At 41.3% G+C, this 110,463-nt stretch overlaps 1 protein-coding gene across 1 annotated transcript; it reads right to left on the bottom strand.

Moving 5' to 3' along the window:
* Window positions 1-20,714: 20,714 nt before the first annotated feature.
* Window positions 20,715-87,259, bottom strand: SLC9A4 (solute carrier family 9 member A4). The gene is made up of 12 exons (XM_042930201.1): window positions 87,004-87,259; window positions 81,595-82,058; window positions 53,662-53,921; window positions 52,269-52,486; window positions 49,113-49,315; window positions 48,415-48,501; window positions 45,081-45,151; window positions 40,672-40,833; window positions 35,160-35,256; window positions 29,700-29,831; window positions 27,899-27,986; window positions 20,715-21,352 (listed from the first exon to the last, which is right to left on the bottom strand). Exons 1-12 carry the CDS (start codon window positions 87,257-87,259, stop codon window positions 20,997-20,999), a joined length of 2,394 nt encoding a protein of 797 aa, XP_042786135.1. The 3' UTR covers window positions 20,715-20,996.
* Window positions 87,260-110,463: the final 23,204 nt, after the last annotated feature.

The following is a 110,463-nucleotide window of genomic DNA, read 5'->3' on the forward strand; positions in this document are numbered from 1 at the left end:
AGCTGACAGTGCGTACCCTGCTTGGGATCCTGTCTCCCTCTCTTTCTGCCCCCCTCCCCCACTCATACTCTCTCCACCTCTCCTTTTCTAAATAAATAAATTGAAAAACATTTAAAAAATCCCCACAATCTTATGAAGTTGATTTCTATTCTTACTCTCATTTCATAGATAAGGAAATTGAGGCACAGAGAAATAGAGTAACTTGCTGAAGGTCACCCAGGTGTCAGGAGCGGATTTGCATGTTTAACAGGAAAACCACGTCTCTACTAACTGGTTAGTCTCAGGCAAGTTATTTCCTTAAAAGTCAAACAATAGTATTTGTTCAACTTCAAAATATTAAGTGCAATTAACTGAGTGGCTATTATATTTCAAACACCATTTTAGACTCTAAAAAACAATAGTAAGCCGGGGCACCTGGGTGGCTCAGTCGGTTAAGCCGCCGACTTCGGCTCAGGTCATGATCTCGAGGTCCGTGAGTTCGGGCCCCGCGTCAGGCTCTGTGCTGACAGCTCAGAGCCTGGAGCCTGTTTCAGATTCTGTGTCTCCCTCTCTCTGACTCTTCCCTGTTCATGCTCTGTCTCTCTCTGTCTCAAAAATAAATAAACGTTAAAAAACAAACAAACAATAGTAAGCCTTATATTCATTGGTGTGCAACATTCAGGCCATATATTGAGAAGCCTAGCTAGATAGAAATATATCTATTTATTTCTTAATCCATTCAATACTTGTTTACTGTCTATTTATTCTGGTTTAGACTCTTGTCCTAGCTCAAGCCGGCATATACATCCATGTACAGGAAACTTTTAGGCCTCAAGAGGTTCACACTACAGACAGAAGAAACAAACAATAAATACATAAATAAGCACACGAATGAAGCCAACTTCTTATAGTATACTCTGCTTTTCTACAACTATCACCATGTGGTAATTTTTTTTCATGCTGTAAAGATGTAATGGATCTTTTTATTTTATTTTTTTAATACTTGAGGATATACATCATCCTTTGAAAATCCTTTGTATACTGGAGTACATTCCCTTATGATATCTTCCCTCCTGTGTCCTAGATACAATTCGATCTGCACTTCTTGCTGTAACCCAGGTGCATGTGGGCTCTTCCAAACAGGTGTACTGCCATTGGATTGGAGTTGGAAGGGGCAAAGGAAGTTGGTTCTGCACACCCTCCTGTTTGCTAGTCAGGGTGGAGGTAAGGCACCTGTCTTAGGGATTGTCAAGTCCAGTCCCTGATACAGAAGCAACAGCGGGGCCAATAGCAGGGGATTACAATGGTGTTTCTGGCATCCGATGCTGCTGTCCATGAAGGCAGCAAGCAGGAACAGCAACTTTTAAACAGGCCAGCTCTTGGGGCTCCTGGGTGGCTCTGTCCGTTAAGCTTCCAACTTCTGCTCAGGTCATGATCTCGCGGTCCGTGAGTTCGAGCCCCGGGTCGGGCCCTGTGCTGATGGTTCAGAGCCTGGAGCCTGCTTTGGATTCTGTGTCTCCCTCTCTCTCTCTGCGCTTCCCCCACTTATGCTCTCTTTCTCTCTCTCTCTCTCTCTCTGTCAAAAATAAATAAACATTTAAAAAAAAATTTAAAAACAAAAACAAAAAAACAGGCCAGCTCTGTGGTGACTTTAGGCATTCTATGTGGACAGTTAACACCAGACCCATTTCTCCTTCTCTCCCAATGATACTATGAGCTGCTGAATGTCAGTTAATATATTTCCTGGAAACTAGATAGTGGATTCCGTTGCTTATGACTGAGATCCTAAACCTATTCAGTAATTGTTACCAGCAGTGGGTGCAGGGACAAGCCTTTGCTTAAATAAGAAACTTGTCTGGCCTGGTCTGAAACAGAAAGAATTGACAGGAATAAGAAAATGGGGTTCTGGTAGTCCATTTCATGCAATGCTGGAAACATTTTTTTAAGAAAAAAAATTTTAATGTTTATTTATTTTTGAGAGAGAGAGAGAGAGACAGACAGAGAATGAGCAGGTGAGGGGCAGAGAGAGAGAGACATAGAATCCGAAGCAGGCTCCAGGCTCCAAGCTGTCAGCACAGAGTCCGACATGAGGTTCAAACACACAAACTGTGAGATCATGACCTGAACTGAAGTCAGATGCTTCACTGATCAAGCCACCCAGGTGTCCCTGGAAGAATTTCTTTTAAGGCCATCAGTGCTCACCCTGAATAACATGCCCATTACAGACAGGCCTTGGAGGACTAAGTGGGCACTGCCTTAGGGCAGAGGGGAAGATCTGAGGAAGGCCATAATAGGTGGGCTGCTACTTCCAACTGTGCTGGAGAATGTAAAGGAAAACAAGGTTAGGTTTTACATTTTAAATTTTCTGAATACAACATATTCTGTCCTAAGAAAATGTTTTGGACATAAAGACCTACAACAGTAAACACAGCTGAAAATTGTACAAACTCCTTGACCATGTTAAGATGCAGAATTCAAGTGAGTAAATTTTTAAAATCTTATTGGCTTTATTCAATGATTCATGAATCAGGTGGCATCCAGTTGAGCTGATAGAGAGGTGTTTCCAAGGAATTGTACAAAGGAACACTTCTACAGGCAGAAGGGAACAGGAACAAAGAAGTTATATTAGGCAAAAAATTAAATTGGTTCTAGTACGGTCACTTTGCTTTACGGGAGAGCAGGGGTCTGTCAGGCAGATTACCTAATTAGTGCTGATCAAGGGATTCCTGGTTAAGTGATATAAGATTCCATTTCTGGGACAGCTGAAAGTGTAATTTAGCTAAGTCTCAGTTTGGTGATGTGGGGCTTAGCATGAGTGGCTCTACGTGGGGCCTATTGTTTTATTTTTAACAACTATATGAATTATTTAATGAACACGTCACTTGAATTCACAACTCACAAGTTTTATTATGTGAGACCGTAGACTTTGCTAGGGAAAGAGTGAGATGCAGAAAATTTGAATGGGCATAGTAAGGAATATTTGAGTCTTTCAAAATGCCCCAAACTACAAAACTCCATTGAATCTCCTAGACAGAAGAGGCAATTCCTTCCATTCTGCATGATAAAGGCCTACTAGGTTTGAAGACCATACAATGATCTAACTGGGGTAGGTGTTTTGCAAAGGAGAGCCACCTTTATCACCACAGGATTTTATCATGTCCTAGCATCGCACAGGGGGCCAATCTTAAGAGATTTCCTCCCTAAGTAATCACAAGATATATTCTAGTTTACATTGATTAAATGTGAAAAGTATTTCCATGGCCATAAATTCACAGGGTTCCAGATTAGGGAGGAAGAAGTACAATTTTAGATCAAGATGACTTTGATACAGATGCATTTTTCCAGAGATTCTAGATTCAATGTACTTGCTTGAGCGCTATTTGTTCATTGCATTGGCTGACATCTGAATTCATTCATGGTCTACACTGAATGAAGTTCGGAGGACAGAAATTCACTGGTACCTACGAAAGGATTCCAAAGATAGTCAGTGTTGTGGACGTACTTGTGTTACTTTTTACCCCATCCATAGCTCTGTCCCTGAAAGAAAACTCTGAAGTTCTTCTCTTCACCATGATGAAGGGAACACCAGCATCCTTAAAAAGCAGTGCAATGACCATTTCCATAGGCCATAGATATGTTTGGGAGATATTGGCTTTCAGATGGGCTTCCAGATGTAAAGTGGGTGATAAACTCTTGAAATGACAGAGACCAAAGAGCAGTGCTTACTAACCACACACAGGGTAGCTGCTGTTACCGTGATCATCAGATTGGTTGGTGTCGTTACGAGAACAGTCTGATCTTCAGAGGTCTTTGGCAGTCATTGATTGATGATTGGGTTCCTAGGTTGAAATAGTAGGGAAACCTGCTAATTTCCTTTGTGATCCCTTCAAACTCTGAGTCTATTAGATCACCACAGTAGATTCATGGCCACTTACTAATTTTCAGAGTTAACTCAGTTCACAAACCCAGAGGCCCTTGAATAAAGGGGAGACCAGGTACACTTGAGTGTCCTGTGAGAAATCGAAACCACACATACATTAAACTTCCACCTAATATTTCCCAAAGAAAGTTGTAGATATTCTTCTTATGATTGTGTCGGAGAGAAAGAAAAATGTTGGGAATTGTTGGACATGGGTCCTTGAGACAACTTTCATTCCTGCGAATTTCAAATTCCACAGTGGAAAACTAGTCAAAATAGGGGCTTATGAGGTAAAGCAAGACGTGGAATTTTGTCAGACTCCAATGATTGATGACCCACTAGATCTACGAATCTATCTGTGGTTAGTTTTCCAGATCCTGAATGAACAATTGAAATACAATTGGCTCCCTGATTCATCAAGTGGGGGCCACTACATCATGAAAGAGCATGATAGGTGCTTCTCCTCCTGTGCAAAATTGCCAACTGATATTAACACTATATTCCTAGGGGAAATCACAAATATTAGTGCCATTTTCAAAGCTTAAAACGTGCAAGGATGGCGATTTCTTTCATTTCCCCGTTTCGCTCGTCTTCTTAGACTGTTTGAGAGCTTTGTGGACATGGTAGGCACTGTGTGCACCCTTCAGAACCTCCTTCAGGACAGAGGCATGGCTATCACCTGCTGAAGGTTTTCACTTATTCCTTCCAGAGAAATACCCTTAGTTAAGAAAGTTGCCTCCTCCAAGGTTATGACCTCTTTTCAGGGCAGCCCACCTCTAGTGATGGGTCTTAGTGGAGGTATAACAGCCTAGCCCTCTTGCTTTAGTTCAGGTCATCTCTCAAGAGCTATCTCAGCTTAAGACTCCCTCGTGACTTTGGCAAAGGCCTTGGTTGCAATTCTATCACAGTTAAATCTCTCCTTCCGCCCAGTCCCTATCTTTTCTTACTCCTTCACATGTGTTCCTGGGAACACTCTATTAAGATTCCTATATGCAAACCTGCTTTTCAGAGTCCATTTCTTAGGGAACCAGGCATATGACAGTTGGTGCCAGGATTGGTCCTAGGAATTAGACTCAAAATGAGACTTTGGAGCTGTATCACCCATCAGTTGGCAATAAAGTCCTCATACATGATGGTGGCATAGCCCTTGGCATGCTGTTATTGTGCAGCTATTAAAACTTTCAATGGTCATGTACTGGGACTGTATACCAGTGGAAGGAGACACACAGGCAGGGGCAATAGTTTAGGTATTTCAGGGGCATAGGGAAGTAGTAATTATAAGGAAAATGAGATTAGATGGCAATTTCTGAATGCCATTCGTGAATTAGGAAGAAGTAGTGAAATTCCGAGGGTAATTACCAATTTAATACAAAATATGAAACCAGAAGCCTCCTTGGAAGGCTCTAAAGACATTCTTACCTCCTGCAGCTGGAGAGCAGAAAAAGCTGCGGCTCAGACTCAGAACTTAATAATAGAAATAGCAGAGCTCCACAGAGTTTGAATTCTCAATCCCAGGAATCCCCAAGATCGGGGTCCCGATAAAGAAACGTTGGCTCTGAGACATCAGGGTTTGTGAACCTGAACGTCTTGAGTGGCAGATTCTCTGAATTCTGAGCCTATTGGAATGGCCCACTATTCTCTCCCAAATGCCAATGCCACCCCGCCCCACCTTCGGTTGTAGATGGTATTGAGGCCTCTGCTTTGTAAGACTACATGTGCTCCCTCATGAGCTACCTTCATCTCTCCTCCTGGCCACTGGACCAGTAACTAGTATTAGTTCTCAACACTGCCCAGCTGGGGAAGTGCTAGGCCTGAGAAAGCAGAAAGCGAGCACGCCCCAAGTGAGCAGCAGGACCTAGACCTCATGCACTGGTAGGAGCTAGTGGAGTATGCATGGGACCAGGTCCCGAGGGTGCTGCATCAGGGAGGTGAGGGGTGCATAAAGTTTGATCAAAGAGGTTTATAAATATAGGAGCACTCTCCTGTCATTCAGGATTTAACATCCTAGCAAGAGTTTGGGAGATGGTGTTAAGAAGCTAGCAGGTTAGCTCCTGAAATCCTAGACAGAGTGATGTTCCATATTAAGTCAAGTAAAAATGCCCAAACTTCTATGGCAAGTGTTAAAAGCCCGGGGTGGGGGGGATCAAAAGTCTCAGAGAATTCGCGATGTTTGAATAGATCTATCATGAAAAGCCAGAAACCAACCACCAGCCAACTTGGTTCTCTGTTGGAGCTTCTGCAAGACACTCCATCTACTAAACAATAAAGAATGTCCTGTTGAGAGGGCAACAGCACCACTGAGAAGCTCAGTGGTCATTATCCTTTACAGGGAAGCCTGATGAGAGAAGACTTATTAATGGCAATGAGGAGGAAACGATCCCAAACCAGGAGAGACAAGTGGAAGAAATGTGATGAGCATGAAGACTAGAGTGGCAGGCTGTGGGTCTGACCTGCAGAGAGCTACAGAGAAGGCATTTAGAAGGGAATCTATCTTGCTTTGGGGTCTGATGGGGGGAGGGGGGCAATGAACAAAGGTACTGTTCAGTATCTCCAACCAAATATTAAGGACGAATGATTCAGGAGTCTGATGGAAGTTGCTCGTATTAGATTCTTACTGCTGCTGTAACATATTACCACCAATTTAATGGATTGAACAAATGTTAATTCATTCTCCTATAATTTTAAAAGTCAGAAGTCTGAAATGGGTCTCACTGAGTCAAAATCAAGGTGTTGGCAGTGTTAGTTCTCTCTGGAGGCTCTAAGGGAGAATTATTTCCTTGCCTTTTCCAATTTCTAGAGGCCACATGCATCCCTTGGCTCATGGTCCCTTCTATCTTCAAAGCCAGCACCATAGCATCCTCAAATCTCTCTCTGATTTTGATCCTCCAGCCTCTCACCTGTTCCTCTGAGTCTGACCCTCCTGCCTCCCTCTATAAAGACCCTTGTGATTATATTAGGTCCACCTGAACAATCCAGGATAATCTCCCAGTATCAATATCCTTAACTTGATCATATTGGCAAAAAGGGTAACACATTCACAGGTTTTGGGGATCAGGATGTGGATACCTTTGGGAGTCATTACTCAGTTTATCACACTACCCAAATAAACATGACCATTACTTGCTAGTTTTCAGAACTGAGCCAGATTTCAGAACAAGAACCCAAGGACTAAAGTAGAGGTCAGATCCCCCAAATCAATTACTTTGTAACCCTGGAGCAAGTATATATGGGATCATTTCCTAGTCCTTCTGTAAAGGGACCTATAGTCGTTTACTCAGGGAACCATCCACTGGGAACAGAAGGGTACCCAGATATTTCAAGGACTGTTGGACACAGGCAGGGTCTGATTTCACCTTAATACCCAGAGATCTGAAGGATCATCATGACTTACCGGTTAAAGTGGGGATATACAGGAGTAAAGTAATAAATTGATTCCTAACCCATGTTCATCTTCCTATGGGTCCATTGTCTCCAAAGACCCACCCAGTGGCCATTTCCATAATCTCCTAATCTATAATTAAAGCATATGTGTTGGAGGTTGGCAGAATCCCACACTTTTTCCTGGACCCATGCTAGCATAGCTTGGAAATCCAAGCTGAAGCCTCTAACACACCCCCTCTGTGGCCAAGATATTAAATTAAAAACCCATGGTACATGGCAGAGATTAATTCCACCCTTAAAGACCTAAGTGATATGGTGAGTGTGGTCCCAATAATATTCCACTGAATTCACCAATCTGGTTCCTATAAAAAGCATATAAATACTGGAGGTTAATAGTGGATTATTGCAAATTCACACAAAGAGTTGCCCCAATTGCAACTGCTACTTGTATGTGGTACTATCTGTTAGAGCTGATAACGTGGACTCAGGTACGATATAGGCAGCTATCCACTGTTGGATGTGTATATTTTCAACCCTACTCAGAAGGAGAGCCAAAAACCAGTTTGTATTCTCATGGGAGGGACATCAGTATATCTATATGGTCTTGCCCCAAGGCTATGTTAACTCCCTATTCCTCTGTCATAATCTGAAGATAGCTGGGTCTTATAATCTTATGATTATGGGTCTTATGTATAAAACATCATAATGACATCGTTCTAATTGGTTGGATGAGCAAGAAGTGGCACGTTTTTGGAAGCCTCGATAAGATGCATGGACAGCAGAAGTTGGGAGATGAAACAATACGAAGATTCAGGGATCTGCCGCATCAGTGAAGTATTTATGCCCCGAAGATCTGGGGCATACCGAGACAATCCCTTCCAACTGAAAGGACAGAATGTTTTGTTTTGTACCTCTCATCACTAAGAAGCCACCCCAAGGCCTGGTAGGCTTCTCTGGGTTTCCGAGGCAGCGTATTCCACACTTGGGAATGTGACTCTGATCCAGTTATCAAGTAACACAGAAGGCTGCCAGCTTTGAGTGGGACTCAGGTCAGAAGGGCTCTTCAACAGCTCCAGGCAGTGGGATAAGCAGCCTTGCTACGTCAGCAGACCCTGCGGCATTAGAGATACCTAGTGATAAAAGATGCTTTATAGGTTTTACGGCAGGATGGTGTAGAAGAATCACACCATGTGCCGCACAAAATGACACACCGTTTTAAAAACAGCTTTTAAAAATTTTGGCATGCTGCTGGGACCTCGTAGCTTCTCACCACAAGACATCAAGTGACTATGTTGCCAAATGGTCTATCATGGGCTGAGTTCTTTCTGACCCCATTGAACCAGAAGTTTAGGTAGGCCGAGCAAAGAGCAAAATATCGGATTGGTACATCTGGGACCAGGCAGGACAGGGCCAAAGAGCATAAGTAAACTGCACAAGCAGGTGGCATGGACCCTTTATTTCTAGAAGCCTTTAGTCTAGGGATAGAGAAGACTTCCGTCCTTTGCTAGCCCAAGGGTACTTCACCATCCCTTGTTGATATTCCTAACTTTGTCTTCATCTTTCTAAATGGATTCCTCATTAAGAAATCCTTACTTACCAATATTTGAGGATTCCGTGGTTCCTTGATAGGACCCTGATGAATGCAAGAACGAATAACCTGCCTGAGACTACTGACGTGAGAAACCGCACTGACCTGTAGGACCCTTAAATTTTCATTGCTTGAGTCACCTGTTCTCTTACACATGTATGTCTTAACAAGACATCAATGTTCCTTGATATTTTCTGGTCACCTAGCCTTAACAGCATGCCATCAATGTAATCGCCAACGTATCCAGTCAAATGGCAAAATAACCAAAATCCTTGTAGTTGTAATACATGTGTTCGATGACTCAAGCTTTCAATGCTCAGGCAGTTTACAAGTCTGCCTTACGCTTTATTTCCTGCTTGTGTAGGTATTTAAAGATAGCTGGTGGTAACCAGGACTGTCTCGTGTCTATCCTGCACATGTGTGAGGACTTGTAAATCCCCAGGAATAGGTCACAGCTTTTTCAAGTTTCTATGGATATCTCATTTCCCAGATTTTCCTTTCAAATTGTGGGCTAGTAATTGTTTACTGTGGCTGGTATCTCAGAGCCTTAGGCAGCTGTGATATTGAACAATTCCTGCTGATTGTATTTGACAAACACACCGAAGATAGAGTTTTTCCCACTGAACAAGGACTGAATCAGGCCAAATAACACAAGCCTTATGAATTGGACTTTTCCAAGGAGCTGTCAGACAATTCTCTGGTCATGGAGCTTTTTGAGAATGGGAGTAAGCCCTATGAAACCCCACAAAATCTGCCATTCTTGCCAAGAACTAGTAGTTTTTTCTTGGATAAACAAATGATCTTCAAATTGTTGTAAGCTTTCAGCCCATTGTCAGAGCTCTGAAGATAATTTTGATAATTTTGCCAGTATTTTCATTGTTTTTTATGACGGGAAAGATTCATGCAGCTTCTACCTCAGCCATTCCCTAGTCATTTATCCTGGAATGAATTCATTTACCTTGATTTGCATCCTTCTAGAAGCCATGCTATTTATTTATAGTCATGGTATTTACTTATTTATAATCACAATATTTCACAAAAGACTGTCCTGACAAAACTCATATTTTATAGTAAAATAAATGATACAGTATGCTGAAACCAACAGAATTCACCAATTTTATCATATATCCCACTACCCAGAAGCAGGATAGTGGAATAGTCAATTGAAGACTCAGTTATGGAGCCAGCTGGGAGAAACCACTTTGCGAACTTGGGTTATAGTCTTAAGACTGTGTGGTACATAGGCTGAACTAATCATCAATATGTGACTTTGTGATAATTGTTACTTGAATACATGGATCCAGGAATCAGAGATAGAAGTGGGATTGGTTCCTTGTCTCTCTCTCTTTTTTTAATGTTTATTCATTTTTGAGAGAGAGAGAGAGAGAGAGAGAGAGAGAGAGAGAGCACGAGTGGGGGAGGGGAGAGGAGGGAGGGAGACACAGAATCTGAAGCAGGCTCCAGGCTCTGAGCTGTCAGCACGGAACCTGATGTAAGGCTTGAACCCATGAACCATGAGAGTCTCAAACCAGGCCATATTTACCCTGGGCTGCTCTCAATGAGTGAGCACAGCAGATGTATTTGAAAAGTCATTTTTACATACGATGAAAGATGGCAGTTGTCTCAGGATCATTTATTGATGGTATGTTTCCAAGTATGTGTGAGTTCATTTCTGGAGTCTTTTGGTGTTGTCCTAGTGGTCAAGGTATCTATCCCTTCACTAATTCTCCCTTAATTGCTACAGATTTATAAAAAGATTTGAGACACGATTTGACTAGTCCTTCAAATCTTCTCCTCCATCCTCCTCCTTTACAAAAAAAATAAAAAATAAAAATAAATAGATAAAAATTAAGTTTATTTATTTTGAGAGAGTGAGCAAGTGGGATGGGGCAGAGAGAAAGGGGAGAGAAAGAATCCCAAGCAGGCTCCACAGTGTCAGTGGTGAGCCCCATGCGGGGCTTGAACTCATGAGCCACGAGATCATGACCTGATCTGAAGCCAAGAGTTGGATGCTTCCCTGACTGAGCCACTCAGGCACCCCTCCTTCTACTTCTTCTTTGTCTTCGTCTTTGTCTGGTCTATCCTGAGACTGCACTTTTATATAAATTTATAAATACTCTTTTAAATTTAAAATTTTTAAGCCTTGAGAAATTCCATATTAGGACATGTTCATATTTTAATTTAAATTTTATTAAATATAGACACATTCAGGGAGAATTACTGTATTATGTTGGGTCTTCCTATCTATCCTCTCACCTTAATTGTTGTCTTCATTAATATCTTCCCCAAAACTTAGTAATTTTCTCCCAAATGGGCTGGAATGCTACTTTTTAAAGGAAAAAAAAATCCAATGACGCCAAATCATGGTTTAAGTATGGAATAACAACACACACACTCTTCCTGGATAAATGGAGGATAGGGGAGCTATTTTTTTTCTTTTCTTCTTTTTTTTTCATGAGGGCCTTCTATATACTCTTTGCCTGGGGTTTTACATGCATTATTTTATTTATTTCTCACCTCAGTGGAAATATTTTTGTTTCCATTTTGTATATCAATAAACAAGGTTCAAAGAGTTATGGTAGTTTGTCTAAGTTCCCACAGTTGGAATGTTACAGAGCTGTAACTGGATACAACATTAACACACCCTACACCGATGCTTTTTCCAACATACCAAATGAAACGAACAGTCAATAATGAAATAGGAGAAAACTTTGTAATCTTAGGACAGTTTTGCAAAAGCTGGGAGTAGCTTAAAAACAAACATAGGGATAACTCATGGGGTAAGAAAGTTTTAAACAGGCAATAAGACAAACTATAGCCTAAGACATTGGCTGTCACAATCAGGAATAATCACATGAAGGCCACTGAGCTGGATCAGTATACCACTTGGGTTCGTTAAGTGTCAAATCTATTGAAAGTATAAGATGGGGGCACCTGGGTGGCTCAGTCGGTTAAGCGTCCAACTTCCGCTCAGGTCGTGATCTTGCGGTCCGTGGGTCCGAGCCCCACACTGGGCTCTGTGCTGACAGCTCAGAGCCTGCAGCCTGCTTCAGATTATGTGTCTCCTTCTCTTTCTGTCTCGCCCCTGCTGGTGCTCTGTCTCTCTCTCCTTCAAAAATAAATAAACATCAAAATTTTTTTTTAACAAGCCTAAGACAAAGGAGTCAGATTTGAATTAGTTGCAAATCTGAACAGTAGGCAGTAATGTAGATGAAGCTTATCAAGAAACTGGAATTTTCTCAGTTATAGCGTTTCCCGTGAGTTTTTAGCAAATGGGAATTTAAGTTCACAATATTAAGGTGCAAAAAAATATGTCATTTTGTTTCTAGATTAACTTCAACCTGCTCCAAGCACTACCGTTTTAGGCTTTCATTGTCTTTGAATTATTTTGTTGTCTGTCAGCTCATCTCAATTCTGTAAACTGTAGAAAACTGATAGCATTGAAAATAATTCGTGTCTGTAGATATGCAAGTGCATTCTGTCAGGTGAAAAGATAACTGATTTTTCTTCCCACCATGTGAAAAACTTATTTTGCATCTAGCAGTTCATTTTTGTATTCCTGACTGCCTCTTAAATGTGTGGTGTTTGGAATTCTTTAGAGACATTGTATTGGTTCCCTCATGAATTAAGGAGTTAAATATATCTTTAACAAGTGTGCATTTTATTTCTGAGAGTTGTGACGTTACTTCTTAAAAAAACATTTGCCCCTTTCCAGGGTCTAGGTCATCTGACTCCAACGCCTACATGTTTCACCATAAAACGATGCTAACTCCTTCGTTATGGTAACAGGTAAAGTTTTTAGTGCAGTAACTACATCAGACACTCCGCTAACAGCTGGGAGAACATAAGCATGTTGCCTAAGTAAAGTTTTACAAAACCACAGGAAAGGATTCAGATTCGTTTTACTCCTGCACTCCAGCTCTTTTTTCTTTTTTTAAAAAAATTTTTTTAACGTTTATTATTGAGAGACAGAGCATGTGCATGGGAGGAGCAGAGAGAGGGGAGGCACAAAATCCAAAGCAGGCTCCAGGCTCTGAGCTGTCAGCACAGAGCCAGACTAGGGGCTCGAACTCACAAACAGTGAGATCAAGACCTGAGCCGAAGTCGGACACTTAACCGACTGAGCCACCTAGACGCCCTTCCTGTACTCCAGCTCTTAAACATGATCTTAGATTTCCTCCTCCAGCTCTTTTGTAACCCCCCAGATTTTCTGCTTGATCAAGACTGATGCAGGGATCCATATTTCAGAGTTGGCTTCATGCCAGAGTCGCACTGCCTTCACGGGGTAGGTAGAGTAGATGTCTTTGCTCTTTATTTAGTGATGTGGAACTAACTGGGGAAGTTAAAGGGCTTGATCAGCATCACGTAAGTACTGAGGGAAGCAATCCAAACCTTCCAATTCTGAGATTCTGAATTCTGTGTTGCTCTGTTGGAGGAAGAGGCTGTCAGGTCACCCCCCAGGCAGGTGGTAATGCCCAGCAGGAGAGCCGACTTCCGGGTGACCCGTCTCAACGTAATAATCCTGGAGTGTTCAGCAGCCCTGGAAGGACTGATCCTGTGGTGTTAAGCCAACATTTGACCACTGCTCTAAGATTTTTATATTTTACCATTTATTAGGGACACATCGATGCAGCAACATTTCCCAAGGCTTTCTTTATATCTGACATCCAAAGAGTTTATGGTCTAGAAGAGAACAGTGGGCGGTACACCAAGCCTTGCAAATAATTTATCAAATTTAAAGTTACCTTTCTTTTTTTTTTTTAATTTTTTTTTTTTTAACGTTTTATTTATTTTTGAGACAGAGAGACAGAGCATGAACGGGGGAGGGGCAGAAAGAGAGGGAGACACAGAATCGGAAGCAGGCTCCAGGCTCTGAGCCATCAGCCCAGAGCCCGACGCGGGGCTCGAACTCACGGACCGCGAGATCGTGACCTGAGCTGAAGTCGGACGCTTAACCGACTGAGCCACCCAGGCGCCCCTAAAGTTACCTTTCTGTGAATGAAAGTTTCCTGAGTCTACCCTAAATGCGAGGAAGGGTCTAATGTGATATAACCATAATCCTATCTTTTTTTCCCCCGACAAATTCATCCTACCTCTTCAAGCCATTATGAAACTTCTAGCCTGCTTGAAGGTACTCTCCAAATAACTATTTCCTTTCATCCTGCCTGGAAGAATTCCTGCCAACTCACCATAGATGTCTTTTCCTTTTCAAATATTCATTTTCGTTCTTGCAATGGGTGTCCAGATATTTTTAACAAGAGCTGCCCGGAGCCCCGCGTGTCACAGAGTGACACTGCAGAAATTCCAGCTGTATTGTCTAAATTCAGAACTTGAAATTCAGCTCCAGGGGCGTGGGTGGAGTACAGCAACCATTGTTTGCTAAGCCTCGTGCTCTCACGACTGCTGGTTTGGACTGCCCTGCTCTGTGTGCCTTTCCCGTGGGCGTGGGCGTAGCCCTGGTGAGGACCTGTCCTTTGTCCTCCTGTTTTAAGACTATCTCTATTTTGGAGGACAGAACATTTATCCTCCCTTTCCTTTTTCAGATTGGTGTTTTTACTTCTGCATTCGTAACGCTGGGACATCCCCCCCTGCCCATACACACAACCCCTTTGGAAGATGGCACAGCGAGATAATAGGGCTGCCTCCTGAGCCAGGTCTAGGACAAGCACAAACTCCAAACAAGGGCAGCCTTCGCCGGTGAAACAGTACACCAGTGAAACCCAGAGTCCGAGTTTCACTCGCTCTTAGTTACCCAGAGAAATTCCTGTGAGGAAACAAAATAAATGAACCACTGTGGGGCCCTTCCTTCCTTTTCCACGGGTCCAGGGCCACGGTGCTAGGTGACCCCTTATTTTGAAAGTTTCTATGTGGCTCGATTTCTACTATTTTCTTTCGTTCAAAGATAAAGTCCAATAGGAATAAAAATATTGCAATTATAAAAATCAGCTAAAGGATAATTCGCGTTCTCCTGTCATTAGACTTAATCTAAGATACAGACTCCCGGAAGCAAAGATTTGGCCACAGGCACTGTTAGCTTCAATTAGCATTTGAACAGCAAGCCAAACAGCAAGGAAACTTGTGGTTGTGGAAGCAGTGCGTAAACAAGACCAGAACGATTACCTGATATAGTGAAGTGACCTTAAGAATGCAAATGATGGTGGCCAACAGCGAATTCATTTTTTAGGTTACTCAGTGTTTTAGGTTACCCAATGCTGTTGCAAGCTATGAAGGTGCTACTATACTTTAGTGGATAAAATTAGTGCCTTTGGGGGGCGCCTGGGTGGCTCAGTCGGTTAAGCCTCCGACTTCAGCTCAGGTCATGGTTCGTGAATTCAAGTCCCGTGTCGGGCTTTGTGCTGACAGCTCAGAGCCTGGAGCCTGCTTCAGATTCTGTGTCTCCCTCTCTCTCTCAAAAATAAATAAACATTAAAAAAAAAATTAGTGGCTTTGGAGTCAGACAGCTCTAAGTGCCATTTGTGTCTTTGATGAACACTTGGATAGCTGTGTGCCCTTGATGAAAGAAAGCTTTTCTGAGACTCTGTTTCTTCACCTGTAAAACGGGGATAATAATCATAATACTTATTTCATAAGACTGTTATGAGAATTAAATGTTTTAAAATCTATATGAAAAGTTCCTAGTAAAAGCCAGACACAATTCGTTTCCAATCAATGGTATGCTTACCAAGCATATGCGTACCTCTTTAACTACTAAAGTTGTTTAGCAGTTTAACAGTAGTTGGTCATTCTCCCAACCCCTTCCCACCCTCTCAGTGGGTTGCTGGTTTGTATTTCCATTGTGGGTAAGCAGCATGTGGAGATTGCTTGGTTGGGACCTCATTTGGGAATCAAGAACAAAGTTCTTTGGAAACAACTTATAATTGATATTCAAAAAAGCTCAATGTAAAATCAGACACAAAACATTTTAATTGTTATCAGAAAACAATCTTAATGCCAAGAATGATCAATTCTTCTCATGATATAATCATCCTTTAAGTTTGTAAAAACAGATTTTCAAACACATCACCTTCCACTGTATTTATTTGTCCATTTTAAAGCCAAGTTCTTTTTTGGTAGGATGAAGGTCCTCTGTTTCTTTCCATTGCATCTTTCCCCAGTGAGAAAAAGTTAAATTCTTAATTCTCCTCAGGGAGAAAGTTTAGATCAATGGTTACAAACCAAATAGACCTGGTTCCCAAGGTCTTTGTTGGAAGCAGGGAGACCTTGGACCTGTTACTCGATCTCTCTGAACCTTGTTTTAAGATGGGACGACACTGCATCTATGTAGGTAAAGTACTTTGAATACTGCCTGAAATATAGTAAGCACTCTATGAATATTGGCTATTATTACTGTTCTATTCAAGACTGATCTCTTAGAACACAGGGTATATACCTTGATTTTAGGACCACCCATTTTAATTCAAGATCTATATCACTATGTCTGGAAACAGAGTAGTGACTGTCTTGGTTCAGTTTACAACGTGGCTCCGATTACTTTGTTGAATAAGCCCTAACCAGAAGAAGGCTGGGCAATGGAAATTTCGATTTCAAATCCATCATACTCACTTTGAGCACCCTTGGCTCAGAAGCTGGTTAGACTCTCAGAAAGAAAAAGAATTTATTCAATCAAATATTGTGCGCAGAGAAACAACATATCACTTGTTAATTACAGAAGTGACTAGCGCTGATCCAGGCATCTCTTTTATTCCCCTCGGCTTATGGCCCAATTAACAATTAGCAGTGACTGATGTCCTAAAAGGAAGCTTTCTGTCTGCACTACTGGCTTTTCTCAGGAGGAGTTACAAATAGGATACTTGACAGAGTTTAGTCATGAAAAAAAAAAAAAAATTAAAACTACAAGAAACCACCTGTATTACTCATACATGAAATATATTTGCAAAAATTCTAGATAACACCAACACACTCACTGACTTTATTTATAAAGAAAAAAACAAAACAACTACTCTCCCTAATTTCAGGAAGTTATCAAACGTAATAGAAACTACTTTTTTCCATGCTGAAAATCCTTAAACACTTATTTAACTAGTTAATATTTATAAGTTAAAATAACCACTCTTTTGGAGAGGAGGTCTCTTATGGAAAAGACTCCAAGCTGAGGAATTAAACCGCATTGAATGTTTCCCCGACAAAGAGCAATTTTCCCTTTTTTCACAGGGTGCCTGTCATGATAAACAGAGGTAGGTCTTCTAAATTCACTGTCTCTTTGAGGATAAACCATGATTTGGATTGGACACCATGGTAACCATCCTCCAAACAAGAAAACACAATAATTTTGAGGTAATGACAAAAAAATTCAATAAGCTTTGCCGGAAAACCATGAATCCATATCCAGATCTGATCTCTGGTTTTGCTATTGATTGATGGATAGCCCCAAATATCCTCTATAATGTCATTCAAACTACTTCTCAGAAAAGTCTCAGGTGTCCATTATTTATACCTCTTTATGTAATTAATTGAATGTATGTCCTCTGTCATGAGTACATACATTTTGGCCTAAATTAGTATAGCTGTTAGTGATCAAGCTCTTCCTACAAAACAAGCACTAAGCTAAGAATTTTACAAATACTATCTCATTTAACCCTCATGATCATTCTCTGAGGTAGATAAGATTATCACCTTATTTATCAATCAGTACATTTCAGCTTAGGGAAGATAACCAGGCTGCCCACAGCCCCACAGCTAAAAGTGGTCTGACTTCAGAGCCTGAGCTCTGAACTACACTGATTTAAAAATCGAAATGATCTCAGTGGCAGGCATCCAGATAGGCAAGGAAGTGTTCTAGAAGCTTCCCTGCAGGCTGAAACCAAAATGGTAGGCTAAAGAGCCGAGCAGTAGTAGTCACTTCTTACATATAGGAATGATAATTCTATCACTGAATTCCGGTGGCATTTCCAGACCTACTTCCCATGGCCCTTTAACTTTTTCTAAGAAGAGAAGCACAAAAGTATATGGCCTTCACGAAAGAGAGGCAAAAGCATGGGGGGAAGCACGACAAAGTGTCTGGAATGTCATCACCACTCTGCCATGGCGCATTCCTATCTACAGCCAACGTTTGTTTCTCTGGTAGGAGGCTGATAAAGACTGGGGAGGTCCCATGGCATCATGTCAGGTTTGGGCAGGGTGAATAAACATATCTGCCACATCCCAAACACCAGCAAACATGTGGAAAACCTTTCAGGTAGAAAGCTGCCATATAGGATACATGAAAGGAAATGCGACTTTACCCCATTTCAGAAGTTACTGAAACCTAAAGACCACTGAGGCACACAATAGGAGCACGTTTGAGAAAGGAAGAAAAAAAAGAAAAAGAAAAAAAGAAAAAAAAACTTATGGAGGGAAGACAGGATTCTGTGGGTTGTGTGTTGGCTTCTCCGAGGTTGAAGATAAGAGGGCAAACTGCGAGGCTCAGTGGACCAGCGGCCAGGCCCAGGAGAGCCCCTCTGAGGGACTCCAACCTCTCCCCGAGCTGAGTCGGGAGTAAGCAGCAGAGCTCCCTCAACACTCCAGAGGGAACTTTCTCTGCTGCACGGCCTGGTGCCTGTTGGAAAAACTCATGATGTGAAACTAATACCCAAGAGCATTCTTGGGGCACCTATCACACGCTCAACCAAACCCCAGCGTGGGCTGTCGCCAGGAAATGAAGATCAGATCACACTGCATTTTGAAACGATCCTGGGTGACTAAGCAAAGAGGCCATGTCCACCATGAGCTCTCCAAGCTACCAGAGCCACCAGGACCACAAGGGCCCTCAACCTACCATACGTTTCAGGAAGGCGTTCCAGGGCCAATTTCTAGACTCAGGCAGCGAGGGCCAGACACTGTCTAGATGAACAGACGGCCTCGGGGCAAATGACTCATTTTGGCTTCTACCAGTTAAAAGGGCAAGTTCCCTTCTATTCACTAAGTCCCACCATCCCTCTCCCACAGGGCACCAGCATCTCAGAGAAAAACAGAAGGATCAGATAAATTCCACTAATCCTTAGACTTTGCTGTCTGCTCTGGGAAGGGGCCTTCACAGTTTGGATTTCTTTTGTTATATGGAGAATCCAGCAAGGAATACAGTGTTCTCTACCTCTCAGGAATTGGCTTTGCATATGGCTTTGTAAAGGTGATTTCTGACGCCCCCGTTCTGTCGCTGTATCTTCATCTATAGTGTGAGGATAATGACTCCATGACTCCCTCTCATGGGTCATAAGGTTTTTCCATTGCTTTGCCTGCTTGTTTGTTTAAGCAATAATGGAAAAACAAAAACAAGAAACAAAAAACCAAACCCAGAGATCCCTGAGTTTTATAAATGCTTCTGTCCCTTGGGGCAGATTACTACTATCTGGTAGTAGATAATTTAAAACATTGAGACAACTTAGAAGCAGGGTTATATTTCAGATTCAGAAGAAGAGAAACAAGTGGGCTCTTTTGATTGGCATTTCTACCACTGCAGCAGTGGCCACTGGCAGTTAAATGCCCTTCACAAAATATAAGTCCAGGGAAGGCCGTATATTCTTTGTCAGGCAGTGGTGTCCACGGATTACACTAGAGAATAAGCCCACAACCCTTTAAACCCCTGAAGCGGCACCAGCCAGTTTCTCAACACCTCATCTTTGTAACCTGGAAAATAAGAACGTCTGACCATATCTTCTCTGACCTCCTTTTCAGCTGTAACAAAAGGGCATTGTTGCCCCAACATTTATAGATGATCTACCATGAACAAGGCACTGTAACAACTAAGACAAAAAATGGATAAAAGCCAAAAAAAAAAAAAAACAACGCAAAAAACAAAAAACAAAACTTGAAAAAGGGTAAGGCCAAGAGATAAGAAACACAACTGATGAATGGATAAAGTTTAAAATGGACAGACTATCCTCCCTGTCCTGCAGACCTGGGTAGTTACACACACGTGTATAAGGGTAATTACCAGAGAAGTTCTGTGACACACCCAGTGCGGTGTGGGCACAGCCAGGAGGAAGGGGATCACTTCATTGCTTCTGATTAAGGGGATCAAAGCCAGTCTAGGCAGCCAGGTGCATTGGAAAACAACCTTTAAAGATGCATGGGATTGAATCAGTTGGGGATGGCTAGAGAAGTCAAAAATAGTAATGAGAAAGGATATTATGGTTAATTGTTATAGATCAGCCATTTGGCACAATAAATAGCACTTAATAAATATGTGTTCATCTATAGGTGGCCACCAGAGAGAAAAAAGGAAGAGAGGGCAAGAAGGGAAGAAAGATAAAGTCATCTAGCAAAGTCAGTGAGCTGGAGTGTGAGAGGTTCAAGGTCAAGTCTGGGGGAATGATTTAATTTCCTGATGGAAATTAAACTGGGAAAGAGTTTCAAACTCTAGGGCACAGTACCGCAGCCTACAAATGCACATTTAATAAATACCTGTTGTTCGTGTCGTTGCTATTACATCCTGTTTATGGCTATTTTGTTTTTAAAATAAATATTCCAGTTATAAAATAGATTACAAGCCCATTGTTCACAAATTAATCCACTACTACATATCACATCTATCTATTATTGCTACTGATTAAATATAGCATTGTTATGGCAAATTTTACCTTTTCCCAGAAAAATAATTATCACATAGTGCATATCAAAATCAAAACTGAATACATTCTCTTGGGAGGGAGAACAACCAGCTTGTGAAAGCAGCAACTCACCACATGACCTTGGGAAGGGTGTCCTTAGGTCCTTATTTGTAAACACAGAGGGTTGGGCCAGATGATTTCCCAGGCCTTTCCCAGTTATAACTTGATTATAAGCTGCACAGGCATACAGTTAAGGTGAATTACTGACCAATCATACTTGTATCACAATACAGTTCATGGATCACAGACTTTTAGGAATTTTAGTAATAATTCCTGTGATGATTAACATTTATCACCCTTGGGGACTTCATCTACAAAGTACACCAGCTAAGAATACAGCAGAGCCTGCAAGTTTGTTCCACGTTTTTCTCCAAAAAAATCTCTGTGCCTCTTATAGAGTATGGCTCATAGGCTCCAAAAAATAAACTCAGTAGCTCTCTTCGTAACTCTGAAACGCCTTCTTCCACAACAATAGGAAAATGTACTCTTGAAATACATGGAGACTACTGTGTGGATGATGAAACTATTTTCTTTGGAGCAAAGGACTGTGGGACCTGTGATGTTGCCTAGTGGGTCTGTGCTCCCCTGACCATCTGGATCTGACTGCTGAGGTCTCCTCTCCACTCTCCTCTCCAGATTCAAACTCCTCATCTACCGCGTGGAACAGTGGTTTGGGCCGTAGCGCCTCCCTTCTGCCTCTGCCATCATGCTCTTCTTGGCTGGTGTTTCTCTGATAACCGAAGTGGGATGGTTTCCCTCCTCTGGGTAAGCTCTTCATTGGGATTATGTCTTGCGTCAGCCGTCTTTCCTGAAGTATCCCTGCTCGAGAGTGTGCTTTGAACATGATGGATGGGAGTTCTGAATCGCTGCTGTCATTGTCTAGGAAAATATGACAAGAGGAGGAAAGAACACAACTTAAGATCAGAGAGAAGACTTCATATCTGCATGGCAAGAACTCAGAGTGAAGAAGAGTCCTTCTTGATGTTCTAACTCTTACATTCACCTGGCTGATCTTCTCTGCCCCAACGAGGGCACCCAATAGAAGCCCTGTTATGGGCCATGTTATAAATAAATAGAAATGCCTGGAAACCTGTGTATTGGGCTAGACTCCTGCAGGTAAGTAAGAGAGGTTTTTTTTTTTTTTTTTTTTTTTACAAAAGCAGATCAAGTGGCCAGTAGGCGCAAAGATGCATTGCACTGTCAAAGACCAACACTAAACCGAAGGTTCCATGGTTAACAATGATATGAAAATTTTTTTTTAAGTTTATTTATTTATTTCAAGAGAGAGAGAGAGAGAGAGAGAGAGTGAGAGATCGAGCAGAGGCAGGGGCAGGGAGAGAGAGAATCCCAACCAGGCTCTGCACTGTCAGCATGGAGGCTCAATCAAACTCATGAACCATGAGATCATGATCTGAGCCCAAACCAAGAGACAGCCACCTAACCAACTGAGCCACCCATGAGCTTCTAAACGGTTGGTTTGTTTTTTAATCAGTGCTTACCAGAAAGCATGAGATCTGAGTTTCATCCCTTTGACCTTGAAATAGCCAATCGTGGAACAGGGAGAGGAGAGAGCCACAGCAGAGAGTCATGTGTGGCAAAACAAGAGTGATTAGATGTCCTCCTTTCAAGGGAGGTAAAAGGGTGCACAGATTTCCACTGGCAGGTGACAGCAACGACAGTGGTAGGAATGTCCATGTACTGAGAACTCACCATGCACCTGTCATTGTGCTAACCATTTTGCATCTGTCGTGCCATTTAGTCCTTATGGTAATCCTTGGAGATGAGTGAAATTAGCATCCTTATTTAAGAGGTAAAGCGGCTGAGGTTTCGAGATGTTAAATGACTTTCAGTATCACACAGTGAAGAAGATGGGACTGCAGTGTGCACAGAGTCTGTCCCACTGTGCATCTGCTCTCTGCCAGGCTGTGCCTGGCTCCCTGATACATGCCCTATGCGGGTCGGAAGGGTACACCAAGAGCGGAGGGAAGCCATTGGGTATCTACGTGACATCTCCTCTCAGATGACCTTCCGAAGGGCCTCCTCGATGCCTAGGACATTGCCTTTTCCCTATTTCCCTGTGCACACATCTTCAAGGGAGTATTTTTCACAAATCTCGTTTATTCTCATTTCCTCAAGTTGTAACCTTATAAACTTGTCTTTCCTTTAAATATTCTCTCGAGACTCTAAGTATTTTAAGAACTTTAAATCTGAAAGCAGGGCTCTTTGTCCCACTCTCCATTCCCTCCTAAAAAACAAAACACAACACAAAAGAAGAACCCCACAGTAATATGCTCAGAGGTTTACACATGACAAAAGGTATTTAGTCATCAGAAAAATTAAAAAAAACCTGTTCAATGATGTTTTTCTAAATGTGATCGAATTATCCTGAGAAGGTAGCCTGGAAGTTGAGGGGGATAGGGGACAGGAATCAACTGATTTGAATTAAAAAAAAAATAGTTAAGTGTATTTGTCCATTTTTTTTATTACTTCCCTTTAATTGGTGCTCTACCATCTGGCCTGGAACACGAGTTCCTCTTGATTCTTTGCTGCTTGGAATATTACTTAAGAAAACAATGGCCTGGATGCTTCTGCCCTCAAGAGCAGTCCTTTGGCTCGCTTTCCTCTGCCCTGTCCTGGTTTCCAACCCCTCCTTCTGAGTGTATGCTCCCCTCAGCCCAAAGATCATAGCCGATGTTTCCTGACCACCTCTGCTTATTGAAAAGTGGGTTCCAAGCACTCAGAAGGGTCTTGAGCAGGTGACTTGCAAGATTCCGCTCACCTCAAGTCAGTAGATCTGTCCAAAAGGGGAGGAAGAGGGCAGCTGAAAGTGGAAGAGGAAGGAGGAAGAGTGGGGGCTGGGCTCTGTCCCAACTGCACAACCTCCCGCAGGTCAGCACTCAGGCCGGCAGTTCCAGGGAGAGATCGATGGAGACCTTGCTGCAAAATCTGAATATCTGTTATTTTATCTTGCATTTTAACATTTGGACTTGGGCACCCGGGGGCAAGGTGAAGGAGAAGTGGAACAGTGCTTCTGCATAGGGCAAGGCAGAGCCTGATACCCAGGGGTTGACACTGGACCACCTCATACAATGTGTGCTCTTTAGAGACCCGGATCTGGGGTATAGCCCCCTCTCTTGCCTCTCCTCATGGTTTTGTTTTAATTCTGTTTAATAATGGTCATTTAAAATTTACCATTTTAATCTTTTCCCCCCATTGTAACCATTTTGAAGCGTACAGTTCTGTGGCATTAAGTACATTCACATAGTTATGCAGCCAATACCACCGTCTTCATTTTGTCCCAATCCACATGGATTGTAAGCTGTCTCAGAGCAGAGGAGGGGTGTCTAGGAAGGCCATCTCTAGTTATAACTCCAAGTGAGCCTCGGCTCCTTGAAAAAGAGCATTGGAAGAGTATGTGGAGCCCCAGACATTTAGAGTAAGGAATGCTCCAACACTGGAGAGCAGGAGACAGTGAGGAAGGCAGATGCTCCCCAAGTCACAGCCTGGTTAGTCAGGGACCGCCTGCTGGATGCCAACACTCCCTCCGTGTTGTCCCCTACAGCCCTCTGGCCATTCCTTGGCTTGTCCAGGTGCAGAAAGACTTCAAATTTGGGGAGAATGTGGATTCAAATAATTGTGCCCGGAGACACGTTGAGAACTATCTCAGTCTAACCCTGATTATTATAATTCTTGAAAACTTATTAGGGATAAGTGATCAAATAAGTGCCACTTTGAAAGGATGTACGCACCCCTATGTTTACTGCAACATTATTTACAATAGCCAAACTATGGAAGCAGCCCAAGTGACCATCGATTGATGAATGGATAAAGAAGATGTGGTGTATATACACGCAATGGAATATTCAAATCCTTTATGATTCGCTCGTATGTGGAAATTGAGAAACAAAACAAATTAACAAAGGAAAAAAAGAGAGAGAAACCAAGAAGCAGACTCTTAGTTATAGAGAACAAGCTGATGGGTACCAGAAGGGAGGTGGGTGGAAGAATGGGTGAAAAAGATTAAGAGTACACATATCTTAAAGAGCACTGAGTCATGTATAGACTTATTGAATCACTATATCATGCACTTGAAACTAATAATAGTGTATGTTAGTTATACTGGAATTAAAATTAAAAACTTAATGAAATAAAAAAATAAGTTTGACTTCATTACTTACCCTTCTCATATCTCTAGGTGAACAACTATTTAAAAAAAAATTTTTTTTTAATCTTTATTATTTATTTTTGAGAGAGAGACAGCGTGTGAGCAGGGGAGGACCACAGAGAGAGGGAGACACAGAATCTGAAGCAGGCTCCAGGCTCCGAGATGTCAGCACAGATCCCGACGCGGGGCTCGAACCCATGAACCGTGAGATCATGACCTGAGCCGAAGTCGGATGCTTAACCGACTGAGCCACCCAGGCACCCCAGTTAACAACTATTTTTTGATAACCTAATAAAATTTTGAACCAGTTATGCACATTTGAAAGAAAAAAGTGCATTGGGACTAAGACTTCATTCCATGCCTAGTTTAATTCATGTAGAACCAACATTTCTGAAGTGTTGTCTTTTCTTTCCAAGAACACCTCTATCTACCCATGTCAAGCCTTCTTTGATGTTCTTCAATAGTATTAATTGTCAATGGCTAATATTTCTTGCATATTTACTTGGTTCCAGGCACTGTTCTAAGAGTTTTGCATGCATTGCCTGGCTTTAGCTTGAAACAGAACTGTTGTATGTGGGAGGTACCCATATTCACCCCTTTACAGAGAGGAAATGGAGAAGTGGACTTTTATGTTTTCTTCATATAAGTCCTATATATATTTTCCTAGGGTTTTATTATGTTTACAGAAAATAAGAGTGAGATGCCTTTTAAGGCATCTGTCTGAAGAATAGAATCCTTTGACCTAGTCATTTGATGAGTAACGTAAACACATTTCCAAATGTTAAACAACCTCCACTTCTGGAATAAATCCCACTTTGTAAGGTGTAGTATTTCTTTAATGTCCTGCCATATTGTATTTATAATGCTTTATTTAAGATTTGCACATGTGTGCTCATGTGAGTTTGCTATGTGGTAATCTCCTGCTACGGGAGCATGTGATATTGAAACGACATCATAAGAAATGACCATGAGAATTTCACATTTCCTATTCATTCAAACAATGTAAATAGCAACAGATTACTTGTAGCAGGAAGGTTTTTGGAAATTAATTATTATAAACCCTACAACGGTGCTCTTTTGTTTGTTCGTTTGCTTTGGTTTGTGGATTAGCTCTTTTATGACATAAAATGACACTAGTTCCAAGAGTGTGATCTAGGAATAGATGGCTAGATCAATGAAACACAACTGAGAGTCCAAAACTCTCTCAAGATAAATGACTGTAGCACAGCAAAGGTAGCATCTCCTCTTGGAGGAAAAGATGGGTTTGGGACAGGCGCATGGCCACTGAAAAACAATCTGAAGTGTGTGTGTGTCTAAATCTATGCAAAGAGAAGTCTCAGAGGGTTTGAGATATAAAGGGGATAATTAAACTATTAAAGTTCTAGGGAAAAACATTGGGTAAATCGTATTCTAATTTTTCTGTGGAAGACTGAGCAGACTTGACTAATCAGAATGTATATCTGATGGCAAGTATATCTAAAAACTAAAAGATAAATGTGAAACTGGAAGAAAAACCATTAGCAAAAAATATGAGACAATGGATGATATCCTTGTTATACAGTGTTCTTCCAGTTCATTGTAAGAAAACAAACAACGGAATAGACCAAAAAAAAAAAAAAAAAAAAAAAAAAAAAGTGGCCAAAGGCAGAAACAGAAACTTCCCAAGAAGTAATAGTTGCTTCCAAGAATGTGAACGATGTTCAACCTCACTAAAAATCAGACTCAGATTAAAATTAATATGATATACAAATGTTATCTTATTCCATCATAGATTACTCAGAAGTTTGACAATAGCCCAGTGATGGTTAAAATGATTGAAAGCAACCTTTCTCACAGACTGTTGTGAGAGTAAATTTAAATGTATTTCATTTTTGACCCCCAAATCTTGGTTCCAAGAAAACGCACTAAGGGAGTAATTGATTATTTGTGCAAAAATCACAAAGTGATTCACAAGTGAGCCAAGGTGCTTATTAAATAAATATCATTGCTTACCTTCTATAAAAAGTCATAATACCTTAATATTTGTTAATAAGCATTTAGTGAAATAAGCTAGGATTATTTTATATAATTAGCTATTATTCAGTCATAAAAGTGATTATTAACATTATATATTGACATGGAAATATGTCCACAGTAGATGGTTGAATAAAGTAGACAATTTATAAAAATTCCAAAACAATGACGATACTACGATTTTGATGATGCTGGGTTTTTTTTTTTCTTTCTTATATCAGATACAGGTGGGATAGGGATTAGGATAGTGCAGAGAGAATTATAGAAGAATGTTTACCAAAATGTTCTATAGTAATTATATCTTGGTATTGGGGTTTCACGTGCTTTTAACGTTCTTATTTTATGCTTTTTATCTACTGATTAGTTTTTATTTTATATCTAATATTAGTTTTTATTTTATTTTATATCTACTGATTTAGTTTTTATTTTATTTTATTAGTTTTTATTTTATTTTATTTTTACATTTTTAAATCAGAAGTAAATAAAGTTCTATTTTAAAGAATAATTATATTCACTCTTCAAAGATTTAATTCCAAAATCCTGAGTTTAGTTTATTTGAATTTCCAATGTGTTTTTGTCTTAAAAATTTGAAAAAAATTAAAATAGATAATATGGCATATTATATATTACATATCACCTTTTGCTAATAGAAAAATTATTTTATATATACATTTGGAAAATAATAATGGCTTTTACTAGAACAAAAGGCAGTTTCAATAAATCTAAGAATTCTACTTAAGAATTAGATATTAAATTGGAAACACTTAATCAGTAAATTTGGTAAATCATTTTATTTATTTATTTATTTATTTATTTATTTATGAAATCATTTTAGTAAAATCTAACCAACTTTGGAGAATCTTGCTAACTTTTAAACCTTGGGTGAACCCCAAATATTTCAAAAAAGTGCCCATTTTACATCAGCAAATTATGACCCCTAAGCTATACCCAGCCTGTGCCTCTTTTCCTATGGCCTGTGAGCTAAGAATAGTTGCTACATTTTTAAATGGCTGAAAAAAAATTAAAAGAATATATTATGTCAGGGAAAAATTACGTGAAATTCAAATTTCAATGTTCATACATCAAGTTCTGAATTAGATTTAATGAAAATGTTGTTTTCTCTTTTTCTTGTCATATAAGTACCTACATGATATTCTCGGGTTTGCCTTTTGGCCCACAAGCCCCCAAATATCTGCCCTCTGACCCTTTGCAGGAAAAGAGGAAGAAGAGCCAGGCAAGCAGATTACCTGTGAGTTCAGCAACCCTCGTGTCTCTTCCTGCCGGCTGAGGGTGGCCATAGGGAAAGGAGAGGTAACGAATGTTTTTGGTACCAGCCTGTGGGCAGCAAGTGGAAAGAAAAAGCAGAATTAGGCCTGTGGTCCTGAGTGTCACGTGGAAAACAAAGTAACGGGTGCAGACTCACACCGGGCACCTCATTTGGATCACAGGTTCTCCTGTACTCCTACTACTCTGGTTTAAACAACGTAGAATGCTATAGCCTTCAATATGTGTTTCCTTCCCCTCTCATGATCCCCTCAAAGAGACTTTTGGTTTTGAGAAAAGCATTTGTTTTTTGTTTTTTTTTTTTTTAATTTTTTTTTAACGTTTATTTATTTTTGAGACAGAGAGAGACAGAGCATGAACGGGGGAGGGGCAGAGAGAGAGGGAGACACAGAATCGGAAGCAGGCTCCAGGCTCTGAGCCATCAGCCCAGAGCCCGACGCAGGGCTCGAACTCACGGACCGCGAGATCGTGACCTGAGCTGAAATCGGACGCTTAACCGACTGAGCCACCCAGGCGCCCCGAAAAGCATTTGTTTTTTAATTTTTTTTTTAATTTTTTATTTTACATGTTTATTTTTTTTAGGGCAAGAGAGAGAGGGAGAGACAGAATCCCAAGCAGGCTCTGCCCCATCAATGCAGAGCCCGATGTGGAGCTCGAGCCCACAGACCACGAGATCACGACCTGAGCCGAAAAGACGCTTAAGCGACTGAGCCACCCAGGCCCCCAAGCATTTGTTTTTTAATAAGGAATCCAGAATTATGGATTGTTGACATATATATTTTTACAGGAAAAAAAAGTATTTAGTCCATGGTCAGGAGATGGTCTGCGTTCTGCTCACTGATAACAGGGATAATTATAATTAAGGGGGATAAGCCTATTAGCCTTTCTGTGTGAGTTTCACTGTCTAGAAAAAGGGGATAAAATGCCTATGCTACACTGTTCACAGGAATAGTTTGAGGACAAAGTAAAACACTAGAGAGCACTTTTATTCTTTGAAAACACGATATGAATGCTATGCCATGATATTGTTAATAATTTCCCAGGTGCCTTTTAATGTGACCCAGTCAGATGCATACCTGAGGTAGCCTTTACTACAAGATCACAGGTCGACTATTTAGTTTGATTTTATTTTGAAAATAACAAATCGCAAAACTAAAATGTTTGAACAAGGTCACTTAACCCATCTCCTCAGGTGGTTGTTTACTATTATCACTATCGGCATCGTTATTATTACATTTGAGCCACTGAGGTTAGGGTAGAAATTAGAATCTGCTCCAGACCTACCCTTCGTCCAGACGTTACAGTGAGATTGGTGGGATATGGCCTCAAAGAGAATAGTTCAGATGCACAGTGGGTGATACGAAACATGAGGCCCACGCGTCTTGGCAAGAACATATTCTTCCCTATATCTTCCTGGGAGAGAAGTAAGCTTCCTAGAGCCCGGTGCCCCAGTCCAGGGAGGTTTCCCTGGACTGCTCAGTACCTGGCCACCATGGCATCTGGTCTAGACGCACAGTCCAGTGAGCGTGTTCCAGTCACTGACCCATCCTGGAGGCTCAACCTGACCAACCGACCCCGAGGCTCTGGCCCCAGAGGCAGGTTGTCTAGTGTCCGACAGCCTCTTAGTTTTGTATTCCTCTGGCCACAAGGTGGTGGTTTTGTCTCACTGCCGCTGGCAGTCACCCAAGGAGGAGGCCCTGTGAGGGGCTGGCCCAGCTCCCAGAGCTACAGACCCCACTTACAGATTCTACAGACCCCACTTACCGGCTTTCCCCATGGCAGGCTGTGGCCTTTCCTCATGCTCTCCCTTAAGGTATTCTGGCGGCGGATCAGAATCTCTTTAGCCTGCTTCTCGCTCGTTTGGGGTTTGAGGTTGTATTTGTTGTAGGACAAGGTCTGCAGAGAGAAGGGCATGTCAAATACATAAGGACATCTGTGTACAACCTTCAGCTTTAGGAGGCCATGGAAATGTCGCAGAATAAGATGACCCAAAAAAGAAGACACCGAAGACGCCACCTGAGCATCCACCTCAATTACAGAGGAGCGAGCTGTGGCCCCGAGAAGAAAGGTCTGTGACCAAGGCCACCCCCATCAGGACGGAACTGTGGTTGGAGCCTGTGCTTTCCCAGCTCGCGGAGCATTGTCCACCTGCACTGCCCCTCTGGTGTCCTTGCAGGAGTCCCGCCCCGATGGGCTCATGGACTTTGGCTGCTCCATACCCACCCTCTTTCGCAGGTTGTGTTCTTTATGCTCAGACGGTGGTGTCTGCGTGTTTGGATCGAAGGGATCAGAAAAATGTCAAAACTCCATTGGAAATCTCATTAAGGTTGCTATTCTTAAATTTTGCCGATGGAAGATGCATTCAAGATGTCAGCCAATGACTATCACCATTACCAGTTCAGAAAGGAAGAGGTCTTTTAACCAAACTGTAGGAAGGACGTAATCCATAAGCTCCGATAAAGAGCAGTCCTTTAAATGGAATCAATTATCTTTATAAAAAATTTCTTCCTTATTGCTTTTTTTTTTTTCGAGAAAGAGAGAGACAGGGCACAAGTGAGTGAGAGGCAGAGAGAGAGAGAGAGAGAGAGAGAGAGAGAGAGAGAGAATCCTATGAGGGGGAGAGAGAGAGAGAGAAGAGAAGCAGGGCTCACCTGTAACAGGGATCCTGTTTTTAACCTAAGCGGGGCCCATGTTCAACTGAAGAGGGGCTCGAGCTCACCCCAAGCAGGGCATGAGCTCCCCCAAAGCAGAGCATGAGCTCACCCAAAGTGGGCCTGTGCTCACCAGATGCAGGGCTCGAACTCACCAACCTTGAGATCATGACCTGAGCCAAAGTCAGATGCTTAACCGACCCAGCCACCCAGACACCTCATCTTCTTTACTGTTATCAGGCCACTGAAAACCTGTCTTGAACCACAGACCAACCTTGGTCCTCAGATGTTTACAAAGTGCTTAGCTGGAGTTTCATCTCTCCTTTCTTTTCAGTCAAAGTGCAGCAGTGAATATACTGTTTCCCCTGGGTCAGTGGGTCCCACAGGATAACAGGGTCAGGGCTACAGGCATTACCACTCCCGGTTAATGGATGCTGTAATAAGCATTTTCAATTCAACAGCAAAACAGCAGATGTTCTATGTGCCAGGTGCCATGGTAGGTGCAGAGTTTTAAAAAAATGGATACATTTGAATTATGGTCTTCAAAAGGCTCATGGTCTACTTGGGGAGTCTGACAAGCATATACTGTTTTGTGCTCAGGAAGAGATAAGATTTTGGGGTCTGCAGGGACTTACAGAGTATACGCAAAGGACACTCATCCAGTCTTGGGGGGGGAAAGGTGCATTGCACTGAGCTGTGTCTTGAAAGACGAGTGGATGTTTCCTCCAAGAAGAGGGAACACATGAAACAATACATAGCTATAAAAAATATGTGATGGGAGGTAGGAGGACTTGCTGGAGACAAGCTGGGAATTTATTTTCTACCTCAAGAGAATTTAGTATTTTATTCAAAGTATGGTGAGAAGTGAGACAGGTACAGGAAGGGGCTGGGGACAATTGCCAAGGAAGAAGGTTCTGTCCTCTAGGCCAAAGGTCCCTTAGGTTAGGTGCATACATTCCAAGAGTTACAACAAGATGATCCCCAGTGTGAGAAAAAACAAAGAAACAAAACAAACAAACAAAAAAACCCTAATACTTAGGTTTCCACTCATTTTTATAAAAAATACAAAAGAAATTAAGCCTTATTAGTGCTTTTCACGCAGGTTTATAATAGACCCCTGCGTGGTCAGTACATGAGATGGTCTGCTTTCCTGTTACAACAGAAGGGGGTGTTTGTAACAAGGAGGGGTTGACAACAGCGTCCTCATTGGTTTACTGGCTTTTAGTTTATTGTTTGTGTTTTAGTGTATATACAGCCAGTGAAGTAGATTTATGGCTGTCATTATCTACTAACTAATCCTCACAAAATAGACACTTGTCTAAAAGTAGATTTGCAAAGAAGGCATAGGTTGGAGGCCAAGGGAACAATGAGGAGTCAGCAAAGCCAGCTTTCACTGTCTCCTTTTTTTTTTTTTTAATATTTTAATGCTTTTTATTTATTTTTGAGAGAGAGAGAGAGAGAGAGAGAGAACACAGCGGGGAAGGGGCAGAGAGAAAGGGAGACACAGAATCTGAAGCAGGCTCCAGGCTCCGAGCTGTCAGCACAGAGCCAACGTGGGGCTGGAACCCAACAACCATGAGATCATGACCTGAGCCGAAGTAGGACACTTCGGCTGAAGCGAGCCTGAGCCACCCAGACACCCTTCACCATCTGCTGATAGGAGATCTTCACCAGCCACTCTTGACAAATTAACCAACCTGATAAATGCTTGCCTTAAAAAATTAAGTTTTGAAGACAGTGTGAAATATGGACTCTTATCCACTATCACTAATGATGGACCTCAACCTAAGTGCTCTTTATACACGGAGATATTAAAGAATGACATACGACACTATCAAAACGTATTTTAAAATTAGGCATCTAGAACACCAAGACAGACTTACAATTTTTCATCAATGTTAACTTCATGCAAAAGTGAATTCGGGGTGCATGGATGTTTGTATACACACACTCATATACATGTATCTGTACATATATATATATATATATATATATATATATATGTATACGTTGCTGTTAGGAATTTCCCACACCTTAACTTGAGAGCTGTACTTTAAGGAACATTTGGACACTTTTTGTTCTATTTTGTCTCATATCACATCACCCATGTGCTTATTCTTGCCTATCTGCAGGGAGCGTAGTTGGTCCTATGCATATAATGTATATGCAAGCTTCTTCCCTCTGTTCCTTCCATTTCAGCCTTTTAATGAAGGAGTTGGTGATTGTTTAAAGACCGTATTTCCCCCTAAAACTTGAGCTCTATGGGACAAAGTGCTAGAAGTGCATTAAATATTTGTGGAAGGGAACTCAAGTTGCATAAATGGTTTTCCTCCTTTGAAAGTGTGTGGGAATTCAGCGTGTGACCTGATCATTTAGGCCACATCAGGGGACTGCCCATCAATCTCTAAGTTATCCTTAAAGTCTGAGCTGAGGTCAGTCTCTTCCCTTGTAGGTTTAAAGATAACTTTTCTCAATTCCTATCCCCACTGTGTTCCAGAGAGCTTCTGTGTCCCAGAGGGCTGTCTCACTGGAAACCTCTAGAAGCTAGTTCTTCAGCTTGCTCAGCAGTGACAATCTGCTGAGGGCAGTGGCTTCAAACAGGAGTGGCCAGAGCCCTCCCAGGTGCAATAGACCTGGCAGGACCAGCTCAGCTTCAGATCAACTATATATCAGGATCCCCTAGAGTCAAACTGTGCACTCATTCCAGCCTTGCTCTGAAATGACTCCTGACTCCCAAGATGGCCTCTTCTGAGGTGTGGACTGTGAGAAATGTTCCAGCCACCAGCCCCACACCACATGAGGCCCACTGACCTATCACCCAGGCTAGAGACTACAGCCGTCACCTTTTGTGACAATCTTCAAAACTGTAGATTGCCCACTAGAAACAAAGGAGACAGACAGCTGTCCTGCATTGCATCTCTAGAGCAGTTTTTCCTTCAAGAGGGCAAGAGGACCACAGGGAAAAGAAGAGTCATATGACCTACGTAAAAGATGGTGAAGAAAGGAGACAGGAAGGGGAAGGACTGGTGAATTTCACTCTCTCAAAGTAACAAAAGTGGAGGCAAAAGCCATCTCAGGAGCTTGAAAGTCCCTTCCATTTATTATTTACGTTCTCCCCATGCCACCTTCATGACCTATCTGCTTATTTGGGGGCAACAAGAAAGGAGGATGCTACGTGGCTTAGAAGGGAGAAGCCTGAAGACAGACCGAATAAGCACCCTTATAAAAGAAGAAAGGTGGCTATCTGGGAACCTGCATAAAAGGGAATAAAGACAGAATGGGTATTTGACCTCATTTTAAGCTGGGTTGGAGTCCCAGGATCTCCATCTCCATTTCTGGGCCTTTCCTTCAATTCAACATTCATAAACACGGGGAAAAGGCTATGCTTTATAGTCAGCCTTCATCAAGCTCTGGCCCTCACTAAGCTAGCCGACCTTCTTCAAACCAGGAAGTTCTTAACAATTTATCTAACTATTTATCAGAATGTGATAGTCTTACTGAAACAATTTCACTTGGAATGATTTGAAAGCTCTTGCATTTACTCTAAGCTTGCTATGATTGATGCTGACCTATATTCCTTCAGCAGGTGCAGAGTCTTTGCTGACACATTCCCCTTAATCACTGACCTTTCCAAAACGGGAAGCCAGAAAACATTCACTTTAACTGTATCGCTTAAGTCTGGAGTCATGGAAAGAGCACTGGGTAGACTGCTGGAAGACCTAGGTTCTTAACTTGGATTTTGTGTGTGTGACCTTCAACAGGTCAGATAAACAACTCTCCTAACCTCAGCATCTTCTACTTGAAAACGAGGGGCTTTCACCTGATGGCTTTTTTGGTCCCATCAAGACTATGCTCTATAACCAAGGGCCTCACAATGACTTTACTTATAATCATATCGTAAGAATTGGGATAGTCAAACTTAAAAAAAAAAATAAAAACAAACAAACAACAACAACAACTCCTAAGTAGAGTTCACAGGCTTAAATGTCGTTTGACTAAATCAAAATTTCAGAAGGACTCACCCACCGCCCCGGGAATGTTCTGACTATACACTTTGCACCAGTTCCCAAGTGGTAGTACAGACTCCATACCTTTATCCAGAATTGAAAAATAATATGCCGAGTACATCTCCTTTGATGTAGGCATTCAGCATTGTAGTTGCAACAACCACCTCAATTTTCTAAGCTCTATTACAGTCAATCAGATCAGGACAACTTGACTGCCATTGGCATCCCGCTGCCATCTTTCTCTGTGGGGCGGTGAGTGAGATCCACTGCTTGTTCATCTCCGGAGGCAGAGGGAGGCCTGTTGCTTCTGGAAAGTACCAGGCTGCAGGGCTAGGGCAGCCTGACCCCTAGGGCCAACAATTGGATTTGCATTCTTTTCTACACCACACGTGCCAATTTTTTTTTTAGCAGAAAAGTAACAATTAACTTTCTGTTCTCGCAATTAAGCAGAAAGAAGTCGTTTAGCAAGAAGGCTGCTGCAGAGGAGATAATATGAATAAGAACTGATTCTTGAATGACCGGTTCCAAGGACAGGCCCGGGAACAAGGCAGATAGTTTATACACACCCTTTGTCGAACTTGGTACATATTGCGTGTCAGGATGTCCCTCATGGATTCCACGTCTTCAGGGGAAAGCCTTTTGATTCTGTGTATCCTCTGGGCCCTGCAAACATCATTGGAGGGAAGCCAAGCGTTATTCTTGCATCTTGGCAAGAGTGCCACAGAAGTATCAACATACGTGTGGGCATTCTAAGTTTCAGAACCCCGATTTTTACATCATTTTTTTCTATTGTTTTAGTCAATTCATGTGAAATGTCGGTACGTGTGTCATGACTTACATTTTGAAGATAAGGTTTCCTCCCTATAGCTTTTATGTGGGAATTATTCTAATCCCTTTATTTCAAAGGGGTTTCAGGTGGTTACAAGTCTGTTATTTTTTCCTCCATATTCATTACAAAGAGATATGTTGGTTAAATACAACAGTCAACTGTTAGAATATAAATTTTTAAAAAGATACTATAAAATTAAAATCGAATGTTTTACGGTTAGAGTCCACGGCAATAAGATTACTCAGTCAAGGCTGTACTTCTCTCATTTCAAACAGGTGACAAACAGCTCACGGACATCATCTGCACACCACGTTTTGGATATAGCTCTGATCTAAGGGAGTGTTAAAATTTTGGAATTGGCCCTTCAGAGATTTTATATTTGGTTAAAGAACAGTTGTAAGAAACTAGAATCATATTTAGGCCATTTATATTCTGAAAGCCAGGCGAGCTCTGAGACACTGGGCACTCTGTGAGACTCTAGAAGCAGTTGACCGCTCCCGGCCTCCGCATGAACAGCTCCCCAGGGCTTCCTTCACCATGAGCCCTCCCCCTGCCGCACTCGCGAAAGGATTTAAAAATCAAGTCATGTCCAGGTTATCAGTCAATGCACAATTGTCTTCTGAGGATGTCAAAGGCATGACATCGCTATGTGAGGAATTCTCATGTGACAAATATATTTGATTTCAATCATTTCAATCTCCTGGCAGGAATTTCTAAAAAATGTTTCAGCGAATAAATAATGTATGTTCACTATAGAAAGTAAGAACAAAAAAGAGAAAACTAAGGAAAATTAAATCTGTCTTTTAATACTATCCCTTCCATTAATATCTTGGTATAAAACCTTACAGACTATTGATTTCTTTTTCGTTCCTTACCGCAGCTCTTCTCAGTGCGTAAGGGCGCTGAGATGCCACTATCACCATGCAGAGGTCTTAGGATAATTGATTATGAAGATAAGTAGTTATTGGTTTCAATACAGGCCACTTTTAAAGTATTTTTTCCCAAACGTTAGTAGCAATAGAGCCATAAATAGCAAGGACATTTTGCAAGTAAGTATTTTGGTACACTTTGTAAGTACATTTTGTAAGAACATTTTAAAAGTACAATTGGTAAAATGTCTTTAAGGACTTGGATACCAGATATCACAGTATGCCAGAATTTATTTAGCAATACTATTTGTAGACTGACTAATGCCCTTTCTACAAAATCCTTGAAATCAGAGTTTCTGTATCTCAGAGCTGCAAATGTCAACACTATTGATATTCGGTTACCACCCTTGGTGATCTAAACAGTCTTATCAGGGCATTTCAACCTAACTGTTTAAAAGTCCTTGGAATAAAATCTGTTCTGATTGAGGTACACCTACACATTCCCACAATCTGAGCACATTCTTTTGTTATAATGGAAGCAATCTCTTGCCAAGCAGAAACAACAGCTAATCAAAAGTTACATTCCTATGTTCATAATGAGATTCACAACCAACTAGGAAAAAGTCATAAGATGGTCAAATTAAATTTGAGATAGCAGGAGATCTAACTTGGCACTCTCCCCGGTTTGTAATTGCCCACTTTGGGAAAGACCAGACTTAATTAAGGTCCATTCAGATGGACCACTATCTTTCATTGACCCACACTGGGAAGTTACAGATATGAAATTATACAGAGCAATTATTAATTTAGGCAAGGGGATACCTGGAGTTTTCTACATGCCACTCATTAGCAAAATCATCCCTGAAATGATCTTATTATCAGGAAAGGTACAATCCTTAGAAAAACAGAATGTTAATAATCTCTAGATCAAATAAGTTAAATTATAAGCTGAAAGACTTGTCACTGGAACATTTATTCATTATCCATAAAGGAAATTTCCATCACCTTAAATGAAAGCCCCGTGGTAATTTCATAGCTATTGAATCAAACTGGGAAAATCTGAACCTAAGTGTATTTTAATAAAAGCTTCATAATTCTCTTAACTCTTAAGTTTATTTATTTATTTTGAGAAAGAGTGTATGTGTGCATGCAGGGGAGGGGCAGAGAGAGAGGGAGAGCAAGAATCCCAGGCAGGCTCTACGCTCAGCTTGGAGCCTGACACGGGGCTAAATCCCATGACCATGAGATCACGACGGGGGCCAAAATCAGAGTCGGACGCTCAACCAACTGAGCCACCCAGGCACCCTTCTCTTAACTTTTCTAAATCAGATGCTATAATAATGTAAAAAGAGGCTTCAGTTCTAAACACAGCAATATAGATATGAACTCGTAGATGTTCTTATTCATGCCATAAAATGAATTCGTAAAAGATCAAATATTATCCCCTGATTCATTTGTAAGAACCCATTCTCTTGTGATAGCTTTACACGTGAAATCCATGAGAAACATGCTAAGGTGACTGGAGAATGTGCCCACTGATCAACTAATGGCACCTAACTGCTCTTCTCTAGTGTGGGTTCCTTGTGTCTTTGTAGAAAGGTCACGAAGATGGCCAACATTTAGAATGAGTGAAGAGTGGCACAGAAGAGGGCCCAGCTCTGCACAACACCATGTTCCATTATGGAGGTGAAAATGGCACCATTATCGTCATCCCAGAATCTTTGGTTTAAGAACGCAGAAATGCAAACCTATACCTATCAACGTGTGATCGATTCAAAAATCCTTAAACTACAATAAATTAATTTGTGTTTTTTTGCAAACGACATGTTAGAATTATTTGGGAGTTTTTAAGTATGATGTTTTGAAGTTGTACAGTTGTAGTTTGTTATGCCTATAAATGTATATACTTTAATATCTCTTTAATATTGACCACATATTTTTGAAAGCTTTGACACTTTCAAGAGGTTGAGCCTTTATCGTCTGATATTTCTAAAAGCTTACCACTCCTTGGTAAAACGAGGTGCCTTGTATTGAAGCCAACAATCCCAGTACATACTCTACCTATCCCATGGGGTTGTTGTGAGGGTCAAATAACATAATGCACGTAAAAGTAAGGGCATTTCGTAGAGTTAACACCATCTGCACAATGCTATTGACAGCTTCTGGTGGCAGTGTTCTCCTGAAGACTTTGCAAAGCTAAACCTCTTGTAGAACAATTGCTTCAACTTCTAAAGACACAAATGTATCTGCATTTTGTTGTTATCGTCTCATACAGAATAATAAAAAGTGAGCTGGGTACACACTTCTTTTTCCTATGATTGTACGAAGGTTTGTTTTTAAGAAATTGGCTGCTTTGATCTCAGGAGAGGAATTCCTTCTGCTTGATGTCGTCCAGATTTCTGATGAGATCAAATAAATGCGATTTAAATACAGTTTAACTTGCATTAAATATCAGTTAAAAGAATCTCCTCTCCTACCCTAGTTTACTAACTGGTTTGGGCTACAGGAGGAAAAAAAAAAGTCTCTAACTTATAAGTCTCTCTTACTAATCTTGAATCAGTGTCTAAAAAATAAGTGACTCGACAGACAGGATCCCTCCCAATAAAGCTGGCTTGAAAACTGTCTTGAGGTTAGAAACAGGGGCAATTGCTTGCAACCAGTGCAGTGTAATACAGAGATTCAAAATACGGTTTAACACATGATAGATTGCATTTGAGATAAGTGCCCCTACATTCTTAGACCGAGAGCTCACATAACTAGTAAGCAAACCAACTGAGGAAGTTCCTAATGGTCTAAAGCACCTGAACTTATCCAGGCCTCCTGCAATGCATTAACTCCCATTAGAGCAAGCCAAATGCCTGGAGACCAGAGGGTCACCTCTTATACTCTCATAGCTTCCTAGATTTTATGATTATGTGTTTGTAAGGCCTTTAAAAGAAAAAAAGTTTATTTATTTGAGAGAGAGAGCAAGCACACTCGGGGGAGGGGCAGAGAGCAAGACGGACAGAGGACCCTACGCAAGGCTGCCAAGAGATGTCATGACCTGTGAAATCATGACCTGGGCCCAAATCAAGAATCGGACGCTTAACCAACTGAGCTACCCAGGTGGCCCAGACCTTTTTTTATTAATGCCATGACCCTGCTAGGGTATGAGCTCCATGACGTGTTTGTTTTACAGTCCCTGGCCCATAATAAGTGCCCAAGGAACAGGTTTGGGCCTAAGGTGACGCCAAAAATGTTCAGTCAAGTTAAGTAGGATTGAAATGCAATAATTTAGAAAACAAAGGTCAATGCAGAGAAGAAAAAAGCCACGATGAATTAAATATCAGCACTTTAAATAAAGACAGAATCAATATTCCTGATTTTTTCCTCTGCCTTAGGCTCTAACATGGCTCCGCATGGCATTGCCGATAAATATTTGTTAGCTTGCTGCCGTTTTAATATCAGAAGTTTCCTTAAAGCAAGCCATGCAGTGGGCAGCACCGAAACCAACCAACCAACCAACCACAAAAAGAGTCTCACTGAGAAATAAGGCAGAAAGCTTTCTGTTCATACCAAGATGCCCTCCAGGACGCTACTTTAGATTTTTTCCAGGCCATGGAAGAAAGGTGAGGGTGTTTGATTCATTAGCAAGTAAGGGATGTGAGATAACACTCAGGCATGAGTGAAAATTTTATTGCTACCTGTTCTTCACCTGCTTTTCAAACATGAAGATACAGTTGAAGCTCACGATCAAGTGACTTTACCTACAGAAGATGACAGAATGCAAGTGTTCCTTATCTTAAATATGTTGTGAGTAGTTTGCTCAATTCATAAACTGCTTCTTGGAAGAAACCTGGAGATCCTTGACAGGGTGGGGGAGGGTGGTAAATTTAAGTAGCCCACCAACCACCACACCTCCGGCTTCCACCACTCATCCCCGAATCCCAGCTAGCGTCACAAGGTGCTGACCAGGTCTCTCCTCATACGAAGATGGAAGAGAAATGACTTATGGGAGAAATGCATATAATTTTTACTATAGGATTAGCAGAATCAAAAGAACAGCGGCTAAAGGGTAGCAATTAATCAAAAAGAGAAAGAAAGAGTCTTGTAAACCATGCCATAATTCTGTAAGTTCACTTGCCCCTCCTTCCCAAAGAAAACTGTCATACAACTGTCGCACACAACTTTTGCTAGAAAGTACTTTTCAAAAACTGGGTGACATAGGTTGAGCGTGGGCCAGACTACAAGCTGCCAAGACTCAGGTCATCCTTTTTTCACAACTCCTTTCTTTCAATTTCTGCCTCTCTGATCCTAGTGTTATCTCTCAGTTGAACAATGAATGTGTGCCCTTGGAATTCTGGCATGTAAAGTCCAGATCAAAGGGCATATAGAACTTACTGGCATGGTACGGAAAAGGCTGCGGTACTGAGGATCCCAGTTTCTACCATCTCAATAGCTTGCTTCATTTCCAGCTTCTTGTACAAAGAGACAATGCTTGATTTGGGCTGGTTCTTTCGGATTAGGATTTTCCGTAAATATCTGTGATCAAACTTCTTAAACCTAAAAACAAAGACCAACAGTTTGACAATCTTTGATCTCTGTATGTGTTATGGAAGTATATATTTTTCTTAAAACAGACTAACTGTATTCTGAACATGAGGACAGTGCTGAGAATTCAGTCTTTGGACACATTAAAAAAAATCATAGAATATATATATATATATATATATATATATATATATATATATATAATTTTTTTTTTTAAGTAAAGGAAGAATAGCCTACTGGCCTGAATACATTGAAAATCAACTAAACAAAAGGAGGGGACAAGCTGCAATCAGGGCAGAAAAGTATGCATAAGTGGGGAGCGGGGGAGGCCCAGCCCAGCCCAGCTCCAATTGTAAAAGAAGAAATGAGGGGTTGAGGCTTTTGAACAAATGTTTCATTCTAATAGCCTCCTGACAGTGGCAGCTGCTCTTACAGTAATACTGGCCTATTCAACCAGAACCCAATAAATTTAAATGGCCCGGTAGTTACAGTAGTTTTGCCCATTATGCTGCAGATCATTTTGAATCCTGACAATTAAGGAGGGGCTGGGGGGAGACCCCACATCTATCCTGACAGTCTGAATGATGGAGAATCTGAATAGGCTAGGCGCTGATGGCCACCGACTATTGTAGCAAACCTCTGGCTGGCCCATTAGACTGAGCTGCACGTATGCATATGGCGCCTTCAGAGTTGGCCATTTGTTTGGGGTAGACATTTGTCAACACTTCCAATCATTTTACATTCAAAGAGTAATTTGTCTGCCTGCTTTATTTTCTGGAGGGGAACATAACTCCCTGAGCTGCTGGCTTATTATCTGGTGATTGGTTTCCTGGCCTGTGAGGCGGATGGATGCTTTATCACTCAAGTCTCCTCCGGGGTTACAGGCTGTGATACCTTATGATCTGTGTTTAGCCCGTGCCTGCTCTTGCTCCAAATGGGTCAAACCCTCAGCCTTCTTGTTTTCTCTCTTTCTTCACAAGAGGCTGTTGTTCCTATTTATTGCTCAATCTACCGACATTGCTCCCCACCCATCAGGACTTCTCTGACACTCTTCACACTGAGCTCACCTTGACTTTTACTGTTCAATGCTAGTTGGTGCTGTTGCCCTTGCCTTACTTGCCCCATGGCTTCTCCTGATGTGCCACGGGGTCATTTCCTTTATGCCTTCCACTTCCTGATTCACACATGCTTCCCTTCCAGCCTCCCTAAAGACTTCTTCCAAATCTCCTCCTCTTCCTCACCTGCCCCAGAGGAACGGAAACTTCTCAGAGTCCTGTCCTCAGCTTCCCCTCTTCACACCCATGTTGTTACCTCACCTAGCTATTATTTAATTAAACATTCTTCTATAGTCTATGCATTTAACCATGGCATTGTTAGTCCCCTAGACTCGCTATCTGGAAATCTGAAAGTCATTCTTATTGCCTCTTTCCTAGCCCTCCTGGTTATATCCAGAGCCAGTCACCATTTCCACCTCAGAAATATTTCAGTGCTCTTTCTGCTAATTCCTCATCCTTATGATTCTGAAAGCTCTATGGTTCATTGAAATCAGAAGAGGTCCTAAAGCCAGACCTGAATTCAATCAAGGTTCCACTGTAGAATAGGTTAGTTGATCTCTTGGAGTTGGTTTCTTTATCTTCAAGGAGAAAAATAGTGCTAACGCAGGAGATTCAGGATGTCAGGTAAGATACCATATATGAAACAGATAGCACAGTACCTGAGGCTTATTTTATGCTTGCAAGATGAAACTCTTAGACATCCATGTGAACATCCCTTACAGGTCTCCTTCCCCACAGTATCTGTTTCAAACCCAGCTTCCATATCTCTGTTGTTGTTTGCCTCCCCAAAGCCAAGTATGGTCATGTTATTCTCGTATTTAAAAGCCTTTTGAGGGGCGCCTGGGTGGCTCAGTCGGTTAAGTGGCTGACTTCAGCTCAGGTCATGATCTCGCAGTCCGTGAGTTCGAGCCCCGCGTCAGGCTCTGTGCTGACCGCTCAGAGCCTGGACCCTGTTTCGGATTCTGTGTCTCCCTCTCTCTCTGACCCTCCCCCGTTCATGCTCGCTCTCTCTCTGTCTCAAAAATAAACAAACTTTAAAAAAAAAAATAAAAGCCTTTTGATCTATTAAAGGTCAAATAGAATTTTATAGGATTAATGGCTCTCTAGGACTCCTTAGCATTGTGCCACAGAAGCGTATCTCTGTCTTTCCAAGCTCTTGTCTTACCATGTTCCTTTCTCGGACTGTGTCCAAACCATGCTATGCTCTTTGTTGCCTTCACAATTGGAAATACTCTGCTGTTACTGCTATTGCTTGGCATTTTTTTCCATTCTTCTTTGCCTGTAGAACACCTCATTTATTTTCAAAATGCACTCTTGTTTCTGTATTATAGCAGTTCCGTGCATTTACCTCTGTTATAGTGTTTCTTATACAGATCATCAGTATTTGTTGGAGCTCTTTCTCTCTTTGTTCCCCCAGGATCCTGTCTACCAAATTGTGAGGATCTTTAGTGCATTGGGTGCATCTTACTGCTCTCAATATCTGCCTTGGTGTCTAGAAAATTTGGTACCGATTTGGCTAAATAGAATAATATTAAATGATTTTTCACTGGAAGAACTATAGGATTTAAACTTAAAAAATCCATGACCTAGGTTCTAGATTGGTGAACATTCCCATAACTTAAGTTCTATTTTAACACTAGGAGGACTGCTAAAACTATAGTTTTTATCTCATAAAGAAAGCCCACTCAGAATGCAAACTGGTGCAGCCACTGTGGAAAACAGCATGGAGGTTCCTTTAAAAGTTAAAAATAGAACTATGCTCTGATGGCAGAATTGCACTAAATAACCCCCAAAACACAAAAACATGAATTCAAAGGGATACATGCACCCCGGTTTATAGCAGCATTATTTGCAATAGTCAAACTATAGAAGCAGCCCCACAGTCTATCGAATGATGAATGGATAAAGAAGATGTGGCATATATACGTGTATATATAATGGAATATTCGTCAGCCATAAAAAAGAAAGAAATCTTTCCATTTGAAACAACATCGATGGAGCTAGAGAGTATAATGCTAAGCGAAATAAAAAAGAGAAAGACAAATATCCTATGATTTCACTCATATGTGGAATTTAAGAAACAAAACAAATGAGCAAAGGAAAAAAAGAGAAAGAGAGACAAACCAACAGACTCTTAACTATAGAGAACTAACAGATGGTTACCAGAGGGGTGGGGGGGGGGGATGGGCGAAATTGGTGATGGTCATTAAAGAGTATACTTGTTGTGATGAGCACAGGGTATTATTGTATGGAAGTGTTGAAATCACTATATTGTGCACCTGAAACTAATAATAACACTGTATGCTAACTAACTGGAATTAAAATTAAAAAGTAGATTAACCACACACACACACACACGCACACACACACAATAAATAAATAAATAAATAAATAAATAAATAAATAAATAAAATGTAAAAAGCCCACCCATAAGCTCCCAGTTTCTCATGTGGGTGCCACTACTCCTTGACAGCCAGAATTTTCAAGATCTCGTTTCTCTTGGAATCACCAACATTAATATGTTGTCAATGCCTAGAAAGAGGACATCTACCATTCGGTTAATTCAACTACTACTAACTCCTACGTTTGCTAAATAGCTATGTTTAACTTACAAACTCTTATCTTCCTTATCCTGAGTGAAATTCTCCTCGGGGCCACAGAAGAAATAGGCTGTAGACTAAATCCAGGGAGAGAATGTGTTCTGAAATGTGAGATGGTGGCAGAGGAGAGGGACATTTAATATTCTTACGGAATCATATGTGGAAAGGACCCTTGAAGGTCTTCCTCCACAACCTCCCTCCCCAGGGGAGGACTCTCCTTCCCAGGATCCTGATGATTCACCAAACTCCCTTTATAGCCTTATGAAGTCATGGTTGAGCTTCTCTTCTCACTGGGGAACTTCTTGTTTTAAATTTAGATTCGACTTGTCTCCTTTCAATCTGAAAGTTGTTCTCTAGTCTAGTTCTGACGCAACCTCGGCTAAGTCAGCAGCCCCTTCCCCTGAGCGCTCTCCTTTTTACAGGCTGGGCATTCCCAGTGCTCCCACCTGCCCCTTCTGTGCCACGGCTCCCAGGCCCTTCATATTCTTGGTCCTGTTCCTCTGGATTCTTTCTAGTCAACTGCTCAGTTTTCAGTGTAACGTTTTGAGGTTCCCCAGGCCACAAATAATCCTTCCTAAGTCAGCGAAACTGTCGGCCTCCTTACTTGTCTCTCACTTGGTAGTGGCTCCAGTGCCCACACACATCTTCAATTCCAGCTTTCAGGTGATCCATCAGCTGCCAAGCCAAATACAGGAAAATGATTGCTAGTGAAACGTTAACCCTAAAAGACACACAAGGAAAGCTAATACACTTCGGAAAACAAAGGAGGCTTTAATTTCCTGGAGTGTAGCCTCTTTTCTATCACCCCATTCATGTAACTGAAACTTATAGTGCCTTCCATCATAATTCAACTGAGTTTCAGGATTCACAGATCCCGTCGATAAGCTCTTTAATAATGTGCCTAACTTTCAATGAAAACAGGATACCTGCTATTTGCTTTGAATAATATTTTTCTAGAATGATTTAGAAAATGTCTCATTACTGAAATCACATGAATGTCATAACTAATTGTTCCTTTTAATTTCACCGCATTGTCAGTATCCAACTTATAGTTTCTGAAAATATAATTCTATAGATATCTTATAATAATAAAAATAATAATAATAATATATAACAACAAAATTTATCTATCTGCCTCATTTTTACCTGGTTATTTTGTCTCAGTATTTATATTTCACCATGCAAGCCAATTGTACTAAATTTGCTTTACCCAAATTGCTTATAGGAATTTCATAAAAAAACGATAATCTCTTCAAAACTTATGAATTAGTCTTTATAATTTAAATTTGCAATCAATGAAATTTATGCTGACTTCTAAAATTTGTTTTGCAAAGTACATTAAAATACTAAATTAATTCTGAAATACTTAATTGATGTATTCTCAACCAATAATTGTAACTTTATTTGAGAAAAAATAAGAAAAGAGGGAATATCTATGTTCTATTGTCTTAGGTATACTATTTAATTTCTAAAAATAACGAACAGAGGGGATAAAGACAGAAACAAAAATCCTCAATCAAGTTAAATCATTTCTTATTTTAGAACAAACTCACTCCCTATCCCTTCTGTCGAGTATTTTCAAATGGTCTTGAAAATTTTGGGTTTAGATTTGGATGACTTTGGCCATAAAATTCAGGGCTGATTTTGAAAGGCTTCATCAGTTTCTCCAGCATTAGAACCATGAACTTTCATGGATAAAAGAAACCTAAAGATTATCTGGGTCAATAATCCCCTAAAAGCCTGAATCTCCTTTCAGCAGCTATGCCAAGCGTTCCCAGTCATTGTTTGTACACATCCATTTCACCTTTGGGTACGCCATAGCTATTTCCAGAATGCTCTTCATTAACTGAGCTGAAGTCTCTTTCCTTCTGTCTTCCATGTATTCGCTCTCATTTTTATTCCCTGGAGCCATACAAAATGGCATCCCTCCAACAGTGTGTTGAACTTAAACCGACAGGTAGAAGCCATGCCCAACTTCATTTTCATCTTTGTCAGGGTTGAATGTTTTCACTGAAAACTGCCACTAGGCTGTTCCTGCAGAAGTAGTAGAAGCCTTTACCCTTTCGTAATTAAAAATTCCGAAAGAGCAGAGGATCCCATATTCCATTGGAACAATTATTTCAGAAGTACATAGGACAATTCATAATATTAGTCACCATGATAGTTTTTTGAGGTGTCACTTTGGCAAGGCTTGTCCCCAAGTATTATTAACAGTAATCTAGATGTTGGTGTAACAATATTTAGTAGATATGATTAAAGTCCATAATCAGTTATCTAAAAATGAGGAAAACTATCCTAGATGATCTGGGTGGGTCTAATTTGCTCAGTTATAAGGCCTGAAGAGTAGAGCTGAAGCTTCTCCGATAAAGAACAGTCACAACTTCATAGCAGTTGTGGCTCATGCCTGAGAGTTCTGGTCTACCCTCCTTGAAGGCTTGTCCTACAGATTCTGGACTTGCTTAGTGAGCCAATTCCTTACAACAAAGCTCTTAACATCTATATCTATATCTATATCTATATCTATATCTATATCTATATGTGTATGTATATTGATATCTATATCTATATAATCTATCTACATCTACATGTATGTGTATATGTATATGTATATGTATATGTATATGTATATGTATATGTATATGTATATCTATATCTATATCTATATCTATATCTATATCCATATCTATCTCCTACTGGTTTTGCTTCCCTGTTGAACCCGGACAGAAACACTGCTAACTTGGACAAAAAGGGACAGAGAAAAGACAAAATGAAAGGGGATGGTTGGACCCCAACATTCTGCAGGCAAGAAACAAGCTGATCAAAGGAATGAGCTAAAAACATAGGCTATAGGTTATAGGGTGGAAGCTGAGAACCCAAAGAGTAGAACCCAGATTGGACTTCGAATCTGGTGGAACAGAGGTTGTTCCTAGCCCTTGAAACCAAGTGGACTTAGAAATTTGGATATGAATCCTTTTTCCCTTTAATTTCCCCTTTTTTTTGAAAAGGAATATCTATAACCATTACCCTGTGAGTGCTCAACCAGTGTATTTTGGGAGCAGACAACTTGTTTCTCGAGTTCCACAGGTTTGGCATTAAAGAGGAGCTGTGCTTCCGGATGGATTATACCCAGAGGTTCACTCCTCTTCCCTCATTTAGATGACCGGGATGCTGAGATTTGGGGCTTTTGAACTGATAAAATTTAGATGAGATTGTGGCCTTTGAATTGACACTATAATGGGTTGAGACTTTGGGGATGTCAGGATAGAGTTCATGTATTTTGCATGTGGAATAGATGTGAATCTTTGAGGGGCAGCAGATGTGATAGGCAGAATAATGGTTCCCAAAGATGTCCATGTTCTAATCCCCAGAACCTGTGAATATGTTAGTTTATATGCAAAGAAAAATTAAGATAGTAGGTGGATTAAGGGTTGCTAACCTTAAGACAGAAAGAATATCCTAAATTATCCACATGGGCCTAATATAATCATAAAGGTCTTTAATGTGGGCATGGAAGGCAGAAAAGTCAGTATCAGAGTGATGCAGCATGAGAAAAGACCTGACCGGCCATTGCTAGCTTTGAAGATGGAAGGAGTCCACGAACCAAGGAATGCTAGAAGCCTCTAGAAGCTGGAAGATGCAAGAAAACAGATTCTTGCCTAGGACCTCCAGAAAGACATGCAGCCCTGCAACATCTTGATTTTAGCCTACTGAGACCATTTTGAACTTGTGATCTCCAGAACTATAATAACTTTGTGGGGTTTTTTTAAGCCACTAAATTTATGGTAATTTCCTACAGCAGCAATCAGAAACTAGCACAAGCAAGGAAAGAGGCTATGTTCAGTGACATGGACACAACACTGCACCAAAGGTCTAGATTACTCCTACCAGTGGCAAAGGAAAATATCCTATTAAGTTGCTAATTATGATAGAAAACTTACGCGAATATGAAGCTCTTCGTTGATGGATTCTTTTTTATTGGTCTTTTTAACATCCAGGTACCTGACCAGTGGCCCAATTGTAATTCCCTAGATCACAAATGGCAAAATAAACAATATTATTGTAGTGAAGATTCTCATTAAAGAGAGCAAATCTATTAGCAAAACTATTAGAGCTTCTAATGTTCATATCTTTGTTTTGTACTACCTGGTACTAGATAAATGCTCTACTGTTTACTTTAATTCTTATTTAATTAGTTCTGATTTAATTTTTTTCAATGAAGCAATGAAAAAAAGCAATGAAAATGGACATTGCTTTAAAACAGGAATTTAGTGCCATCCCTTAAAATAACTTCTCGCTAGTTTACTCCAGAGATATCTCCACCTAAAACAAAAACTTGTACTATCTAGTACTAATTGGAATCTTGTTTTCAGCAAAACACAGTAGAATGACTATCATTTGCCCGTTACCCGGGAATATTTTGATTAATATGTTTTATTGATTAAAAAGAAACATATTTTAGAGGTTAAAAGATGAACAAACATGATCTAGAAATATTTAAGAATTTAGCTGGAGTAATTGAGCACATGGTGAAAAATTAGAGTGTCCCTTTTTTGGGACACTATACTATTACTATACTAATTTAATGCATAATCCTGAAAGAACCTACTTATTTCAAATATGAAAGAAGTCTACCAACCTGAATAAATACAGTAAAATATATAACTACAAGAGTAGCAGTGACAAACATTTTCTTCCTAGGAAAAAGAGACAGAGGCAGCAAAAATGCAAGTGAAAAACTTCCAGCTCCTCGGACACCACTGTAGAAAATTATGCACTGGTCCTTGATGGAGAAGGGGAAAGTCCGAAACTGGTTACTGACATAGAAGAGAGCAAATACGCCTAGAAAGGGAGAAATATATATTAGAGCAGAAGGTTATGAATACGTAGATATTCAGTACTAGGGAACCCAAGTTTTGCGCGTGCGCCCACAAAACAAGGCAACCTAATTCCATCATACCCATGACTGTCCATCCCAAACAGAATATCTTACAAAAGTTTTCACTTTTTGAGTAGTTGTGAACAATAGTGCTTCAGATTGTTACTTTCCTACCTTGTGTGTGTGTGTGTGTGTGTGTGTGTGTGTGTGTGTTTAACGAAATAAAATCTTGATACTTTCTCATATAAGAAATATGATATATTTTCTAATCTATACTCATAGCTTTTGTTCTGCCTTTCAAAACTAGGTAAAGCAAGGGTATTGCTTTGGGGACAGAAACATTTTTATCATCTCGTGTTCTCAATGAGTAACCAAAGGAGGTGTATAATTTTAAACATAAGAGGACTCTCTTAGTGATTGTGGTCTCTTCCGGGGTAAGCAAAACTTTTGTGGTTGGTTTGGTTCTTCCTGAGGTTCAGTGCAAACAAGAAAGTTGGCAAGGGCTTAAAGGGGGGTTCTTACTGTCATTAAGTGGAAGGTGGAGGATGGCAGAGCTTGTTTAAAACACAGAGGTGTTTTCTACCACACTGACTTTCCATCCCCTTGTGGCCACATGTCCTAGCTTACCACCAACACAGTGCTTCCTGGTGGGAAAGGTCCCTTCACTAAAGCTCTGGCTAAAGAGGAGGTTTTACTGTGGAACAAAGCTCTCGGTATCCTCCCATGACTTCTAATCACACATGCCTCACAGCAAGCAAAACTTTTTGAATTTTTTTAAAAAATTCATTTATTATTTGAGAGAGAGAATGAGCAGGGGAAGGGCTAGGGCAGGGGCGAAGGGGAGAGAGAGAGAATCCCAAGCAGCCTCCTTGCTGTCAGCATGGAGCCCAACAGGGGCTCAATCTCACGAACCCTGAGATCATGACCAGAGCCGAAATCAAGAGTCAGACGCTTAAGTGACTGAGCCACCCAGGTGCCCCACAGCAAGCAACCTGTGATACCCAGCACATGGACAGTGTGAGAGACAGTAGAATTTAACATCTTTCACTGTGTTTTGTTTGTCCGGGCTCCTCCACAGACTTACTAGTCATGTGACCTTGGCTAAGGTTCTTATCTTTTGATGTGCTGAGTCTCTTTATCTGCTCAATGGAGGTAATGGTAGTATTCCTCTCAGAAGATAGATGGAAGATTTAGATAAATTTACTATCTATAAACCATAGAAAACAGGGACTTACAATGTTATAAGCCTTCCTGAGTGTGAACTACTATTAGCCACAAGGAGTCAGGCTGGGATGCTGGGAGGGGGAACTAGGTTCTGACAGCTGGCTTTGTCCCTCACTATGTCATGGCCAAGTCAGCCATTCTCTCGATGACTCTTCCACCAGCTAGAACATGAAGGAATTGGGTTGGATTGTCACCAAAGGCCAACAATATTGAGGTATCCATAATATTAACACTCTCTCAGATGGTTTATATTCCTGTAGGCTGGGCTGAAGCTTGGTGGTGTTACTTCTCTTGACATTAGAGAGTATTAGAGTATTAGAACTGAAGGGAACTCAAGAAATTTGTTCATGCCTACCATTTTGTGGCTGAGGAGGAAGATTTGGAGCAGTTAAGTCCATCCAAGGTCAAATAGCTAGTTAGTAACAGTGCCATGATTTGATTTGAAATTATAAGTTTACCTAATTACATAACATAGTTTTCTTAATTCTTTCTCCCCTGGCACCCTAACAGGCATATATATTCAGAGTAAGTTTTATGACTATTTTAATATTTCTGCATTCTTGTTATTCTTTCCTAGATTCTAAAACCCACTTGGGATTAATTTAAAATTGATATGTCCAAGGTAAGTTCTCAGTCATTTCCCATAATTTATCTTTCATTATAATTGGTTTGAAAATGTTAGTCAAAGTCAATTAAGAAAATGCTTCAAATCCTGGTCAAAATCATTTTAAAATCAAACTGCTTCTAATCAAAAGGCAGCACATATAATGTGGTCCCGTACTTAATGTTCTTGCTAGCCCCAGAAACATGAATGTTCAAGGTAAATAAGTAGCCTTTGGTCAAGATATCTCATTTTGGGGGGTACCTGGGTGGCTCAGTTGGTTAAGCATCTCATTTTGGCTCAGGTCATTATCTCACGGGTGGTGAGTTCGAGCCCCACATCACGCTCCACACTGACAGCACAGAGACTGCTTGGGATTCTCTCCCTCCCCCTTTTTCTCTGCCTCTCCCCACTCATGCTTTCTTTCTCTCTCAAAATAAATAAATAAACTTAAAAAAAAGATATCTCATTTTTTAAAATTAGGCATATTTCATAGGGGTGATGCCAGTTACATGATAGAGTTGCCTTCATTAGTTAAAGTAAGCACTTTTAAAAATAAAGATTTACTTTCTGATCCTTGCGTTTTTCTACATCAAACACAACCTTCAACCAAAACCACGTGTATTATTTAGAGGAATGTTTCCTAACAGTACCTGCCTTCCATAAAATATACTTAGTGAGATCTCACTTTTCCTGTAATAAAAGTGTAAATGCTCACAGTCTATAATCTATATCTGATTGAAGGTGCAAGAGGGGAAAATTGACAAAGCGGTGAAGAGCAAGGGAGAAATTCTTTGAGTTATATTTAAACGTGTAGATGCGAAAGTTCTCTCCTCAAATAAGCAAGAAAAACAAACTCCTTGCTCCAGCCTTGCTGCAGTGCACAACCTTATCAGCCACTAATTGCTCTAAACTGATTGAGGGAGCAAACATACACCATTCCAGGTCCCTACAAGGTGCCTATACTCCCTTAACCAGTAAAACCAGTTCGCTTCACCTCACTCCTTAGGCCATTACACTGCATAAAGGAAGAAGAGAAATAAACAAAAAGCAGCAGGCAGGAGCCCCTTGGGGGCCCTACTGCCTCTTACTAATGGCTCTCCAGATCTGGCAGAAGACCAGGGTGAAACAGATGAAGGCCCAGTTCCATTCGTGGTTCTTTCCAACGGTGGATACGCCCATGAAGATGAAGATCAGGGTCTCGCTGACGCTGCTCAGCATCTTCATGAAATACTTGATGGTCGTGTAGGACGTCTGAGACACGTTTTCCTCTACATACTTCTTCATTGTTACCGCGCAGGCCGTGATCCTGCAGAAGGAGCAGAGTCTTAGGAGGAGCCACAAAATTTTGCCCCTCCACGAATAACTCCCTATTGGTAATGCCACAGATACACTCTTCCCGTTTTTACCCAGAGAAAGCATCTTCTCCATTCCCCTTTCTGGGTGCATTTTCCCCATGGGGTTTTCTTTCTTACTCTTCTCCCTCCCCAAGGGGCTTGCGCCAGTGGAGGGTGTTGGGGAAGGTGGGCGTGGCACAACTTCCTCACAAGAACACGGCATCAACCATGCACCAACCCGAAGCAGAACTGTTTCTGGTATAAGAAATGATCCAGCGAGGCTTTCGTTTCCTCCACCTGAGCAACGTTTCTTACAAGAATTTAATGAGAAATTTTTCATTTAAAATGTTTTTGTTCTAGAGCCACTAAGAAGTCCAGGGTGGGTGGCAGTTGGGGGCGGGAGAGGAGATACAACTTTGCCTTGTCTAAGTAGTAGGTGGGACAATAGTGAATCTAGATTTTACACTATTATATTTAATTAAAATAGATATTTCTATACAATAAAATTAAATATTTCTGCCTGAGTAGCTGGGTATGAGGATAATGCCATAGAGAAAACAACATGACCAGATATGGTGAGCCAAGTTAAGAAGCCTCATTCCGAGATCTATGGAAGGATAAACATTTACAAATATTTTCATTAGGAAAAAGAAATCTGGACTTCTGGTCTTATCCCATCTACCTAGTTTCATTCCACACTGATAAGTCCTGGAGCTGTGGTGTGATTTAAGGGAAATAGCAGAAGGCAGAGCTCAGGAATGACAGTCCTTCATGGCATGCTTCCCTCTACCCTTTAAAATAATGAATTTTTCAAGAAAAAAAAAAAGAACTATTGAAATAAGACTTTAACCTTGAACTTCTAGTTCTTCCCTGGATCAGCTCTTCTGAGCCTTTGAAATTGACCTTATAATTGCCATGCTCTGCTATGCTAAGGTAATTCAGGAAAAGAGCAAGTACAAATGCTCAGAGAACATATTTGTTTGGCAAAGGACCTGAATCCGATTGTACAAAAGCTAAAAAAGCCTGAATCCAGCAATACCTTTAAGGATTGGTGCCCAAAGCCCTGCCTTTTCAGATGCAAGTGCACACAATGTGGTCCTAAATTCTCTTTTATTGCTGTGAGAGTTGGTCCTTGGTTTATACTCACGCCAGGATGCCAGAGAGGTAGAGTGTCTCGGCGGCTAAGTAAGACAGGTAGCTGAACATGAAGACGATGAGTGGTTCGATTGCAGAGATATTCTGAGTGAAACGTGTGATAAACGCAGAAATGAACCCAAAAATGACGCCAAAAAAGACGCCCCCAACCCCCACAATAACGAATCGGGCACATCCAGCCAAAATGTCGACGGGCTCAATGTCTTCAAATTTATGCATCTTTGTGAAGGCAATTAATATATTGTATAAGACCTAGGCAAAAAGAAAATTAAAGAAAAGAAACAAATTAGAAATGAGAAATACTTGACACAGATTCTTAACTTCATGTCTACTTAAATAACACATAGCAATGAGTTACACAGCCATGAATATCAACAGGGCTAATATCTAACTTTTAAATGTATTCCAAATAATTTAAATGTATTCGGTGACACTGGATAATTGTCTAACACAGCTTTCAATCACTGAACACCCACTCTGTGCCAGTCTCTTCGCTCAACCTCTGTGTCAGTTACCAGTTTATTCCCTCCCCGCTCCGAGGGCACCTTTCTATACGGGCTCTGTTACAAACAATGGAATTCCTTCAGCAAAATTTCTTTCTCCTTTCAAGAGAGCACCATGTCACAGGTTTCTCAGTAGAGGGCGCTGAAGGGACCCTGCGGGAGGTAGGAGCTTCCAGCAACTTCCGGTGGGAGGGGCAAGAGTCCAGTCATGTGACTGGGAGGACTTCCTGTGGGTCCTGTGGGGGCCAAAGGGCATGGAAGCGGTTCCTCTGTCATCTTACACCGCTGGCTGAAGACAATCTGGCTTGGCCCTCTTGCGGCATGGCTGTGGTCACAGGTTCGTGTGAGCAGCCCTCTGTAAACCCTCTCCTGGACCCCTGTCCACACAGCCTGCTCCTCTGACCTCCCTGTGCCCCGGCCTGAGCCCAGCTTGCACTGCATGCCGTGCGCCACCCACTGCTGATGCCTGCTCCCTGCCTGCCCTCCTGATGGTGACTTGTTGTTTGCCCAGCAGCTCCATACCACCTCCTCTGGCGAAACCAGCCAGCTTCTCTGCTGCCCAGTGGCCCATCCACACCTTCCCCGGTGAGAACTGAACCCCTTCCGAGTCTGTCCTTCTTTAGGGGAGCCATCCCTCAGTCCTAGCATGCCAGGGAGCATCCCCTTATATCTTACAGCTATTCCTTTATTAGCGTTAACATGTTGATATTAAAATCTCTGTTTAACCTACTGTGTGGTTTCTATTTCTCAGTCAGGCCTCACCTGCTACACTTTCCGTACATGGCGTCTCACTGAATCCTCCAAAGGACTTGAGCCCCCATGTGATACACGCTTCCAATTTGCCTGTTAGGTCTCTACTCACGTCAACACTTATTTGAAATTACAGTGATCTAGGGATCACTAATTCATGTACTTGACAGCCCAGAAGTTAGACTGAGCTTCTGAAAAGAGGCAGCTGCCACACAGTTAATGAGACACACAGAACAGGTAAAGTAAGATCTCTGCAGAAAACGAAGGCCTTTGAGACTATCAGGCCCTGAAGAGTCCTGATAAACCATAGCACCTACCTATACTAGAAAAAAAAAAAAAAAAAAAAAAAAAAAAAAAAAAAAAAAAATATATATATATATATATATATATATATATATATATATATATATATATATCAGAGCAGGAGCAGAAGCTATAACTCAAGGAAACAGGGTCAGTGATTATATTCTGTGTGCAGAATCACAGGAGTGGGCAGTCCCTCAGGCTATATCCCATTCATTTCCCCAGCTCACACTCTGTTCTTGCCTGACTTCTGGAATGATCCCCCACTCTGCAAATTGCAAGACTTGCCCAAGCCTGTGCCTTCCGCTTCACTCTGACCTGTCCATCCCCCCAGTTGGTCTTGGTCTGTCCTTACTGAAACACTCAGTGTCCTTCAAGGTTCCCCGACAGCTTTTGTATTCTGGCTTTGGCTTCACCCACAGGGCTTACCAGAACTCCTGGCTGCTTTGTGTACACGCTGACCCCCTGCCCGTGGTCTTCAATCTGCCGTTCCTTCCCCAGCCCTTTTCCCAGTCCCGGCCCTTCCAGGTCTGCTTTGCCCCCCACCCCAGTGACATCACTTTTATGATAAAAGATTGTTGTTATCTGACAGAGATGGGCAATGAAGAAGCCTAGGCTGGCTTCTTGTTAGGTTCACAATCATAAACCATCAAGGTATATTTAAAGCAAAGCCCCATTTCATCTTATTTGCATTTTTTTCTTCTAAGGAGTGCCTCACATTTGTTTGAGTGAGGTCATTCTCCTGTAGCAGAAACAGAACGAGCGGCTGGACTATAATGAGTATCTCTGTCCATGGGCACCCTAGGGTCACCATGTAAACTGTTAATACATTTCGTTGTCCATTTCTGTGTGGAGATAAAACATCTTATCCAGATTTACTTGATGGTATATGTCAATTATATCTCAATAAAGTTGGAAGGAGAAAGAAAAAAAAATGGGATCGACAAACAGGTTTTTTTTAATTTTTTTTTTTTTAACGTTTATTTATTTTTGAGAGAGAGAGAGACAGAGCATGAACAGGGGAGGGGCAGAGAGAGAGGGAGACACAGAAGCTGAAACAGGCTCCAGGCTTTGAGCTGTCAGCCCAGAGCCTGACGCGGGGCTCAAACTCACCGACCGTGAGCTCATGACCTGAGCTGAAGTCGGATGCTTAACCGACCACGCCACCCAGGCACCCCGACAAACAGGTTTTAAATTTCGGTTGATATATCTGAAAACTTTTGCAGCAGAATTGTTTAAAAATGTGTGGCCTGTGGGGCACCTGGGTAGCTCAGTCGGTTAAGCATCCGACTCAGTTTTTGGCTCAGGTCATGATTTCACGGTTCGTGGGTTTCGGCCCTGAGTCGGGCTCTGCAATGGCAGCACAGAGCCTGCTTGGGATTCTCTCTCTCTCCCTCTTTCTCTGCCCCTCCCCTGTTTGCATACATGCTCTCTCTTTCAAAATGGTGTAGACACTATTCTTCTCTGGAGTCCAGTTGTTAACAAGTAATTTCTTCTACTTTTATACTTAAGTCTATTTCTTGAGATAAGAGGTAGGAGTTGGGGCAGGAGCCAGTGACACCTGGGGGAGGGTGGGTCCTTATGCCCATATCATGTCCTTTCCTGGCAGTGTATAAAATGTACCATTGTACTACATCTCTGAATGATGAATTGGTGTTCTTTATCTAAGAAGAGTTTAATTATTCCATTCTTTCAAGTTTTACATATTTAGCTGATTACTGCTATAACTATGGGCATTCCACAGAACACCACACAACTTGCTTATGCTGTGACCAGTACTTAAATACTGTTCTCTGGATGCTGCCCATCCCCCCTTCCAGGTCCCCTCTCCTGGCAAAAAAAAACCACACACAGGGTGCACCTCATTGGGCCAAGCATGGAGAGATTCCTTCCTACAATGATACCTCAGATCTTGCTCCCTGCCTACTTCTCTTGGAAAACCATTCCATTCTTCCTTAACTTGGTTTGGATCCTTGGGTGCCAAATATAGCTGTTCACTGGGAAAATGCTCTTGTCTGGCCCTCCTTTTTCCCTACAGAATCTCTGGACTTGAATTTCCTTTCTGAACCACAGACTGTATATTACCTTCTTTAAGATAAAAGGGTTTTGCTACAAGATATTGCAGGAGTGGTGACTTTTCACATTTAGTCTTTGTATACTAAGTTATGAAGAAGGAGAGTTAAACAGAAAAAAATCAATTCAAAAGATAATAAACGGAAAAAACCCACAAGTAGTTCTCTGTTTTTTCTGGAAATTTGTGAGTTGAAAGCTGAAAGTCATTTGTTGTTTTGGGGTTTTCCTAATAATGGGTCTTAAAATATGATGGTACTTCTGTGTATAAGGAATTCTCATGCACTCTGCCATTTTACAGCCTCCAATTTTGTTCCATTTAATCTTCCCTTAAAGATCCTTTTGGACCTTTTTTTTTTTTTTTTTTTTTTTTGACTCTTTTATACTGCCCTGATGTTACGGAAATGACAATGGGTTGTGTGGTTTCCTGTTCCTGCATGGCCCTCACAGCTGTGAGCACTTACCTTTAAATAGAAATTTCAGCCTCGACATCCTCTAGCCCTGGGAACAATAATACCTTTAATAAAGAGAATTTCAAGAAGAAAACAATATTATCCAGTACAGAATGGCTTTTGGCTTTGGAATGTGAGTTGGCAGAGAGGACAGTCCTCAAAGTAGCTCTGTCATCACTAATCCTCACATAGGGTGCTAGATATAGCACTAGTGCACTTTGTTGAATGGGGACAAGGGACACGAGGAGGGTGTGCAGTGTCCCCTCTGCTCACAGGTTCACAGGCACCTTCCCTTCCCAGTACAGCTTTGACACATCCCCCCGAGTAAGAGTTTCCTAGAGTGGCTGCACCAAAATACCACAAGCTTGGATGGCTTCCGTCAACAGAAACTTATTCTGTTGAATAAGATTAAGTGCCCCGGAGGCCAGAAGTCTGCCGTCAAGGTGTTGACAGGGCCACACTCCTTGTCAAGCCTCTAGGAGAGGATATGTCTTTGCTTCTTCTTGGTTTCTGGTGGGTTGTTGGCAAGCCTCGGTGTTCCTTGACTTGTGGACACACCATTCCAGTCTCTGCCATTGTCTACCTATGGCCTTCCCTTCTCCACGCCTTCACATTATCTTCTTACAAGGAGACTAGTCACTGGACTTAGGGCCTCCCTTAGCCCAGTGTAGCTCATCTTTACTAATTGTATCTGCAAAGAACTATTTCCAGATAAGATCCCATCTTGGGATTCTGGGTGGAACATGAATTTTGGGGGGGCACTATTCAATCCAGTACAGCTTCTATAAGCAAAATGACCTTCCAATGAAATTAACTTGTATTATGGACTAGCAGATTTTCATTGTAAATCTCTCAGGGCACAACTTCATTTTGAATTTCATGAAGTCCTAATCTGTGGCCTGTCTTCTCTTGATCCACTCTATTTCTTTAGAGAGCTTAGGGCACACGTTTTCAGGGTCTGGATTAGTTCCTGCCTTTTAATGTAATTAGTGGCCAGTAACCTACAAGCTTGCTTAGATATTGGAGTGTGGGCAGAAGATTATAAATAGGCTTGCTTCCTCTCCCAAAGAGATGCTTCTAGTGTATCATCTGCTAGAAGAGAAGAAGATGGGGAAGGTGAAAGAGAAGAAGCAAAAAGCTTGGTGCAAATTGGCTCAAGCGAGGACAAACATACCCACCACGAGCCCTGTACATCTCTGCAATTAGGAAAGGAATTTCCTTAAAAAGAGAGAGGGAGAGTCTTGCTCAAATTTCAAACCAGATTTGCTTAAGAATACGCATGCTGCTGGGGCACCTGGGTAGTGCAGTCAGTTAAGCATCTGACTCTTGATCTCAGCTCAGGTCATGATCTCGATGTTTGTTAGTTCGAGCCTCACATCAGGCTCTGCACTGATGGTGCAGAGCCTACTTGGGGTTCTGTCTCTCTTTCTCTCTGCCCCTCCCCCACTTGTGCATGTGCACTTTCCCTCTCTCTGTCTCAAAATAAATAAATAAACTTAAAAAAAAAAGAATATGCATGCTGATGTGCAGAAATTTTAGAAAATATAAAAGTTCAGAGGAAAATCCCCACAAACCCAGTCCTTCCTAGAGAAAGCCACTCTAAATATTACATATAGATATTATAGTGTATATGTAAATATATTTATAAATACATATGTAAATGTGTAACATTATATAAACACACATGTATATATCCTTTCTAATCCTGCTTGTCTGTCTGCCTGTCTATCTATCTATCTATCATCTGTCTATCCATCCAACCATCTGTCCATCCATCCATCCATCCAACCATCGTCTATCTATCTGCCTGGCATCTACCATCTACTTCTCTATTTTGGGCAGTCAGGACCCCTCAGGTGTCGGACTTCAGGGAATGAAACTGAGCAGCCAGCCACTGTACCTTGATTTCCCCTGCTGCCCTTAGCCAAGGACCTGGAGTGGCAGGGCACTGTGGCAGACCTAATCTTGGAAGGTGCAGGATTCCTCTGATGGGTGTTCTTAGCCCTGAAGACTCCCGCTGGGCTTGATAAACTCTCTCAGAAATACAGTCAGACATTCCCACCCAGTTTCCTGGGGTCATTCTGCACGGTGGTCTGAGGTTCCCTGTCTCTCCGAGCTCCATCCCCATCTTCTCTTACGGGAGTTTCCCCTATTAATCTTTTGTGCATCTAATGCCCTTTGAATGTCCGGTACGTGGCTGACCTGGACAATATCTAGTGATCTGTTTGTGTAACCACCATGTTTTTACCAAACAGTTATAACATTGGTCTCTTTTATTTAAGCAAAGGGAAGCCAGGTTCTAAGAAAAATCCTGGCTGAGTGAAAGAAAATTGTAACTTAAGTTCTCAAAATGCATGCGAAAGAAGCTTAGTGGTTGTATCCCAACTCAGTGAGTTTATTTAGTCCAGCTTTACCTTCTGTTTGACCTTGGAGCAACCCACGTGCAGGTCCTAGAAGCCCTGCATGTCGCACTTTGGAGATGTGCTCACATCCCAAGAAGTGGAGCCAAGATGAGGAACCAGACATTCCACAAGGCCCCAAAAAGGCAGGTTTGAATGAGTGTTAGTGGGACTTGGGAGTTGATTTGACTCTCAAATCCAGAGGAAACACGGGGGATATGATTAAGACTCAAAGATTTGCATGTTGTTGCCACAAACAAAACTCCTCTGCATAGCTCTCCAGGTTATAAGTAGCTACCCAGTCTGTTGCAAGGGTCTGGGAAAGTCAGTTGGGCCAGCCCTGTCTCTGGACACCAGTATGCCCTGCCAGAAAGATGCCATGGTAGTTTCAGAAGCTAAAGTAGTACATATAATTTAAGAAGACTACATTTACAGACACAATCCATATGACTACATGAAAAACAATTCTTATCTTTCAAATTACACGGCTCTGGATGTCATTACAGTCGTAAAAGATTTTCTTTGGACTCATTTCAATCACAGTCGTGTGTGTATTTTTCACATGTTGGAGAGGAAATCTCGGCCAATGCTAAATCTCAAACATGCTCGTGGCATTCATGGAAACAAGATTAGATTTACCCTCTTCACTCAGGGTGGAGGTGCAATATTGTGATATAACAGGAAAAATATATATATATATATATACACATATATGTACATGTGTGTATATATATATATATATATATACACATATATGTACATGTGTGTATATATATATATATATATATATATATATATATGTATATATGTTTTTGTCCCCAGTACTTGGTACAGAATTCCTAAAAAATCTTGTCATTTTCTGAGTGAGCCGAACATCCTTTGTTTTTCATAATGGACCATTTTCAATGACAGCTGAGTTTATGCTAATGAAGTAACTCTTGCCTGGGTCCCAGATAGGTTCTGGAGGTGGACTGGTTGCCAGAAGAACCAAGCAAGTGTTTAGAAGGCTGTACCTTTCATCCCCACCCCATGACTTACAGGGAGAGGAGAGGGGTTAGTGATTGAGTTCAATAACCAAAGGCCAGTGATTTAATCAACCACGCCTATGTAACGGAACCTCCGGAAAACCCTAAACACCCAGGGTGAGAAAGCGTCCAGGTGGGTCCTGGGAGGGTGGCATGCCTGGAGAGGACATGGAAGCCCTGCACCCCTCCCCCCATGCTTTGCTCTCTGTCTCTCTTCCATTTGGCTCTCCCTGAGTTACATCCCTTATAATGAACTGGTAACCAAACAAACTGCTTTCTTGAGTTCTGTGAGCTATTCTAGCAAATTACCAAACCTGAGGAGAGGGTTGTGGGAACCCCAATTTTACAGCCAGTCAGTCAGAAGTATGGGTGGCCCAGACTTGCAATTGATGTCTGTAATGGGGACAGACATCAATTAGGGGACCATTGTATGGGACTGAGCCCTTAACCTGTAGGGTCTGTGTTAATTCAGAATTAGTGTCAGAATTGAATTAAATTGTAGAAAACCAGGTTGGTGTCTGGAGAGTTGGATAATTGCCTGGAAGAGGGAAATGCACCCATACATTTGGTGTCAGAAACGATGTTGTAAAACGAAACAGAGAAGGTGGCTCAGGAAATGGTTTTCCTATGTTGCCTTTAAGGAGCTCACCAAACCTCCCAAGGTCATAATTATGACGACCCTTTAACAAAATACCACTGCGTAAGTTTGCAAAACCCTTTCAACACACAAAATAATGGCTAAAAGCACGAGCCCACCAACCAAGTCTTAGCAGAGATGGAGAACTATTTTCAAATGTGCTGATGTTTTTTTTTTTTTCTTTGTCAGATTTAATGAGGAGTAATTTATGTATGGTAAGTTTCATCTAAAATGAATATATTCTGACCATTGCATATACCTATAAAATCACCACCGTGGTCAAGAAATGGAAACAATTCCACCAACCCAGAGAGGTTCTTTATTACTCTTTTGAAGTCCTTCCTTCCCTCTATCCCTGACCCCAAGAAACCACTGATATACTATTGCCACTATAGATTAATTTGTATTTGATATAAATTGAATAACAAAGTATGGTCTCTTATGTGACTGGCTTCTTTAGCTCAGCAAAATGTTTTGGGGAGTTACCCATATTGTTATAGGTTTCAGGGGCTCATTCCTTTTTAGTACTGAGAAGTATTCCATTAGATGGTTACAGTACATTTTGCTCTTCCATTCACCTGTTGAAGGACATTTGTTCCCCGCTTCTCCCACCACCCAGTTCCTACTATTGGAATATATATTGCTGCTATGAACCTTTACCTACAAGTCTTTTGTGTAGACTTATGTTTCCATTTCTCTTGGATATATACCTAAGAGTCAAATGACTAAGGAGTGTGGTACATACAAGTTACAATTTTAAGAAACTGCTTAGTCCATACAGTCTGCTGTAATAGAATATCATAATCTGGGTGGCTTATAAACAACAGAAGTTTTTTTTCTCACAGTTCTGGAGAAATTGGTGAGTCGAAGATCAATGCCCTGGTGTCTTGTAAGAGCTCATTTCCTGGTTCTTACACAGCTTTTCCTCCCTGTGTCCTCACATGGCAGAAAGGACAAGTTAGCTCTCTGGTGTCTCTTTTATAAAGGGCATTAACCCCATTCATGAGGACTCCACACTCATGACCTTATCACTTTCCAAAGGTCCCACTTTCTAATACTATCAAATTGGGAATTAGATTTCAACATATGAATTTGGGGGAGGGGCATGAACATTCAGTCTAGAGCTACTGCCAAACTGTCTTTCAAAGTCATTGGATCATTTTCCATTCCCACCAGAAATGTATGAGATTTCCAGCTGTTCCATATCCTTGTCAACACTTGATATTGTCAATCTTTATAATTCTAGAGACTCTAATGGGTGTGTAGTAGCATTTCATTGTGATTTTAATTTGCATTTTCTTGAGTATGAAAGATGTTGAACAAATTATGTACTTTTTGATTTCTTATATTTTACACTTTATGATATCTTTTCAAATCTTTTACCATCTTTGAGTTACTTATATTCTTATTATTAAGTTATAAAATTATTTATCTTGGATGTAAGTCTTTTCTGAGATATATGTATAGTGAACACTGACTCCTATTCTGTGGCTTACGTTTTTGTTTACTGAACTGTGTATTTTGAGTAGCAAAATTTTTTTTTGATAAAATCCAATTTATTATCTTTTTACTTCTGTTGCTTGTGTTTTTTTCTGCCTTTGTCTACTCCAAGATCATGAAGATTTTTTTTCTTCCATGACATTTATAATTGCAAATTCTACTTTTAGTCTACGATACAGTTTGTGCTAATTTTTGAATTTGGTTTGAGGTACAGGGTAATTCTCATATTTTTCTACATGGATGCCCATAGTATCGGCACAATGTCTTTCTTTCTCATTGGTTCTTTTGCCAAAAATTAATTGATCATATACGTGCAAGTCTATTTCTGGACTCTCTATTTCCCCCATGATGTCATATCTATTGTTTGATCAATATTTTGATTTTATTGCTTTATTATTATTGTGGAATTATAGTAAACTTCAAATAAATCTTTTGTCTTTGTTCTTCTTTTTAAAAATTGTTTCGTGCATTTAATATCATTTGAACTTGCAGTCAGATTTTAAGATCAGCTTGTCAATTTCTACAAAAAAAATTCTGGGATTTTGATTGGATTTTATTGAATTTACAGGTCAATTAAGAGAAAGCTGTCCTCTCTAATAATATTGAATATTCCATTAACAAATATGATATTATTTATGTCTTCTAAATCATGTCAGCAATGTTCTATAATATTCAGTGAAAAGTTCTTGTCTTGCACATCTTTGTTGAATTTGCTTCTATGAATTTTCATTTTGACAGTACTTATAAGTGGAATTTTGAAATATCCTTTTGCTGCTAGTATTTAAAGTCATTTGCCACTACTGTATTAAAGTGCTGTTGATTTTTGTACATTAGCCCTATGTCCTGTGACCTTGCTAAATTTACCTATTAATTCTAGTAGTTGCTTTCATCTTGAGGATTTCCTACATAAGTCAGCATGTCTGCCACAAATAAAGAAATAACAGTATTCCACAAATACTGCTTCCTTAGTGATCTTGTATTAATGCTTTTTTATTTCTTGCTTAATAAATAGAAGTGTTGAGAGTGAATACCCTTAAGTATGAGGTTAACTCTGGTTTTTCATAAATATGCTTTGTCAGATCGAAGAAGTTACTTACTCTTTCTATCTTGCTAGGAGTTTCTTATCATAAATGGGTGCTGAATTTTTGTCCAGTGGTTTTCTTCATCTAATGATACAGTCATTAATCCTGTTTACAGCATGGATTACATTGATAGATTTTTTTTCCAATGTTAAACTTGCATTTTCTGGTCTGGTACATTTGGTCGTCTGGATTTACTATTCTTGTTATAATATTGCTGAATTTGATTTGCTAATTTTTTCCTTAAGTATTTTTGGACTATATTCATAATGGATATTGGTGTGTAGTTTCTTTGCATTATCTTTGCCTCATTTTGGTATTAAGGTGGAATTGACCTTGCAATGTGAGTTAGAAAGTGATCACTCCTTGTGATATCTATTTTAGCTGATATTAACATGGCCACACCAGCATTCTTATGCTTACTATTTGCCTGGTGCATCTTTTTCATTCATCTACTTTCAACTTATTTGCATCTTTATAATTATGTTGTGTTTCTTATAAATAGAATACATTTGAATCTTGTTTTATAATCAATTCTGGTAATCTCAGTTTTTCACTGGAGCATTGGTCCATTAATATTTAATGTAATTATTGTGACGAGAGGAAAAACTCTCTAAAAGCCTGATATACAAGGTAAACCATTTTAGATTTCTTTCTAATTGGTGTAAGTATGACTATACATAAGCTTTGTTCAAACCAAAAGCCTGATTTATGGCTGGCCATACATGTACTATACACTGGCTTTGTGAATGAGCAGCCTAAAAGAAAACCATCTTGTCTTGAGATATCTGTCAATGTTCTTACTCCCTGCATTCCTTTATGATAAAAAGTGTGATTCTCACTTATATGTTAATCTGTAATCTTTTGAGCTTTTACAAGATGTAAAAAAGTACATAACCCTGTAAAAATGGTTCATTCTCCAGAGTACTTTCTTCCCTGTGAAGAGCGCGTTTCCTGGGCAGCTGTCCTAACTTGGGCTTCAATAAAATTCTTTCTTTTAGAGATTCTAAAAGATTCAGTCAATTTGCATCCACCATTGTTATGATTAGATTTAAATCAACCACTTTATTACTTATTCTCTCTTTCCTTCCTCTGTTTTTCCCCTTTCCTGCATTCATTTTATTTGAATATTTTCTAGAATTCTATTTTAACGTTATTCTCATCCATACTTCTTTGCATTATGTTTACTGCTCTACAATATAAAGTTCTCACTCTTTTACATGATGCTTTGCATTAACATTATACCACTTCACATAAAATACAGAAATCTTATAACCACGTAGGTCCATTAAGTGTACCAACTTTTAATCATCCTTGAGAACGAAAGTGAGAAAGCTATTTGTTTCCACAATAAATCTCTGGATTCCTCTGATACTGACAGTTGAGGCCTTAATGATCAGTTATTGCATATTTTGTGGCTATGAACCCTCCTGGACATTAGAGCCATACTCCCGACCATGCTTATGGCTCCTTGTAAGGGTAACTTCTATGCCATTGCATCTGAAGAAGAGGTAGCTTCATGTGACTTTCAGCATGAGACTTCCCATTCAAGAACAGGAGTAGACAGACCCCAGAGAAGCCCATTTATAGATGGGGACTGCCAGTGAAACCCTCTCCTAGTTTGGAGCTACAGCAACTGCATTTTCTGAGATGTACAGGGAGACTTGACTAGGTGTTGATGAATAGATACCATGAGACTAATTAAGAGATGATAAAGGGCCACAAAGAAGTATGGGCTATGAGGGCCAGAAACTGAATAATGAACACTAAGGATTAGAGTTTGGAGTGAAACTGGAATGATCTATAAAAAGTGGCAGATTCTGAGCAACTGACCAAAGCTGCATCCGTGGTGGGGCTCTGGAATGACAACGTGATAGTTATTAGCACCCCATATTTCTTTTTCTTTTAGGCACCTGATAGGATTGCACTTCAAGCTCCACCATGTGTCTATGCCTGGCCAAGTTTTGAGTTTGAATACGTTTGGGGAAGAAGTGATTTATATTATTTATGAGATGGGGCACTTGCTAGCCGAGATGAGATTCCATAAGTCTTTTTTCCCTCTGGTGCAGTGCCCAGCAATGTTTAATATGGTGCCTGCTCTTTAAGCCCAAGGTCTTGAGCAACCATGATGCATAGAGCCTTCTTCTGGCAAGTAGTGTAAACAAGAAATACGTCTGTTGTTTTAGGCCAACAAAGGTTTAGAAGGATGTTTATTACCACAGCATAACCTGGCCCTTCTTGACTATCAAAAAAGATCTATGAACTCTTGCTTCTGTTAAAATCAAACACAAATGGAAACCAGACTTGAAAATTCCCTAAGCGGACAAAACCAGTCTAGCCATACTAGCAACACTTAATTTAGCTTATTTTGTAAGACTTTCTCGGCTAGCCTGACCTGGGTCCCTTTTTGCCTATGCCTCTGAAAATCATTAGCAAAATTTAAATAATTCCCTAAAATTGATATGAAGTAACCACTAACCAATTTCCTTTCAATTTAAGAAAATTCTAATACTGTAACCAATCACTATAAAGAAAAGTATCTGCCTTTATGCTATATAAGCTGCTTTCTAACAACATACTTATGATCTTCATTCCATGTTTTGATTTGGGTGCTCCTGGTTTGTGAACTGTATTTTTGGGTGTATGCACAATAAACTTTTACTAATTACTACTGCAGTGATTCATTGGTTTTACTTCTGATTTTTTCCCTCAACTTTGGTGCTTCTGAAATCCTTAAAATGAGCTTGGTTCTAGTTATGGCTTTTATGAGACCTGGTTGTAAAGTAACCAGATTTATGTGTGGAAGTCTTAACTTCCAGTACTGGAGAATGTGACTAGATAAGAAGAGATAGGGTCTGTAAAGAGGGAATTAAGTTAAAATGAGGTCTTAAGAGTGGGGTTCTAATCCATTAGGACTGCTGTCCTTATAAGAAAAGGAAGGGACACCAAGAGGGTGCACAGAGGAAAGACCACCCAAGACACAGCAAGATGGCGGCCAGTTGCTAGTCAGGAGGAGAGGTCTCACCACAAACCAACCCTGCTGCACCTGGACCTCAGACTTCTCCAGGACTGTGAGAAAATACATTTCTTTTGTTTAAGTCTCCCAGTTTGTGCTATTTGTTATGGCAGCCCTAATGGACTAATATGGGATCCGTGTCTCCCTGATTGCCTCATGTTTCTTTTTTTTTTTTTTTTTTCAACGTTTTTTATTTATTTTTGGGACAGAGAGAGACAGAGCATGAACGGGGGAGGGGCAGAGAGAGAGGGAGACACAGAATCGGAAACAGGCTCCAGGCTCCGAGCCATCAGCCCAGAGCCTGACGCGGGGCTCGAACTCACGGACCGCGAGATCGTGACCTGGCTGAAGTCGGACGCTTAACCGACTGCGCCACCCAGGCGCCCCGCCTCATGTTTCTTTTTAATTCATCTTCATTACTTGAGCTTGCTGTAAACTCAGTTTCGTAAAAACAAAAGCCTAACTAATTACTGATTCTACACACATGTGAAAAGCACAGAAAGTTCAGAACACAACACAGTACAGTAAAAATGATCCTTACTATATGTCAGATACTGGAAAGGTATGGAGAATATCATAAGGAAATGTATCCATCGACCTTAGAGGAAATTAAATAATGAATCCAGCTAACTTTCTATTTTGTTTGAATAATGAATCCAGCTAATTTTCTATTTTGTTTGAAGGGCCATGGGCACATTAAACTCTATCATAGAGCATTTCCTTGACAACCACTTGCTCTGACTGGCAAAGGAAATCAACTAAGAAAACCAGCAATTACCTAGCAGGCACTGCATAATGACAGAAAAGACAGAAAGGAAGCTTTAACGTCACTCCTAAAGAAAAGAAATAGAAGATCTGCAACCATGGACAGGAGATTTAACATGAGATTTACCAACCCTCCTAGGGTTGATATCCCTGAATGTTTGTTACTTAGAACCTCAGAGAACAGAGACCAGGAAGTTGACCTGAGTAGACGTCAGAAAATTTAATAGAGAGAAGTACCAGTGGCAGGATTTTACTGATTAAATTATTATTAAATTAAAAAATGCTTTTCAATGGTTTCTAGGTATCTCAAACTCAGAAGGTCAAAACTAACTTAATAGTAATCACCCAGGCCCCAGCAACACCTGTTCCTCATCCATAATCCCATCGAAGGAAATCCCCAGCCTAGTACCCCTGAGTCAATGTCATCTTGTCTCCCTCACCCTCCCATCAACTTAGAGCAAATGCCCACAGGACTATCTTTCACCAACATTGCAGGAAAAGCAATTTAAAGGCTATTTAGCCTCAAGACTTTTTTTTTTTTTTTTTAACTATAAAAGCAAACATCAGCCTGGCCCAGTAGATTAAATAAGCTGAAGACTAGCTTAGAGAAACCGAACTTTCAGAAACTGAAAAATGGTTGCTCAATAATATTTTTATGAATGAATGAATGAATGATGAATAAATGAATGATTCAGATTCAGGTGAACTCTGGGTCAATCAAATAGGACAGAACTTTTACCTTTAACTTAAAGGAGCTGGATTTTTTTTGATCTCTCTGTTTACTCTCAGGCTTAGTCTCATACTCACTAATGACCAAGCTGATCCTGGGTGTTAAGGGGTGAAATCTGAATAACCTTCGCCCAGAACCAGAATCACTGGCCTCATCTCTCCAACCCATCGCCTGGATATAACGTTACAGAGAGGGCCTGTACAACAGGTTCTGCTGGCTACTGTTCACTTTACATAATCATTGAGGAAGCTATAGGGAAACTATTTGCCAACTCATGGGGATTTTCACATGATACTGAGCATATTTTTTCCATACCACAGCCCAACACACCCAACTCGCCCTTGAGAATGCATGCATGCATGCGGTTGAGGAGGGTGGGATCTCTTGAAAACCACCAAGCTAGGAAACTCTCTTGGCTCTTTGTAATTCTAGGATTTTCTCCCAAGTCAGTGATTTCTATTAATGTATTATGTAATCACCTAAGAAATCTCTGTGGCTTGAAAGGGCAATAAGAAAACACAGAGGAATAGGCAGATCCGTTCTTGTAGGGTAAGAAGAATAATTTACAGACAAAAAGAAATAAGGCCAATGTTGACGGCTTGGGGCTCCTCAAAGGCAGGGACAAGACTTGTTTGTTTCCGCATCCCTGCACTTAGCACAGTTGGTGCGTGTGGTGCGTGGTTGTTAAGGTTTTGAAAGAACTGCTTTCACATGCTTTTCTGCGATCATTCTGATTGTTCTCTAAAGACTTAAAGAGTTTGCTTTTCCCCTAAGTGTTTCTTTTCCAAATCCATTTCCATAGCTTCTCAGCCCTACCTCCTGACAAAGGAAAGACAACTTGATAACCGGTGAGGCTTTGTTCTTTTTTTCCTACCCTTGTGAACTGCAGGGAGTTCTAACCACCCATAAATGGCTCACAGCGTAGGCAGGTTGAAAAGAAATTTATACAATTCAAACTTCAGTCGTCGTTTCTTCAACCCAAAGAAAATGAACTAAACAGGTGTTTATGAATCGAATTTGAGGAATTCCAATGAAATAATGGTTGAAGTGTCCCTCTCTGACCCTGTCCTGCCTAAGCTACTGAGTTAACACATGGGTCCAGGGAACAGGTTTTTTTTTTTTAAGTTTATTTATTTTTGAGAGAGACAGTGACAGCATGAATGAGGGAGGAGAAGAGAGTGAAGGAGAGAAAGAATCCCAGGCAGGCTCTGTACTGCCAGCACTGAGCCTGATGCAGGGCTTGAACTCACGAAACCGTGAGATCATGACGTGATCCGAAATCAAGAGTCAGACACTTAACCAACTGAACCACCCAGGTGCCCTTGGGGGACAGATGTTTCAGGCTGCTTGTTAACAGGAGTCTACAGCTTGGACCCTGGACATGTAGGAGGTAAAGGTATCATCCCTTGGGGGAAACGTAGAAGTCTGATTTGCCTCTTTCAGGTCGGTGAATCTCTGACCTCTCCAACATCCTGTTTGCATTGGAGTGTCCTCTGCCCTTCTTTTTTTCCAGTTCTTTCCATCTCCCCAGCCTGGTCAAGCATTATCCCAAGCTATTTGTGTGGTTGCATCATATATTCACATGCTCACACACGCGCACCCTGAAAAGGCCCCCGCTGGTTGAGTCCTGGGCTGGGGGAGCACCAGACACTTGCTGTCCCCCTATGGTGCGTTAGAAGCAGTTCTGGGGGGAACTTCCTTATAGCTCAGGTACACTTGCTGAACGAATGTGGGGAGTGAAGTTCACTCCCCAGGCAATTAAAGCCAACCAGCCCAGTTTGTCTGAGGCTTGGGGCTTATCCCCATTTCTATGCCAACAGATGCCAAACAGGTTGCCTTTCTTGTGTGGAACCTCCTCTTGAATACAAGAAGGGCAATAGGAAATTTACTCATCACCTACTATGTGCCAGGCATCTATGTGTATTTTTTCACATCCTCCTCAAAACCACTGTCTGAGGTCAGATTAATCATCCCATTTTATACCTGAGAAAATGGAGACACAAATGGATTGAGTCACTTGCTCAAAAATTGTACAGCTTGTAAGGTTCACCTCCCCCTTACACACAGAGCTCCCTACATTCTTGGCCAGAGGAAACTGTCTACTTGTATCTGAAGCCTCTCACCTCCTATCCTAGGAAGCTGAATGAAATGAAAGGAAATAAAGAGCTCAAAAGAGGACAAGAAAAAGTTGCCTATCGCCGCCGCTCCCCCTGCCCCGAAGAGTCTGTTCAAGTTTGTGCACAGCACTTCTGTGGGAAAAGCTGAGCCTACCAAGTCCAGCCCGATGGACTGCATGATGTGGCATCCCTTAGGATGTGAAGAGAGCTCTGTGGCTTAGAAGCGCTCATGTACATGGACTTCTATTAATAACACCCGACTCTGACACCAATTTTGATGTGTGTGATTTATCCCACAATACCAAGCAATGAACTCCACTGGAGATAGCAGAAGATCCCATAGATTAAGGACTCAGTCCACAGGAATGTCCTCCCCACCCTCGCTTCAGATGCCAACTACACGTCCTGGTTGTCACCTCTGCCTCCCACAAATAGGCTATAGATCGGAGGTCCTGACACCCCCTCCTCAGATTCTAGTAATTTGCTAGAGTGGTTCCCAAAACGCAGAGGAACATTTTACCGACTAGATTACCAGCTTGTTATAGAAGGATATAACTCAGGAATAGCCAGATGTAAGAGATGCATAGGGTAAGATATGGAGACAGGATATGGAGCTTCCATAAAAATTAAAAATTTATTTTGAGAGAGAGAGAGAGACCAAACCCACGAAGGTGCACACCTGTGGGGGAGGGGCAGAGACAGAATCTCAAGCAGGCTCCGTGCTCAGTGCAGAGCCCAACATGGGGCTTGATCTTACAACTGTGAGATCATGACCTGGGTCAAAACCAAGAGTCTGATGCTCAACCAGCTGGGCCACCCAAGTGCCCCAGTCCTTTTGGTTTTTCACGGAGGGTTCATCACATAGGCATGCGTGATTAAATCATTGGCCATTGGTGGTTGAACTCAATTTCCAGCCCTTCTCTGCTCCCTGGAGGTCTAGGGGTGAGGACTGAAAATTTTAACCCTCTAATCACATGGTTGGCTCCCCAGGAGACCAACCCCCAACATTAGGTGACTGGGGGGTTCCCAAATTTGCCTCTTTAACATAAAAAGGCATACCCTGGGGGCGCCTGGGTGGCGCAGTCGGTTAAGCCTCCGACTTCAGCCAGGTCACGATCTCACGGTCCGTGAGTTCGAGCCCCGCGTCGGGCTCTGGGCTGATGGCTCGGAGCCTGGAGCCTGTTTCCGATTCTGTGTCTCCCTCTCTCTCTGCCCCTCCCCCGTTCATGCTCTGTCTCTCTCTGTCCCAAAAATAAATAAAAAACATTGAAAAAAAAAAAATAAAAAAAAAAAAAAAAAAAAAAAAAAAAAAAAAAAAAGGCATACCCTGTTGCAAGTGCCATCAATGGAAATTCTAAGGGTTTTATGAACTCCATGCCCTGAGTGGGGATGGAGACCAAATATATATTTATCATAAGTCACAATATCACACACACCAGACATCCTTTACTTATTCCGTGACAGACACCATTTTCGTGGTTAGGTGTGTTAACTCACTTTAATTCCCGCACACAACCTGATCTCCATTTTACAGAAAGGAAACTGAGGCCCAGAGGATAACTCACCAAAAGTCATACCGATGCAAGCTGTGCAGCCAGCAACTGAACTAAGGCATATGGCCTTGCTGTCTGTGCTCTTGGCCACACTTTACTGTCTCTTGAATGATGTTATTGGAGCTAAGACCCCTTTAAGGGAGGAAAGTCATAAACCAGAGAGAATCATGAAGGAAAATCCAACCCCACACAAATGTTTTCTCTCAGATCCAATGCAGCTTCCTCTGGCAAGCTGCTCCCTATTGTCCTAGTTTGGTTTAAACCTGTCATCTCGTCCTCACAACCAGCAAGGCTAATGGTTGTCCCTCCTCCATCAAGTGACTGCCCTAAGGGTTACATGCCCACCGTTCATCTTCTCCTGCCCCGTGACTAGGCAGCCCCAGCATGGACAGGTGCTCCCTGAAGGTGTGAGAAGGAAGGACACTGGGACTCCTCTTTCCCACTGGTTTCATCCAACCTCTAGCATTTAGGGTCAGGGAGAAATTCTACTGTTAGGTGGTGGCAGCGTGTCAGGAGAACACCCCTGTTTGCTCACAGCTTCCTTGACAAATCGGAATTCAAACTGAGTGTCACTAGGGAGTCAGGGAGGGAGAGCTGTGGTCTCCGGAGATGGCCAGAGCTGCAGGTCCCAGGGCAAGCACAGCCTTTGCACAGTCTCTCCTAGTCCCCATCCTCCATTCATTTATTCACTCTTTGTGCAGCATTCATTCCTGCGCATTACTCAGCACGTCTGCAAGGCTCAATGCTACATGCTGGTCCTATGATGACGGCACAAGCTGCTAGGAAAGAAATCATGGGGGTCACCTGGCAACTGTTTGGCAAAGTTAGGCTGGCAATGGTATGACAAGATGAGATGAGATCAGAGGAGGGCAAGGAATTCCAGCATACAGCGTCTGGAAATTTGGTATATAAGGCTAGCAACAAGCATTCATAATAAATAGAGGGGCTAACTGAATGAAAGGTAAAAGCTCTCCGTGAAAAACTGCTCCTGGGGATGGCTGGCTTGCAAAAGCAGTGGGAGGGGAACTTTTCACTCTACCTTTTGGATGCTGAGCCACATAAAATAAGTTGTATTCAGGGGCACCTGGGTGGCTCAGTGGTTAAGCACCTGACCGGCTCAGGTCATGATCTCGCAGTTTGCGGATTTGAGCCCCACGTCGGGCTCTGTGCTGCCAGCTCGGAGCCTGGAGCCTGCTTCTGATTCTGTGTCTCCCTACCTCTCTGCTCCTCCCCTGTTCATGCTGTCTCCCTCAAAAATAAATAAACATTAAAAAAAAAACCTACACCATTCTGAAGGTTGTCCTCAAAACAAGTAATTAAAAAAAAAAAAGGTTGTATTCAATAAATGACTTCCAGACAATCTGTATCTTTGTAATAAAAATGACAATGAAGAACATTAAGCATGTGGAGATCTGATAATTCACCTACAAGTCTCAAAGGAGCAAGAAGAGTCAGTAGGAGATGTGAACCCAGATGTCTGGGTCTGGGGTGTGGCTATCTCTGCTTTTATTTAAATTTTTTGTTTAATGTTTATTTATTTTTGAGACAGAGCTTGAACGGGGGAGGGGCAGAGAGAGAGGGAGACACAGAATCAGAAGCAGGCTCCAAGCCATCAGCCCAGAGCCCGATGCGGGGCTCGAACTCATGGACCGCAAGATCGTGACCTGAACCAAAGTCGGACGCTCAACCAACTGAGCCACCCAGGCGCCCCTGCTTTTAAACACTACATACAGTCCTTTCACACCATGAGTGATGAGGAAGCATAAGGTAAGCTGAGAGCAAAGTACAAGCTATCCCTCCCCGCCGCCCCCCCCCCCCACCCCGGCCTCCTCAGGTGGGATATGTGTGACATTCCTCAGGCACTCCTGGTTGCCCAAGAACGAAGGAAAAGACAAAAAACAAATGGCTAAGCTGAGAGTCTCCATCAGTTTGTAAATACCTTGGTAATATTACAAGAAAAATGCATTCTTATCAATAGCCTAAAGTCCAAGAACTCCCTACTGTCTTAATGTTAATGCTTTGCTAGAAGGAAAAACAACCTTAGCTCGACAAAAGCTAGACCTCCAGTATCCTGTGAGTCTTCTTTAGCATATGAAAACCTCTTTGGAAACTTCCCTTTTGACTTTACCTCCCCCACCCCTGTAATATATAACCAGTCATTCTTCACAACCCCAGTTCAGCTCTTTCTGCCCACAGGTACTGTCCCCGTACTTTAATAAAATCACCTTTTTGTACCAAAGATGTCTTCAAGATTTATTTCTAGGCCGTCAGCTCCGAACAACCCCACCTCTCCAAAATCTCATCAATGGGGACAACAACCCCCCTCCACACTAGGCTGTTATGAAGCTTTAATAAGGAAAATTATGTAAAGCACCATTAATGTGAATGGCCCAAGGTCTGGGCTCAGACATTTTCATTTGCCCCCCTTTACCACTCTCTCATTCACTGTGGTCCTAGAGGACAGACTCTAGCACAGCAAGATGCCAAATGAAGATATCACTAGGGAAAGGAAAGGCAGAGGGAAAGAAAGCTGGAGGGAGAGAGGGAGAGGTGAGGGACTGCATGGAGTAGCAGTCAGGAGCAGATGTGCTCTGGGGCCATCTGCCTGGGTTCAGGTCTCAGGCCTGGCTTGTACTAGCTTTTTGGACCTCTCAGATGAGTTGGAGGAGGGGGCCGTTGGGGAAAGATGGGACACAAAAGAAACCTTGGCAATATCGCCTTGTTGCTTATTCAGCAAATCGACCCAGGAGAACCAGGGAGGAACAATCTGCTTGAAGTAAGAACCATCTGCCTACAATAAATGAAGCAGTGCCATGTTTAAAACCAGGTACCTACGAACAGGGAGCCAACTACTATGCCGTGTCCATGAGCTGATATGATATAACAATAACAGCCAGGACTCACAGGGCACTCACTATACAAAAAGCTTAATATGAATTTTCCAGTGACCCTATGAGCTAAGTAATATTATCATCCCGATTTTACAGAAATGAGGCCCAGAGATAATCAGAATCTTTCCTGGAGCCACACCTTGGATTCAGCCAAATAAGGCAATTCTGTTTAGGAGGAAGAATGCTGGCTTCACGGCCAACTGGACCTGAACCCAGAGTACTCATCGGTAACACATGGATTCTCTCCTATCCCTTCTGGCTCCATAAGTTGAAAACTCAGAAGGTTGGGGCGCCTGGCTGGTTCAGTCCAGTCAGTAGAGCAGGCAGCTCTTGACCTTGGTGTCATGAGTTCGAGCCCCATGTTGGCTGTAGAGATTAGTTAAAAACAAAATCAGAAAGAAAGAGGAAGAAAGAAAGAAAGAAAGAAGAAAGAAAGAAGAAAGAAAGAAAGGAAGGAAGGAAGGAAGGAAGGAAGGAAACAAGAAAACTCAAGAGGCAAGAATAAAAGGAAAAAGGTTGGAATGAGACAGTCCTGTGTGTCCATGTCCAGACTGTCCTTGGCCTGGCAGCATGCCCTTGTTCAATTTATTTTAACTTCCTTTGCTTTGTTTTCTTCATCCGTGAAATGTGTTTGTTAATTCATGCCTCATAGTAAAAAGCAACAATTTAATAAAATAGTAAGTGTCAAAGTGACCCCATGCAGGGCCTGGATATAATAGCTGCACCTCTCTTCCTGCTATGGCTTTGGCCCTGAGATTCAACTGGGGATACTAGTTATCATTTTAGAGCTATTTGGGTTTTGGCTCTGCTCCCTCTGCCTATCACGAAGGGTGTGCTCTGGTGAAATATTCAACAAGAGGGAGAAACACATGGGGCAAGAGACCTGGAGAATCAGATTCATTGGTATTTCGACAGTTCTGGAACAGCTCCTCTTTAGTAAGAAAGCAATTCTTTAGTGAATAAAGATCTGGAGAGTTGTCCTATGTAACCCGCAAATCACAGATCGCTTTCCAGATGACTCAGACTTTCTGCTGAAAGAGCATGCTTGTGACTGCTGCCCTCAGGAAGGCCCCTTCCTCAATGAAAGGGTGAGTTCAAGGCCCTTAGCTCAAAATACAACTGGACTGCATTAAATACCAGTTGCTTTCAAACTGCTTTCTAAATCTGGCCCTGGAGCTTCTCTGGTTTCACGTAGGGGCACAGAAGTGCCCGAGCACACACTTAATACTCACTGTGCTTTGGGTGACCACAGAGTGACCCAGGAGTGACGTGTGGGCAACCCCCCTGGAGCCAACACAACAGCAGCTTCGCCCATTGGAGGTCACAACAGTGCCCTCAGCAGATACTCTGGTCGGTTGAAAATTATAATTTTATTTTGAAATGATCATTTAAAAAAAAATGTCCAAGTGGAAACAATTTAACTTTGGGAAAATCAAACAACTGTCGCTGGCCAAGAAACCCCAACCAGAAACCGAGCTGTGATTGGCTTTAGATATAAATTCTAGAGAAATTTCAGGGTGAAGTCAGATTCTCAAGTTCAGAGGCAACACCAAAGAAGCAACAGAGTCCAATGTTAGAAATAGGGTGTCCTGTGAAAATTACAAGAGGTGGGATTTAGAAAGTCATTTGTGAAGGAAAGTTTGAAGAATTACCCTGGAATGGACAGTCAAGAGGTGGCTTTGATGTTATTACAGATAAGCGCTCTCAGTGGCTCGGCCAGTGATGGGGGTTACAGTAAGCAAGTAATACCAAATAACTTAGATTTAAATGAAATCAGATTATCTTTACGAGATGAAGTGTGAAATTAACACATCACGGTTCAGAGGGGCCACCTAGGAGTGGAATAGGGCCACTAACTTCATTATAACAAAACCAGAGGTATGAAAATATCTAAAGACCAAATGGTGGCGAAAGGTGATCTCAGAGCTTCATCCAGCCCAGTCTGAGGAGAGAACCACCCATGTTCTAAACGTATTATTGTTTTAGGTCAAGATACATCAGCTGCTCTCAACCTAAAGGTGAGAAACCATTAGTTCTCAAACGTTGGTAATCACCTGAGGTGTCTGTTAAAGTACAGATTCCCAGGGTCCATTCCCAGAGAGTCTGGGATGGGGTTTGGACATCTGAATATTCATCAGTCCCACCTAAGTGATTCTGAAGCACATGGCAGGAGGTCATTCCCTTGGCAGTTCCATGGGCAGTCCCAATCTCTCCTCCCAGTTTCAGACAACTTGGCTTCCTGTGGAACTTGTCCAGAAGGAAAGAATGTGTAGCCCTGATGAGTCTAGCATCTTGTTGAACAGTTAGAGATTCTCATTATGAATAAGTTAATTGATGTCTGACTTCATGTATGGTTTTTTTCTCCTTCACTTGGTGAATCCATCCTAGATATCTTGGGTTACATTTTAAGAGCCTTTTGCTACCTGCACTATCTATTTTTTGCATAAAGTCCTCACCATAAAATATTGTGTGCCTGATGAATTAAATAACTAACGGTAAAAGGGAAAAAAAACAATGTTTGCATGATCTCTGGTTGGGCATAATCTCTGAAAGCAAGATATGAAACCCACAGTCAATAAAAGAGTACATTAGGTTTGAGCTCATAAAAATTTATAACTTTTATAGGATAAAAGATACCATAATCTAAGAAAAAAATTTTTTTATTTATTTTGAGAGAGAGAAAGAATGAGTGGAGGAGGGGCAGAGACAGAGGGGACAGAGGTTCTGAAGCTGGCCCCATGCTGACAGCAGATAGCCCAATGTGGGGCTTGAACCCACAAACCAGATCGTGATCTGAGCTAAAGTCGAATGTTTAACCCACTGAGCCACCCAGGTGCCCCTAAAAACATTTAAGTGACACAATAAGGGAAAATATTTGATTTGTATGTAATACTCAAAATTTTAAAATTTAGATAATTCAATGAGTTTCTACAAATTACTTGAAAATTAAAAAACAGCAAAGAAAAATGGACGAGATATGATACTTGCATACAATAACTGGGACATATAAAAAATTCATTATTTAAAAAAAATTTTTTTTTTAACGTTTATTTATTTTTGGGACAGGGAGAGACAGAGCATGAATGGGGGAAGGTCAGAGAGAGAGGGAGATGCAGAACCTGAAACAGGCTCCAGGCTCTGAGCTGTAAGCACAGAGCCAGACGCAGGGCTCGAACTCATGGACCGCGAGATCATGACCTGAGCTGAAGTCGGATGCTTAACCTACTGAGCCACCCAGGTGCCCCCAAAAATTCATTGTTTATAAGAAATTTCAGTTTAACTGAGCGTCCTTCATGTTTTTAAAGTCTGGCCACCCTAAGAGGATATGAACTTCCAATTTACAGAATGAGAAACACTAATGATCCAAGATCGTTGCAAAGATGCTTCATATCATCATACAAATTAAAACAAACAAGATTAACCCTTTTGTGCTCATTCAATTGGAAAACATTAAGAAGAAATAACTCTTATAGACATCGATAAAAGAAAACATGCATTTAACGTACTGTCTATGGAAATGTAAGACCATGTAGGGTTTCTGGAAAATTCTAGCAGCTATGGTATAACAACTAAAATTAAGGTCCAATATTGTGTACTACCTTGACATTTGGTAAAACGGGGAGGGTCCTGAGTGGCATAACTCCAAGTTCTGCTCCTCAGCCTGACCGCTCACTGGCCAAATAGCCCTTCCTATCAATGGGACCAGGCCCTATACTTGCTCATTCCTGAGTATCAGGCGTCAGTCTCCTGACAGCCTGTGGAATGATTTGAAACAAGCCAATCACATCATCCTGGGGGAACCAGGAGGTACCTCTCTTCTTGTTACCACAAAGCCTTACTCCCATATCCCTGATTGTTCTCTCTGTTCCCAAGTGCAGCACCCATGTGGCCTTGCATGGTGTGCAATGTCCTCCTCCCCTGGGCTATGAGTGTATGTATCTAACTGTTGTCATCTGTTTATTGTTGGGTGTCACTCCTTATCCCTGGGGGAAGAATCCTTCCTTCACCAACTGGATGAGCAGCATCTTTTAAATTTTTTAAGGTACCCACTTTTTAACCCAGAAATTTCATTTCCAAGAATGTACCCTATAAAAATACTCACACAGAAACAATAATATTCATCACAATGTTGTAGTTTTCAAAAGTGAAAATTTGGTTACAACCTGAATTTCTATCATCAGGAAATGGTTAAATAACTTACCATCAATATAATCTGGGAAATACTCCATAACAAATGATATAGAATGAATTGTTATATTTAAGCAATGCATATAATATAACCCCACCCAGTTTATGCAAAATAATATCTATCTAGACACACACACATGCACGCGTGCGCTCACATATGCATATAATAAAGACAGGGAGGGTGCCTGGGTGACTTAGTCGGTTAAGCATCTGTCTCTTGATTTTGGCTCAGGTCACGATCTCACCATTCCTGAGACACGGCATAGGGTTCTGCTCTGACAGCATGGAGACTGCTTGGGATTCTCTCTCTCCTTCTCTTCCTGCCCCTTCCCCTACCTTGCATCGCATGTGCTTTCTCTCTCAAGATAAATAAATAAACATTAAAAAAAAGAAAAGACAGGGAAGGAAAATGCCAAACTGATCAAAGGGCTTGCTTAGAGAGTGAGGAGAGGGGAAAGTGGAAGCTTTTGTGTTTTTATGCTGTGTAATTTTGTACTGTTTGGAACTTCTACGATAAAAATGCATTCCTGTATCACTTATGTGGTGTGATGTAAATTTAAAGATAAGAAAAGTTAGGGGAGCCTCGGTGGCTCAGTCAGTTGAGCTTCCGACTCTTGATATCTGCTCAGGACATGATCTCAGGGTCTGGCATCAAGCCCCCCATTAGTGCAAAGCCTGCTTAAGATTCTCTCCCTCTGCTCCTCTCCCCCACTCATACAGTCTCTCTAAAATAAGTTTTGGGGTGCTTGGGTGGCTCAGTTGGTTGGCCGTCCAACTTCGGCTCAGGTCATGATCTCGTGGTTCGTGAGTTCAAGCCCCGCGTCAGGCTCTGTACTGACAGCTCAGAGCCTGGAGCCTGTTTCAGATTCTGTGTCTCCCTCTCTCTCTGACCCTCCCCCGTTCATGCTCTGACTCTCTCTGTCTCAAAAATAAATAAGTGTTAAAAAAAAAATTAAAAAAAAATTTAAAAAAATAAGTTTTTAAAAAAGATAAGAAAAGCAAATCAAACTATATATAAAAGTTTCACAGTCTAGGGGAACCTGGGTGACTCAGTCGGTTAAGCATCCAACTTCGGCTCAGGTCATTATCTCGCAGTTTGTGAGTTTGAGCCCCGCGTCGGGTTCTGTGCTGACAGCTCGGTGCCTGGAGCCTCCTTCAGATTCTGTCTCCCCTTCTCTCTGTCCCTCCCCTGCTCATGCTCTGTCTCTCAAAAATAAATAAACAATTTAAAAAAAAGTTTCACAGTCTAACACCTGGTAAATGTTTGAGGTAACGTAATGAAACTAAACAATGGGCTGACTTGCCTGAATATTCCAGCACCAAAGACGTCTTCTGGGCCTCAATGCCCTGTGTTGACAGCCTGTGAAGTTTTTCTCAGCTTCTCCCCAGAAGGAGTCCTTACACAAAAATGCCTCATTCACATATTCTGTAGGAGTCATGCAATCAAGGCTGCTAACACAATTTTGCAAATCCTTTTCAACTCCCTTCCTATCTCATCTTTTATTTAAATTCATTATTGCATGCAACATGTTAAACACAAAACAAACAAAAAGCATATGAAGGGAATGAGGATGAGGTCCAGTGAATGAGAGAAAAGAAAAATGGTAAAGTACGGATTATCCTAGTGAAAAGACCAGAAGAGGCTTTGACAACGGTTTCTTCTGGGAACCTGATTTTAACTAAAAAATTATCTGTCCTCTCCTTTTCCTCTGTTTAAAGAAGCTATTTGGTTACTGAGTGACAAGCAGCATTAGTGAGCAATTATTTATTTGTAGCAGATCCTAAGAGAAGTCACCAGAACTTGGCTACACTCTATTGACCAAAGCCTATTCCTGTCCTGCCCTGACGCAGCCATGCTCAGCCTTCTCCATTTGCCCAGAGGATGGACTGCTGTCTCCAGCTTCACCTGACTCCTCATCTCCCCGGGGACATGCTTTGACATCTCACCACACTAATGCCGTCATTGAGAAGGGCCTCCCCGAAGATCATCATGTAGAGCGGCTCGTTCACACGTGCCTCCTCGAACACAGCCAGCACGGCCACAGGGTCCACAGCCGAGATCAGGCTACCAAACAGCAGGTTCTGAAGCAGGTTGACATCACTGAGGCCAAAGGCTTTGATCTGGCAGATGAGGTAGAGGGAGAGGCCAATGCCAAAAGCATTGATCAGGGCCCCCAGGCCTGCCCACCACAAAATGGAGCCAATGTTCTCAAAGAAGGGCCGGGTGGGCATGAAGTAACCACCCTCCAGGACAATGGGTGGAAGGAGATACAGGAAGTAGATGCTTGAATCCATGACAGGAGGAGATTTATGGTCAGTGCCAAAGATGATGGCGCCCACCAGAGCCCCAACGATGATGAGGAGGCAGCTTTCTGGCATAAGGCCTGGCAGTCTGTGGTAAAGATGGAAGCCTAGGGAAAAGCAGAGAACCACATTTAGTTGTTTGCAAATGAGATGGCTCTGGCCACTAAGCTACCAGGAGACTGGTATACAAGAGGCCATCTAAAACCAAGCAGAGGGGACCTTGGGTAGGCTGGAGCGCATCCCTGAGCCTCAGGTCCCCATGCATAGCAGGGACTGGAAGTGTTGTGGGGGCTTTAAACAAGATCCAGTACTTAACATGCCAGGCCCGGAGCAGGTCCCAGAGTGGTCCTCAGCCAGTCGTCCCCTCTCCTGCCCCTCCCTGCTTCCCCACCTTACAGGATCCGGGAGGGCAGTGGGGGAAGAGGAGAGAAGAGAGTGGAGTTCCTTTGCATTCCTGCAAAACCCACCTTCAGGGCTCAGGCAGTCAATCACAGTCACCTAAACATCAGCTTCTTCCGAGCCTCCCTTCCCCAAACCAATAAACAAAAATTCAGTCCTTTATTTTATTTTCCTTATTTAACCTATGACCCTGCCAGCCGGTCAGCCACTTAAGTAGGAAATCAAGTCACAATCCCTGAAGCCCTGTCAACTTTGCCCCTCCTACAACCAGCTCCCTATTTCATCAGCTATGTCTCTCAGCCATGCCCCTAAAGACCAGCTCTTCCTCCCCATTTGTACAACCACTGCTTTTTTTTGAAGGCTCCTCATTTCCCATCCTGACTACTGCATTAGCTTCTTCTCCTATCTCACCCTCAATTCCCCAGTCCACTCTATTTCCTGCTGCCAGATGACTTTTCCAAACCACATGTATCTGATCATCTCAGTCCGCACCTAAGTCTCTGAAGGCACATAAAGCAACTCACAGATTTTTAAACTGAGGGCATTTGGGAAGCATCCTTGGGCCAAGACCAACCCACTGGGAAGCACTGTGTATAAAGTGGAGAACCAAACATGTTTATTACAATTCCAGCTGTTGGTGGAATTTCAGAAATAAGACATTAACAAATAAGAAGACAAAAGCAAGGCAATGCATAAGTATACAGCGAAGTGTACATTGACTATTTCCACAAATATAAGAAGAGATCAGAGCACAGCAGGTCACTCTGGGGTTCTCTCCAAATCAATATCCCTCCCACCCAACACTATCCTTATATATCCATCCTACATCACAGCCAACTACACATCTTTTCCCTGCGGTACACCTTTCTAGTTTTCGTTTACCATTAATGCTGCTTGGGTTGTCTTTTCTTCAACCTGTTTAGGTCCATCTCAGTCTTCAAACCTTTCCCAACCACTTCCCAAGGAAATCATATGTCTTCCTCTGAATTACTGTATTATTTTATCAGTATCTAACAACAATGTTCTCTATCATTTTTTGTGCATGACTTATCTCCCCTGCTCACCTCCAGACTCTTCCAACTCAGACAGAATGACATACATTTCTATATCTCCCCAACATGCTTAGCAAGGTGTCTTGCCCACAGCAGCTGGTCTATTTGCTGAAAGAATCCATAAGCGTGTAAATGAATGATTGATCAGGTTAAATGTTCACCAAAGAAGCTTTTATATGGGAAGCAGAAGTTGAACAGGCTGTTGAAGTATGACAAGGAGTTACATAGTTGGACAAAAGAATGGGAGAGATTTTAGGTGGGGAGAATTCCAGTGGAAAAGGAAAAGAGGTGGGAATGGCCCAGTCAGATAGGTCTAACATTTATCGAGGAGGTCACCTGGCTGGAGGAAATTATGAATTGGATGAATATTGGAAGAAGAGTTGGAAGATGATTTTGAGCCATATAATAGGGGGTCTTGAGTTTAAGGCTAAAGAGTGAATATTTCTCCCATAGGCCACAGAGAGCCATTGAATGTCTCCTTAGGAATTTTAAGTCCAGCCATCCAAAGAGCATGTGGGTTTCCTTGATCACAGCTTTGAATTTCATTTATTATCAGCAGGCAGGTTATTATGATAGAATGTAATTAGTATCAAGGGACAATCCAAAACCACAAGCCTATCCACTGGCTTCAAGCCAGTGGCTTGAAGTAGGCTTTAAGGCCTCCTTCAAGAGTTTGAGAGTCCTGCTCTCTCCATTTCCTAATGATAACTTTCTCTTCCTCCTTCCCACCCTCCTCCTCCCTCTATTCTTCTTCTCCTTGTCTTTTTCCTCTTCCTCCTTCTTCTCTTCTTCCTCTCCCCTCCCCCTCCTTCCTCCTTCTTCTTGTCCTCCTTCTCCTCCTTCTCCTCTTACCTCTCTTCCTCTCCCTTATTCTCCTTCCTCTTCTTCATCTTCTTCAGTTAGTGCTTATTTTAACTACACTGAACTTTTTAATATGTAAAAGAGGTGGAAGAGTCTATAGTGTGATTTTCTCAGTCCCCGTGTCTTCCCAGTTTGGTCTTGCTTCCAGGAATTGAGTTTCCTGAAATGGATCCCACATGCAACTGCCTTAAGCTACACCTACGCAGTGGTAGTAGGAAGAGGTGCCATGCACTGTAAAGTAAGGCATTGTAAAGAGAACCATCATGTGCATTTCACACAGTACAACTCTCCTCCCTTTCATGATGGACAATAGAGTCAGTCACTTTGAGAGAGTTTACAGTTCCAGGGCCCTAAATTTAAATGGCCACAAATAACAAAGTCCTGCCTGAAAGTCAAAGATGGCGCTACAATTCCATTCTGCCCAATGACTCAAGGAACACCCTTCTATAGTGTTCCAAGAGGTGGATCTAAAATAAAAGACAAACAAAAAGTCTGAGGTGATTCTGTATTATCTTTGTTCTATAATTTTGTTCTATAACACACATAGTTGGATGTTTTAAAAAAGACTGGGGGAGAGTTGTGATATTCTTCTGTCAGAGTGCCTATCAGGCAGTGCTAAATTCATCTGTTTTCCCCATTCAACTAGACCCTTGAGGCCAGGGACCATGGTCATTTCCACATATGGTATGGGCATTTAATAAATGTGTCTTGATAGAATGACTGAATGAAAGAATAAATGATAAATATAATGATTATCAATTATATTTTGATTCTAGTTTTATAATATAGAATCTAAGAAAATCTACATAGATTTCTTGCATGTTATAGTTCTATGTCATATTTTTTTGCCCCAGACACATGAGCCACCATATATAAAACTACGAGTCCAGTACTTGACATGTAAGAAATAAAAATCAGTAAATGTGACCTTTTTTTCTTGTACAGTATAGAAGTAGTCTGAATCCTTAAAGACTAACAAGTTTGACATTGAACTTGAATAAGCATGATCCAACTGATAACCTACTGAAGTTATTTTTTTTCTAAAGTATGTTGCATTCCATCAACATGAAAATCAAGATCATTTAAGCCAGTAGTCCTGTGAACAATACTGTCTTACCATCCTCTGAACTTCTAGGCATAGTGAGTGTGGACACATGAGATACTCTAAAAAAAAATCTACGTTTTATGACAACATAAAACCAAGGTCAAATATATCCTTTCTGCATTGCCCTGTCTAGAGAATGTAAACCTCTTTGCCACTAGAAAATCCTTATTTGCACCCAAAGAGGTCTTAGAAATAATCTCACAGCTGGGCACACAGAGACCTAAAAAGTCAAGGTGACTAGCTCGTCAGTGTCAGCTGTCATTCCTTGATTCCCAGACCTACTTCACCCATTACTGTGAAGAGGAAAGGAGTTGGGGGGAGGGGGTGGGGCAGAATCTACAGCATTGTTCACAAAGGAAAACTCAAGATCCACATAAGGTCACTTTGAATGATCTCAGCCCCCATGTGGTTGCATGAAAGGCAGTAGAACCCTAGCTCTGAACTGAGAATGTTACCCTGTTAGAAAGCTGGTTTTACTTGAGCACTTTTTAGAAATAACATGAGACCCTTTGTGTAAGTTAATGATTTGACAAATCACACAAGAGTTCTTCACACTAGCAATTTCCATTCACTCTTCAGACTTTACTAGCTCATAATGATAAGCAGTTGTGAAGGAGCATCGAGTGAATACACCAGTACCCCCGTCATCCCCAGGGAGGAAGTTAGATGAATAGATGGAACCCACAGTCCTGATCCCAAGGAGTTAACTGCCAGATCCGGTGGTTCAACCCATATTTCATACCCATGCTAGAAGAAAAGGGTAAATAAGCATCAAAATGTTTCGTGGATTCTATCCCAGTAGGACAATGTATCTACCCAAATAATAAAGTTCGTAACTGAGGCAAAGGAGATGTTATGCTTAATAAGTGAGATAACTGCATCAGTTTTCCACTTTGGAATAAGCTGGTATTAAGGAGACAAGGGGGTGGAGTTAAGGATTAAATGGTCACAGAGTGTAAAAGATCACTTTGGTTTTTGACACAGATGACCCTGATTAGAAATTAATCCATGAATTCGAATTCCTTTATTTCACAAAGGAAACCAGAGGTGCCCCACCGGCTCCATTTGGCTCAGGCATAAACTTATATCTTACTGACATGTCATCTTCTATGCCCCCATATCCCACCACTGAGTGTGGTTGTCTTGCTCCTTGCTTTCCGTCAATCTGTAAGGAGCGCATGTCACGCTTTCAAAGAATAAACAATGGGAGTCATTTATGAAGCCCACAGTTACACGGCCAAGAATGAAGGAAGAGTATTTCACAGAAGAATCATTATGTGCTCCTAAAATTTCTAAGGAGCATCATTCCGAGACCTACAGGCCTTGCTCTATTTTTTAATGCACAGAACTTGAGATTTTCATGTGCCAAATAGTCACATGGTTGTCATCCTGAAACAAGAAGAAATCAAAACAACCCGGAACCCAGAAGTATGCTCATATTTCAAAGCACAGTCCCGAAGGATTAAATGGCTTTACACAAAGCAGTTATGGCTTCCCCTTGACTCGAAGGAACAGATTTTTTTGATGCAATAGCAGTAACAGTTAAAATCCACGAGTTCACCAGGGGCAAGGCATTTTCACATACATTATCTCATGGGGAGAACAACTCTCACAGCCAGGTGTGCGGGGACTTACCTATTTTTGCAAGGGATGCTAGAAGTATCCAGAGGGTGACCTCATAAGGAATTTGCACATAGTCATAATCCAGTGCAAAAACAGATATCTTCTCATCTGGCTCTGAGCCTGCAGCAGCAAACCGAACGTTAGGTTCACGCTGGGCAGTGGAATTTGTGGATTCGTTCAAATCAGAAGATGCTTCAGGACACTTGAGGGCCACCAGCAATAGCAACCAGCTCCAGGGAATGAAAGGCACAAACACTTGAAAACCCATGCTGTGGGCTTCCCCGACCCTGTATGTCATGGTGTGCCACACATCTGCAGTGAGGAGGGTTTCTAGAGAGCAGGGGCATCCACCTGGGTCAAGGGTAATATACGTACAGTCCGTGAGTCATTCCAAGAAGAGTCCGAGCATGTCATTGAGTTCTGAGTCCTTTAAAGGATTCGTGTTCAGATAGCTTCTGGCTCAAGTGCGTCAGTCATTCGGTAGACTCCTTAAAGCCCAGGTCGCCTATGTGACCTTCGTCCGATCATGATCTGAAGAGCAGCTTAGGAAGGGGAAAAACATGTCTTCATTCAAAGCTGTTTCTTCACGTCACTGGCACACTGGCTTCATCTTGTGAGTGAAAATTAAAAAAAGACACCAGGGTGTCCATTCCAGATATCACTGGAGTCCTTTGGCTAAGAAAGGAGTCCTTCCCTCTCCACCAGATCCTAGTAAGGATCTACCTGTCTGTCCTGCACCTGATCCCGCTCTCCTCCCCGAGCTCTCTCACTTGTTTTGAATGGACAGGCTGCAGGTAGCTCCTGCACTACACTTAATTATTTGCTCTGATATGACTTTTGTAATGAAATGCTTTCCTTGAGTGTTTTCCGGGGGTTACACTACTGACACCTAGTGGGCAGCCTCAATATGACACCTCGGCGTGTTTAATGATGAAATGTTTAAAGGTGGTGGTGAAATTGTCATCCACACCAGGGCATTTCTGAGAATAAGGAAGAGCTATTAATAATTATGCCAGACCATAGACGTCAGCCTGGATTGTCCTGGAGTCGTATGGTCTCTATAAATTAGGAACGAGGAAGAGGAGAAGGCAGCATACACATTACTGAACGCATGAGTAGTAATCCAAAGAAAGACAGAAGTTCCAGCTTTCCATGAATTGTATGCAGAAAAAAAAAAAATGAACAGAAGAACAAGTTTCATGAAACACATCTAAAACCTAGTTTTAAAAAACTCCATGGCACATCCAAATTTTTCATTTTAAAGGATTTTTTTTTTTAATGGCCCCCTGGTTCAAAAAAAAGCAATACAACAGACTGTTTGACATTAACCTAATTTGTTACCTCTCAAAGCATCCTTATCTGAAAATGAGGAGGACAAAAACATCTAACTCATTGATTGCCTAGAAGCATTAAATAAGAGAGAACAAGCAAAGTATCTGGCACTTAATAATTGTTGGTTTTTATTACTTTTAACCACATTTCTTATTCTATATGGAAATAAGAACTCTGTTGCAATGAGGAATAGCATTCAATAGAAAATGAGAATTATTGTTCATAAACAGTCTCAACGCCTCTTCTGTATCAAACTGCAGGATGAGTTATATATATATTTGGTTCATGTTAGTGAGTGTCGATGACTCCCATCCCCCTCCCCATACTCAGCAAAGATCACTGGAAAACGGAGATAGGACATGTTGAGGAAGGCTGGCATCTAGATACAACATCTCAAGAACGCACATGTGTATTTTTTTTTCTCTTTCCTTTGCAGTTTGGCTCTAAAAGAGATCAGATTTAGTCACTAAACTGAGACCATCATGTTGACCACAAGCAGGTCACCATATTGGGTCAATATTTTTTTTTTCAGAAAAGATGATATGCATAGCCTTGTAATGAAAAACTTCCTTGGAATAGACACCTTATCTTCTTATTCACACTTTTACTTTTGTTTTCTAAAAAAGAAATGGGAGAGGGTTTCCCATGGTGCTCCCTGCCAAGACCGAAACTAAGACTCAGAACACCTCTGTTCCTGGGCATTAATTACCTGCTTCACTCTAGGAAAGTCACTGTACCTATTTGAGCCTCAGGTTTTTTTTCATCTATAAGATGAAGATGCACAGGGCACCCGGGTGGCTCAGCCGGTTAAGTGTCCAACTCTTGGTTTGGGCTCAGATCATGATCTTACAGTTTTTGAGTTCGACTCTCTCTCTCTCTCTCTCTCTCTCTCTCTCTGCCTGTCCCTCCCCTACTTGCTGTCTCTCTGTCTCACAATAAATAAATAAATAATTTAAAAAATAAAAATAATACATGAAGATGCTGTCCGTATGAGGTGTTTTTTCCTGCTTTTCCTTTCAAGTCTTTGTGAATGTATTAGCACCTGTTTAGCCTTACATAGTAGTGGAGAGTGCAAGTAATGTCAGAGAAGTAAGGCCAATGTAGGGAACAGTGAGGTGAAATCTTGAGTTCTAGAGCAGCTGACCACTTTGCCTTCCAGGTCAAGGTTTGCTGTCTGCCTTGTCAATCCTTGGTACCACTTCCACCTGTTCAACAGCGCTTTCACACAGCGCCCTGGATATTCTTTCTAAAACGCCCTCTTCATCCCGGTTCTCTAGAAAACAGTGTGAGACAAAGCTTGCGTGAGTGGTGCAAACCAAAGGCAGCAAAAGTGCGAGGAAGAGGGAAACAAGAGAGAAACGTTTCCAGAATGGCAGTGTGGGGGACTCTCCAGACCCTCTCCCTAGTGGCAGGGAGACAACCATAACTGGGAACAACCAGTGAAAATAAAAATAACAGCCATTCGGGGGTGCCTGGGCAGCAATAGGCTATGCAGCAATAAGCTATGCATCCAATTCTTGATTTCAGCTCAGGTCAGATCTCACAGGTTGGGAGATCAAGCCCCACATCCAACTCTGTACTGACAGCGTGGATCCTGCTTGGGATTCTCTCTCTCCCTCTCTCTCTCTGCCCCTCTCCTGCTCGTGTGTGTGCACGCACTCTCTCTCTCTCTCTCAAAATAAAGAAATAGACATGAGAAAAAAAAAAGAACAACCATTCAGTCTGTGGAAATGGTCTGTGGGCATACAGAAATTAAAGACAACCTTCTAAATATTGGTAAAACCTGGGAGAGTCTGTGGCATGACCTGGTTCCGGCCCCCGTTTCCCAGCCGAGTGTCAAGAAAACTCTACTCTGCGTGGGCACAGCCAAGAGGATGGGACTCCCTCTAACCCCAGCTCCCAGTCTAGGGCTACAATTTCTACTCAGAAAGTCAGGCTGTCGGTATTTGTCATCAGTCTCCAACCTCCACCCCAACGCCCCACATCTTGTGTTGCACAAGCTGTGTTGCAGGCAAGCGTGCCTGAGAGATCCCTTTTTCTGTACAGGTCCACTCACTTACAAGCTTGAAATTCTACCACAAGTGAGGCAGGCCACGAGTACTGGCCGCCAGTCACTCTCGCCCTTGCTTACTCAGAGGGCTGAGTTTTCCACACCAGGGAAGACAAGCCAAGAAGACTAAGAGCTACTGTCCCTGTCCAGCACCTCCTTCATAAAGCAGAAGTGTCACTCGAAGAGAAGCAGAGTGCTGTCCCCGTGTCCCTTCCCAGAGTATTGGAGCTGAGTTTCTATTAAGGGGGGAGGCAGGCCATAGTAACAAAGAACTCCCTAAGAATCGCTAAGGGAACTGACTACTTGGAACAGAACGTAGGGAAGTTCAAGCCTAAGGGCACAGTCAACAACAATGGAGATGTAGATAGCACGAGTAAGAAGAGCTGGGAGCTCCATGATATCAACATGTGAAAAGTAGACCACTTAAAAGATAAGAGAAGAACTCTGGAGGGAAACAGATCAGAAGGCTCATCATGGGGTCAAAGGTCATCACGAGGTCAAAGAAGTGTCGAAGACTGGCTTCAAAGATGATCCTACAAAGGGACCTGACTTTAATTGGATCCCACTGTGGAGCTAGTTAAGCCATGTTGAACACAATGTTGAACTCACTTGCAATTACAGGAGGCTAGCAGCTAGGTGCAATGTTAATAGAGACAGCAGACCAGGTGAAAGCTGAACAGGGAGATCAGCAAAAGAGTCAAAGAGGACCCTCTTCAAGCCACTGTCATCCTGGGTGAGAGAGGAAGAGGTCAGGGGGATTATGAGTACGCCCAAGACCGTATAGACTCAAGGGCGATGTTAAAGTCTGCATAGGGAAATAGACTTTATTGAAATAGTCCAGCCAAGTCGCTAAACAAACAGAAAACCAAACCACAGTAACACCTGGAGTTAGGGGAGGGGGCAGAATCAGTATCAAGTATCACTGTAAGATGTTAAAATGCCCAGTTTTTAACAACAAAAATGTAAGACTCTATGCTGTCCCCAGAAGATCCACCCTTAGATTCGAAGATATAAGCAGATCGAAAGTAAAGGGATGGAAAAAATATACCATATGGCAGTACGGTAAGAAAGCTGGAGTGGCTATACAAATAACAGAACAAAACAGATGTTAAGACACAAAATTTTACTAGAGAGGAAGAGGGATATTTTATAAAAATAAAAGGGCCAGTTTACCAAGAAGACATAACAATTATAAACATATCTAAACCAAGTGGGATTTGTTCCAGGAATTGAAGGCCAGTTAACTATCCAAATGCCATTTAATATAACATCATATCAAAAGAATAAAGGACAAAACCACATGACCTTTTCAGTAGACTAAGAAGAAACATTTAACACAATGTAATACCCCTTCATTTTAAGAACACGCAACAGAGTAGGAATGGACAGGAACTTCCGCAACATGCTGTAGCCCATCTATAAAAGACCTACCGCCACCATCATGCCCAATGGTGAAGGTTAAATGCATTCCCATAAGATCGGGAACAAGACGAGGATGTTCACTTTTGCCATTTCCGTTCAACATTTTACTGGAGGTTCTAGTAAGGGCAATGGACAAGAAAAATAGAATAAAAGATACATAGATTGGAAGGGGAAAGTAGAACCGTCTGTATTTACGCATGACATGTTCTTTTATGCAGAAAATTCTAAATAATTGAATAAAATACTTTTAGATCTAATAATTTCAGCAAATTTGCAGGATATGACACCAACATATAATGACAAATTGTATTTTACTGTAACAACGAATCAACCAAAATGAAATTAATAGCATCAAAAGCTAAATTTCTCAGGAATAAATTGAACCAAGCGGTATAAAACTTGCATTCTGAAAAACGCAATGTTGAAAGTAGTTAAAGAAGACTTAAATAAATGGAAAGATATCTCTGTTCGTGGATCAAAAGACTTAATATTGTTAAGATGGAAATACTTCCCCAAAATTATCTACAGATTCAACACAATCTCTATCAAAATCCTGTGCCTTTTTTCTTTTCAGAAATTGACAAACTGGTCCTGAGATTTATATGGAATGTGCCCAGAAATGCCCCTGTCCAAAAATGAACAAACCAAACACATTAATTAATTAACTAATTAATTAATTAACTTGTTTTAGAGAGATACTGTGTGGGTGTGTGAGCAAGTTGGGGAGGGGCAAAGAGAGACAGAGAGAATCTTATGTGGCCTTGATTTCAAGCCTCTGAGATGATCTGAGCAGAAATCAAGAGTCAGACACTTAACTGATTGAGCCACCCAGGCACCCCACTCAAAAAAAAATCTTGAAACAAGAGAAACAAAGCTGGAAAACTTACACTTCCCAATTTCAAAACTTTCTAAAAAGCTATAGTAATCAAACTAATGTAATCCTGGCATCTGAATGGACATATAGATAAATAGAACAGAATTGAGAAATCAGAAATAAACCTTTTCATTTATCATCAATTGATTTCTGACAAGTATTCCAACTCAATTAATTCAATAGGTGAACAATAACCATTTCAACACATGGTGCTAGGAAATCTGAATATCCACATGCAGAAGAATGAAAATGTACTCCATCTTTATACCATACATAAAAGTTAATTCAAAATGGAGGCACCTGGGTGGCTCAGTCGGTTGAGTGTCCAACATCAGCTCAGGTCATGATCTCACAGCTTATGAGTTCTAGCCCCGCGTTGGGCTTTATGCTGAAAGCTCAGAGCCTGGAGCCCACTTCAGATTCTATGTCTCTCTCTCTCTCTGCCCCTCCCCTGCTCACACTCTCTCTCTCCTTCAAAAATAAATAAGCATTTTAAAAAAAAGTTAATTCAAAATAGAGTATGCATTAATGTAAGAGCTAAACACCAAAAGTTACCAAAAAAACAGGAGTAAGTTTGGGTGACCTTGAGTTAGGCAAAAATGTTATTACATACACACCCCAAAACCACACCAACAAAAGAAAAAAAAACCCAACAGATTAAACTTCATCAAAATAAAAACGTGGTGCTCCAAACTATTCTATCAAGGAAGTGTAAAAGACCATTCACAGAATGGAAAAAAATACTTGTAAATCACATATCTGATAAGGGACTTGTATCTTGAATATAAAAAGAGCTCTTACAACTCAATAATAAAAATATAAATAACCCAATTACAAAATGGGTAAAGGGATCTGAAAAGACATTTCTCCAAAAAAGATATGTAAATGGGCAATAAGCACATGAAAAGAGTCCCAATACCATTAGTCAAAAGGAAGATACAAATCAAAACCACAATGAGATATCATTTCATACTCATTAGAATGCTAGAATGTCTAAATAATAATAATAATAATAATAAATAATAATAATAATTTAACACATGATAACCAATGCTGCCAAAGCTAGCAAGGATGTGGTGGGAAGGTAAAATGCTAATGGAAATAAAAAATGGGGCTGTTTGGCTGTTTCTCAAAATGTTAAACACAGGGTTACCACACAACTCAGCAAATGAAAACATATATCCACTCAAAACCTTGTCCATGAATATTTTTAGCAGCATCACTCACAAAAGCCAATAAGTGGAAACACCCCAAATGTCTATCAATTGTTTGAATGGATAAATTAAATGTAGAATAGCTATACAAGGGCATGAAGTTCTGACATGTGCTACAAAATGAATGACATCAGAAAAACTATGCTAAGTGAGAGAAGCCAGTCACAAAAGACCACGTATCACAAGGCTCTGTTTATACGATGTGTCCAAGATAGACAAGTCTTTTGGATGCACAGCCAGCACTTAGCTGCATGTGGGGCTCAAGCCCACAAACTGTGGAATCATGACCTCAGTTAAAATCAAGAGTTGGACACTTAACTGACTGAGCCACCCAGGCACCTGAAATTGTACACCTTAAATGGGCGAATTGTACAAAATCTGAATTACATCTCAAAAAACCTGTTTAAAAATCTAGGAAGTGAGACAGGGAAGGGAGCTCATGTGTTATTATTCAGCAGCTATAGCATCATAAGAAAACATGATCGGTTGCTTAGTCACATGAGATATCTGCCAGGACGCTTGTGGAATCACCATGCTTTGGAAAAGTCTATGGGACTGGGGGAAATAAGAAAGGATTTATCTGGAGTGTTCTTTTTATCCCCTATCTCTTATCGGTCCACATTTGCCCCGTTGGGTATTAATTCCTTATACGTTAGGATGTATTTACAGAGCACCCGTGAGAAAGCCAGGCAATACACTGTGTACTGCAGGGCTTCATATTGGCTTGGGATAGGAAGGGGCAAGGTCTAGAGGGTGAGCTACAGGTCATCGTAGCTGCTCATCCCTGGTTGTGAAAGCTGACCTCAAAGTACATAGAAAAGTTCCGGGCATCCTAGCTTCCTGAGACTATGATCCATCTGCTGGGTGAGAAGCTACCGTTCCGACAACAACTGCTCATGCACGGGCTCAAGGGCATCCGCCCAACAAGACCAATCTGATGTGGGACCAGGGGAGCAAAGGAGGTTACTGCAGCCAGAGCAAGTGGTCGAGACTCATACAGATGGAGCCCAGGAAATCCTGGGGGGGGGGGGGGGGGAGGAAGGGGGTAGAGGTCGTGGGACATAAACTGGCTCTGGTAAAAAGAAACAAAAAAGGGGCGCCTGGGTGGCTCAGTGGGTTGAGCGGCCGACTTCGGCTCAGGTCATGATCTCACGGTCCGTGAGTTCGAGCCCCACGTCGGGCTCTGTGCTGACAGCTCGGAGCCTGAAGCCTGTTTCGGATTCTGTGTCTCCCTCTCTCTGACCCTCCCCCGTTCATGCTTTGTCTCTCTCTGTCTCAAAAATAAATAAACGTTAAAAGAAAAAAATTAAAAAAAAAAAAAAAGAAAAAAAAAAGCCTCTGCGGTCCATCTATTCCTTAGCATAATGTAAGTGGCTTGCAGGTTCTAACCCATGAGAACATCTCCAGCTCCACTTATCCGAATTTCTTGCAGTTCCTTGGAGACAAAGCCCTACACTTGCCCTTCACACCTGCATAATTGAAAATGCCCTTTGACTGGGATATCTCAGTTCTACATCCCATCACTGCCCTTAATCTGAATGATGCATTCTGGTCCTTCAGGATTCAAGCCAGGAGCATCTCACTTTCTTCTACTCTGGAAGAGGGTTTCTCTTGGGACTTCGTGAACCTGTCTCCTCCCACCAGATGATGAGCTCATCAGAGCAAGTACCTCCGTGTTTATCTTTGAGAGTTTGAGGTGCCCAGCGCCTTGTCTGGCACAAAGGGGCTGCGCTTGGTTGACAGACATTAAAAATCCATGTTGCAATGAAAAGTTTTCCCCACTAATCTCAGTTATTCCACACTCTGATTTTCTCGATAAGGAAAAACTAAACTCTTCCTTCAAAGTTTCAGAGCAAACTCATTTCCTTCTAAAAGTCACAACTAAGGAAGACAACACTAAGAGGCCTTGCTGGAAAAGCTGCACACTGAGAAAACTTCTAAGCGAAGCAGTACCATGGGGTGGTTAAGAACACGGGTTCTAGAGTAGATGATTTGGTTTCAAATCCCAGCTCTCCTCTTTACTGGCTTGGAAAAGTGACCTGGGAAAGTTGCTTCACCATTTTTGTGCCTTGATTTCGTCATCTGTAATGTAAGGAGAATACTAAACATAACGGTGGTTTTTTTTTAAGTTTATTTATTTATTTTGGGAGAGAGAGAGAGAACAGGGGAAGGGCAGAGAAAGGGAGAGAGAGAGAATCTGAAGCAGGCTCTGTACTGTCAGAACTCATGAACTGTGAGATCATGACCTGAGCCAAAACCAAGAATCTGATGCTTAACCAACTGGGTCACCCAGGTGCCCCTAAACATAAAAGTGTTTGAGTATTGGAGTGCCTGGGGGGCTCAGTCGGTTAAGCGTCAGACTCTTGGTTTTGGCTCAGGTCATGATCTCACAATTCATGCCATGAGCACAAAGCCTGCTTGGAATTCTCTCTTTCTTTCTGCCCTTCAGCTGCTTGTGTGCTATTTCTCTCTCTCTCTCTCTCTCTCTCTATCTATCTTTCTCTCTCAAAATAAATAAATAAACTTAAAAAAGCGTTTGAGTATTATGTGGGTTGATATTTATAAAGTGCTTAGCACAGTGCTTGGCACATAAGAAACAGTAAGTAAGCTTTGCTTAAGAAAAGGGCAAGAAGGGGAGAGGAGGAGGAGGGCGTTTCTTCATTCAACAAACATGATGAATTTGTTGTCATATGTCCTGAGGATAAGGAGAAGGAAAAGACGCTGTTTAGGGGAAAGAATATGTGATGTGTCAAGAAACACATTTTGCATCGTGCAGGTTTCTCCAACTAGAACCAAGAGGATGCGGTCATTTAGGAAGGGTCCAGGCAATTGATAAGAAGGAGACTTCAGTTAGATCTGCATTGTTTAGCTGAAACAAATTCTTCTTTAGGAGTCTACATTGTAATAAGATCTATGTGAAAATTACCAGTTAATTTAATTCCTTGAGAAAGATCAATTGAGAAGTCTCAGGGCACTGTAGGGTGCTGGGCACCTATCCATCCACAGTTGTATATGGAAAGAGAAATTTTAAAGGGAAAGAGAAAAGAACCAGCTTTAACCTGCCAGAGAATTGAAGGAATAATTCTGGAATTTTAGGTCAGCAGCAAGCTACTGAATTATCCGATGCCTTTGGTCTGATTACCCAGATAATTGGATTGGCGGTAGAAACCGGGCCTGCTCTGACCTTTGGTGCCAGGTCCCAAGAATCCCTGTGATCCTTGTCATCTGCTCTTGGAAACCCATCTACTCATATGGCCCAGTGGTAGGGAAGGAATGACCTGATGTCCTCTCCCCAGTGGATCCCTTATAATTTAAGTGACCATATCCGGTCCACCCTCATGGGACTAATTAAGGGTGGTGCACCCAGCAGAGGGATTGCCCTTCACCCAGGGCTCCAGCTGCACACAGCTGGAAGCAGAGTTTTGGGAGTTTGGTCTTCTTCCCTTTTCACCCTCACTTTCCCCAAGGCAACCTTTGTTTTAGGAGAAGATCCAAAAGAAACAAGGGTAAAACTGACACCATATTCTGTGCCTGCACACGATGAGTTAGAAAATCCCTTCTCTCCAACAGAAGTTTTAAACAAAATGATCAGCACATCTTTTCTTCCTTCCCAGTGTCTGGCAGTAATTGACTTTACCAGAAAGTATTTGTGCAGCACTTTTGGGACTGAAGGATGTGTTGCTTGCCCCTGATCTCTTATTACCTTCTTATGGCTAAACTTTGTATTTTTTTTTTTAAGAGAAGAAGAAGGAAGCAGTGATAGACAACTGGTCAGTGCTGTCCAGAAACATGATTTTCTTTCTAAGCCCCTAGCTAGCAATTAAGCTGGATGGCCTTGGCTGGAGTTCTGGTGTATCATACCCCTAAATTGAAAGCCTGCATCCCACACTGGAGTGAAGTCAAGAGCTTTGACCCTGCTTTCAGGACAAGAGAGCTGAGCTCTGTCCCTGCTCACTAAAGTCGACCTACTACTGCTCAGAGAAACAGAGGGGCTGCTTAAAGGTTTAATCAACTCTGGGAGATTCCCAAACACAATTCCCTCTTGAAAGCTGTAAGACAGGACCGTGTTTCTGGGATATTTATGAAACTCCTAGCTCAGATATAAGAGAAAGGCTCTTACAGCTTTTTGATAATTGAAGCAATTTGAATGGGGTTATGTCTTTTTTAAAAACTTATTTTGTTTTATTGAGATATAATGAATGTATAATTAATTAAACATTATATTATTTCAGGTATACAATGTAATGATCGAGATTTGTGTATATTGCAAATGATCACCACGATGTCTAGTTAGTATCCATCCATACATATAATTACAATTTTTTTCTTGCGATGATAATTTTTAAGATTTCCTTTTTTAGCAACTTTCACATATATAATACAGTATTATTAACTACAGTCACTGGGATGTACATCACATCCCTAGGACTTATTTTATAACTGGAAGTTTGTACCTTTTGACCATCTTCACTCATTTGTCCAGTCCCTGCCCTTTAACTCTGGCAACCACAATCTATTCTCTGTATCTATGAGTTCATGGTTTTATTTTTGATTTTATATATAAGTGAGATTATATCGTATTTCTTTCTCTAAGTTATTTCACTTGGCACAATGTCCTCAACGTGCATCTATATTGTTACAAATGGCGAGATTTACTTCTTTCTTATGACTGAATAATCATTACTGCATGTGTGTGTGTGTGTGTGCATGTATGTGTGTATGTGTGTGTGTGTGTGTGTGTGTGTGTGTGAACACACTACATCTATCCATCCATGTATTGATGGACACTTAGGTTGCTTCCTAAGCAACAGCTCAGAGCCTGGAGCCTGCTTCAGATTCTGTGTCTCCCTCTCTCTCTGTCCCTCCCACACACTCTGTCTCTCTCTCTCTGTCAAAAATAAATAAACATTAAAAAAATTTTAAACAATAATGTTGCAATAAATTAGGGGGCATATACCTTTTTGAGTTAGCATTTTCATTTCTTTCAGATAAATACCCAGAGTGGGATTGCTGGAGCATATGGTAGTTTTCTTTTTGAGTTTTTAAAGGAATCTCCATACTGTTTTCTGTAGTAGCTGTAACCAATTTATAGTCCCATCACCATTGTACAGAAGTTCCCTGTTCTCCACATTCTTGCCAACACTTGTTGGTTCTTGTCTTTCGGACAATACCCATTTTAATAGGTGTGAGGTAATATCTCACTGTAGTTTTGATTTGCATTTTCCTGGTGATTAGTGATATACAATGTATCTTCACGTTCCTGTTGGTCATATGTATGTCTTCTTTGGAAAAATGTCTGTTTGGATCTTCTGCCCATTTTTTCATTGAATTGCTTTTGGGGTTTTTTTTGTTTGTTTACTTTTTGTTTTTGTTTTTGTTTTTTTTTTTTCTGTTTTTTGCTATTGAGTTGTATGAGTTCTCTCTCTATTTTGGATATTAACCCTTAGCAGATAGATGCCTTGAAAATATTTTCTCACATTCAGTGGGTTGTTTTTTTCATTTCGTTGATGGTTTCCTTTGCTGTACAGAAGATTTTTATTTTAGTATAGTCCCACCTATTTATTTTTGCTTCTGTTGCCTTTTCTTATGGTGTTAAATCCAAAATATCATCACCGAGACTGGTGTCAAGGAGCTTATCATCTATGTTTTCTTCTAGAAGTTTTATGGTGTCAATTTTTATGATCAAGTCTTTGGGATCATGTCTTATTGTGGGCAAATGAATTTGTACACAGGATTCTTAGTACAAAGTCATTACAGAACCACCCAGGTAGGAGAGATTTTCATCAGAGTCAGGATGTTCTCTGTGAGAGAAAAGGCATCTGGGACACAAAAAAACAGGGCAGTGGTAAATTCAAGGGCCCAGGCATTATCTCTACCTTCTCCCCACTCACGGATGTGGCCTAACCAATGTTGAATTTGGTGTGAGAGCTAAAGACGCATAAGGTTTCTAAATCCCTTAAACCGAAGTCACGGATCGTTAGGACAACTTCATGTAAGGTCTGAGGACCAAGACTAGCGGGGTCCCAAGAATGGTGCTATTTTGTCGAGTACTACTTTCTACTCTGCCAGGAATCTCATTGGATGGAGAAAGTGACTGGCTTCTCGTGATCACTAGAAAGCTAAAATTCTGGGGAAATCAGCCGCATTATAGGCTGCATCTGCTCCTTCTGGGGCAGCCAACTTCTTTCCACAGAGTTCAGTGTTCATGTGCAAGTATACACCGTGTGCGTGTGTGTGTGTGTGTGTGTGTGTGTGTGTGTGTGTGTGTTGCAAAAGAAAAAGCCTGGAGATGTGACCTTTTCCCACCAATTAAACCCACTTGCAATGGAGTACCCATATCCACACAATCATAGTGGATCCCATTTTACTGAGAAATATGCTAATTGATGTGATTCTGGTGTATTTGGATCCCTCTCAGGAATCTCTACGTTCTGCTTCCCCAACAAAAGAGAAGAGCCATTTAGTTAATTTTAAGAGGAGGAAAAAAGACAGGCATGGGAAAATTAAAAAGAGCTCCTGTCAGAATAAGTTGTAAATATCTCTGGGGCTAACAGCGATGGATTTCTTCATTAGCAGTGCATAAAGTAGAACCCCAGGACTCAGTTTGATTCAATAATTACTGACTGACCTACTCCATCACGAGCACGTTGTCCAGAACAAGAAGGCAAAAGGAAGAGGTCATAGAGGAGAAATGAAGTGAAAGAACATGGAGGGACATGATGATCCTCCCCACCAAAATGGAACTGTTTGCATATTATTTTCTTTAACTCTGAAGATCACGACAGTTTCAAACGGCAAAGCCTAGGGCGAGTTCTCTGAGATATTAAGAAGGGAAACAGAAAAGTCTTTGCCTTATATTAGTCAGGGCAGTTTAGGCTTTGCTGTGGTAGTAAATAATCCTGGAATTTCAGGGGCTCAACATAGCAAGTCTATGTCCCACTTACACTGCAGTTCAAAGTGGGTTGGGAAGCCCTTCTTTTTTTTTAAGTTTATTTATTTATTTTGAGAGAGAGAGTGGGGGGAGAGGCAGAGAGAGAGAGAGAGAGAGAGAGAAAGAGAGAGAGAGAGAGAGAGAGAGAGAGAGAGAGAGAGAGAATCCCAAGCAGTCTCCACATTGACAATGCAGAATCTGATTCAGGGTTCAAACTCACAACCGTGAGATCATGGCCTGAGTCGAAATCAAGAGTCTGACGCTTAAGTGACTGAACCCCCCAGGCGCCCCAGGAAGCCCTTCTTTATCACAAGGAAATGCCATCTCAGGCTGTGGACTCCAAGGTCACAATGGCAGGGGGAGAGAGTATGGAAACATGATACCTGCACTTACCTGCCTCAGTCTAGAGACCGCATATCATATCCATTCACCTTCTAGAAAAAAATTGTCATGTGTCCTCATCCAACTGCAAAGGAGGCTGGACAAAGTGACCATCCCGTATGTTCAAAAAAACGAAATGATCTCGGTGAACACATAGCAACGTTCACTACACCCCTGCAGTAGCTCTAATTAGACTCAAGGTACAATTATGTAAGTGATCATCCACCCACAACCGAATGGTGGTTTGTAAATATTTTCCTTTGGAATCTGAGCAGGGGAAGTGAAAGGGACTCTAGGGAATACGATCAGGCACCGGTCAGAGAAGAATAAAGACATTTCCTGCAGATATCTTCGTAAATTCAACCTGTTCAACAATCCACTTATAGCCGGAGAGGTTGTGAAAAACTTCCAGACATGAAATGAGCCAGATTCGAAAGGTAAGAATAGCCAGTATGTGGTATTTAAATGTGCTGTGGTCAGAAACTTGCTTTTGTATAGTTTTATGTTTTTAAATATATATATATATATGTATATATATATATATATACATATATATATATATTTATTTATTTATTTTGAGAGAGGGTCAGTGAGGGAGGGGCAGAGAGAGAGAATCCCAAGCAGGCTCCACTCTGTCAGCACAGAGCCCAACACAGAACTCATTTCCACGACCACAAGATCACGACCTCAGCCAGTATCAGGGGTTGGATGCTCAACCAACTGAGCCACCCAGGTGTCCCTGTAGTTGGTTTTAAAGAGGTCACAGAAACTCGCCCAGGGGTGGGTACAAGGAAATGTTAGATGGGGCTTTTGCCCTGGACTTTGAATTTTGGCAGACATCACAAATTTAAGGACTGTGAGTGACAGGTGCCTTCCTGGTCCACACAGAGGTGTTAGACAAAGGTGTTAGCAAGTCCCCTGCAGGACTTTCTGAGGGCAGCTGAATTGCCAGATCATAACCCTCTGCCACCAACAGAAGGGAAGCCTCAGCCCTACTGATGGGGTTCTTGAGCAAGCAGCTAAGAAAAAAATCTTGAGAATTCTTTGGTGCAGAAGGTGATTTTATTAGAGGATGGGGACAGGACCCGTGGGCAGAAAGAGCTGCACTGGTTGTGAGGAGTGACTGATTATATACTTCTAAATTGGTGGGAGTTAGGGAGAGTGTAAGTCTCTAAGGAATTTGGAAGCAAGGCTTTCAGGACCTTGAGGGGCTAGCTACTGTTAAGATAAGGTTGCTTTTCATCTGTAATAAAACAAAAACGTTAAGGAAGTAAGGCGGCCATGAGTTCCTTGAGCAAGGTCACACTCTGCATGTTTCAGGTGTCTATCATCAGGTTGCAAACTGTAAGGAGATTTCATTTAAGCTACATTTCTCTTGCCTTTGTTTCCCTCATCACTATCACCAGGGAGAGAGCCTCTAAGAGAAAATCAGAGGTGGGGCTTATCCGCCAGCTGGAAGACTGACATCTGACAATTCACCCCTACCACTCCTAGCTGAAGGTATGCAGAGCTGAAGAATTATCATTCTCACAGCATCCTTGGGGTTTGGATGTAGAAGAGTTCAAAACAATTTTGGGAGAATGTGGCATTTTTCCTTTGGGATTCAAGGATCAGACGGGTGCCTGACCCCTCAGCAGAATATCACTGGCAGTAAGACATCAGCTGGAAGAACCACGGTGGTGGGGAAAGTGGGCATCTGATTCCTCCCAAGCCAGGTGAATCACACTGAAAGAATTGGCCATCAAGAGCCATCAGGGGCCATCAGGGGCCAGTGTATGGGGCAGGAGATGAAGGGGATCCCGAGAAGGCATCACCTGCTGCAGGTGCACCACAAGCAGTGGGGGTCCTGGTGGGGCTGCGGGGGAGGGGAGGTTGTCCAAACAATTCACCAGAATGCCTCACCCAGAAGGAGCCTGCAGTTTGGCATCGGGTAGAAGGAGCAGCATTCTACTGTTCAGAGAGCATTTCAAAGAACACCATCTGAGTTCAGATTTTTTCCTCCTCCTCTGCTTCCTCCCCCATCATAACCCAATGAGGAAAAAGACAGAAGAGGCAGGAGGACAGGGAAAAGTAGATTTCATTCCTCTGTCCCATTGCCGGTCTACAGACTCACAGGTTGGGTCTCAACCAGGGGAAAGGGAGAAGTTTGAGCTGGATTCAAAACTAAAGTTTTGATATTAGGTTGGACTAGACTTTTAAACTTTTTGTTTTAAAATGAAATAGAATACAATTAAAATAATAGAATACAATGGAAGAAAAATAAGCTATAATAAAGTACAGCCATCTGAGTGTTAACACACGTGTAGGTTGACATAATCCCCAAGACAAGCAGGTTCTCGCCTTTCATGTGTCCCTTTGTCACACCCTTCTTCACCTCCAACCCCTGGAAACCACAGATCTCTCCTCTGCCACAGTCTTGCCTTTTTGAACATGTCAGATCAATGAAAAAAAAAAAATGTAATCATTTGGGATTAGCTTTTTTGCGACGCTTTAAGATTCATCCAAGTTATTGCATCTCGGTAGTGAACTCTTTTTTACTGCCGAGAAGTATTTAATCTTTCTCATGTACAGCTATTATTGACTTGGCCTGTGCCAGTTATCACTTTGTTAGCTGTCAGCCCCGGATTCACCATTCAGTATCTACTCTGCGTGATGGACTAGAGAGTTTTGGAGAATTTATCCTTTACAGTGAGTGCAATGTTGAGCTCCGTCAGTAGAGGGGGCTGGAGGGGCATTGCATGAGGGTCTTCCTGAGTCCAGGTGCTGAATGCCGCATTTTTCTTGCTTGAGCTGTATGGACCATCAGTCAGCAGCGTGGGCGTGTGAGACATCTGTGGGGCCCTACCCAAGCCGTGCATCCAGAGGAAGCAGTCTCTCTTGGCCTAAGTCAGGTGGCCACCTGCCCACGGCCTCCTGACATGGACACCACCCTCCAATTCTTCATGCCCAAGGTGGCACTCCACATGCCCCTGTGCACCCCCACACCAGCTGCAGCTCTCCTTTGTTCTCTGAAGCTCCCGACACTGTGTGTTCCAGACCTCATTCCCCCAGCCATGTCCATGTCTCAGGTCTGTCCGCCAGCCACGGTTTGCCATGTCCCAGAGGTCTGCTTGCTGTCTTCCAGCAACCGTGGACCAGCTCTGACACAGGCAACCAAGAGAACTTTGCCATTCAGTGGGCAGTACCACACTTTCTCTAACAACATCTGAACGCCAGATGGGAGAAGGGCCCGCCCAAGTCTGTCTTCCTAGTCTCTTTTGGCCCTGATATAGTCTGGAGTTCTATTCAAGTGTTTTACTCTCTTATAGCCAAATAATTCTTTATATTAAAACTTCCCTTTTAAGACTACTGTGTGGTTTCTGTCTTCTGATTGGACCCAAACGGATACACTAGTTGAAGGTCACTGAGTTTTTTCCAGATATTAATGATGATGAATAGAACTGCTATAAATATCCATGTACAGGTTTTGTGTGCGTATGAACATAAGTTTTTATTTCTCTGGGGTAGATTATCTAGGAATGGGATTTCTGGGATATATAATTAAGTGGATTTTCACTTTATAAGGAATTGTTAAGCTTTTCTCAGGGTGCCTTCACCATTTTTCGTTCTCACCAGGAGTGCATGAGAGTTCCAGTTGTTCCAAATCATCGCCTGAATTTGGGATTGTCAGATTTCTTTTCTTTTTCTTTTCTTTTCTTTTTTCTTTTCTTTTCTTTCTTTTCTCTTCTTTTCTTTTCCTTCCTTTCCTTTCCTCCTTTTTTTCCCCTTTTTTTTAATTTTTATTTTTTGGCCATTTTAGTTTGTCATTTTAATTTGTGTTTTTCTAATAGATGATGGGTTTTTTTCATGTGTTTTTTGCCATTTGTATATCAATGAATTGTCTAAGTTTTTTGCTTCTCTTTAATTAAGTGGTTTGCTTTTTATTATTGAATTTAGACAGATCTTTATATATTCTGGATCCAAGTCTTTTGTTGGATGTGTGATTTTTCAAATATTTTCTACCAGTTTAAAGCTTGTGCTCTCGTTTGTTTAATAGCATTTTTCTCAAAACAAAGGTTTTTAATTTTGTCAAAGTCCAATTTATCAGTCTTTTTCTTATAGTTCATCTTTTGGTGACATATCTAAGAACTCTTTGCCTAATCTCAGGTCATGTTTTCTTCTAAATGTTTTATAGGTTTAGGTTTTACATTTGGATGCATGGTCTATTTTTGAGTTAATGTCTGCATAAGGTATGAAGTTCATCTTATCACATATCTATGCCCAATTATCCAACACCATTTGTTTAAAACTCTGTCTTTCATCACTGAATTACCTCAGAAACTTTATCAAAATTCAACAAGCCATATTTGTGTGGGCATATTTTTACAATTTTGACTCTGTTCCATTTTTTCACTTTGCCAGTATCACACTGTCTTAATTGCTGTAATTGTAAATTGATTTATAAAATTGAGTAATGTAACTCCTCCAACTTTCTTTTTCAAATTGGTTTGGTTATTCCAGATGATTTACCTTTTCATATAATTTTCAAATCAGTTTGCCTGTATCTATAAAAAAAATCTTGCTTGGATATTGATTGAAATTGTATTAAATTTCTAAATCAGTTTGGGGAGAATTGCTGATTTGAGAATATGTTGAGTTTTTATGTAAATGCACATGCTATGCCTCTCCATTTATTCAATTGTTCTTTGATTTCTTTCATAAGAATTTTGTATTTTTCAGTGTACAGAACATCCACACATTCTGTGGATTTATCTCTTAAGTAATTCTTTTTGGAGGTAACTGTAGTAAATGATAATGCTTTATAATTTTAGGTTTTGAATGGTTTATTTCTAAAGATAGAAATATATTTGATTTGGGGCACCTGAGTGACTCAGTTGGTTGAATGTACGACTTTGGCTTAGGTCATGATCTCACGGTTCATGGGTTCGAGCCCTGAGTCCAGCTTTGCGCTAACAGCTCAGAGCCTGGAGCCTGCTTCAGATTCTGTGTTTCTCTCTTCTCTCTGCCCCTCCCTCCCTCTCTCTCTCTCTCTCTTTCTCAAAAATAAACATTAAAAAATAAAAAAAAATAATAATAATAAATAAATATATTTGGTTTCTTCATTTTCATCTTGTATCCTGAGATCTTGCTAAACTCACCTATTAGTCCTAGATTTTTTTTTTTTTTTGTAGCTTTCTTCCTACATAAAAATTCCTGAGGACAGTTTTATCTCTTCCTTTCCAAACTGCATGCATCTTATTTCTTTTTGTTGCATTATTGCACTGGTGAGGACTTTCAGTACAAGTTTGAATAGGTTGTGAGAGCAAACATCCTTGTTTTTTTCCCCAATGTTATGAAGAAAGCAAACAGTGTGTCACCATCAATAATGATCTTAGCTATAGATTTGTGTGTGTGTGTTTGTAGAGTCCTTTACCATAGTGAGAAAGTTTGTTGAGAGTTTTCATGATGAAAGGGTGGTAAATTTTGTCAGATGTTTTTTTGGAATCGGTTGATATGATTATGTGAAGTTTCTTCTTCAGGCTGTTAATATGGAGGGTTATATTGACAGATTTTTCAATATTAGACCAGTTTTGTACACCTAGGATAAACTCTATTTGGCTATGGTATATTATTATAGTTATATATTGCTGGATTCACTTTGCTAATATTTTCTTGAATACTTTTGTGTCAGTGTTCATAAAGGACTTTGGTTGGTAGTTTTTTAATACTTTGTTTGATTTGGTATTAAGAAAATTCAGGCCACATAACATGATTTTGGAAGTGCTCCCACATTCTCTATTGTCTGGAAGAAAGTGTATAAAATTGGTGGGGTTTTTCCCCCTCCTTTTTAAGTGTTTGGCAGAATTAGGCAGTGAAAACACTTGGTTCTGGAGATTTTGCTTTTGGAAATTTTAAACTGAGAGTTTAATTTATTTAATAGTTATGTGAAATTCAGTTTATCTAGCTGTGTTTTGATAGCTTTTAGGGTTTTTTTTGGAGAATTTTTTCATTTCATTTAGGTTGCCAAACACATGTCCATTGCCCATATGGTTACCCATAGTGTTCCCTTCTTATCCCCTTAGGGTGTGCAGGGTCTGTCGTGTTACCATTCATTTCATTCCTGATATTGGTAATCTGTGTCTTCTCTCTTTTTTTCTTGATCAGCATTGCTAGGGATTTATCAATTTTATTGATCTTTTCAAAGATCCAGCTTTTAGTGTTGTTAATTTTCTTATTGTTTTGTGGTATTCAATATAATGAATATAATCAATTTATATCCTTATCTTTATTATTTCCCTTCTCTCTTGCTAAAGTGGAAATTTAGCTTATTAATTTGACATACTTTCCTTTTCTAATGTAAGTACTTACCACTTTAAAATTTTTTTAAATGTTTATTTTTGAGAGAGAGAGAGAGAGAGAGAGCACGAGCAGGGGAGGAGCAAAGAGAGGGGGAGACTTAGAATCAGAAGCAGGCTCCAGGCTCTGAGCTGCCAGCACAGAGCCTGATGTGGGGTTCGAACTCGTGAACTGTGAGATCATGACCTGAGCCAAAGTCAGACACTTAACTGACCAAGCCACTCAGGTGCCCCCAAAATTTCATTATTCTAATTAAAATTTTTTTCTTTGTTTGCTTTAGTTGTTTCCCAAGACATTAAAATATAACATACTTATGTTTTCATTTTCAATTTAGAGTCAATATTTTATCACTTCAAGAGATACGTAGATAACCTTACCACCATATAAGCTCCCCTACCCTCTCTCCTTTATGTTGTAGTTAACTTACATATTACCTTAACTTACATCGAAAACCCAATCAGAAGATGTAATTTTTTGCTTTCAATGGATTATATCCTGAACATTTTAAATATTCTGTTATGCGACTTTGGATCTTGTTGAAATCCTATGTAGAATGCTATTTTTGTTTAGCAAGCAATTGACCCAGTTGGATTCAAGCCCTAAATTCTAACCAGCCTTGTGGTTTCAATGTCTGTTCTATTTCACTGTCTTTCAGTTCTATTTAGACTTATTCCATATATACACCTTTCAGTGGTTAGTCTGGAGCTCAGGAAGTAGTCTATCCTATAGTTTAATTTTCAGAGTTTATGGTATTCTATTTTTGGTCAGATTCTTGCATATGCAGCTTAGGGATGAGCCCGGGAATTTGCAAGGAACTTCATGGGTTTGCTTTCCTGACCACCTTCTGTCTGCAATCTCTATGGCACTTTCTGGTTCTAGAGGCCTCTTAACCTTTTTATGCAGTTCTCTGGCCAGAGTGTTGGTGTGTGTATACCCTACTCTGCAGTGCACTTCCCTGACTGCTTCTGTCTCCACACCTAAATGGTAAGAGGACAGAGAGACCAAAAAATCAAAATCAAAAAAGATTTACCACACTCTCTTGGTATCAAAGTGGACAGTTCTCCTTCCACAGAGATGTAGGCTCTCAAGGGCCCCCTTTTTGTTGGTGCCACTAAGAATATAAAAAGGAAAAAGTACGAGAGTGTTAGGAAACTCCTTTCTCAGTCTTCAAGGTGGGACAAGAGGGCTCCTTCTGGAACCTTCTGTCATTACTAATGTCCATTTGTGGGATTCACAGTGCACTGAGTCCAAGCCAAGGGATATTGGAGGAAAATAAAGTCATGGAACTTTGAACTCTTGTCTTATCATTCTGCTTTGATTTAGCTTCGGAAATCCTCAAACTGATTTCGCAAGCATTTTATTCAGGTTTTATAGCTGCAATGAGTGGGAGAGAGGGGGTGGTGTCCTTCCTACTCCATCTTACCTGGAACTGTGATCTGGAAATAATATAAATAGAAAATGTAGATATTGAAACCCAGAAGAGACCAGGACAGCTGTGAGATCTGCCTGAGGAATCATCCAGGGTTACTAAGGAGTACTCTCCAGTGTGTGTTAGAGGTAGGGTGACCATCATTCAAACGAGGACACGTTTTCATTATAGTTAGGCACCAGGTGTAAACCGGAAACAAGTCACCTTATCTAGAAAATGTAGGGGCGCCTGGGTGGCTCAGTCGGTGAAGCGGCCGACTTCGGCTCAGGTCATGATCTCGGGGTCCGTGAGTTCGAGCCCCGCGTCGGGCTCTGTGCTGACAGCTCGGAGCCTGGAGCCTGTTTCAGATTCTGTGTCTCCCTCTCTCTGACCCTCCCCCTGTCTCTCTCTGTCTCAAAAATAAATAAACGTTAAAAAAAAAATTTTAAAAAAGAGAAAGAAAATGTAGAGAGAGAGTTATACTCTTTTCTCATTGTATTTCACTGAGTTCAGTTGTTTGATTACCATTAGTCTCCTATGTAGAGAAAATGTGCTTCTGTTGCCCACTTTGTTTTGATTGATTTGCATGTAAGAAATGTAAATAAACCTTTGTCCTAAATGCTAATTTGTCGTCTTCAGTGGATCTACTAACCTGGAAAGAGTGCGTTCTGTAAATGTTAGGCCTAGGGAAGTGCTTTTCTTTTTTTTTTTTTCTTTTATTTTGAGTATATATACAAACCTGAGGCTCAGTTTGAGTTTCTGTTAAGCTTAGAACAAAAGTCTGGACTACTGGATAGATCGGTGATAGAAAAATTTATTTTAGAATAAAGTAAACCCGGGTAAACTGGCCCAAAGAGGTTTCTGAGTCTTAGATCTCAGAGAGCGGCTGGCAGGAAAACCAGGGATTCTGACCATCACCATAGCACAATGGCACAATGACAGTGTGGATTCTTCCCCAATAAGACCCTACAATGAGCCTTCCCACAAGAAACTTCCTCCAGGAATAATTTATACCTTTTAACTCATCTTTAACTTTATCACTGAAATTCCCAACAAGGATGTTTCTCGGTGCCAAGGCCGCAGTGGTTTTTATGATGTGGGAGCCTTTGCGGAAAAAGAGCTCAAGACCATTTCATATAGGCTCCAAGCGGTAGCCAGATGACAGTGACTTTTAGCCACTCTGAACTTGGATCGCGTCCATAGCAGTGACTGTGACACATTACATCTGAATGAGTCCAGAAGTTGCTAGTCTTTAGGCTCAAATGAATCATTCCACTCAGGTGAGGAGGACAGAGCATGAAGCTTTTATATCCCTACGTGACTAGAACACTGTTTTAACTCTAGCTGGAACTGGAATCCCCATAAGGAAAACAGACTATTAGAGTGAAATCCACCTTTTCTCTCCTGGTGCTCCAGCATCCTGCCTTGTTACTTAGGACTCCACTGAGATCATTCGGTCAGGAAGCACATACAACGAGTGCCAGCCTTGATGGGCAAAGAGCTCAGACTAAAGCTCTGTTCAAG

This window comes from Panthera leo, chromosome A3 (genome assembly GCF_018350215.1).
Source record: "Panthera leo isolate Ple1 chromosome A3, P.leo_Ple1_pat1.1, whole genome shotgun sequence".
Classification (NCBI taxonomy): domain Eukaryota; kingdom Metazoa; phylum Chordata; class Mammalia; order Carnivora; family Felidae; genus Panthera; species Panthera leo.

What these genes read in the sequence shown, in the direction of transcription:
- SLC9A4 (XM_042930201.1), bottom strand. Translation starts at nt 87,259, where the DNA reads ATGGGTTTTCAAGTGTTTGTGCCTTTCATTCCCTGGAGCTGGTTGCTA. An exon ending in AGCATCCCTTGCAAAAATAG is followed by an intron (nt 82,059 to 87,003) that starts GTAAGTCCCCGC and finishes GCTTTTCCCTAG; the next exon opens with GCTTCCATCTTTACCACAGA. An exon ending in GCCTTTTCCGTACCATGCCA is followed by an intron (nt 35,257 to 40,671) that starts GTAAGTTCTATA and finishes TGATGTTTGCAG; the next exon opens with GGCCCAGAGGATACACAGAA.